The sequence below is a fragment of the Passer montanus genome, unplaced genomic scaffold, assembly GCF_014805655.1.
Source record: "Passer montanus isolate IOZ18808 unplaced genomic scaffold, ASM1480565v1 scaffold12, whole genome shotgun sequence".
Taxonomy (NCBI): Eukaryota; Metazoa; Chordata; class Aves; order Passeriformes; family Passeridae; genus Passer; species Passer montanus.
This window is the reverse complement of record NW_024358722.1, coordinates 845,202-988,753: the sequence shown is the minus strand read 5'-3', so window position 1 is coordinate 988,753 and position 143,552 is coordinate 845,202. Positions and strand designations below refer to the sequence as shown.

Here is a 143,552-nt window from a genome sequence, read left to right as displayed (position 1 = left end):
TGCTTCAAGGAGCGACGACACGTTCCTGGTGCATCACAATGTGAAACCCTGGCTGCTCTGAAAGCACTCATGGCCTGAAATATGGGGACAACAGATCACACTGAAGATAGGTCCATACTCTGGGTGTCAAAATATTTCCCAAGGACTGGGTTTCCTATTCAAGCTTTTGCTATTTCCCCTGGTTTGCGTTTTGCCACTCCTTTTTTCCATTCTTTTTGCTGCTAGCTATTTTTCATTAGTATCTCTGGTCAGCAGGAACCTACCCTGCTTCAATTTTACAAGAATTTTGACAATTGAAATCTACCCCATCATGTGTTTCAAAGTAATCACAACAATTCTTCATCTATTACAAGCTGTGAATTGCTGAGACATCTGACCCAAATTATGGCTTCAGCTGGCATGAACAGGAATTTGCTCAATGAAAATCAGTTCTTCCCAAAGAGTTTGTTTCATCCATGCAACATTTTTTGAAGTGCAAGTTTGAAGATTAGTAAGGACTCTGTGTTATCACTTACTACCAACTAAAGGTTTATTTCCTCCACTATTTTAAAAAGCAGATGGAAAATCAATTTCCCTGAGATTTCATTCATTTGTATAAATTCTAAAAAGAAATTCAAAATAGTAATATTTGAATTAATTAAAATGAAAATGGAGATTGCAGTCCAACTCCCTCAGTTTATTTTCATCCTTTCCACTTCCCTTTCACTGTTACATTGCAATTTTTTAACGTCAGGAATGTTGCTGTCTGCGCCTGTCTATGTCTGTGTTGCTGTTTCTATGTCTACAAGATACAAAATGTAAGAATTTGCATTAGGATTTAATTTATTTTTTCACCAGCTCAGAATTTGATCACAGCTGAATCATCTCAGTAACAGGTCTTGCATCTCACATCAGATTCCAGAGAACTGACTACAGTTTATCTGCAGACAGGATGTCTGAACCTGGGCAGTACTCATCTGCCCCACACTGAGGAATTTTACTGGGACCTCACTTGCCTCTAGGCAGATGAAGTGCAGGTCACTGATTTCAGCTCTAGGGTGCCTTCTACAAGCTTTCCTTAGGAGGCAAAACCCCATATCCAAGCTCTTCCAGATACTGAAACTAGTGGCACAGGCCACTCAGTGCCCTTCTTGGCCTGCTGCACTTCTTGGAGCTCCACCGATGCTTGGGATATCTCACCTCATCACTTATTTCCTTCAGGAAAAAAGAGTAAAAAAGAATGCAAGGCCACTTTAATTTCCTAGGAAATTATACACAAAAGTACCCTGATCTGTGATGTGCATACAGGCAGTCTCACCCCTGTCTGTGAGTCTGGGGCAGCAGACACAGCAGGAGCTGTGATGGAGAGCAGCAAGGTCTGCTGATGGTCACGCATCCCCGCTGATGTCCCTGTGCACACGCACATGCTCCCTGGAAAGCACACACGGTTCTGCAGTGCCCCCTTGCACCCTCAGGGTCTGATGGTGTCCTGATATCTGCTTTTACTGGCATCTCAGGGTCTCAGCAGTTTGTTCTGGGTTTCCACAGAGGAGTTTGCCTCTTGTTCAGATGCTGTGCTGTGTGAGAGCAAACACCTTCTAACAACACCTTGCAAAGTGTCATGAAAGTGGTGCTGTGAGATGCACCTTGTTAGCTGTCCTGACAGCTGCAGCCTTAAATAAGGCAGCTGCATAAATACTGATGAAAATGCAGTAGGGGCTGCCACATTGTGCAGCCATAGTGACACTGGGTTGCTGGGAGGGCCACCCGTGCCCAGAGGCAGAGTAACACAGGTGTCAATACCTCATAGCCCTTTGCCTTCTCTACAAGTCAGGATCCCATTGCAGTTAGAGGAACCCATGAAGTACAGGAAGGGCAGGAGGCAGGTCCCTAAACACAGGTGTCTACTGCCATTTTACACACCATATTTACATGTCTCTCCTCCTCTAATGTGCCTGTCTATTGCACTTGGCTTTAATCCATCTGCACCAAACTCCAGCCACATGCCATCTGCCACACTTTCACAGCACCAGTGACAATGGTCTCCTTGTGCACCAGATCAGGTGCTCATCAATATTCTCCCTGCCTGTGTGTGATCAAAACATTACACTGCACAGTTTGTCTGCCAAGGGTCATCATCCAAATGACAGAGGTCGTGGCTGAAACAAACCATGGTATTTGGTGACACAACTTGCATTTCTCTCTTTCCAACTCACCTCAGAGTTTCTGAGTGCCTGTCTCAATGTATGTGGTTATTCTCAGACCTATTTCAGAAAAAAACTGTTGCACTAAGCATGGGTTTAGGTGCTAGAAATTTACTTGATGCTGAAAAGACAAGGTTTAAAAATAATTTACTCAAGCACATCTTTGTACCAATGTACCAGCATTATGTTTTAGCCAAAAGCTGGTGCCATGTCTTACCTCAATCTCCAAGGCAAATTTCCAGCATGTTATTCAGCAGGGAAGGAACTGATACATAAAAGAATGTCCAGAGTCCCTCAACAGCATCTGGTTCTGGGTACATTGTCAGAGAAACCTGCAATTGGCACTCTTGCCACCTACATGGGGCTTCTCTTGCAACGAGTTGTGAGAAGTCTGATTTTAGTGGCAAGGCCTAAGGATGCTGCTTTAACTTCTCTTGTGATTCATGTTAATGAAGTGTTCTTCATATGTGTCTACTTTGTGTGTGAGTTGTGAGTTTTTGGTCTGAGTAGCAACCATCCTGGCAGAGGGTTACAGTTCTGAGCTGGGGAGCAGGGAATCAGGGATGGTTTTGCTCTCACCACACCCTGAGAAGGATATGCTCAGTTGGTTTTGTGGATGATGTGAAGATGGTGTAGGAGTGATTTTTTCTGGATTTTGCCTTGTTTTGCATACCTGATCAATGTATTGAGGTACATGTCTCTATACCTAAAGCCTGGCAACTGGAATGATACAGGCTAAAGAATGAAAACTGCTGTGTGTGTTGGACCAGGGATGGTGCTGGGGATTAGTGACTACAACCATTTTAAATTCTGTAGTTTGTCTGAGGCTCAGCAATTGGCTCCTTTTCAGTTTTTGTAAAATTGTTTTGTGAATTATTCAAGGTATGGGTCTCTTCTTTATTTAGTGCATGTCCCAAGAACTGACAGATTTATGTTTTGCCAGAGGTGCACTTGGGTAGACACAGTTACACTGACTGTTTTACTAGATAAGGAAGGAAAGTCTTCCTGAGTTGTATTGTAGAACTTGCAGCTCTGTCTGGATTGTATTTCTGTTCAGAAAGTAATTCCAGGTTGTTTACTGGTGCTTTGAGTGCCTCTTTTGATCAATGTAATCTCTTCTTTAATTTTTATGTTTCTTCCATAGACGTTATCTGTTCGTTTGGCAAATTGTTTAATGCCTGACCTTTTACTCTGGGGGAGTGATTTGAAATACTCTTAGCTAGATGCTACATGGAAAACATTTGGAACTGCATCCTCTCTGATCAGTGATTTAGCCTTGGCTGATGTTTGGTAATCATTTCCAAGGAAAGACAGTATAACTTATGGCATTTTGGTGCCATGCTCTTTGTACCCATTTTGACAGGTTTTATTACAGTGGTAGATAATTTATTTTCCATCTTTATTGTCTCTAACAAAGCTATAGATAAGAATTTTAACTGATGCTTCATAGCTCATATTTTATTTCAAACATTTTCCTGCCATGACTTTCTGTGATTCACCCTATATAAAGCAATTTCTCCTAAAGAGATGGGTTTCTTTTGAGGGATGGCTTCTTCTCCATTTGGGCAGTATTGGGAAATATGAAAGTGAATAATAATTTTCCGTAAGCAGCACATGGGAGTTCTGGGATCCATAGAATTAACACTATCAGTCTTTTGATGAACCTTAGGAACTAGCAAGAGTACAAAATACCAAAATCAGACTTATGTATGATATGACAAAGTTTGGGGTAAGTGGTCTGGGCTTGAGCTGCCAAATTTTTGCACCAGCTCACTTCTGTTTTGCCCTAGGCTAAAGTGTGGGACACAGAAAGGAAGTGGCAGTGTCAAGAGCCTGGGAGGACCAGCTCTTCTTTGACCCACCATGTGAATTGACACACAGAGGAAACCATGGCAACCACCAAAATGTGCAGCTGAAATGTGAAGAGTAGATTATTGCATTATCTCACTAACACCAGGCAGCTGAGACACATGGGAACACAGGCTGTGTTAGGCTCAGTTCATCCTAGAGACCAAAGGTACACAGGGAAACAGGCTGTGTTAGGCTCAGTTGATCCTAAAAGGTTTTGTGCACATGCAGTTTATCACAAGGCTGTGTTTTTATGATCTTTCTCTCTCCCAGCAGGAGGCTGAAGCATTTCTGTTAGAGTGTTATCTCTACACAGGAATTCTACTTCTTGAAGCAGGCAGAGGATGAACAACACTAGGCATAATAAATGGAGTTTTCCCACACTGACTTTCTTAGCATTCCCAGCTGCAAGGTTCCAATTCCCAACTTCAAGCAAAAACCATTCTGTCCTCACCAAATCCTCCAGTTTTAACCCTATCCTCCCAACACCTACATTTTGCAGAGCATGTGTCCAGTGGTGACTCATCAGCTCTCATGGAGATCCTGGCAGTATCTCAGCTTTGGAGCTGCACAGGCTGAAGTGGAGCTGCTTCCCTCCACACTGACCCGTGACGCGGGCAGCTGTGTTCCCGGGTGGGAAACCCAGCACTAATGGTTTGCCACTTGAGATTCACAGGCTCTGTTAGTCAGCCTCTTTTTCCAGGCCATGTGAAAGACACTTGGGGGAAAGTTTTGCCACTTAGTTATCACCAGGCCTTTACCCCCAGGCTTGATCAGAGATGGACAAACCTCCAGGGAATGGGCCATTGCAGAGTCTTGACTATTCTTTGGCTGTCATCTTCAGGCCAAGGATGTGGCAAACAGACTGCAAACTGTGTGGTTTGGCTGTGAACCCTCATCATTCCTCCTTTGTTCTCAGTAGGGTTTTGTCTCTGGAGCATTCAAATTTTGCCTAAAATACATGAGGTTCTTCCACCAGTTTGATTTCTGTTGATGGTGGATGTCTTTTGATTATGAACATCAAGGGTTGTTGGTGTGTATTCCAGGTGTTTTTTGGCGTAATATCTGCATTTTTCTCCTTGTGTTCCATTATTGTAAATTACCTAGAAAATGAGACAGGGTTTTGCCCTCACTGAGTCTGTTTTTAGCTGAGGCTTAGTAAAGAATATTGTGAAATTGCCTTTGTGGCCTTTCCATTTTTCTTGTTCTTGGCTGCATCTGAGAGAGCAAAAGTATTTGAAGCAGGTATCTGAAAAAATTGGAATCAGATGCAAATGCAAGTTTTCACTCAAAAATATGCAAAGCCTGACATAGAAATTATTCGGATAATTTGGAGCTTTTCAAGGAGACTAGAACAAGAAAACCTCAGTCTGACATCCTGAAGGCTGGGTGAAAGTAACCTCAGAATGATGCAATCTCAGCAAACCCACAAAGGGCAAACAAGGTGGCCCGAAGATGACAAAATCAAAACCAGAAGGGATCATTTTAAAAGGTGTAGAATGGAGATGAGAAGCTATCAATTGATTAAAGGAAATTTCCATTGAAAATATCTCGGTGGAAAAAAATGAACAAACTATATATGGAAGACAAAGAAGGTGAGTATTAGCTAAGATAGGTTTGTCAAGTATAAATAATGTTGAACTGGTTTGTTTTCCTTCTGCAAAAGGAATAACATATCTTGTGGAAAGGGCAAAAGCAAGAGTTTCCACACCCTATGTTTCTAGCCAGGTCTTCCTCAGCACTATTTCATTTGATACCACAATTTAGGGAAGCACAGTTTGGATGGTTGATTCTCTGTCTTTTCTACTGTAGAACCATGAGGAAGCTCACAGTGCTCCATAGTAAATTCTGCTTACTGGAAATATGCCTACTTCTCTTTGCTGCATCTCCTTAGAGAAACCCCTCAGAGGCAGCACATCCAAAACCTAAAGACAATGCTTTCCCAGCCACTGGTTCACACAAAACTACGCCAGGCCCAGTACAAAACTGGAGGCACACATATGGCCCACTGCTCAATGCAAAACATATAGAGGTGGTTCTACAGAACCTCATCTCAGTTTCTCTGTCTCTAGGTAATGAGCCAAAAGCACAGAGGGCCCTGGAGCCATAAATCATAGCTGGCAATGATCCAAGGGGAATCAATAAACTAATTGAAGAAGTTGAACTCATGTCGTGTTTGGCTGGTGACAATAAAGTAAATACCATTCTTATAAAAGCAAGACTACAGACTCCAAGACATAAGACGTAACCATTCTGCTCTACTCAGTGCTTGGTAACAGCTCATCTGGAATATTCCTTGTGGTGGTCTGGCTTTCATCCCTGCAGATGGAGAAAGGCAAGAAAAAAGCAGCAGAAATGACTAGTGGTCTAGAAAATACGACTTGTGAAGGAAGATTGAAGGAACTGGGTTCTCAGGCTGAAGGAAAAGAATATTTTAAAAGTCAGGAAGTTCTTTTATGTCCTTAAATATATATAATGTTGCTTACAAAGGAAATAAATAAGCTATTTCCCATATTCACAATGAAAAATAGCAGTCTTAATTTACTGCAAAGTATAAACATTAAGGAAAACATTACAATATTAAGGGTTGCAAGGTGGAGCCTTTGGTTTCCCTAAGGCTGCAGGTCTTTGAAACACGAGTCTGTCAGGAAAGGATGAAATACACATCATTCAGGTGATGGATTTTCTGGTCAATCCAATTGGCTGGACACCAGTGGATTGACTGGTCTCAGAAATCACTTTACAGCCTTTATTTCTAGGAGCCCATAAAGCTATTCAGCTTAAGCTAATATATGATAGCAGATTTTCAGCCAGCCCTTATCTCCAGTTAAAGAGACAGGATAATTTACAATAACCAGTTTTATAATACTGATTTGTAGTACTATTTTACTTGAAAACTACATAGATGAGATTATAAATCCAGATTGTGGCTCCTATTTTATTTGCACCTGGGTTAAATTTCATTTATGCATTAGACTTTTGGTAACTTTGTCCATTTTTACCATTACAGATCTGCTTGTAAATCCTTACATGACTTGAAAACCTTGACTGAACTCAAATAAGCATAGTACATCTGAGTGGATTTTTTAGTCAAACAAAAAGTGTTGTCCCACTGTTCACACACATCTGATTGTTTATGTGTGTGCTGAAGAGCACAGACTCCACCACTGATTCCCTAGGGATTCCACTGAAGTCCTTTCTCCAATGAGAAAATCTTGTTTTCCATTATTCAACCCATTATTGATACACAAATTATCTTCCTTCTAACCCTTTGGCAATTTAATTCTTTTTGAAAAGCTTCAAAGGAATCCAACACACAGAGTGATTTTTCTCTACACAGTATGAGACCTTTCCCAACGTGCCACACTCATCTCTCTGACTACTAGTCTTAGTCTGTGCCATGACCCTGAGTGGAAGTCAGGACTGATGATCTGTTTCCTGGATTAAACATTAGTCACATCCATCATCTTCCATCTCTGTGGCATCACAGCTGAGGTATCATTCCTAGATGGATTATATATCCAAGCAGTAGCTTCATGATTCAATATCTGAGTTACAGCTATATTCAGAAACCTGGTCTGAATAGCTTCTGGCCCTGCTAACCAGACATTACTCCTATCAGCACTTCTGAAGTCTCCTTTACTCATTCTTTAGTTTTAGGAAGTCTTTTTGCCATAAAGGAAGGCTAAAGTCCAACACAATGAGCACCACAACTTTCCTGCTAACCTTATTGCCAGGGCCCACTAACTGTCTTGCTTGCTCATTTTACACTTCAATATCGAGTTTCTCCCACAGACTCCTGGCTGGTTTGTTTGGGTAAAATACATCACGCTGGGTTTGACAGCTCAAGAGAGGTGAGTCTGGAAAGTAGTGAGACTGGAAATGCATTCCCAGTAGGTACGGACACACAAAGCACTCCAAGTACTGAAATCCCTGCCTTTACCCTCCTTTGGTTCCTCCTCTAGACATCCTGTCATAAAGTGTGAATAATTCCAAGCTGCTTTCCCCATAATGTGTCCTAGAGCTCAAGGCAGGGACCTCCACAGATCAAAAGGAGGACTGGAGAGCTGCTCCCAGTGATGCTCTATGATGGGTTTAGAGTCTGGACATTGGGGCTGAAATCCTCTGGGGGCAGCCCCAGGAGGAGCTTGGAGAAGTTCCTCCCGCCTTCCTTGGGGATCCTTGATTTGCATTCCCACTTGCCCTTGGGCCTCTGTGATCCTCAGGCTTCTGGAGATGGATCTTTGGTGGTCTGATGGTCCTAGGAGCACCTGGGCAGGGTGTTGTACATCCTCCACCCTCTGTGCTCCTCTCGGGTTGTGCAAATGAGCTTTCATTACATAATCTAACCATTTCCTGCTTCTGATGTGTTTAGAAACATTTCATATTAGCTTTTGCCTCCGGTGACTTGCTCTTGAAAATCTTTTATTTGGTCCAACCTTTTTATGTTTTCATGTGTACCTTGACAGACATCATCTTTATCCCTTGCTTGAAGTAACCTTTTCCCTATTTTTTTTCCTGTAAACTTCTGTTAGCTTCTGCTGGTTAACCAAACTGACAAATTTGCCTTATCAGGGGTCTTTCAGAGTTTTTATTCATTTGAGAGGTGCATTTACTCTCTATTTCTAAAATGGTGTCCTTAAAGAACCTCAGGATTCCAATAGGCATATTATCCCCAGTTCCTTTTTAATTCCTTATCAAACAGCATCTTCATTTTTTCATAAAACTCTTCAAAAAATACAGAATAAGTCAATTTTGTGGGGTTTGTGTATGTGTTTGTCTGTTTTGTTCCTGCCAGAAGGCTGGATTTAATACATTACAAGCCCTTGTGAGGGGTTCTATGTAAATAGTTACCCACTGAGCCAAATGCCCTGCTGTGTCTTTGCTGCATGTCCTCTAAGGTCATGGATACAGCATGACTTTAATCACTTTAATTGGTTGTGACACCACTGAAGAGGATGGTCTCCCCTTTTCTCCCTGCTGCTGCTCCTTCCCCTCTGGATCAGGAAACAGTATTCAATAAAACTATGTGACACTTACAAGTTCCATTTGAAGCCTGCTGCCTTTCACTTTGGGAACTGCGTGTAAAGCAGGGAGTTCAGCTGAGTAAAGCTCCAGCTCAGCTTCCTTTCAGGTTTGGCTGGGGCTAAAAGTGCTGCCAAGAGCAAAAATTCAACAATTTGTCTTGGGCTCAGCTCCCATCCAGTTTCTTGTCCCAGCTTACTGCAGCCCCATTGGTAAACATGCCCTTTGCCTCGTCACTTGCCATGCCTGAGCAGGAGAGCCTTTACTTGGCTCCTGAAAAAGCCAGTGTAAACATAGAGGAGGTGTATCAGGAAGAAGTTCACCACCTGTTGGAGGAGCAGCCTTTTGCACTCTTCTGCAGTTCTAGGAGAAAGGCTTTGGCCTCTGCAGCTGGTAAAATTTTTGCAAAGAAGAGGAGATTAAAAACATCATGCTTCTTACCACCTTTGCCAAAAGCACTTGAAAACAACTTCAAAGAACATCCCCCCTCCACGCTCAGAGCGCAAAACATCCTTTTGTAGGGAGTCAAACCAGACCACTGAAATGGGGGAGAGACATCTTCTTTGATCATTTGTTGCTCAGACAAACTCGTGGGTAACAGTTTCTAGGTTAATGAAATGTTGCTTTGTACTGACAAACCAAGCTTGTGCTAAAACCTCAGAATTTGTTTGTGTGGCTGAAAGCTTGCACTCCCTCATAGTCACGGCATAAACCACAAACCTTCCAGCCTAGTAACATGCAAACATAATAGCAAACAGCAAGATACAAGACCTGACCTCTTGGCTTGAGTACTGGCTTTGGGGAATGAGCTTCCCACGTCAGGATCTGGTTATCTTCTCAAAATCCATTTCTTTTCTTTCAGAAAAAAAGCAAAGTTTTTATAAACTTCCCCATTTTTGTTTTCTTTTTCTTTTTTTTTTTTCCATTTCTTTTCTTTCAGGAAAAAAGCAAAGTTTTTATAAACGTTCCCATTTTTGTTTTCTTTTTCTTTTTTTCTTTTTTTTTCAACTGCTCCCTGATCAGACTGGCTCAGTTAACTTGCTTTCTCTGCAAAAAGGAAGAAATAGGGAGGAAGGAGAAAACAAGTCTTGCCTACTCCTTTTATGATTAGGGGTAAGAGGAATGAGCATGTTATAGATGGAGGGCCCTGGTTGCTCTGTGAGTTTCCTCTGCTTTCCCATGTCGGTACATAAAGTCTTGCAAAGGTGAGTGATAGCACAAAAATCCCACTGTGATGGGAGAAGCATTATTTCCACATGCTGCTACTTATCTGCTACTTATCATAGCCTATCTGAAATAACTTCTGTCATAGCAGAAAAATTAAAGCAGAATTCAGCAGTTTCTTGGGCAGCTCTTCTTTACCCGTACACTGTTCTGGGTAGTTCTTCCAAAGATTTCAAAAGACTTTCAGCTACAGGAAAGAACAGAGCTCAAAACTACCCTGTGGTGCTGTGGATGTCAAGCCCCTGGTGACAAGATCAGCTGTGAATTCCTACCTCTGGAAAAGTGTTTCTTTCTACAGAGACACCACAGACAGCACCAGATGCTGCAATGCAAACACTAGCTAATGTTGCACATCATCTCCAAAACAGGTCTAAAAAGCCAGGTATCTGTATTTGCTGGCAAATGGACATCAGGTTCCTAATTTCTAATTTGTGTATATATGGTGGAACACATGCAAAGTAACCTAGTAAATGCAGGGTAGTCACAGAATTGCCAACTACGCTGTACAAAAATTACACATCAGGCTCTTTCTTTATATAAAGGCATTGATTTTAAAATAATTACATTTTAAAAGTACTCATGGCTTTTTTTGCTTGTTTGAACCCTTTAATAGAAAACAAATAACAATTTCAAGCTTCTCTCTTGCTCATGACCGTTAGAATCTGAATTACTACTTTGAATCAATTCTGGGATTGTCCTGTGTTTGCTGGGCTGTGGGCGTCAGGCTCTGAGACCCTCTGGTAGCATGATAATTACAATAAAATGCCTTGGTTCCACAGAGCACACCCTCGGCAGTGGAAGGGCAGATCTGTTTATGAATTTCTTTCTAAATAGCTGTTGGATTTAATTCTCTTCTGCTTCAGTTATTTACATTCAGGCAATGTGTGCCTCTCCAGGGATGGGCTCAAGCCTCTCCCACCAGCACAGATAGTCTGGCTTTCAGCCTGACCAGCAAGGGCCATGGGAAAACCCTGAGAGGGGTTTGGCCCCGCTACAACACAAGATTTCTGTTGTCTTTACACTTGGGAAGGTGCAAAGAGCTGACAGAGCAGCTTTCACACGGGACCTTTTCTGACAGGGCCACTCTGTTTTAAAGCATCTGGGTGCTTTGGGACACTTCTGAGCTGGCATTTGCAGAGACAAGAACTGCAAGTCAGCTTTTAATTCAGTGTGTGGGGAATGAAAGCTTGCCAATGCTGTGACCACCATGTGTGTTGGTAATTTTTACCATAAAGCTGATAAAGGTAAAATGTGGGCTGTGAGCATGTGGCCAACCTCAAAAACCAGCACTGAGTTACAAAACACCTGTGCCCTGCCTCTCAGAGGTTTCTATCAGGGCATTTTTATTCCAAGGTAGTAATTTTAAGTATCTTTCACATGGTCAGTACCCTTGGGCAGAGGCAGTACAAATGCAGCTCTCCAGAGCACAGAAGAGGAGACCAGCATAGAGGAAGCATAACTCAAGGCCAGCAGAGCTCCAGTCTGTGTTCCCAGAATTATTCTTGCTTTTCATCCAAAACTGGAGTGCAATGTGTAAGCAGACCTGCCCTCTGCCCCGAAAGCACTCTCATCCCTCAGCTACAGGCTCTTTCTTGCTGATATTCTCTGATGTGGGTTTGAACATCCTCCAGCTGAGAAAAGCTTAAAAGGCATGTGTCACATTTCCTGAGCACGTGTTCAAACCACCAGTATAAAATTTAAGCATTACCACCAATGCCTTTTTTTTCTTTTTTTTCTGCTTTTGAAGGATGCAAGAAACTGGTTTGGTTCTGAAAGGCAACACATTAGCACCAAGCCTCAAAAGAAGACCCAGGTTTGGGTGACCACAGCCTGGAGGAAGGGACTGGGTCTTGGCCTTTCTCAATATGTCTCTTGAAGGCAAAGTGTAGAGGCACCCTAACGATAGTATGCCTGGTTTTCAATCCTCTTTAAAGGGTGCCAAACCTCATCTGTCTCCTGTATCAAAAGCATGAGCTTCAGGTTCTGGTTTCCATGTCAGCAGCCCTGCAGTCCCACAGCACACTCAGGACTCCAGAGACAGTTGTGCAGGCAGGGAATGGTGGACCAAGGATCCACTTTCAGCTTCTCAGCTTCACAGAGCAAGACCTTGATGGCTTCCCTCTGGCATCCAATGCAGACTAAAGCTTGGCTTTGAATTTTGGAAATATTGCCTCTTGCTGCTACGGAATCATAATAGAGCATTTAAAAGGAAATAAAGAGTGATTTACAGCCTTCAAAATTATGCAATTGAAATTTAACAGAAATTATGCTTCTGGTGTCAGATACCTCATTATTATAACACCACCAGAAAAATACATGTTAAATGAAATTTTTGCATTTTAATAGATTGCTATTGCATAGCAAAATTCTGATTAGTTTTCTTTTTAATAAATCGCCTAAGAATTTTCCACACAGATTGAAGAGGCTAACCTCACCTAGCAGTCATGAAAGAGAAAGCATGTTTTTAATGCAAAGCAGTCTTGTCTAAAGATTTACTTTCAGAACACTGTTTTTGTAGGAAAAAAAAAGTACCTTTGCTAAGAAAACCTTATGTATTGTCATTCTAAATATAAATCTGCTTTCTGAAGGAATACTGAGTAATCTGCTCTTATCTTCAGGATGAAATAATATTTTTCCTTCAGCACAAAACAATACTAATGCCTTTCATGGTCCAAGATAAAACAATCGTCTTGCCCACTGCAGACAGAAAGAACTTTTCTAAACCAACATTAGAAAAATTATTTTTTTTATTTCAGGAAAAATTTCAGAATCATGTTGCTCTTTAAATTGAGTACTTGATGATGTTAAAGGAAGAAAATATAACAGATGAATGGTTATCTTGTCATAATCAAAGTGTGCTTTATTCTCTGAGTATAACATCGCATCCAAATAACTCTTCAGATTCCCTGAGCAAGGCAGCAAACCAGTCAGGGCTGGTTTCAAAAAATTCAAGTGTATTCACCAAACAGGTCACCATGGGACTGGGATCATGCTGTGATGATGGTAAAATCTATGCTTTATTATAAATTTCTGTGCAACTGTTAATAGCAGGGCCTCTCCTGCTTTTTAAATTTTTCTGGAGCTGATTGCTGCAGGCTTTTCAGCAAGCAGGGTTAGGATAAAGTTGTAAGTCTGGTGGGAGAAGCAGAAATGTCCATCAACATCCCTTCAGGTGTTGCACTGAGCCAGGCACACTTGGATCCAGAATCTCCAAGTCTGCCTTTCCACGAGGGATGGCCTTCCTCATACTAGAGAATGAGGAACAGGCTGATCTCACACCTTCCTTCAGCACCAGCCAGAGCCTGTGTCAGTTTGTCTGTGAGGGACACTGCACTTCGTTCACAGGATGTTTTGTCCTTAGAAATATTTCACAACTAAGAAAGGAGAAAAAGTTTTCATGCCATGAGCTCTGTCTGCAAACTCTCTCCCACTTCTTGGCAGTGGAATTTATTAGTGGTGCTTTGGCACCATCATGCTCTCCCAGGATGAAAAGATCAGTTGTTTTAGTTGTTTCCAATTAATATAAAATTTTAAATAAATTTTCCACATAAATTAGATTTTTACACTCTTCAGTAGTGCCAGATGGACAGAGCCATCTGTCAGAGATTAACACTCACTAAAGGACAGCTAGTATTAAAAAACATAACAATAATGTAACATTCCAAAAAATTTTTGCTTTTACATTGGTTGAACAAACAATTGCATGTAAAGCTGCTCTTATTTTTAAAGATAATAATTTGTGAATACTTGTATAATACTTTACTGAATTTGAAACAAGAGATTGTTGGATGATTAACCCATTTTTACAGCTTGGGGACATTTCTGAGGGTATCTGATCTGGGGTGAATCTGCATAAAAAAACTGGAGAACTAGAAACTGTACAGCCATCATAAAACCATAGGCAAGTCATGGATTGCTGCAGGAAAGACTGAAGCCCTGAATAGAGTGTCTTTTCCTTTGAATTGAGAAGAAGAACCTGGATAAAAGTTAGCAAAAGCATTGTTTAAATGTTGGGCATTGCCATTACCCCAGGCTCCCTCCTGGAGTTCTTGTTTGTATTTTTCTCCTCGCTGTTCCACCACCAGCCAAAGATTTGCACTAGGGGATCACAAGTCCAAGCCTTGCATCCACCCCCCTTGGCACAAAGGGCTGAGGGGGAGGCCCTTTGGCTGTCACAGCCCACTCTGGGGCCACACTCCTTGGGCCACTGCTCCCCCAGGGCTTCCCTGGCAGCCTCAGCCCATTTGCCAGCCCTGCCGCGGTGCCTGGAGCCCTGCAGGAGCTGCAGCCAGCAGTAGGAATGTGATCCCCTGTGAAAGGCAAAGGCAGAAGGTAAATCCCCAGCTTTCCAAAAGCTCAGCCTGCCTTTTCAGTGTTAGCAGCCCAGGGTAAGATCTTCCTGGCACCAGCTTGCTGAAGAGGTTTGGCTCGTTAGGTGCAGAGGCATGGGTAGACTCTGTACGGTGTTACACTTTAAGGGCACTGAAGATGGGACTTGCTGAACCAGGTTGTCCTTTCCTTTCCATGTTTCTATCACTTAAATCTATCAATATCAATTTATTTTTATTTTTTTTTGTTTCCACTGGAGGGGTCAAGCTGTGATTGGACAGCTGACAGAGCTGCCATCAAAAGACTGAGATTTCAGGGTGCTGAAAAAAGAGAAAATTATCTAAACTTATTTTAAAATATCATTTCAATAAATTAAACAATTTCAAACTGGTTGCATCTAAAGAAACTCCTCATAGGCATTTTCACCTCCAGAGGTTTGGCTGGGGTTACCTGAGAATTTGGGGTGGGTGACCAAGGTCCCACAAAACTGATCAAGGGCAAATGGGGAGATGAGTTTAATAGAGGAGGGACAGAGAAGCAAGACAACTGCAGACCAGTTGGCTGAACTTTAGTACCCATAAAAACACTGTAAGAACAAACCAGGCTACTTGCAAATACATGAAAGGTGCCAAGCAGACGAGTGATGGCAGAGATTAAGGAGGAACTAACATTTCAAACCTTTGCAGGTTCCTTCTGCGAGAGGATAAAAATGGAAACTGTCATTCTGCATAAGCAATAGATGTGCTTTGACTACAGTAAAGCTTTAGCATTTTCTTACATGAGGTGTTATAGGGGGAGCCTTTATGACACCATCATAAGGACAGTTCAGAGCTGGTTAGAAAGCTTCTTTCTAAGAGCCACTGCCAGTAAATTTCTTGTCAAACTAGAAGGGGGCATTAAGCATGGATTTCACTGAAGCCAGTCTATGGTATTACACTCTACCTTCATTAATGGATACTGAGCTCCTGAAATACTATTGATAAATTTGAAAATGATGGATAGGGTAGCAGGACTTCTAGTATACAGGAGACAGCCTAGGAATTCTAAGTGATCTAGCCAAACTGGAGAAAGTTTCAGAAACTGAAAAAACAGAGAGTAGTTTGATAAGAGCTGGAAAAACAGAAGGCAGTTTGATAAGGACAAGAAGAAGTGCAAACCTGACATAGGTTTCTAGAAGAGCAGACATTTAACAAGGAAACACTGGCTATACAGTTGTTCTGTTGAATTTAGGTGTCAGTGTCTGTGTCACAGCGACTTGTTGCTAAGGAAGGGCGAGCATCATCCTGGGTCACACCGTGCAGCGGTGACATATGTGAAAATTTGGAGTTATACTCCCCCACACTTGGCACCAGTCTGGTCTCAGCACAAATGAGTCATTTTGGATGCTCCAGTTTGAGGAAGTGTTGACCAGCAGTCTGCAGGAAAGCAGTAAGAGCAACTAGTCATGGTGTAGAAAAGGAGGGAGAGAATTGGGGCTGTCCCTGACAGGAAAGAGAAAAATGAGAATAGACACAATAAGGTTTTCACAATCAAAACCAGCAGCTGGAAAGGAGGTGGAAATGTTTAGCAAGTCTGCTGGGATAGGAAAGCAAATAGGATTAAATTGCAGAAAAGAAAGCTGAACCCAAATGCCTCCCAGAAATGGCAGCAAAGCCCTGGCAGAACCATGCTGGGGGCTGGGGGTCACCACACCAAATGTTTTCCACAAACACAGTGGGGAATCCTCTGCCATAAGCAATTTAAGCTTGGGCAACCTGAATGGCAGATGGGTGGTGGACCTCCCAAATGTCACACTGCTATCTCTCCAATTGCCTGCAAGGGCAGCAAGGCTGGTGAAGGGTCTGGAACACAAGTCCTGTGAAGAACAGCGGAGGGAGCTAGGGTTGTTCAGCCTGGAAAAAAAAGGAGGCTCAGGGGGGACCTTATCACTCTCCACAGCTGCCTGACAAGAGGTTGTAGTCAGGTGGGCTCAGTCTCTTCTCCCAGGCAACCAGAGACAGAATGAGAGGACACAGTCTTAAGCTGCACCAGGGGAAGTTTGCTCTGGACATCAGAAAAAATTCCTCACTGAAAGAGTGACTGGGCACTGGAATGGGCTGCCCAGGGAGGTGGTGGAGTCCCTGTCCCTGGAGATGTTAAAAAAAAGACTGGATGTGGCACTCAGTGCCATGGTTTAGTTGACAAGGTGGTGCTAGGTCATAGGTGGGACTTGATGATCTCAAAGGTCTTTTCCAACCTAGTTAATTCTGTGATTCTGTGTAAAGACCCAGACAGACTAGAGGTCTCTAATGTTTTTTTGCTATCAAAAGGAAGTCAAGTAGCTTGGTTTCTGTTATAAAGATGAGGAATCTCAGGCACAGACCCTTGCTTGGATGAAAGTTCAACATCAAGCACAGAGCTGGTCAAGAAGGCCAGCGCACTCTCATACAGAACATGCAACCCCATCACCAGGGATCTGGCAGAGCAACTGCCCAGCTTTGGATAAAATTATCAATATTAGAATCAGGGTTTATTTTTGTGTCAATGTCATGTTGCTCAGGGAAATATTCAAGAAGAACATGGAGTTTTGTTTATAGAACAGTTTAGAAAAAGTTTAATTCCTTTCATGAGGTGTACATAAAAGAAAGTTGGAAGATTTCATTGCCTTTCATTTACATGTAAAATTGATGTACCCCTCTTGCTCTTTAAGAGGGTCTTTTCCCCCACAGTACATTTCATCCTAGAATTACACGTTGCAGGTGGTGCGGTATTTGTCTGCCATGCCAAAAGAAAGAGGGCAGCTAAAATAACACGTAATTCTTCTGATCTATAGATGGGAGGGCTGAAGAAGCTTTGACATACTCTGAAAAATCTCAGGAGGGCCAAAACAGAGAGCAACTCCTAAAACATCCTTACAAAGCATTTTGAAAGCTTGTGATGAAAAATACCCCATGACTGTACCAGCAGCAGTACCTGACTGTGCTGTATCAGTGACACCAAACCCAGCACGTCAAGGGTTACAGCTATCCCACATCACATCTGGACACTGTGCCCAGTATTACCCCACAGTCAAGAAGGACATTAAAAAACTGGGGCAGCCCAGCAGGTTTGGGGGGTAGGGGGTAAGTGCCCTAAGATGATTATAGGATTGGAGACCTTGCCACATGAAGAAGGGCTGAAGGGATTGGGTTCATTCAGCCAGGGGAATTCCATTCCTGCCTTCCAGTGTTAGATACTGAGAGATGATGAAGGCACTCTCTTCATGAGGGTTCACTGTGATGGGCAGTTAAGTCATTTCAGGGCAAATTTTGTCTCCAGGCACAAAACAAACTTCTCCTGTGAGACCAGCTAAAGGCTGGGACAGGCTGCCTGGAGGTGTGGTGATGTTTCCCTCAATGGAACAAGCAGGGCTTTGTTTGGCAGTGCCCTAGATCAGCTAAGGCCCTGCTTTCCACTCACATGGGTCCAAACCATGCATTCTGGCCCTGGTCAAGCTGGGCTTTTCCCCTCAGTTTTTGTTTCTCTCAGTACAGCAAGATGCTGGAGAGCCCAAGACACACTGTCTCTTACCTTTCCTCCTGTGAGGGTACAGCTCTACACTAGCAATAGCCAGCACCCAAAGGGCATCTTTAGCATCCTGTCAGCTACACCCATGCAAAACAATATAAACACAGACACAGCAACTGCAGTGCCCATTTCAGCACACACCTTCCTGCTCCTGGACAGACAGCAACACCAGGGTTAGGTCTGCATTCCTTGTAAGGACTAGTGATGGCACACTCCAGCACATCAGGAGCTGCCAGGGCCCAGATGCTCTCCAGCGATAAAAACAAGCCAGCACGGAAAGAGAAAAAAAATAAATTCAATATTTCTTCACTGTTGCAGTTAGAGACAGTTGGGGGGGAAAGAAGTAGATGTTCTCTTTTTTCTTTTCTATTTTTGTCTTTTCCAGTGTGACTTTTTAGACCCTCACCTTCTGACTTCATTCAGGAATGCTGCTTAAGTATAAATTAAGCTGGATCTGGTCTGAGATTTCTCTCTCAGATAAAGATGTGGTTAGCTAAAAAACTCTAGTCATGGAAAAACTCATGTCAAGAAAATCAAGATGTGTTTTAAAAAATTTTAAAAAACCAAGCAGCTTAACTCCTATTTCTATTTTTAGTGAACAGAATAATCTTATAAAATTAACTGAAGATCAGATAAACAAAATTTCTGCTTAGGGCTTGACAGCATGGACATTTATCTCCAGATACAATTTGAGTGCATCTTCTTCTTCTCTGCTTTTTTTCCACTGCATGGGCTCCCAGCACCCTCGTCCCACAGACTCTCCCCAGGTTACAACAGCTGAGACCTCCCTCACCACTTTCTTGAGCAGTTCCAAGTTTCCTTAAGAATGTGAAGTTTGATTCATCTCCCATTGACTTCAGTGAGAGCTCAGTCAGATGCAGAGGTATTTTTTCAAGCTTTGAAAAAAATAAATATCTGTGCAGAGGTAGGATGCTCAAAGAGACACTGCTCAGTGGGTGTCCCCCATCTCCATGGGGGGAACCCTGCACTTGCCAGGCTACACCAAACACACAGACCAGGTCTTGGGGTGCAAGGGTGGGAGATGCCAGAGGATCCAGCTCGGGCAGGGCAACAGCTCCAGCTGTCCCAGTGAGCCCATGCTGCCAAAATTCATCAGACTTTGGCCACCACCTTTTACAGCAGCAGGAGCACGTGTCCAACTTTCCAACTGCAGTGCCACTTGTAGCAGAGCTCGGGAGAAATCCTTCCCTCACGCAGCTTGGAATTCAGGCAGCCACGTTGTCTTGAACGGAAGAACACCCTTCCTGAAACACCCCAGAGGACAGTAACTTGTGCAGGACTCACAAACACGGACTGGTTCCAGGAGAGCAGGAAGGGCCCAGAGGCACAGCGGGAGCTGCCCCATTGCTTCTCTTGGAGTGTTTGGTTAGGAGCTTTGTCACCTGAAACACTTGTACATGACAGATGCTGTTACCATTTTCCCTGTAGTTTGTGACAGAGGTAACTCAGCAGGTGACGATCTCCAAACTAACTCAGAAATAAGGATTTGCATTTAAAACACAGAGGCTGTTGGAAAAGGGGCTTTTGGATGTGGGCACGAAGCTCGGGACAAGCTAGAAAAGGCGAGGCTGTGTCTGACATGTGCACACGACAGCAGCTGCCGCGGCTGCGGTCGGTGCTCCCACACTGACACCTAGCGCCAGCAGGCCCTGCCCGGCTCTGCCCGGCCCTGCCCTGCCCGGCCCGGCTCTGCCCTGCCCGGCCCGGCCCGGCTCTGCCCGGCCCGGCCCTGCCTTGCTCTGCCCGGCCCTGCTCTGCTCTGCCCGGCCCTGCCCTGCCCGGCTCGGCTCTGCCCTGCCCTGCCCTGCCCCTCGCACCCACACACACTCGGGGTGCCTTTTGCTTTGTTTTGTCTTGGGGAGTTGTTTGGTTCCTGCGCTTTGGATTAGTTTTTTTTCCTTTAAATTAACATGAGACTGCTCGTGTAGTCTCCATAAAGTAGATTTACAGCTGCCATAGCATACCTGTTTTCCACTTAAATGGAATTATTTTCCCCCATCAGCGCAGTGCTTTGAAGGTGACTTGGAAATAATGCATCCCGTTGCCCTGCTGCTTGTCTGATGGATGCAACGCTGAGCCCATTCCAGAGCTATGTGCTTACATCGAACCACCAAGTCAGGTTATTTCAGAACAGCTTGAAAGCAGCATTTGGTTACACTGCAGCTCTGCAAACACAAAACCATTCCTTACAATGCAGAAATGTGCTTTCTCCCTGAAAGCAGCTGTGAGGCCAGACTGCATTTCCAGACCACCCATTTACAGCAGATATCTTACTGACAGATTCTTTGTAACACCAGCTCTTTGGACTGCGATCATAAAGAAAAATAAATTTTACCAGTAAAAAATATGCATGAGTTCAATCCTTATTCATCATAGCTGAGCTTAAGAGCTTGCTCTTCAAAATCTTTGTAATGGCTCTGGAGACAAACGAAAAGTAGTTGAAGTCTCAGCGAACAAATCCCAGGGGATGGTTTTCCCTACCTGCCCACACAGATCAGGAGCCCAGACAAGCTTATGTGGCCCGGGCACTAAGATGCCAACTCTCCACTTTCTGCTGCAAGAGTTGAGCAGAAAAATAAACACCTTTTACCAAAAAAGGGACTCCATAGCACTGCAGTTTTCAGTCTTGTAAAGCTACAGTCACAGGCTCAGGAAAGTAATTTCTCACTTTTTAAAAACTCACTAGAGGAAAAAATAAATCAGAGAAGTTCAGGTTTGCAGAGTTCTTAGTTTGATGTTTAACACAATGTTTTATTCTTTCTGCCATTTAGGTCTTTGTCATATACAGAACAGATATTAGATCACTCAAGTCTAAAGTTTCATTACTGGCTTCACTCACTGCAGAATTTGAGGTCCTGGCTAATTCTCTTAATGAAACTTAAACACAAGTACTAGAACTAGAATATATTTTTGTTCGACATTAATACTAAAATAATTTGGGCTCCACAAGCTTTGAAAAGGTATCTCAAAGTGTTTATATCAATCAAAATGACAGGATTGAGAAAGTTATTTTGATTATCTTCTCTTAAATCCACTAAGAACCAAACACATCACCTTAAAAAGCAGAGCGGTATGGAGATCCATCCATACCTTTGCAAAAAGGCAGAGATGCCTCTATTTACCTTCATAACTTAAGGATTTCAGCATAGGATTCTCAGCTCTGAATGTCAACAAACTGAGCTCCAATTGACAAGACACTCCAGCACGTCTTCTCTTTGAAGCAGCAGTAACAGGCTGCCCACCAGTGCACCTGACTGACAGCTGCACTGGACAGTGCCTGGCAGCACGTCAGCTCCCAACAGGATAACACAACAGTTGCTGGCATCAAACTTGAAAAGCAACTGTTTTCTTCCCCATCTTCTCCTCATTTCTCTGCCCTTTCCAAAGGGATCCAGCCAACACACCCTCCTGCAACTTGCAAGAAAACAAACTGCCATAACTGCTTCCTTAATTTGGATATATCAGTACCACAGCATTTTCATTCCTGGGGCATAAGCAATGGGAGAGATGCCTCAGACCCCAGCAGTAGGGAATGCATGTACTAAATAAGCACCAGAGAAGACATGAAGAAACAAACACTGAGTTTTCAGTTAATCCTGGTGTAAAATAATCCCCAAATGACATCAGGTATCTGGAAGTTGTCTGTAGGGACAAATTGTTTTCAGAATTAGGCAAAATCAAATAAGAAAAAAAAAAAAAAGAAACAAACTTTAGAGACAATAGATTGTGCATTACTGAGAGAATAAAGTAATTTCACCCCTACAGACTAATTCCAAGTCATGTTTTGCAACCATCTATTGAAAAGGCCATCTGGCTACACTGTGGATCCTAACCCAAAACAGCTCTGACATGCACTGGACCCCCAAATTTGCACTTGGTCACACTAAAGATCTTTTCAAGGCTAACTTTCAGGAAATTTTAGCACTGAAGTAGGAAGGCAAAGGGATTTTAAACATTTCTCCAGAAAAACAACAGTTCTGGCATTTTTTTGAGAGTGGATCAGATGTTAGTTAGCACAATTCAGCCTGAGGAAATAGCAACTGCAAATCATGGTGATCATTTCAGAGCCAAGTTTCCTTTGATGCAGAGCTTTTTGGTTTTTGCTGAGGGAATAAATGGAAAATTAGAAACAGGAAATGGAAAAACCCTACAGGTACAGAAACAACAAGCTAAAGTACTGTGAGACTGTGTGCAGGTGTCAGACACACTCCTCTCCCTCCTCCCATTTCACAACTTGACATGTCAATTCAAAATTCCCAACTAAACCCTAAAGGAATATGCAAAACTCCTCAGACACAGCAACAAGCCCCTGACTGGGAACCAGTGAGAGCAAGAGATGTATAAAACAGTGAGGGCAAACTCAACATTTCTGAGGACTCTGAGAAAGAAGAACTGCACTGGAGTAGAAGTCCAGCTTAAATGAGAGCACTGGATCAAAGCCACTCAAGTAGTGACCTTTAAAATAAACAAATACATCCAAACTGTCATTGTAACTCCACAAAGGCTGAGTTGGAGCAGCTAGACCCAACTCACTCCATGCCACACGGGTTTCAAAGCAGGAGGTGGCTCCCAATGTCCACAGAGGCATTCTCTGCCCTGCAGAACGAGGCTGTTTCTGCCTCTGCTTCCTCCTGCTTCTGCTGACCTAAACACAAAGCAGTGGAAGACCTATTGTGCCACTTCAGTGTGAAAAGCATTGAACTGAAGAACTATGAACTCAGTAGACAGTACTTGAAAAAACGTTTCGGGCGGTATTTAAGGGAAACAAAATACATAAAGCTCCTTTGTAAACATGAGAACAGAAAAACAGAGGAGTATTTTAATCAACATTTTCACACAGTGAACATTTCTCTAAAATGCCAAGAAATTTAAATGGGAATCATGTCCCTGGCTAGATTTCCTGCACCAAGAGTGGTGAAAGCTCAGGCATCCTATGCATAGCAGAAACCTCCAGGAAAGTGAACAGGACTTAATATTCAGTATTGTCTAAACCAGACACTTCTTCTCCCAACATGCTATATACAAATGTATATTTAAATTAGAATAAAATGTGTGGTAAAGCTAAAATAATGAAATAACAGTCTTGAGTGAAGATTTTTCAGAAGATTCTGCTTTTCCTCCTGACATATCTTAAACACACCAGGAAACAGAGCACTGAAATCAACTCCTTCAAGCCCACCAAAAGGGAAAAAAAATCTGAGTTCTTTTGAAATCAGGTATTTCCTGTTTAAAAAAAAAAAAAAGCAAGCTTTTACAAGGGCTTTTTTAGTTACAACAGGTTTCACAAAGCTTTAAATTTCTCTCTGAGTGGATTTCTGAACTATCATTGCTGGTTATTACTAGTAGGCACAGAAATTCCCATTTTAATTAGAAACTTTATTTTGAAATACATTGTACAATTTACATGTGAAGTGCTTTCAATATAAGATATTTAATAACATTATGCTGAGCAAAATGGCTGACCAATTTCCTCAAAGCTCTTCCAGTTCTGGGCTTTTTCCATTAAAACTATCTTACAGAACTAAGATGCAACTTAGGCATTTGTATTCAGGAGCTGATTACTATGTTTACCTTAGGGAGAAAATATACTTAACTGTTCCAATTAACTGTATGTTTCAATAATGATGTTAAGCATTTGGCATAAGACTGAAAGAAACCCAAGCCCTAATTAAACTTGTATCCACCAAGGATTTTTTTTTAAAAAACGTCATGATCAAACTACTTTTTTCATAAGGCACAGTCAGACAAGTATTTACAAAGACTGGCTACCAATTCCATTTTACCTGCACAGCTCTCTTGCTGGTCTGTCAACAGTAATCTGAAAGTTGTTTTCCCTGTCTGCTGCTGAGACTTTCCAAGAACAAGGCAGAGCAGTAAGGCAACTTAAAGAACAGGCATGCACAGGAGTTTGGCATTTGGGATGGATTTTGAACATCTGCAAAGTAGTTCATTTTATAAATGGAGCATTCACCTGCCATTATTTAAATGGTGGCCAACTGTGACAAGATAAATAGAAGTGATGCAAGCAGAGGGTATTTTAATAGGAATTAACAAGATGTCTGGTGTGCTTTCAGCCAAGACTTTCCATGCAGCAATTCCCACAACTTTCAGAGATAATCTAAATTTAATTCTGAAATTCCCCTCTGCCACTTAGTAAAGCTGAATGTACCAGGAGGTTTCTTGATAGCAGGTGAAATATCAAGGAATGAAATCTCCATTTAGATAATGAGCCAATACTGCATCCTACTTTGCATTTCTTACTAGAACAAAAGGAAGTCTTTGGGAATGACAACTAAAATAATTACATCATTATTTTGGCTGCAAGAAAGTTCAAGAACTTTTAACGTGGGATGTTTAAAAAACATCAATCAATTCTACTCACAGTCAAAGAATAAAAAATAAAAATGGGGGAAAAAAAAGAGAACCTTACCTTCCCCTTCCAAATAACCTCTGAGGAATAATTGCTTGAGATTAGCACTGTATGGCTTCTGTGGCCTATAAATGCCGGATAGATACTCTAAGAATTATCATTTTCAAGCTACTGCTTGTTTTCAATTTTTAGTAACTTCAAACAAAAATACTTTATTTTACTTGAAAAATCAAACTTAGCATAAAAATCATTAAAAGTGTATTGCTGATACAAATTTGTATCACATACTAAAAGATACTACTTCATAGATTAATTGTGAAACAGAAAAGATTAGACTATACAAAAAGTTTTCCAAATTCTTTTGCACAGCTGAACTCATAGTGCTGGTTTAAGATAAAAAAATCTGTAAATGATGTAGTCAAAAGATGTTGAATACAAAATACATTCTGAAATATTTTACAGAATGGCTGAATTATCAAGCATAAGAACTGAGGATAAAGAATGTTAATGACAAGCAGCCACATACAAAACACAAAGCAATAAGTTTAAATCAGACTATTTTGGTTTGTGTAGCCCTTTATTAGCAACTAAAATAGAAGATATCTGTTGTACATCACGGGTAGTAACTGACTATACTGGAGTTTTATTATATTCTAATACAGAATCATTTATAAATGCGTTGTTTTCCTTTTTTTTCTTTTATTAAAAAGCTTCCACCCCCTTTTCCCCCCTTTTTCCGTTTACAACTTGCAAAACTATTCTGAAAGCTGAGTATATGTGCACAGGTCTGCAAAGAGTGCAAATTTAGGATATGGTAAATGCTTTACATGTTGTGTTTTTAAGGACAGTCTACCACCATGCCTTCATAGCCATTATCATTTCCAAAGAAAAAAAACCACTGTCACAAAAAGCTCTGATACCAGTCTTCCTTCCATTGTCCTAAACAAGAAAGCATTTTTAAATGAGTTGAAACTAAGGAAGGACTACACCTACTAGAAAAGAACAGAGTTCTATTAGTTTGAGGTTTCAGTATACCCAAAGACCAGGGACTGTATCTTTGTAAGGGCTAGGCTGGGACCCCGAATACAGAGTGTGTGCAGGTGCCATCCCTGAGCATTCAGCAGTTCAGTGGACCATAAGTGCTCCAGCTGCATAACTCACGGAGCTGTCTTGCCAGTTTCGACACTGGCTCGACTGAGCATAATTCAAAAATGAAAAGCTCATATTCATTCCATTCTTCTGGAGCTCGTTGATAGCCTGAGGAGAGAAAAAGAGCTGTTTAAAAAAAGTATCAGTGAAATTACATTTCCTAGGTCTCAAAGGCCCTTGCACCATCTCTCATAAGCTCCCAGTAACTAGTGGTTGTAGCCTATTTCTGCGCTGTTTTATTCACTGACACTTCCCACACTGCACTGTGTGCATCCATGCAGTTCTCTAAAGCAACACCAAACCTTTCATGATACCTCTTTCAGAAACAATGCTTTCAGTTCCATGGGGAATTTATACAGTAACACAGATGCAACAGAAAAAAACCCAACACTATTAACACTTTTCAGAGTCTATTTCTTCCATCAAGGAGAAAAAGTACAAAGATAATTTATTAAAGCATGACAATTGGTAAAAGTGAATGAACAGAATTTAGCTGTGATTCACTGCAAAACTAATCTGAGGGTAAGAGTTTTGCAGAGTTGTCTGAGGGTAAGATATTTGCAGAGAAAAAGTTCAGTAGAACTTTGCAGCATGCATAACCAATATTGATAATGCTCATACAAACTTTTATGGACTCCACTTCAAAAGGTTCCTTTCTATGTTCTCCATTCAGACCACATTCCCAGGGAATTAAGTTTTCCCTTTAAAAAAAATCAAGATGCTTCCTGTTTCAGATTTGAATTACAGTAAAAATACAGTGAGATTTACTCAAGCAATATGACAAATCTGCAGCACTCCACCAGTGCTGTAAAGCAGCTGCAACCAAATTTAGACAACTAAGTTAAGCCAGGTTTATGTCTGCACTGCATCAGCAAAGCAGAATAGGGTAACCAGAATGTAATCTGAATTCTAACTGCTGTTAATTTATGAGTTAATGGTGCTCTGCACTAATACTTACAGAGGCCATCTCTCACCATATTTTCAAAACTCAAAACCACTGCCAGACATCACAAGGCACTCACAATAGCTAACTAATAGCAATATAGAGAAATAAATACACCTTCATAAATACTGATTCACAAGAGTAAGTACATACTTCTTCAGGGAGATGGATTTATTTGTTCATTTATTTAGGGCCAAGAGAAAGTGAACAATTGCATTTCATTGAAATTCAAAAGGAATGTGGTATCTTATTTCCCTTAGGGAACTGAAAACCCTCAGCCCTTTCAAGAGCTTACATTTGTCTATATGCAAGACACGAAAATCAGAGACCAATTTGAGAACACTCAAAAAAATAAATTAATTCAAGGCCTGACATTTTAGAACTAATACTGCAGCAATATTGTGTTTTACAAATGCAAGCATTTTCCCAGAAGTTACATTCTTCAATAAATCAACAGTTACTTACATTTAATAGCACTCCAATAGGATGTCTTCCACATATTGTATTATGGTATTTCTTCAAGTAATTGCTAAAAGATACAGGATCTAGCTGCTCTATAATGCTCATACCCTGAAAAAGAATTGATAGCAATAATTACATTATGCATTCACAAGCAGGTGTTTATACATCATCTATTTGTTACAACAGAGCAGGAGGAAAAACCCTCTACTTTCTACCAAGGATATCAAAGGATATCTCAGCATGTGAGCTCTAGCTTGTAGTCATCTTGTTTCCATTCCTTGCCAAACTAAAAGTGCAGGAGCTCTTCCAGAGCTGTCATTAATCCACAGATCTGTGAAGTTATCTTTGCAAATACCAGTGAAGCTCACATTAAAAAAGCTCTGAAGACTAATTGATCCCCACCATACAAGACTGCCCTACTTCCATAAGATTTGGTACAGCTATAACCAGACAAACTTACTAAAAGGGCAAAGCAGGAAGAAGCAGTGCCTCCATCTGCTCTCCCTGGTAACAAAGTTCAGGGCCAAGCACTTGTCTAGGACTTCCAGATGTCCAAAAACCCAAGATAAAACCAACACTATACGTGTGCAATTCACACACATAACAAGTGTGACGTATCCTGGACACATCAGGCATGCAGGGCAGTTGATCTGGGCATGGCCTGGCCATTTGCTCAGAGCATAAAAACCAGATCCAGAAAAATCTCTAAAGCACTATCAAGTTGGTGCACAACAAAAATGTAAGAACCAGGAGATGGTGCTTCCACTTTACATGAGACAGTCACATGTATACATCCTTTCCTCCATTGACAGTGAGACCCACGATCCCATGGAGTCGTGCTAAGAATATCAGCACACACATGGAGAACAAAATCTTACACATATACAAACATTTGTATTCTTAAAAGCAAAAAGAATCCTACAACTCCAGATACAGTCTGTTCTTACCCCATCCCATAAAGCAGATCAAACACTATGAAAGTAGTTTAGAAACAAGTCCAAATCAATTGTTGTCTCAGTTTTATCATGGGTTTGCTCTTTTGCCTGTATTAAGACTCCATCCTCTTCTTTTATTCCTTCCTCTGAAAACTATTCTCTTCACCAGGGAAATGAGCTCCAGACACTCACTAACTGAATAAAATACAGAGTTATACTGCTTCTGTTGGTGAAACAGTAAGCTCTTCCTTAGAGACTACAAAAAACATACTTTGCATGGGAATAACTGGAGGTTATACCAGAAAAGGAGACAATTCTTTTAAGATTTCTGCATTTGTCTCAGCTCTTTCCCCTACTTTTGGGTGATAAAAGGAGAAGCCACAAAGTAGGAAGCAGTCAGTCTGAAGTCTCCACCTCAAGAGTGAATTTTCCACAGTACTCTGCAAGGGCGTTGGCTGATCTGGCAGATATCAGCTAATTATTCAGGCTGGATCACAGCTTACAATGGAAGAGCAGAAGATTCCCAGGAGAGCTGGGAGAATTACAAACAGCAACAATAACCACTACCCTTGCGTGCTTTTAAATAGAAACAGACATGTGAGGAATGCACAAAGAAACACATTTTATGGAAAAACAAAACCAAGCTAAGCTGGTCCATTGGTGGTAAGAGCTCAGTTCTTCTGGAGTCATGGAGAGAGTGTTTGGACCCCTGGCCAGTAATTTCAGCTGTTATTCACTCCAAACCTACAAAGTCTAAATGAGTGCCAAAAAAAAAATAATGGTAGCTATTCTCTAAATAGCAGTGATTACATAGATAACACTTCATTTCCAAAGTTTCCAAAGCATATCTTTCAACCATCCATTTACTTGTAGATTGTACATGTCAATACACAGCTAAAGAAAGCAGAACTAAACTTGACTACATACTGAAGTGAAATTAAAGGTGCATAAGGCACTTACTCAGATACTGAACAGTTCACGAGAATATATTTTATCAGTTTGTAAAACCCTTTCATGACCTTTTAAAAACATGAAAATGGCTGCTCAATTGAGAGACTTCTTTTACAGCTGTAAGTCACTGGAACATACTGAGCAGAGGCATTTGAGCATTTGTCTCAAATGAATGGACATGGATTTATGAGAATGCTTAGTAAGCTTATTTCAATGCACAGTTCAGCACTGCAAAACATTTACAGCTATGCAGCTCATCCCAGAAAATGCTAACAGAGTTCCATACATCAGAGACCAGAGAAAATCTATAGGGAATTGGTATGAACAGATGTCCTATAAGCATTAGGTTGTACTGAACTTTTCAATCTTTTGGATTTAAAAATCGTTGTGGCAGAGGAACAAAGACTATCAACCTTGTTTCTCAGTCTAAAATGGTGTTGAGGAACAAAGGAAACATTTTTGCCAGGTTGTGTTTTATAAAAAGCAGGTGTATGAAGCTAATAACTTCCAGTATTCGAAACAACTCAGCTAGGCATGGCTTAGAGCTAGAACACATAACAAAACCCACATGATAAAAGTGTAAGCACAGTTCCACAGTTTATCACATGGTCATTATGGCATCACATAGAAATTGCATACGTCAGTTACCCAGATACTGCTAATGGCATCTACAAAATCCTAGCACAGTGCACTTAACATGATTACAAAGTTACATTTTCAAATAATATCCCTTAATAGGATCAAGTATCTATAAGCCTACAAAATTTTTTTTAAAAATAACCCCACATACATATCCCAAAACAAACAAAGAAAAATCCCCTCCAACAACCTATAGGCTCATTTTATACTATATGCCAATAATGCTTTGCCTGGTCATGTTAAAGTCTGTTATCAGTTATTTCAGCTGTTTCTTCAGACTTCAGGATCTAAACTAATAGCACTCTAATGGAAGTGGAAACAAACTTGGTCTTAGTACTATCCAGCCCAACTATCTTTGCATGTATGAGTCACTCAGACTACAGGACAAGTAACCACCAGGAAAATTACTGTCTAGGCACAGAGAAGAGAACAGGCATCTGGGCATCCAGGCAGAGACTCAATCTTACATTATGCCCAGCCTAAGAAGCCTTCCCAGGCTGGAGCACTGCAGAAGGTCCTGGCACATTGCAGCAGCACTGCAGAAGCCACCAGAATTCAGCAGGTCATTAGAGGTACCTGAGAAGCCATGGGTGCTGAGCATTTTTCCTGGACCAAGTACTGGCTATTCCTGTACAGCACTCCTCAGTGCCTGTATTTTCCCTTACCAGCATTCAGGGTAACACAATCCTCCCATTGACTTAAGTGAGACATAAAGTATCCCATACCAAACTTATGCTCATATAAAATGAGCAATGAAGCAGTGAAGATTGAAGTGAGCAGTCTGCATTTTCTGTCTAGTCAATCAAAAACAATTACTCTTCAAAAATGTCTTACAAAATACTTGCCACACTTAAATGTAAAAAGACAGTGTGTTTCAGGTTATGATATACAAACTATTGCACATTAGCTGCTCAGTTATAACTCTTCATTTGAGGGTTCTCCCCTAAGGTACCCCTTCTAACCACAAGGCTATTTCCTCTTTTTGCAATTACATCACAAAGTAGGCTGTGGTGACAGTGGTCAGATCAATAATTACCATGGAGAAACTGATGTCTGCCCAGCAATATTTACTACTCTGTATTTGTTTTATGCTGGAGCCTAATGGCTCTAAAGTTCAATGCCCAATGTATTCTGCAGTTTTTATGCACCAGGTGAAAAAAATGCATCTATATGTAAGGTCCAGTCCAATTAAGGAAGAGGCCATCATCCTCCCAACAAAGGCATTCTAAGGAAAATTGATTTCATCTTGCCCCAGAATACCTTCCTGCTTACAATGTGCTCAGCTGACTGCTTTCCTAGTTAGGGCCAATAAAATTAAGCTAGTTCTAGTACAGTTTTGTCTCTATCTTGATGCTATTTTGTCTGTGTAGAGGCCTACTGCTTACAACAGTACAAGTTTCTTTAGTACATCAAATCACATGAAAAAATCCAATACTGGCCTAAGAAAACAAGAAGTAGCCAAGTGAGACATGAAATTGAACAAATTTCCAAAAACTGGAAAAATGTGACAAGGAGATCTTTGTGATACTGCTAACAAGATATCTCTGAAAATCACCCAAAACAAAACCTCCTCCATATAGCGTCTGAATATGGAGTCACATGTTCACATATGGCATGATACAAACCAGCAACAAATAACCCCAGTATGCTGCTATACATGTTTAGTTTTCCAGTTAAATTTCAGACTGAAAAAGTATTTTCATAGTTATTAAGCATAGACATGATTTTCCATGTTACAAAAAATGTCACTTCCATTTATCTGTATAACTACCAAAATGAAGTTGGTGCAGCACTGTATTCCCTAAGAGCAATTAAATGCCAAAGTCCAGTCTTTCTTCAAGCTTTCACCACACAAATTAACAAGGGGAAACTAATGTTTGCTAATGCACCATAATCTGCTCTCCTGCAAAAACACTCAAAGCTACTGATGCTGGGATTCTGTAGAAAAACACTTTTCTTTATAGAGAAGCCTCTCAACTAACTACAAGAATTATTAAAAATGGGATAAACAGAATGAAGGCAAATTATTTACTGTTATTATTTCTATTCCAGTGATGAATAGTAGAAAAACACAGAGGATAGTATGTATACACAAGGCAAGAAAGTCTAGAGATGTCTCCAGCAGATAGGAAATTTTAAGGCTACATATTTCCAGAAGAATTATTTCTAATCTGTGCCTTAAGTGTAGTCTTGAACATTAAGTTGTTGGGGTTTTCTTATGTTAAAAATAAATCCTTGGCTCCTGTGACTGCAAAGAAAATGAAACATAATTGGCATTGGACCTTTATGTATTTAGCATGACTTTCAGCCTTTGGCCAAACCCAAAATGAAGTTTGAATGAAAAAGCAGTATGGTGTACTGCTTTTTCCCCACCACCTACTACAGAGTAAGGGACAGGGGAAGTCTACTCCCAAGGAAACAGCAGCTTTAATTTTCCTGATCAGTGCAATGCCCTACAGCCTTTCCTCCTCCAATGGGTGTTGCTGAAACCTCTGCATAATCACAAGGCTGTTTCTATATGCAGGTATCACAGCTAACAAGCTGGAACTACCACAATTTTCCATGCATAATTTTTATTGCTTTTCAAAAACAAAAGAGGGTGTGTAGACAGAAATTATGTTACATCAGGGCATTTCAGGTAGGTGAACATGCATTTTATTTCATTAATTGTGCTTACTAATTTATACCCGCAATATAATTGTGTGCAGTCAGTAAAAGGGAGGATACTAGCTAAAACCAACAGCTAAGTTCTTATTGTGGTAAACAAAGAAAAATTATACATTCAATAAAATAGCTAATCTATAATATCTTCTTAGAAAAATTTCTCAAGTGTTCAAAGAAATGGAATGTACAGGAGAAATTTGTTAGTTAGTTCCACCACATCTGAAAACTTACCATTTTATCTAGGTGCTCAATGGATCTATAAATTTCTCCTTGGGATTCATCATAGTAACTGTAACGGAACCTCTGACCTTGAAACAAAAATCACGTATAAAATAAAAAAGGGAAAAATTGTAGCTAAACCACTCCCTAATACTTACTAAATATTTGAAAGTATAATACTTATAAAGTAGTAATCTTCATTTATTTTATACTTTTTAGCTCCATTGAGGAAATTCTAGGGCAGTCATAAAGTAGCAGCCCAGAAGTAAAGTAAAAAAGAATACATGAAGGGTGGCTATATTCCTAAAGAGAAATCTACTATGCAGAACTGACACTGAAGTAAAACTCACTAATTGCCTCTTATTGCCTTAGAATCTAATTCTGTAAATTAAGAAGTAAAGCAACATTTCATTTTGCTATCCCACTTGACAAAGTCAGCCGTGGAGTCAGGCTACTTCTGCTTGCACAACAATACCCACAGTATATGAAGGTTAAAAGAAAAAATTCCTAATAATTCAATGAGCAGTTCTAGATGGGTCATTTGTCACAACAGGACCAGATCATTCTTATATACACCTCCACCTACTCCACTTCAAAGATGAGTGAAACATGCACTTAATTAAGTTGAGCAAAGATGACAATGGAAAAAAAGGAAGAAGGTCTGTTGTGTCACATCTTTCTGAAGCAGTCCCTTTTCCAAATACTATTACACTTAAAAGAAAAATAAGATTATTAAGCAGGGCAGAAGTCAAGGCTTCTGGAGTCTTTGTAGCTCTGTCACCAAGATGAACTGGGGTAGCACTGGTGAATTGGCATAAATAATCCATCTGCTATCTTACCCAGCAGTAAAACATACAAAACTTATTTCTGTCAAAGGAATGTGGCCATGCCCAGTGAATTTTTAGCTAGTTTTGAAATTTGTTTTGAGGTGCTTAAAAGAAGAGTATAAAGAGCAAGTAACTTCAGACAATTATTTCACTGCAACAGTAAAGAGATATATATAAATCACCATTTATTTCCTGCACTACACTGAAAACACATTACCATATTAATATTTTTTACCTATTATTCCAGATTTTAAAGATTTTTTTAACTTTATGAAGGCATTTAAGTTGCAAAAATTAATTTACCAGAAGCTAAAATGTTCAATGTTTAATAAAATACATTATTTGAAAATAGCTAGAAAATATTCAATATACTCTTATAATGAGATGTGGAACTTACCCCAATGGCAAAAGTCAGAAGAAACCACAAAGAGATTACTAGGATCAGCTAGGTATTTACTGAAGAGTTTTCCAAATTCCTGCTCTTTTGACTCACTCAGTGCTCCGACCAACACAGGAATAATAGTAAACTCATCCTTATGGCTTATAAGCAAAAGAAAAAAGGTTGTAATTCAAGTAACATCTGAAGATTTTTCAGGGCTTGCTAACTGAAACTGCAGAATGGTTTAAAAGGTTGCTATTATTTGAAGATAGCAATTTGGTAAGGTCATACTAGGATGCTGTCTTAGAACCTCAAAGCACTTCAATTTCAGAAAACATACATCCCCAAAGCCAGTATTTCTCTCTGCTGCAAAGTAAAAATACTAGGCAAACAAAAAGACACAGTGAAATCAGCAATGAAGTAAGAATTAATTTTTCCCTGTATAGGTGCTGCATGTTGGGTAATTCTCCAAAGTAAATGAAATGCATATGAAAATGCTCAACACACTATCCAGGTATATATTGATACTCTAGAGAAAATTCAAAACAATGGAAATTAAAAAAAAGGGGGGGGGAATGGGGCACATCTTAGGGAAGAAACCCCAACACAGATTGACAATTTTTATTTAAAGTAACTATTTGAAACAGCAGCTATAAACACACCCCTCATTTCAAAATTTCTATTAAGGCTGCAAACAAACTTAAAATCCCACAAAAAACTATTTGAACTACTTTCAGAGATGCCTTGAAAAATGGGGGAAAAAAATCAGCTATTAAAAAGCATTCACAAAAGCATATCTGATATTAATTCTATAAAGTAAACCTGTTCATAAGAGGCATTATAACTTCATTATTTAGGTGTTTGCTTTGCTCACAGTTTCAATTACAGCAACTTATCCTAGTCTCTGACCCTCTCCTTATCAAAATTTTTATCAGTGGATGAGAGGAGTATGAGCTTTATATACACCATAAGGTTTTCTATGCCATAAAATGTATTATTATTTCCTACTGCACTTCACAGCAGCTCAAACATTTTATGCACATAATGTTCATTCTTGTAGAAGTAATTAGCCCTAGTACCTTTCCATGGCTTTAGCAGTATAAGGCAAATGCATTTCAATACTGTGTTCATCTTCGTCTGTCTGTAGGGACATGCGCTCAAACATTCCAGTCTTCCACAATTCTCCATAAACTGAAAAGAATTAAAGAGCAGGTTTTACTACTTTTTTTTGCTTCAAGTGCAAAAAGCAAGCTACAGTGTACCTTTAGCAGAACATACCCACCATAAAAATTACTTGCCTCCAAGGGCTATCATCATAAACCACTTGTTTCTAAATAAATTCAGAAATAAAATTATGTTCAAGTCATTAAAATATAAACATCATTAATTCAGTTTACAAAATGTTTTAGATCAGTGACCTTACTAGAATATTGAAAAATATTGTTATAATACAAAATTTAACTCACAAATAAAACATTTGAAAATATACATGCATTTTCCCAGACAATGAATTTTTATTTTCATAAACTGCCTATTATATGTTTTAAAAAATTAATCAGATGAGCTATTGCTCGATTTGTCACTATTTAACTGAATTTATTATTGACTGAATCATGAAATGTAGAGACAGCCACAACTGATTAACTAATCCACATTTGTAAGTTATCTTCTCTACTCTCAAGCATACTTGAGAGTATACAGAGTCACCTCCACATTCTGAAAATTCTCCACTGGATGATGAATTTGATGCATGGCTGTGCCTCCTTCTCAACTCCATAAGGGAGCTCTACAGAAAGCAAAACACCTCTTAACCTAAGGAAATTCTGCAGGCACTATGTAGAAAGCCTGAATTAGCTTGCTTAACCTCAGTTAAAATGAAACACAGCACATCTGTGCTAATTAGCCTTTCTGAAAGACACACTGTATCACTTAGGGATACCTCAAAAATACATAAAAGCCAAAATATCTAATTATTCTTCATTGCACTTAGTTCAAAAGACTGGCATTTCATGGACTATAAGTTTCTAAGTTTGCAAGTTAGAAAGTCACATGCAACCCAAATAAAAGCAACTTTTTGTTTCTCTGTTATTCCTTTATCAGAAATCAAGCTCAAATCAACTAAAAAACCCTTTATTTCCAGCCAGAACATTTAACAGGAGAATGGAAAAAATGTTCAGTGAGTTATTATTTGATGTAATACTTTTTTAGTTTCAAAACCCTGAAGCACACACTCAAAATTGAAAAGATAAGCAAAAATTTAGAATTCTTGCCAGGAGGAAGAGAGACACTGCAGTTATAATGTGACCATGTCTGAAACAACCAGGATCATTCAGAAGTTTGGTTTTTGTTGCACTAAAACCAGATTTGCACTTGTATGCCACTTAGAGCAAGGAAGTGCCCAACAAGAAGAAAGTGCTCAGCACACTCAGCAGTGCCACAGTCCACACCCAAGGCTCAGTGATGTCCAAGCTCCAGAGTGCACTTACTCTTTTGGTCAATTCGAAGATCATACAGAGGTGTTCTGTAAATGTCCACACTGGAAAGTGCACATCGGGAGAGGGGCACGTGATGGGAAGGCCCAAGAATGAAAATTTTTCGGCTACAACAATTAACACAGAAGGCCACAATTTAGACAACTGCAATTGTACAGCAACTCAGCTTAGAGTAACAAGTTCAATAAAAGCATACAAAGTGATACTTTCTCATGGCTACAATTATTTTACTCTGTTGTCAGTAAAACCCCACATCAATCCATGGCCCAACATTGCTTGGTATCTCGGGAATTATCATGAGATCAGTTCAATAATGCTCTAGGCCTTAAATCTCTTAAGCAGGTTATATACCAGAGGGCATTTATCAGCTAGAAATTTGTCTGATTTCACTCATTTGGAGGCTGAATGACCCATTACAGACACTTAAAACAGATATTTGAATTCTCTCCTTGAATCAACACAACCTTCAGCTACTCACCACCTTCAATAAATACAGGATCAAATAACAATTATGAGTTTATCATCTATTCAGAGTTTTTCACTTATTTACTTGATTAGCCTTACTTGGGGTTTCACTAAATTTTAAGTCCCTCTCAAATGCTGGGTTTATGTTGTTACATGTTATGGTTTTCTTGCTATTGCATCAGCAAGAGAGACTTGGACCAGCACATTCATGGTTTTAGCTGATACTGCAACCTTCTACATGTCATCATGACATCATTTTTTCATCAAGTCCTCAATTCCTGGCTCCTGATTAGATATTAAGGGTCTCCTGCCACAGGACTTAAAAGAAAAAATAAAAAAAATAATAGGCAATTCAGCTTTTCTTATTCAGGATTATATTGTCTTGCTTCTGGCACTGGATTAAATGGGTGGGAGACATGTTAAGTTCTGAGGATCTGGGTTTTTTAATCCCTTACACAGGGAGTGCTATAACAAGGTATATTAAAACACAAACTTCCTGCAAAGCTAATAAAAACCAAATATTCTAATATCCAATAGTTTAGCTCAAAGATGAATTCTAAATATCCCATGCAGTAAAAAACAAATGATCCAGCAAGTTCAACCAACTCCTTATCGGGGAACCTAGGGAATGCTGCTTGTTCCAAAAATTTTAGAGGAACTAGTTATCTGTCATGAGCTATTTTCACATCATTTGCAATACATTAGAAAGAACTAAAACCATTGTCTTTGAGGAGTATTACAGCATGTTATCTTAGCAAGTTCAACCAACTCCTTATCAGGGAACCTAGGGAATGCTGCTTGTTCCAGAAATTTTAGAGGAACTAGTTATCTGTCATACCATGAGCTATTTTCACATCATTTGCAATACATTAGAAAGAACTAAAACCATTGTCTTTGAGGAGTATTACAGCATGTTATCTTGTGAACAACTGCTAAGCCTAGTCAGTTCTTACATAACAGAGCAAAATACATACTTTGAGTAAATACTGGAGAAGTTTTAAATTTTTGGCATTTAAAAAAAAAAAGTTGCAGTCAGCAGAACATAAAAACTATATTCCTTTACCCAAAAATAACTGGATTCAAATTTTCAGAGGCAGACACAGCATGTTGGTTGGGGTTTTTTTTTACTTTTTTTAAACTTGTTAGAAACAGAATTCAATTTAAAATTATTGGTATAATTCACTTTCATAAACACACTGGTCACTTTCTCCACAGCAGAAGAGAATCCTGTCAGTATTCAGCCCATAATCCTGCACTAAAACACCAATGCGGAATCATGGTGAAGTATTTTAATTGACTTAATAAAACAAACAAAACCTCCCAACAAAAACAACAAAAAAACTCCTAAAACAAAAGCCAAAAAAGCCAACAAAACCAGTTTGGGCTTTTATAAAAGCAGTGGAACATCAGTAATAAACTAAAGAGTCTTTAAGCCCTCCTTTGTAAATAGTTAGTTACCAATTATTTTAACAATATTCTTTTTTTCCCTTTTGTAACATCCAATTTGAACATTCATGATGTTAAAACAGAAGTTATGCATAGAAGGCTAAAAAGAATACAAAATTAAAATCTGAGTACTTCAAGATGTAAGAATGTAACAAGAACATTCCACTTATCAGAGAATTGCAACCTCAGGGTCTTAGGCTTTGTAAAGAAAGCTGCAATACTCACGTGATATTGGGATCCACTTGTTTGTAAGCATGGGCTGCACAAGATCCACAGTAGGTATATCCTGCATGGCTGCAAACCAAAGCACAGAATGTTACAATTTAAATATTGCTTAACATCTTAAATATGTTGATATTCAGCATTAATATCTCAGGATTTTTTTTTGTCCCAAGTGAACTAGAAATTGTAAGAGTGATCCAAAACTCCTGAAAGAGCAGGAAAGAGCTGCTGCAGTATTGATAACACAAGACATGTATTTGTTGAAGAACTGCAGTGACCATTTATTGACCAGTTAAAAAATTATCAGTGAGCACTGAGCAGTCAGGAAACCCCCAGATCAAAGGGCCTTCCCTTACCTGCAAAGGATGTATGCAGACTGCACAACTGCCTGTTATCAGAAGCTCATGATAATGCCAACAGCCCAGCCAGTGAACAAGGGAGTGGCAAACTGGCAAACTACTGGAGAAAGCTTTTCTAACTACACTCCAGGAACTGAATATAATGACAGTAGAGGGGTCTTGGCAAAGAGAGAACTACATGTCACAGCAGATAAAGAGAGAATAAAAATGCTCTGTCATGAAGAATAACTTAGCAACAGAATGAACAAGCACATGAAAAGGAGTGGAAGGCAGCATGCTATCTTTTACTGCAGGGAATAAGCTACGTGCTTCACCATTTCCTAACAGCATGGTGCTATGTGTTGTCCAAACCAATTTATAATTATTTTGACTAGTTGTTTCCAATATTGCCTTCAAATCTGAAGAACCATTTTCTTCAAGCCCATTAAAATGAGTGAAAATTCACTGCTAAAAGCATTAACTTCATAGAACATTCATTCCTAGAGTCCCAGGTCAGGTGGTAGAAAATGGCTCCTGGTCACTCAGCAGTATGCCCACACCACAGCTTTACACAATGACACTGAGAATGATTCATGCTGCAAACCCTGAGGTGTACAGGATGCTTGAAGAGACAAGTTCCCATTGACAGCACTGAAGCATTTTCTATGTATTTATATGGATGTATGCTCAGACACATTTGTATTCATCCACAGACTGATATCTGGAGCAAGTTACCTTCAAAATGACCCTGGGATTTCACTTCATCACTTACCCCATTCATTCTAAACTGCTCAGAAAGGCATTAACATACAGGCTAAGGGGGGAAACATGAGACCGAAACCTCACAAATGGGCAAGGTATGTTATCAGACAATGCCAAAAGAGTCTGCTGAAATGTTCCCTCTGCTACAGGCTTCCTCCATCTTCCACAAAAATATTAAGCATATCCCATTTCAGAGGTGGTAAAAAAAGGGTACAATTAACAAAAAAAAATGTGGTGAGATCACAGGAAGACCCCCAGCAATTCTGGAAAAAGAACCAAAGTACATAATTTGCAGCTGGAAGGTCTCTTTCCTGACATTCCTGCAAGAAAGACTAAGGCAGATGTGGGACAATTTCTTCTGCACACTCAATACTATTATGGAATACTTCAAACCTTATAACAATGCTATGTTAGCATAGGACAAACATAATATTTAAGATGCTTTTTCCAGTGTTTCCTTCCAACTCATAATTACTTGGAATGACCAACATACTTTTGTCATTACATGTCTCAGCTATCTTCAAGAAATTGAATTCTCCCTAAACACTTCAGATCATCCCTATTTTACCTGTGGACAAATAGCTCAAACAAAACCAAACTAAAATAACAAAAGTAAGCCATTTTGGATAGCTGAATAGTGTTCAATTGCTTTTTGTTTTTAAGCTCTCCTAAATTTTATTTAGGGGCTGTGAGGGCTGCACCAGTTTTGTTTATTTTGTTTTGAGGTTGGGTTTTTTTGGTTTTTTTCTGTTATTAATGATAAAAACAAAACTAGGAGTTTTGTTTTTATCATTAATATAACCCTTACCCATCTTACTGGATCACAAACAAATATTATGTTTGCAGTCCATCACCAAAAGCAAGCTAATCATACACCCAAATGTACACAGATTTCTGCCATTCTATGCTATATCCAAAACACTTATTTAGAAACCATACAACCCTACTTTCAGATAAATACCAGCTTTAACCAGTTTTCAAAATCACCAGAAAAAAAAGAGAGCATTTAAACGAGTATTAAATGTAATGAACTTCTGTTTCAAACTTACGGTGCAATAATGGCTCTTGCAGGTCTTTTTGTGGACTGTACTTGAGAAAGCCAACCTTCTAGCTGTGCATTCAGCTGGGGTCCTGTGAAGAGACATGGAAATACTGAAGCCATAAAAGAACCTAATACATCTCAAAAATTTACAAATAAAAGTAAAGTCTGGCAGATTTAAATGTCATTCAAAGCTGGGTTTAAATCTAAAAACAAACAGGAAAAAAAAACATTCCCTCAAAATACCCAATGCAACAACAAAAAGAAACCCCAACCCCTTAATGTTGAAGGCTACCATAGGTCTGGGAAGTTCATTTACTGCACATCCAAATACACACTTATTGTTTCCAGCTCTGTGAGGACTAATGAACACACCACTTCACCATTTGAAAGAATGGCTGCTGATTTCAAAAGAATGGCTGACAGATGATTGTTTCCTCTTATAACTGAATTTGCAGAATTCAGATGCAAAAAGTTATGATCTTTATCAAGAGAGCCCAGTATGAGAAGATGACATAATACAAAGGCCTGACACTTGCATGATAGCCAATGACTATGGCAATAAATCCTTTATTAAGCAAGTACAAGATCATAATACAAAACATTGTAACCTGGAAAATGTGCAAATGCACAGGAAAAAGCTCAAAGTGAGAAGACATTATGCTTATTCTAGCACTTCCACAACTTCTGGTCATTCAACATATACTACAAGTACATGATCACTTAGTTGACACTAATTTTGATAACTGGTCAAGCCAGAATTTCAATTTTTTTAAACTTCTGTACCTCAACAAGTAGCAAATATTCTTAATTCAATCACCTGACAGATGATAAAAAAGCCCTCTAGAAATACAGCATTAAAAAAACCAAACAAACCACATTTTGATTATTTCTCATCATAAGAAAACTTTCTTATGTTAAGCTATTGTTCAGGAAGCAAGTCTGGCAAATACAGTACAACATTCTTTCTTATTAAAGAACACTAAACAAACTTCCAAGAAAAACTCATTCAGCTGCTATTGTTACAACTAACATAGCATTAACAGAGAAAATAGATGCACTTTTTTCAGCTGATACTATTCTTTTGACAGAACTCTAATGCCAGCAGAGTTTATCTGTAAAGTATGGTGCAGCAAGCTGCTTTTCCTCTTCCCTGCACACAGTAGATCTTTGTATCTTCCCCATGCAGGTGTTGAACCACCAACTGCCAGCCTAAGTCAAAACCAAATTAAACTACCTGAAGCCATTTCACAGATACATTCCAAACAGCCCTGACAAGGGCTGACAGCTCTCCAAAAGGTTGACAAGAAACACAGAGAATGAGAGAAAATATATCAACTTTTGCAGAATCCAGTCAGTCCCTGACCAGGGATAGTCAAAAAACTTGCCCTAGAAAATGCAAACGTGAAGTGTAAAGGTGTTGAAGCCACTAGTTTTTATACAAAACTTAAATCCATGTGTTTCTTGAAAAAGGACAACTTCTGTAGTTGTGAAGAGCCCTACCTTCTTATATGAAGGAAGTGAACAAGTGCAGCACCATTCTCCTAAGCCTTGTACTACACCTTGAAAGCCTTAGTTACTCTCTACAACTCTAACAAGGTGCAAGAGTGACAGAGTACCTGTTGTCACTCATGTAATACAGTGACTATGGGAAATTATTATAAATAATTGTAATACAGTGACTATGGGAAACTGTTATAAAAATTCCACCACATACCAATTTTGTTCTGCTGCTTGTTTGCTTGGGGAAATTACAAGCAGTTGATGTGCAATAGGGATAAGCATAATGACATCTTAGAAAATGGAGTCTATTGGGGAAGCTAAGTAGAAATAAATAGGTCTCTAATTTCACCCTTCTTCCAAGATAATAGGAGACTAACAAAACAGTACACTTTCACAGTATTACCACTTATTTATTTGTTATATAATTCAGTGAAAAAACAAATCACCTAAAAAATGTTTTTATTTCCTAATTTTCCCAAAATATGTAGAAAGATAAAATACTTTTTGAATGAAGCTCTTTAGAAGGACACTTTTTTCCCCTAACACTGACTACCCAGACTTAAATATTACTTTGCCCTACCTGATCTGTTCTCCTCAAAGAAGAGGATCCATAGGTAACACAAATGCAAAAGTGACAGAACGTGTTAAACCAAAGAGAACTCTTCCCCTGCAAGGCACTGTGCTTAGCCCTCCTCCATACCTTGTTTAGCAAAGATTTTTCACTAAGGATGTGGTTAAGGTGATTTGCCCTCAGTTGAGATAAATCAGGTAACCTACTAAACAGTTTAAAGACAAAGGTCAGAAAATCTGTTTATATCCTAAAATTTCATGATTGGTTGAATCTGACTAAAATTTCTGATCTTATAGGGTGGTAGCAGTGTAAGATGCCCAGGTTTGCTTAGTCTGCTACTATAGACACACACACTCTAACAAAGTAACATTTTCTTCCTAGAGCCAGTAAAATAACAGATCTGTATGACCCAAGGGATGAAACTTGATCAATGTTTACTTAAGTAACATTGCTTTCAGATTTTCTCCCTTTAATGCCAAGTATAAGGTGCCTGTTTAAATAATTAATTTTGACCTAATGTAAACTTTCATTTCAACTTATACTTTTCTGCACTATTTTAATAACATATGCAATGAAATTTCTCTCTCCAGAGGACTAACAGAGAGAGAATGGAGAGTACAACATATCCTTGACCTTTTAGATAAAGAAAAAAAAAAATCAAACAGTACCCACATGAATTCACTAAAGTATAGTCTACTAAAGTATAGCCTACCTGCGCTTACAAATACTTTAAGGGGATACTCTAGAACTGTAATTTTTTTGTTACCAAATGAACACCAACTTTTTCTTCAACTGTTCAGAGAAGTTTTGCTCTCAGCTTCTCAAACATGAGGATGCTTAAGGCTCAAGTCAAAATACTTGAATTGGTTATACAGAATATAAATAAACCCACACTATCACAGTAGCTGTGCTCTGCCATATGGAATTGTATTATAGTACATGAGTAACTTCCTGACAAAGAAGTAACTTTTGCTCATATTTAAATGAAGCTTAACTGGAAAAGCAGTCATTAAGACAAGCCAGTGAACATGCATCTCCTTGGCTGACCACCAGCATGGACAGTGAACAGCACTGCCACCCATGTATCCTCTTGCTGTTGTGGAGCGAAGTAAAATAGGTCCTGACACCTTGAACCTCAGGTGGAAAGCTCATCTTGAGAAAGTTGGCAGGATGAGAGCAACAGGGACTTTAAGGCTAACCCAGACAGAAGGGCAGAAAACCTTATGGATGCTATTTCTGGATGCAACAATCAGTATACTTTAGCATTAATACTGTAAGATCAGACCTTTCACTGGTCAAAAGAAAGTTAAGCTGCAAAATATGAGCTTCACTGAAGTATGTAACATTAGGATTTGCATTTCAATCCTATGAAGTCAGGTATAAACATAGGTATGTAACTAAAGATTTCTGACATTATCTGTGGATATTTCACATCCTGTTTTGTTTTGAAAACCGGTAGAAGTTATGCCAAGGTTTAAAATAATTGCAAGCACAGACCAAGTCTCCACTAGGCAAATTTATGGAAACAACTACAGGCAGCATTTATTCAATCATCTTGCCTAAAAGGACAGCTTATTTTAATAATAAACATTATCCCATCACAAAGCTCTAGAGTAAGTAAGAAAGAATCCTTCCACATGACTTGCATGCCATTGTCACCCAGGGAATAATAACACAAAGACATCTGGTAGTGACTCAGATAAGTTCATCACCCCAATTTACAGCTGTCATGGTCCAGATTTTATAGGTTAAGCCAAACCAGCACATTCTTTCCACAGCCAACCTCACCTTGTTGGTGAGGCTGAATTGCTTATATGCCAAGTGTCAACACAATGTAATGGCATTTTGCTCCTTTTCCTGCAGACATTACACACACAAAACATACTTCTTCAGACTGGTACTCAAGACTCCATGTTTGCTCTGAATCCTCAGTCCCAGTGAATATTTTTTTTACTGGAAGAGCATAAACCTCAATCAAAATTTAGAGCAGTGCCAGGGAAAACTGCTCAGGTCCCCCTTGGCTGCACGTGTACAGCACTCACAGCAAGGCAAGTAGTGCTGGAGCACAAGGACAGTAACATTGCAGTCCCCAGCCTTGACAGCTTTCACTTGCCCAAGAATGTCTCCTACCTATAGGAGCCACCAGCCTTCTTTGAGTCTTCCACTTTTTAACCACTTTTTCCCATTGATGAGAAAAGTCTACACCTTAAAAATGCTTCTAATAAATATTACAACATGTGTGGTAAGAAGTGAGTAAGCCTTTACTCCTGTAGAGTGTTACAAAAAAATCAAAGTAACAGTGAAACCCTGGGGGTTGGCATATAATTAGATTAGTAACTGGAACTAAGGGAACTTCTTTCTTCACAATTCTGAAGGTGAATCTGAAACACTAATTAAATTGTTAGGCAAACTAAAATCTGAAACGTGACAGAGAACTAACAGTTAAAATTGCATTAAGTGTAAAGATTTTTCAAAAAATACAGAGAGGGAACTTAAAAAAAAACCCCAAACATGTTTCTCAATGCAACAAAAGCCAAATCCTTGAATAAAGAACAAGTTTTAGCTATGCAAAGACTAGGATTTGTCAGGAATAGAAGGTGACTTCCAACAACTCCTGTTAATGGGCACATTCTCCACTGCTGGCATATACTCTCCTCCAATATTGATAAAACGGTGAAATCAGACTATAGGCAATGCAGAAATTTACCAATGTAAACAAGAAGCTGGGGTAAAAACAAAGAGGCAAATAGAGATTACACCAATGCCACATTAATTCCTATTTATTCACATCATAAGATGGAACTAAAACTGCAAGTAGTGCTTGAATGGGGGAAAATAAAACTGATGCCACAACAGAAACAGATATCGAAATGTGCTTTGGTGGCAGATCTCACTTGCATGCCCCAGTTCTCCAGTACTCAACTAGTTACTGATTTTCCTTTACTGAAAGTTGGCAGGAATTTAAAAAAAAAAATCAAACTATAACACCACTCATTAAGAATATCAACCAACATGTACCTACCTGGCTTTATAAAAAACCTTAGGACCCAGGTCATTCAGAGATCCAATGGCATTCTGTTCCATACCTCTGAGAAGGATTTTGGGTCTAACACACACTAAATGTAAATGAGATTTGTGTTCACTAAGTGATACTTGCAGGCCTATTTTAATGATACCAGAACTACACCAAATATAAAACTCTTTTTGAATTCCAACTGTAAAGTGAAAGTTGAATCTACATTCTTTTCTTGAAGTATGTTGATTTTGACAGTATTTAAGTGATTCAGCTAGAAATAATAGCCTAGAAATTGTATTTCAAATTATTCCAGTACACTTTTTCAGTATACAATGCTAAATAATACAGGCTGCATATTAATGCTGTGTTCCATGTTTAATTCATAAAAGAGTCAGTAATGACACATCCAGTTTCCCCCTAAAAAGCCTAAAAAAAGATAAACGACCAAAGGGAGAGAGATATTACATTTGGTATTTAACATTGCAAAGCAAATACTTCATAAATTCGTAAGACACTATGATTACTTGTTCACAGATTGCAAGGTAAGAACTTAAGTTAACAGCTGTATTTGTAATGCTTCAGCTAATGTCACAACATTAAGATTTCATGATCAGTACATTAATTATCCTGCTACTGCAGAAAGCTCTCTTCACTAAAAGAGATCACAGAATTATTCAAGCTGGGAAAGACCTTTAAGATCATAGAGTCCAACCATAAGCCTAACACTGTCAAGGCCACCACTAAACCACATCTCATTTCAGTGACCCCCACATGCTTTTTCCATGTTTTCCTGGATCCATTTGACTATGGCCATCTACAAACAACACGATGATTCACTACTTCTACATTACATTTATGAACGAACTGTGATGAGTTATTCCAATTCTGGGGAGTATGCCAGGGTTCTTGGCATGCCACAATAAACCACTTTTATAGACTCTTCTATGGCACAGAGAACATCTTTCTCAATCCCTTGTCTGCATTCCTAGTCTGAACCACACAGTCACATGTGATTCCCTTCTGACCACTTCAGCTGCTGCAGAGACCCATATCCAACACGCCACAGAGAAGAGATTCTGCCCTAAGCTAAGGTGGGATGCAGCCACTCAGGGTCAATGAACCCAGCAGCAGCATCTGCCCTCAGAAACCGTGGGCAGCAGGCCTGGGGAATGGATTACACATACTCAGCAACATCACAGCAAAGCACAAACAGCTGTAACTGATGTACACACTTTCTCTGATGCTGATGAGAAGTTCCAGCTCGTGCCAACAAGCATACAAATGCTGGGATTACAGCACTGCTCGTTAAAATGAAGAGTCATTCTCACATCACTCTTCAGGGCCCCCAAGCCTCAGAAGGCACAAACGAGAACAGTTTTACTATCTCAGAATCACACTGCTATTGCACCTTGAAGCTGCCTACCTCACAGAGCTACTAACAGAGTAAGTGGGTTTTGACATCAGAAAAAACAGTATTTAGTACAAAGGCAGTAAAAAAGCATTAATACTGATCTCACTGGGGATTACAAAGGAAAAGAAGGGGTTGCAAACGCGTGAAAATAGTGGCCAACTTTGAGGGAAACACAACTTCTAAACTGATGATTCATGGCACACAATTGCATTTTCATTTATTTTCTGATCTGCCAAAGTTCTTCAAAGCATTACACCTTCCTGCTGATGCACACACCATCATGCAGGCTTCTGCCCAAAAGACAAGGTTGAAACATCGCTGGCCGTACAACAGCCAGTTATTAGAGAGTTCTGGCATTTCTTGTCCAAACAAGTCAGAAGCTTAATCCTTACAAATGGTAGCAACAAGATGTCAGTGCCTACCTCCTTTGGGGTTCTTTTGCTGACAAGCTAGGGCAGCAGAAAACTCTAAGCTTTATGGTGCACTTGTATTTAAAGTCTCCTCAAATACTTACTGCCATTTACTTGGCTTGTCATAAAAAAAGAGCATTCAAGACAATGAATGCAATGGTGTTTCAAGTCGACACAATTACTCTGCCAACTCACATTTGCATTAATAAGCTTATGGAAATTAAGGTTCTCCTAGTTCAAACAAGTTGGCACAGGTTAACAGCACACCTCTGGCCACTATGGTTTGGTCAGGGAAAGCAGAGAAATAAGCCCTAAATAATACAACAACAAACTTGTTTCACAGGGCAAGTTTCACATCATGGAGTATTGTTAGTCACACACTCTCTCAATATTTTTTACTCCTGGGACCTGGAAGAGCCTACTAAAACCCTTCATGTTTTACCTGTATCACCATGCCACTGACTGGGGAAAAGCTGAAACAGGAACTCTTATCACACACATTAATAAGGAGCAGCACAGTATTCAGTTAGCACTTCCAGGGGCCAGACAGGGGAGGCCAGCTGTGAGCCCATAAGCCACATTCAGCACCATAATGTGACATCCCACTTGTCATGACATGCTATAGAGGAAAAAAAAAAGACACGCATAGCTAATGTTTATTTCCATTTCAAAAGCATATGGATTGATTTCCCACACTGCCCAGCACTTACTGAATCTACTCACTTCGAAGAACAAACACCCCTATCCTGCATACAGTCCATGCTCAGGATAGCATGTCATTTCCATTCCATTTCATCTGCTCTTTTGTATCTAGGAATGTGTCCGCCTGCATTCAAAGCCACTGAAAATTATGCCATTTTTGTTTCAAATTGTCCTTAATCTTCCTCTTCCACCTGCTGGTTAAAAATCAATTTCGCAAGACGTCTAGATACTAGGTGGTTGAATTAACACAGCAGGACCGGGACTTCCTTCCAAAAATAAATGTGAGTGTACTATTTTTCACCACACAAGAGTGATATTTTCTTTTTTTTTTAAACAATCTACATGACACCAGTGCTGTGTGATATTTTTTATTCACATTCTATGCTTTTACCTAAATTTTGCAAATGTTTTCAGTGGCCAACATACACCAAGCTGCTAGTCCACAAAAGCAATGGCATGTCATGTACCATAAACTTTTTTTAGAAGTAGACATGCAGAAGAAGCAAGTAGAGAACAAGGTTGTTTAGACCAGTAACCTACTATCAGCAACAGGCACAGCACAGTTTCAGTTTGGGAGCTCAGTTGTAAAGCTTTCCATGCTCAGTGGTGCTGCTAAGTAGGAGGAGGAAGAACTGACCAGACTTCACTGTTGTTTGCTGCCAATCAAACACTCCAGAGGTATACACCTCGAGTTCTTTAAGATCCTGCATTGACTGATATGGAATGAACATTAACTTTCCTCTAGAATTCTTGGTATGGGGAAAGAGATGACAACCATTTTGGTTTAAACTGTCATACTGAACTCACCTGCTGAAACTTCTTAAAGACCTTAATTTTGTTTTTTGTTGTTGTTACAACAGCACACCATGAAGAACACATGGGAAGTGAAATGCTATAGCAACATGGTGAAGTTCATCTTCCATTTCTTGCCCCCTTCTCAGCTTTACTGAGTAGGAAGCAGTGAGCTTTCTCCCTGGGACCTAACTTTCCCTCTAATACAAAGTTGTTTACTTAGAGGAAACATTTTAACATGTGAACACATCTGGAAGTGCATAATTGCCCAGCCAGTCCCACCTGCTCTACAACATTCATTAGCATCATGCAAGTAGGTGGTGTATTCCTACTAGAATGGAGTGCATGTTTACATTTTCCAAGGCAGAATCTAAGCAGAGCACATGCCATGGCTGGAGAAAATCATGGAGAAATGGTCTATTTTCATCTGAAGCAATTGCTGCCCCATGGAAATGAGCAGCCTCTAAAGACAAGAAGTGGCATTTCCAAATCCTCTTACACACATTGCATTGACCATCCACCAAGAGCAGCAGCTCCCTCATGGCTGTGGCTTCACTTGCGATATTCCTTCCACTCCTGGAGTGCTGGATACAGCTAACTCAGCTTAAGAATATCCTCTGACCACCAAAAAAAAACAAGGACTGCTTTCTGGATCCGTTCTCTGTCTTTGCCCTCAGCTGGCTTTGGCCCTTCTTTCCCAGAGCTGACTTCTACAACCAGATTTTAGAGAATGTTTGGGGGTTTTTTTAAATAGCAATGGGTGCTTCACTTTTACAGTAAACTCCTGCCCAAGCAGCAAAGGATGCCATGCATTATCCTGGACAGTGTGTTGACATTTTAGCCCTAGGTACCAGACACCTCAGGATAAATTACCACTTCAAAACTTTATCCTCACTCAACCCCTTTAAAAATGCTTTCAGATGTAAAGATTCTGAACATATCTGTAAAAAACCCACATTTCTCATTACCCTTTCAGATGGGTCACCTTAACTACAGAGCAGGATGAGGGTAGCCAGGGCATGCACTCACCCTGAGTAGTCCAACTCAGCTCTGTAGAGAGAGAGCAGTTTGGAGGAAAGGGGAAGCTCAGACGCTAACCAGTTTATGTATAACACAGCAAATCGCTTCTGGGCTGAGACGGAGCGCGGAGAATGGAGCAGGTAGGAGGACTTGAAAAGACAATTCCCAGAGAACCACGGGAACACACTGAAGAACTACCAGAATTCAAACTAATCCCTGCCTCAGCTCCAGCCTTGAAGCTATGCAGGATTTTACACATGGTAAAATCCACTTTCTTCAAGTAGTACAATTGAGGAGACTGTGTTACAAGTTTGAGGTAGCAGCTGACTTGGGAGGCTGGCCTGAAATACAGGAAGATTTTAAGTAAAATCTACAATGAACACATAGCCTCTTGGTTCCCATTTGTTTTCTCTCGAGTTTTGATAGACCTTCCTAAATGGCACACAAAATTATTCATTTATTATTTATTGTTTTCAAGCAATAAGTAATAGGTAGTCCTTGTCTTGCTGAAGATGCACAATTCCTGCTCTCACATATCCAGTGCAAACAGAGGAAGAGAGTTCTATAGCAAGACACATAATACTCCTTGCTCATTTAAGGAAAAACATTTCCAAAATCCCCAGATTATGCAACATCACCACTTACCCCCACCATACACACTGTAACAATTTAACTTGTCACAAGCACAGCTGTCATAATTCATTATTACAACATGATTCAGTTTGGGGTTTTTTTTCATGCAGTGTGTCTGGGCAACCATCCCACATCTCCTCAACAAGCAACTGCCAGAGGGCTGCCCAAAAGCAACGGGAGTAACATGCTTTTGGATGCCCTACTACAAACAACTAGTACTGGCCAAACTAGTCACACACACTTAGCAGAGCGTAGTCTAAATTATGCACTGAATTTTCACAGAAAAGAAAACACAGTATCCATGCCTCTTAAATTATTTTTTTAAAAATTAAAATTCTAATTTCCAAGTATTCAGTAAGAACTTGATATGAAGTCTAATACAAAACAAAATACAAAATTTGTGTGTAAAGTCATGTATCCATTCCATATCGTAGATCAGTTTTCTGCCTTAATCATAAATGAAAATATAAATTGCAAGATCAAGGTGATTACCACAAAGCTCTGATGTTTTGATGTCTTTGCACACGGTTAAACCTATACCTTTAACATGATTTTTTTTCATATTTTCTGTAAATGGAGTACTACCTACCTTCCTAAATCATTGGAAATAAATGTAGTTGCAAGCTGCACAAAGATTTGAGGCCAGTTTTGTAATGGACACAAGATTTATGCTTAGAATATTAAGCTCAGAAGGAAAACAATCATCCTCTATTGTTGTCTCGAAAATGCCTACCCAACCATTTGAAGCCCAGCTACTTAACACACAATCCACCTCTTCCTGTGTTACCCTCTTCCCTGTATTTCTTTTCTTCCCTTTCATTTTTTGTCTCATACCTCATTCATCAATTTATGGATGAGAGGGGAAACCACATGTATTTTAGCCAAGAGAAGTGTATGACTTTTCATATCCAATTCTTCTTAGATGTTAATTTAGGATCCTGAACGCAACAATTCATTGTTTGGTTTATTTGCAATTGTACCTCCCATCCCTCTGAACTGCTCATTACAACAGCCTCTTGTTCATCTAAGCTCGTTCACCTGCAGTTTTGTAATCATCTTTACTCCCGGGGCCAGTAAAAGAACATCCCTTACAAATCTTATTAACAGCTCTGAAAAGACAAATGTGTATCCTTTTCACAAAAGCGGTTCTGCCCCAAAACCGAACAAAAGTTATCTCCAAACGCAGGTGCTATCAAGCCTTTATTACGTGTTTCTGCCTTTTTTTTTGGCGTGGGCGACGGGAGCGGTAGCTCGCCCTCCAATGCACCACGTTTTTCTTCTATTCTTCTTCTGCAAGCACCACATGTTTAAATGGACAGAGCCACTCTGCGCTATCGCTTAGTAACTTTTCACTCCTACTAAAGAAAGCGCTAGGGAAGGAAAAATAGACGGTTTCCTTGGACTACAAAAAGAGAAACTGATCTCCCTATTTTCACACCTCGAGAAGAATTAAAATAAACCTCCCTATTTTCCCACCTTTCCCCCTGCCTTCTAACCCTAGACGGGCGGTATTTTCTCATGGAATTAACAAACCAAAAAATAAAAAAAACCAGGAGCGGGTGAAAATACTGAAATCCGTCTGACGGAGAGCAACACCGGGCACGGAGCAGAGCGGCGGGCTGGCTCCAGCGCCGCTGCCGTGACACACGGAGCGGCGGCGAGGCGCGGCCGCCGGGCAGGGCGGGCACACGGGGCGCAGCCGGGGCCCGATCGCTCCCCGCCGACGACCGAACGCCGCTTTCCGCCGCTGCAGGCACCGGGGCCGGAGCAGAGGGACAGCGGCGGCCGGCAGGTGCGCTCGGGCGCTCCGCGGTGCCCCAGCCCGGCTCCGCTCCGCGCCGGGCCCGGCAGCCCGCAGCCCCCCGCCCGCCATGTGCCGGCGGGGGCGGAGCCGGCGGCCCCTCCCCGCGCCCGGTACCGGCCCCGGCGGCCCCAAAGTGCTGATTCAGCCCCCGCCGCCCGCTCCCCGCTCCCGGCGGCGGTACCTGAGGCCGTGTACCAGCTGCCGGCGTGGCTGGCCTCCCGGCAGAGCACCCGGTTGGACATCTTGGAGCCGGAGCCGCCTATGGTGTTCGGGGGGGGCGCTGGGGGACGGGCCCGCCCGCGGCGGCGGCGGCGCCGGCGCTGCTCCCCCTCCTCCCCCGGCACGGCCCGGGCCCCGCGNGGGGCGCGGGGCCGGGCGGGGTCGCGGGAGGGGGACGCGGGGACAGAGCCTGAAGCCGCCGCCGCCAACTCCGCGCCGGCGGGTGGGGGGGCGAGGAGAGAAGGAGGCCGCGGCCGCAGCTGGGTTTGGCCCCGCTCGGCTCCCGTGGACTAAGGACCGCGAGGCCGCCGCGCCCCCATTGGGCACCAAAGCAAAAGCCTCACCGTGATTGGCCGCTCGCCCTCCGCCGGCCCCGCCCACTGCTTTGACAAGTGTAGCACCGCCCCGCGGGGGAGCGGGTACGGGGCGGGGCCAGGCCGGGGAGCCGGCCGCGGATTGGCCGGCGCGTTGCCATGGTGATGGGTGCCGTGCGCGCTGATTGGCCGGGCCGTGTCTCCGTGGTGGCGGGGCAGATTCCGGGCGCGGGTCAGGTGAGGGGAGCGGGGCGGGGGGGCCGGGAGACCCCCGGGGGCACCCCCGCCCCCGATGGCCCTGCCTCCCTTCCCCGCTGCCTCCTCCGCGCCCGCAGCACGGCCGCTGGGAGCGGCTGGGATGCTGAGGGCTCGAGGGACGGGGCACCGTTTCCCAAAGGCATCCTTGGGAGCGTGAATTCTGCTGCGCTGACCCCCCGTGTTTCCGAACGAGGATCCTGCCCTACGCCTCGCTGCCCGTGCCGTGTGGCACGGAGCGAGGGCCGTGAGACTATAGCTGTGTGGAAGTCTCCGGTTCTTCTCAGCTCCATACCTCCCCACCACTTTAATTTTTATTTCATTATTAGCTGGTGAATGGACTGCTGCCATGGAGACACCAAGCGTGGCTCAAAATAGCTAACGAGGCAGAGCTGCAGAGGGGAGAATGGCCGGCACAAAAAGGGGGAGGGAAAAAGCCATTTGAGCCGCTGACGTGAGAGATGCCAGCAGCGGAGAGGAACCAGCGGCGGAGGCGCGGGGCTGCAGCCATGAGGCCTTGGCGCAGACCGGCCCTTTGTGAGGGGAGCACGTGCGGGCCCGCTCGGGAAACACGTTCTCCTGCTCCCCCTTTGTCATCCGATCCTTCGGAAAGTCCTCCAGGCAGTTATAAATGCGGGCAAAATACACAGGTTCGGGGGATTGTTTTGGTTTTGTTCGCTTGGTTATCTGTGGTTTTGATTTTTTTACAGTAAAACAAAGGAAGCGGGGGGACAAAGGCATTATTTGCAGTATGCCTTGGAGATCAAAAAGGCTCGTGCAGCAGGCATGGCTGGTCTCCTCTCTGCACCTCTGATCCTCCTCTGCACCCATGACACTGCCTTGCCCCCGCAGCTGAGGGGCAGTAAGGACTGGGGTCTCCAATCAATAATATTTCTAATAGGTAGCCCTGAGGAAATGGGCCCCGATTATCCCAGCAGATGTCTAATGTTTTATGAAGCCTTCACTGCTCTACATAGCCTTACAGTATCCTATTGTTATTTTACAAACAGTGGCTTCAAAAAGGTTAATGCAGACTATAACTGCTACCTGGACCGGAAGAAGTACCCTACCTGGCTGTTTCAACATAAATCTATATTGGTAGTTGTGATACCCATTTGTACCTCTCAAATAGTTTACATAAACCTCAGTAGTAAGAGTAGTTCCTGGAATGATCCTTCAATAAAGTTAACAAATGCAGCAGAGGATAAATTCTACTTTATGGAGAAAAATACGTGTGATTCTATACTTTTAAAAGGGTCACATTGGGGTATATTGAAGTTATTGTCCCACAGTCCATCACCAACAGTTAGAAGAGGCTGCTAGGAGGAACGTCTTATTATAAAACATAATTTTTAATTATCTGGTATTATTTTCTATCGCTTAGAGGAAAAGCTTTCATTTTCTCTAAGCATTTCCCTTTCAATTAAATTAAAATATAAGAACTTCGGAGTAGTAATCCAGATGATTTAGTAAGTAAAAACATAAGTATTTTCTTCTGGGTGTACTACCTTTCTTTGGTAGTGGTTTTTCCCTCTTCAGCTTGTCTTTTAAAATTCCTTAAATGTATTTCTTCTTGTTGCTATATAACAGGCTGGATTCCTTTTCTCCTTATGCTTCATTTTAAACTTCCTTTTCCCTTGCTTTCCTCATTATCCTTTCTTTCCTTGTGTCTAGTTTTATCCCTCCTGGATTAGGATTAAGTTTTTACTAGATGTAATATGAACATGGCATCCACATGGATGCAGAGGAACACTACAGCTCAGTGTTAGCAGGTCACAGAAAGCACAGGCTTTTTGCCAATCCTTAAATTGTGGTATGTGCCCCAAACCCTCACAGCCAGGTGAATCTCTGCCCTTCTCTGTTATCCATTAACACTGTCAGTCCACAGCTCATGGAGGCTGAAGAACATCCTCCAATTTTTGCTTGCTCCTGACAAAGCTTGTCAGCCATAACACTACAAAAGGAACTTCTGCCATTTCCACTGCTAAGAGTGACAGTAAGATATTAATTTGTACCCTATCATCAGTGGTCCTCCTACCACTGAGCAGTGTTTAGTGATTTGTGGGTTCCTGTTGGTAACTGTCCTCTCCTGATCATCAGCTGTTTGTGTGAGGGCCGGTGATGTGCTCCCTCAGTACACCTGTAAAAGGAAGAGGCAGAAGCAGACAGCACTCAGCTCTTCAAGAAGTGTTTGGAAAACACATGGTGTGAGTCTTGGCATGTCCTGTGCCGGACCTGGAGTTGGACTGGATCCTTATGGGTCCCCTTCCACAGGGAACTGTCCATCCCACTGATGGCAGCGCTGGGCTTCCTGGTGCTCAGGACACAAAGTATAGAAATGTTGTAGCCAAAACCTGAGAAACTGGGCTGAGCTTTCAGTGGAATGATGTGAAGCACGGGTTTGGGTGGGAGATGCTCCTGCTTCATCTACAATTTTTCCAAGCACTGTTTGTATGGGGAACAGTAACAGGAGCACTTAACAGTTCCGAGCTGTTATTCCAGTCAGTTTTCTCTGATACAATGCATGGACAATCCCCCAGGTTTGCACACCCTTAAAACACAGACCTGTGCTGCACATTCCTGTCTGCTGGCAGTTTCTTCCTTACCTGGCATGCAGTGTTTTCCTTCAGGAACACCCTGTGACCAGCTGGGATGGGAGGTTTTCAGCTGGCCCAGCTTTCATGGTCTGTTGCTTTCTTGGTTTTTGCTCTCATTGTCCTCTTGCACGCGGTTCTTCCCTATGGTGTTTTTCACAATGCCCGCTTCCTGTCCCCTCCCTTCTCAGGAAGCTGTTCACTGTTACTTTAGGTTTTTCTATTTACAAACTGTTGTTTTGCATGTGAGGAACCTGCTGTTCCTACCAGTCCTTCCTTCTACTGTTAAAAGCAGACACCCCCGCCTCACCCCCAGCTTCACAGTCCTTACAAGGGAAACATCTCCACTTCCTGTGCAACATAGGAGCATCTGAGATAATATCAGTGGGTAATTATCCATCTTGTAAATACTTCTCAACCACCCACCAATCTTTTATCAATTTAGGCTCCTCTTGGAAAATGGGTTTGTTACACACAGTTGCAAAGCAAACTTCTAGAAGAGAGCTGAAAGCTCTTCTGGAATAGAAATATGACAAATTCCTAGTCAGTGTTGCACTAGCACTGATGTAAACTGCCCCATAATTATTCATGGTACATTTACATTTGAAGTCCTTGCTTAAAACTGTATTTGAATGGGAACATTGGCAGAAACGGTGCTGATAGACTTTTCATCATGGTAAAATGCCTCTTTGTGTAGCAGCTGGCATTCTGCATTTCTGTGATCTAGGCTATGTAGTCACTCTTAAAATGAATCCTGACTATGAAATGGCATAGGGAACACAAGCTAAGGCTTGGCTAAGAATAATTTGTTATGCAATTAGTACAATGATAAGAATATATCAAAACCTCCACTCTATGAAGCGTGGTAGGCATAGGAATTTTTCTCATGTTTCCTTTCCAACCTACGGGTTTCAACTGCTTGTATCTTTCAGAATTTTTCAGATTTTTCACTTGTTTGAAAGCAGGTCTTTTATTTCCAGAAAGTCTGATAGGGAGAGAAAAGTTCTTTTGATCAGACCGCTTTTACAATGGTGACAGTGCCTCAGAAAATAAAATGGATTGCTCAAAGACATGTACTGATTTTGGAGAAAGTCCTTGATAAATCAGAGGAGAAAAAAAAAAGGATTTGGCAAGTCAAACTGTAATTTTAGGTGGTAACAGGCTTCAGAGTAGAAGAATGTAGAATTCTTTGATCAGAATTGCTTTTAGTGGGAAATCCTTTCTTCTGTCATTGTTCCCTTCCAGGTAAATGACAATGTTCTCAATAGAAGCAGTTAAAAAGGCACACTTCAAAATACTATATGTGACACATATATAATTCTTTCAGTTACTGAATAGTAACTTCTGGATATTGGAGATCTAAAATAGCAATCTTGAAAGGCATGCTGTCAAGTAAACTAGGTATTTAATTTTATTTTCTACTCAATTTTACTGTCATTTGGAGCATATACTCGGTTATCTGGGATAGTGAACAATACAAAAATAATTTTAAAAAAGATATAATGGCTTTCAGCTACTTAGCAGTGGCCTGTCTTACATCTAAAGTTGCCATTTTAAAGTACTTCTTCAAGCTTTTACTCTAAATGTATTTGTGTTTCAACATTAAATACAAATTATCTTGAAGCTTTCAGAACTGTTTTTTCCTGTGGAAAAACAGTACCACTTTCTAGATTAAATTGGGATAGCAAGCATCTGTCTAGTCTCTTCACATTGTTTTGTAGTGAAGAGATTAAAACAAGTAAATTATTTTAAAATTTAGGCTTTATCATTACTTTTGTAACTGAGAACAAGATAATTCAGGTATTGCCTTGCTACTTATTCCTGTTACAGAGTATCTTCTATGCAGAATGGGTGAAGCCAATTTAACAAGTAAAGGGAAATGGTTGTGTTTATCTTGTTGACTTGTCATACCTTCACAGGAATCACCAAGATATAATTCTTAAGAGTGGTAAGTTCACTGCTGCTAGTCACATTGCAATTTATTTCTTACAACAGGCTTCCCAGAAAAGCTGCCATAGTAAATCTTCTAACACCATTACCGTGTGTGAACATGGTTTTTCATTCTCTTGAATTAAAGATCTAGTCTAGATGGGAAAGTAACAGCAGATGACACCACATACCAGTGACACCAGCAGCTGAGTGGATGGCACACTGCTGGCAGGGACAGCTTCCCTTAGTACTGGGACTGATGCTTTGAGATTCCAGGTTGATGCAAGAGCTGTGCAGAAAGCCAGAGTGTTTCAGGTTTTGTGCAGCTGCTTGACAGGTATTACTGTCAGGTAAGAAATCTGATTGTATTCTGAATTCAGGTACAAAAATCTGAGAAAATTGCTCTGTCTGGGGAGGATTAAAAGTGAAACTGCTTCTTTTTGTTTGGTCTTGCACAAATTCTCAACACAGAAGCTGGGGAGCAGCATAGATTCCCTTTGCATTTAACAGTTCTTACAGTCTTGCAAAGTTATTTCTTATGAAACGTTGGAATGCCATTTTAGGAATAAAAATAGCAGCACTAAGTCCTTATGGTGTTTCCTTGTCTTCACTTAAATGTTATTAGTCATTCCAGAAAGTCAAAACACTGTTGTTAAAATCCTTTCAGTATCTTTTTAGTAGTGTCACTGTTTGACGGAGACTGTTCACCACAATGCAGTAGAATTAGTAATCTTCCAAATTTTGTCCAAAAGACAGCTTTTACGCTTCATTTGGGGTTTGCAGGCTTCTTTCAATTTTTGTTCCCTACTCTTACTGCTCTTAGACTGCACTATACTATAATACAATGTTTCTGTTTTAAGATACCAAGATGTATGTAAAATAGTGAGAACCTTCCTACTAAGACTAACAGCAAGACCTGCAAGTTTTTAGAGAATTCGACTAAGGGTAGCAGTACAGAGACCTGAATTACAGAACCCTGATACATCACTTCCAAATTAATTCTGTGTTTCAGCTGAATCCAGTACACTGAATCCAATCCTAGGACCTCAATGACAAATGCTGAACAGCACACCTCATTAATGTATGGTGGATGTATGTCTGTAGGTGATCTGTTCAGCTGCTGGATCTCATTGTTTGTTTTAACTAAACCTATTTCCTGGTGTTCTGAAGCAAGTTCTCTCCTCTCTACTCAATAAATAAATTTTAATTGTTCTGCATTTATTTGCTTTCTGTTTAGGCATGTTGCACTGGAGGGTGCTATATAAACCCTAATTAAGTAATATAAATTATCAGCCATGTGGTTCTTGTAATGAATTGTTCCCCTTTCTGTCATGCATTCGGAGGACGTAGCCCCATGCAATTATTCATACTTTCATCCAGTAGTGCAGTTTCAGTACTTTATTTTGAAAGTCTCCTAATAGCTAGTTTAAAACAAGAGAACAATTAAATGTAAAGTGTACTTTATTAAATAAACTCAAAAGATAAAGCAAATTGTGCAGTTAAGAAAGACAACAACGTGGCTAAAGGATTTTTACAGCAGAAAACAAATTACGGCAAATGAGCATTTCAGTCTAGCAGCCAAACTGTCCTCATTTTTGTGGAGTTAATTTCGGTCCTCAAATTGTGACTTGTTTTTTAAAAGATATGCTGCTAGAAATTCAATGGGATTGGGCGGTCTGCAAAGAAAAAAAGTAAATCAAAAGCAGTTATTTTTTATTATATGAAATTAGGTAGATGAAGGACCAATCACCTTCCCTTAAAAGCAATACAGCTCCTCCCAAACACTTCTAAGCATTGATTTCGGGATGACCAACTACCTAGAGTGACTCTGTAAATTTCCAGTTTATGTCTAATTAGAAAGTTTTTAAAAAGGGGCCTTAGTCACAGTGAGTTCAATGTTACTAAATTGCTAGAACAGTTACATACTTACATACCTAAACCCAGAGTCTGTAAGCATAAATACTGTATGTACATCATTGGATATGACAAGAATTTGCCTCTTTCTTTAACTCATGCTATTTAAAGTAAAACTGAATCTCTGCTTTTTTTTTTTTTAAGTGGTTATTGTGTAGCTTAGTGTATTAAGAGTTGTTTTCATGGTTTCTGGCACCTGAAACAAACACAACAAATCTTCAAGTTTGAGAAGTGCTGTAACTTGCAAGTAGTCAATAATAAACACTTTTCATCACTGGCCTTAGTCTGTAGTTTTTTAAAAATAACTCCTCCGGCTATACCATGTGAATCCTGCTAATCTGGATTCTGTCCACAGAATAAATGACATACTTATTCCACAGTAGGTCAAACCAAAGGTCTGGCAGTGAGCAAATATGCCTATAAAGAGCACAAAAACAACAACAAAAATATGCAGAGATACTTCTCGGGACCATCCTTTTGGCTTCCAAGAATGTACCAATTCCTGAGCTGGCACTCTTAATAGTCCTGGTTGGATTCCACTACAGCTTTGACCAGTTGCCTCTTGAGCACAAATAAAATGTTAATGTCCTCAATTGAAAGCAAAAAAAATAGCTTAATTATGTGAGCTGTGAAGGATCAGCTCTTTTGTTCGCTATGAATTTGCTACCTGCTTTGTTTCATTTGATTACTGTACCAGAAGAGATAATAAACAGTCCATCCCAATACATCATCTCTGTGCTGTTGTGATTTAACAGGCTGCTAATATGTTTGTCCACAGAAGCCTCTTTTCTAGATATCATCTGTTCAGTCATTCCATATACATACAGCATGCCATACTTATGATCACTTTGTCACATTCTACCAGAATACAGGGGAATTATACATAATATTAAAATACAGGAACATTACAAATTTCAATAGTGACATTATGCTTGTTTTTTACTCTTTTAATTTTAAGTTGGTTCTACCCCTTCATTTTCTAAGTCCTACCATTCAGAATTTATTTTTGATTAAAGCAGTGCTTTGACATACACATGTAACAGTTTAACATTTTTCCACAAGGGTAATTTTCAGCTCAGAATCTAACATTTTGTCATTACTGTTTTTAACCACTCTCTGAGGTCCACAATTTTATGTTTATTTGGATTCAATGTCACTTTCTGTCAGTTTAATTTTTTCATGGCAGTCTTCAGTTTTATGAAGTTCCTGTGCAATTATCTATAATTGGTCAACTTAAAAAAAAAACAGAATTTGAAACACAAAACTCTCTAATCTGGTCTGTAAAACTCAGTCTCATTAACAACTTTTCAGCCACTTCTTCTAATTGTTATAAGTGATCTTTTCTTAGATTCTAGTGTTGAGCTTGTTTCACCATGAAAATTCAACAGTTACTTCTACCCTCTATCTCATATCTTCCCATCAGTTCCTCATCCATATAAAGGTATTTCCTTTAATCTCAACAGCAACTAACTCTCTTTAAAAGCTGTTAGTGAATAACTATGTGAAAAACTTTTTGCAAATTTAAACAGACTACATCATCTGCATTCCTTTTTATGTATGCTGGCTGACTCCTTCAATAAACTCCAAGACACTTAAAAGACCTAACAAAAATTGTGCTGACCTCCTCCCTTATATCTCATTTATTCATATGCTCACTATCCTCGATGGTAATTTCTACTGAATTCCACGCATGATCATCAGATGTATTGGGCTGCTCCCTGAACATTTCTACATTCCTTTGAAAAACACCTTAGCATCCACTAGTTATTTTCCCATTCAATTTTAAGCAGAGCTGATAGTTCAGCTTTCTCACTCCTGAGGGTTTATTATGCTCAGCTGAACAGACAGTTTGCCCTGGCAGGTTCATACTATTCAGATTTTTACCTGTATGTTTTCCCCAACTTCTCCTATCAATGATCCAATTTCACTGCTGTGATGAGCCCCCATAAAAAAGATGGAAAAAAGGCAAGACAAGGCAAGGCAAGGAGAACGGGAAGGAAAGGGAAAAGTTTGCCTGTCACACAGGTATTCAGAGTGTAAGGGTGGGGTATCAACCTTGGGCTGTGTTTTACATTGAGTCTGCAGCAGAACTCCCACAGATGTCAGCTGAAGATCTGCATATCCCTCAGGTGTGCACATGGGTGGACCTTCCTAGGTGCCTAATTTTGCTTAATTAATTGTCTGTACACTGCAGTTTCAATTCCCAACTCCTTTTCAAGTTCATACACTGTTGATGGTTTTTCTGACTGTAGGTGCCATGATGCAATTGTGGTCATCTATACCAGCTTTTGATTGTATTATTTCAATTTGAGAGATGGTTACATGCAGCACGATTTGTCACTAGCGAGGACACACCAAAAGGCTAGAAATTAGTTTTATTAAGATGAACATCTGTTTGCTTTTATTGAAGCATAACTTCCTACACTGACTGGTAAAGAGAGCTGGGGCACCTCAACAGCATAATCTTTACCCAGAGGATAAACCATCAGTCTGCTTCTTACTCTGTTGACAGTGCAGGCTCAGCCACATTCTTTAGAAAGTATTTTAATCTCTGACAAAGATGCATGTCATGCCTGATTTGTCTTTCCTTCTCTTAAATGTTAAGCAGAACTGTTTGTAATTCCACACTACAAAAATCTTCAAAACTAGAACATCCTCTTGCCTTGTTTCTGAGGTGAATTATGTGATAAAAGTAATTCTCTGTGGTGAATTATGTGATAAAAGTAGTAACAAAACCCCTCCCATTTTTCCCTCTAAAACTTTCACAGCAGCATACCTCACTGGGAGATCATGAATTCAATAAAAAAAACTCCTGTCATGCCGTGTGTGCCTAAGTGAGGAACCCATCTTGCATGGTCAATCACAGCAATTCATGGGTTCATAAACCTTTTACAATGAGGATCTTACAAAGAGCAAAACCATATTTGGTGTGTGAGGCCTGAAAGGTGCTGCACTGCCCAAGTTTGAGAGCTGCACTTTGCTAGGAACAGAAGGGACACAGAAGCATCTTACCTCTCTTTTGCAAGAACAGCAAGTCCCTGTAGCAAGATAGGTACAACAGTCTGATCCAAGTAGGCACGTGTGGGTAATGACTGAAGATCCACCTTCTGCTTTGATGTTTTCTCAGCATTTAGTTTCTCATTTTCTACTATCCTCTGAATTTAAAAAAAAAAAAAGTGAATTAACATTGGTAATAGCAGCCACATCGACTTTAAAGTGTGTGTGCAAAGTACCCATCTCTGCAATTCAATGGCAAAAATTCCTGTACATCTTTTAAGAATATTTAAGTGCATCTTTTTCCTTGCACAAAAACCTAATCCAGAGGAACCTTCTGTTAAATTCCTACGTTTTGGGGAAACAAAGTTTAGAAGTGGTAAGTTTTCTACAAGAGAAGACATCCATTCTGGTAATTTTTTATTTCTGCTTTTGCATTCACTGATTTGAACTCTACACCACCTAAGACAGGAATGACTACCAACAAGTCTCAGTTGGATGGTTCCTGTACACATGTGCTTCTAACACAAAACGCTAAAAGCACAAGGAATTCAGGTGAAGCCTGACAAAGGGGACTCTGCTAAAGTCAAGTACTTTGTGCTCTACTCAAGTATAGATGGACAGTTTGAAGAAAACATATGCAAAATACTTCCAGGTACTTTTTGATCAAAAAGTGTTGAATCATCTTACACCATTAACTGTAGTTGAAAAGTGACACCCTCCCACTGCCAGTAAACCAAATGCATTCAGTGCAATGTACATGAATCTACTGGCACGGGACCAATGTGTTATGGTTCTGGAGGAACCATGGAAGCTGAGGCATAGAGACAAGCAGTTATCGGAGAGATGAGTCCCAGATGTTTTAAATTAGCATCTGCAAAAGCTTAGCACAGAGTAGAAACTTATAATAAAGGGAGACTGAAGGCTTTTCTTTAATAAGAAGTAAATGCCATAGAGTTAGGAAGTGATTCTCCCAGTCTACTCAGCACAGGTTGAGCCTAATGTGGATGGCTTTTTTTGTGCCATAATATATATGTCTCACAGATAGCAATAGAACACATAATAATCATAAGATACTTCAAAAAAAGCCCCAACTCATTAAAAGGCTCATTAGCTACGTCAGTACCATTTAGAACAATGGAAGTAGCACAACAGAAAATATATTTACAGCCATTTCCGCCAGGGACAGGTATTGCTTAGCTCCACTGAAATATTACATTTTCTGAAATTAGACTCAGGAGTTAACTTATTTCCCCAAATCATAAATGTGACTTCCACTGCAATAAAATCTATGTTACCTCTACATTTTCAGTGAGGCCGTATTCGGAATGAGGATTTTCTGGAACCTGTAAAATAACACATAGTTAGCAAAGCTAAAATTCTCCTTTTACACGTGAAACATAATGCACATGTGAAAAACGCCAATCACTTGTTTTTGAAATTTTAAAAATTTAATAGTAATAAAATGGTTATAAAAATAGTAATATAATTAAAATAATAAAATTTGAACATTTGCGGTTAGGACAATATGAGACAATAAAAACATAAAACATTTCTTGTAATACCTGTGGCTGTCCCTCCATAATCTGTTCTCCCTCCATGATTCGAAAAGTGAAATCTGACGGATGTCCAAGAAGATCTAGGCAAGCAATAAAAAACCTGGTCAGTAGGCTGAGATGAAGCCCATGTGAGCGAAGTGATATTGCATCACTTGGTTACTAATGGTTACCAAGGCACAATTACTAGAAAGCAGAGGGAGTTGCTCCGTGCTCCCCCCCGCGCCAAACTTGAACTGGTTTCTCCCGCACGCAGAACCCAGAAGTGCCTTTAAGTTTCGCGTTAGGTCCGCTGAAGAGCGCAGTACTGGGATTAGAAAATACAGCATTCATCCCCTCGGGACGCCGGAGCATCCCCTTCCCTCCGCCCGTCCCTCCGTGCCCGCCACAGCGCCCCGAGACGCCCGCGGGCAGGGCCGGGCTGGGGCCGCGCCGCAACCGCGGCCACGTGCGGGCCCGCCCCCGGCCGGGGCTGGGCCGGGCTCGTGTGGCGCGGCCTGTGGGAATGGGAGCCGCGGGATGCGCTCGCTTCCGGACCAGCCTGGGGTGCTGGGGGGCGGAAATGTGCTCCGAAATCAGTGCGGCTTGGTGCCCGAGCCGGTCACTGTGGTGTTCGCGAAAAATAACATTGCTGAAGCTGATTTGGGTCTGAAATGAAATAACAGTGAAAAAACAGTGTTAACAGTGCTTGAAGCTTCTGGAATTTCTTTGGTATTACAAAATCTGTTAAAACTTTATATCAGTAATTAAGAGATTTTTTAAAGGACAGTTACATATACAAAAAATATTCCTCCTCTCATGAGTAGCCTGGAACATACTTGATAATATTTTCATAATAGAAGTACATCATCACAAAACACAGAAGAAAAATACTTGATGTACATCGCTGCATTTTTTTCAGCACTAATAGGTTCTCTGTCTAATAATGGTCTAGGTCATGAATAGTTGCTGTATGTTTGTATGTTATTTTATATGTGATAACATTCTGTATTTTATACAGTAAGAAAACTGTATACTGTGTACTGTTCTGTCATTAAAAAACCTCACTCCACTCTGTCATTTAAGAAAATAAATACACATTGCCAGGGGCAACTAGAAGTAACTTTATGAGGCATAAACAAACAAACAAACAAAAAAGCAACCCAGTAGTTTTATAGTCATTTTTGAAGAATGACTCAAATACTGCAGACAGTAGTGATTTTAGTTTGGCATATCCTTTTAATTAACACGCCCCACCAACTGCTCTTTCTTGCTGTAAGCTGGGGGAAACTTGCTTGTGCACTGAATTACCTGTCTGCAGTTCTGGGACTGTCTCAGCTCCTGTGTGCAGGTCAGGGGTGCAGCAGGGAGATATCTGCCATAATCTAGGATCACTCAGTATTTTATTTGTAGAACAGAGAGCGTGTGGCAAAGCAGAACAAGGGTGAGAAAGATCAGACAACGACAATGCACCCACACGGGTGGGAATGTTGAAGCAGAGAGGGAGGCGTTCGCTAAAGTGGTGAATACAGCGGCAGGCACAGAAGTGCTGATGCATGGATGCCTCCCCTCGGCTGCCAGACCAAAGGTACCAAAGCATTTTTAAGGTTTGAAATAACCAAAGGAGTAGGGAGCTGGAGGATCTATCTCTTTGGTGAAACACAAATAAATATTATGGCTGGGCAGATAATTGAGAAGGGCTTGGACAACTGCATGTTCATTTTTGGTAAGGAGACTGGAGTAGAGATTTTTTATTTTTTTTTTTTCTTCCAGAGCGATGTATCTATAATGTATAGTGCATTCCATTAGCTCCCTGCATGTGAGGAGACAGCCTGTCACTGCCATTACAGAGCTGCGGAGCAGACAAAGCACCGAGCACACCCCCGGGGGCAGCTCCGGGGCGGCGGGAGCAGGGACACGGCCGGGGACTGGCTGCTCCGTGCCAGGGAATTCCCCGGGCTCTGCCTGTGTGCCACTAGCAAGCACTGCACGCGGGAGCGGCGCCAGGAGCCTGCGCTGCATTGTGCCTGCGGGCCGGCTCACAGCCCCAGTCCGAATCATTAATCCTGTTAAATTATTCATCGCCCGTCCGCTCGGCGCGTCGGAGGGGCCGGCACGGAGCGGGCTCGGCCAGGCTGCAGCGGGCTGCGGCTCCCACTGTGGGGCTGCGCTCCCGGCAAGCTCCCGGAAGGAGCCTGAGCCCGCTGGGAGCCCGCCTCTTCTCCCGGGCAACCGCACAAGGGCACATTTCCTCGGGCTGCGCCAGCGGTGCTCCACGTTGGACACTAGGAGGAATTTCTTCCAGAAAGGGTTGTTTAACACGGCAATGGGCTGCCCGAGGTGGTGGTACAAGTCACCGTCCCCGATCATGTTCAAGGCCCGTCCGGACGCGGTGCTTAGTGCTATGGTCCAGTTTTATATCAGTCCAAGGCTAGACTCGATGGCCTCAGAGGGCTTTTCCGACCACACTGATTCTGTGGTTCCCTGCTTTCCCGTGCCCGAGAGCGCGTCCCTCGGGCCGTGGGCGGGGCAGGCCGGGCGCTGTGGGCGCCATCCCCTCCCCTCCCATGGCGGCGGGGGCGGTGCCAGCGCTCCGGGCCGGGGCCGCCCGCATCCCGCCCTCCGTCCCTCCCCCTGGGCCGGCCGAAAGGGGCGTCGCCGCCGCCACCATCGCCATGGCCGGTTGTTGTCAGTCCCTGGCAGCGGGTTATGGCGACGGCGGTGAATGAATTCTCCGGGCGGCCGAGGGAAGAAGAAGGGCTCAGCCGGCTCCAGTTCCGCGCCTCCGACCGCCGGCCCCTCTCCCTCCTCGCCGCCCGGGCCGGCGCCCCCCGTGCCGCCGGCGGGGGCGGCGGCGGCGGCGTCCCCGCACAAGCGGAACCTGTACTACTTCTCGTACCCGCTCTTCGCCGCCTTCGCCCTGCTCCGCTTCGTCGCCTTCCAGCTCGGGCTGCTCTTCGCCTGGCTCTGCGAGCGCCTCTCCCGCGGCGCCCTCATGGCCGCCAAGGGCAGCAGGGCCGGGGCCGGCGACGCGCCCGAGCCCGGCGGGGCGCCCGAGACGGTGCGGGCGTGCCACAAGCGGGCCTTCGAGTGCATCTCCATGGCTCTGCGCATCGACGAGGACGAGACAGGTAGGGAGGGAGCGCCCGCGGCCGCCCCGGGGTGCGGGGGGAGGCCGGGAAGGCCCTGTGCCGTGGAACCGCTTCCAGCTAAGGGCGAACAAAACCCGCTTGGGAGAGAAGTGCGGGGGCTGCGGACGCTGTGTGCGCGGGTTGAGCCGTGCTGTGCCCGCATGCCGTGGCCGTGCTTCGGGCCCCGGCGGGTCCGTCCCTGCCGCAGCCCGCAGGTGCGGGTCCGATCACAAAGCTGCGCCCGGGCTCGTTCCCCTTGCAAGACAAGTGCTTGTATTTCTCCCCAAAAACTAAATTTTTGCCGCGGGGGTCTGGGTGAGGCGGTTAAAAATTGCTGGCGGGTGTGTGACTGTAAGTAGCCTTCACCAAGCCAGCTGGACAACAAAAGCACCAAGGACAATAATAAGGATGCATCCTGTACTGCACTGCCTGCCAAATGATGTGAGTGCTCAAGCGAGGCTGCAGGTTCCTTGGCCCTCAGAATGCCCATTTGGAGTGGTGTGACTTTTAAGGAAATAAATACTTGCTTTAAGTATTTTGGTAGTTTCTTAAAAAATGCTTTTCTTGAATTGTTTGACATGCATACTCTTAAAAAACCTAAAAACCTACCACTGTGTGATGAGAAGACCTTAAGGAGACCATTTAGGGTTCAATGAAATAAAACAGAGGAGTGAGGATTTTTTTTTTTGTAGGGCATTAAAAAAAACCCAGCCAAACAAAATACTTGATACTGAATTAAATTTAATCATTTATTCTAAATGCATCAGCATGATTCTGTCAGCATGCAAAAGGTAGGCCTTGGGGGCATGCTGTCATGGTGTTTAAAATTCTCAGGAAAAGTCAGAATGCTTTATTCTAAACTTTCAGTTGCGCTTTAATGAAACTGCTATCCTAGAGGAGGAGATTAAAAATATAGCAGTAGGCCTTCAACAGAAGCTGCATGCTGACAGCACCACAAAAGCATGGGATGTGTCCTCCTTTGCGTTGACAGTTTGGGAGTGGCAGTGGTTCGCTCTGGGAGAGGAAAAAAACCTGCACCATGTGCAGCAAGGTTAGTTCAGCACAGATGTACAGCGAGAGAGCACTGAGGGTCATAGGAACAAAGCATGAAAGAAGGTGAGGTAGCTGAAAGCTTTGGTGGTGTTGGTGACTGCTCTGTGGGGAGTAGCAAAGTCTTACCTTATCAGGCACCTCTTCCACTGCTGTGACCTTTAACTGTTGGTGGTTTGGAGGGTAAGCCCTTAAATATGAATTTTAATGATGGACTTGCTCTGTCGGTATCTTTAGGGTGATCATACATCAATTAGCTGCACAGGCCATACATTTAGTAAGATAGTCTTTGTTGCTAATATGAGCAGTTGCACAACTGTTACAGCCCTGCAACATTTCACTAAGAAAGAACTCCTTTTAATACCTAGATTTGTTTCTTGCTTATTTAATTTTGGCAGAATACTTTTCTATTCTTTGAAAATTTTTTTATCTGTAAACAAGCTTTTTATATCTTCAAAGAGAAAACCATATGCTAGACATAGTATGTGAAATGGTTGGAATTTCTGAATTGTCTAATAGCCTGTTAGTTATGTGGCATTTTTGCTGTTGTGGGAGCTATGCATACTTCAGTAATTTTGATAGCACTTCTGGTAATTTTTTATGCTTCTGAATTAGTGGGGCAATTATTGTTATTTTGGTATTTTCACAATTAAGCTTAATATCCTTTCTTAGGAAGGTGCATGTGGTGTGTTGACCCCTGCAAGCAGTTAAGCATCCTCCACACAGCTTCTTGTTTGCTCTTCTCAGTGGGACAGGGGAGAGCATAGGAGGAGCAAAAGTGAGGGGGGAAAAAAAAAAGTGAGACATCTTTCCAAGCCACGATTGCCTTTGAAGACAGCCCCCATTCAATTATTCATCTCCCCAGGTTTTTATTGATGAGCATTATATTGTATGATGCAGAATATTCCATTGGCCAGTTTGGGTCAGTCATCCTGCTAGTGTCCTCTTCCAGCTTCCTGTTCACCCTCAGCCTCCTCACTGGGGATCTGTGTGGGAAAAAGAAAACCTTGAGGCTGTGCTGCTCAGCAATACTCAAAACATTCCTGTGTTATCAACTGTTTTGGTCACAAATCCAAAACACAGTGACATTGGGGCTGTTTAAGGAAAATGAGCTCCATTCTGCTAGAGCCAATACAGCAAGTCAGCAACTTCCAAGGACTGTGACATTTATTTTATTTTTAATGTCATAATCCCTGAGAACTAGTCAACCATTCTGTGTGGAGTTGGAGCACAACCTTTGCAAATAGCTTGGTGTGGTATTGTGCTTTGGAAACTTTCTCCAGTTAAAAGCTGGAAGTGAAATTTTAATGATGACCTTGGCATGTTTGCAGCTGCCCCTAAGAATAACAAAGCCATTCAGGCTTTGTTAGCAGAGGTGGGTGGAATCATCTCAAATCAGGATTTTATTTAGCTATAATCAGTATTAGATTTGCGGTTTACACTGCAGTCAAAACTGTTTCTGTGGGTGGTGGAGAGAAGAAGCTTAAAGAAAAAGTCTAAAGAGAGGATTGAAGTCACTCACCTTGGGTGATTTAATTTATGTAGCTTTGTCCTTAACAGTCAGGATATATGAGGCTGGTGAAGAAAGGACAGTAATGATATAGCTCCCAAGGTATTCATGACTATAGGCAGGTGCTTTTGTGCTTTGTGGTGGTAAGAAGAGCAAAGCATGAAATTATCTGCACTGGGGAACTTGCCAAATGTTATTAATAAGAGATATGTTTTTTTAATCTGAAGAGGAGCAAGAGAAAACCCTGAAGAGGATTCTAGAAATGTATTGCAATATTTTTACTAATACTGAAATTTGCTAGAAGATAGGTTTGTGACTGAAGTTATCAAAAGATTCAAAAGATTTGAGTGTAGAAGCACACAACTACTGGCAGTTAGGAATAGTTTTGTGAAACATTGTCATCTGAAACTAGGGTAATGATACCTGAAGTTTCATTGTAGGCATTTTTCGTTTTTCTACCACTAATAGTTTGTTAATGCTGATCAGGTTTTATGTTCTAATACCTAATCTGTTATATTCCTCTGAGGAAATGCATGCTTAGTGTGATATAATTATGTTGCAAAAGTGTTTTTCCATGTACAGGCATGTTCATTTTTAATGCAGAGTATTTATGGAAAGGGAGCTTTATGAAGTAGATTGGTCTTCAGTGGTTGACTTGCAGTCATGGTGTCACATGGCTTAGGTCAGGTACAGGCATGTTCATGGCTGTGTTTGCTGTAAAATCCACTCAGGATGGACGTGGTTGGTACAGAGGCGAGCTCTGACTCTGCTGTGTTCTGCTTCATGGGGAAGTTGACACACACCTGTAATACAGCAGTTTCATAATAGCTTAAACTAAGAAATGCCCTCATGACAAATGAGCTGCACTGCACAAAAGGTAACCAGAGGAGAAGTGTCTCTCATCTCTCTGGTGTAGTGTCTTAGACTTGTTGCTTTTCTTCTTGAGTTTCTGTGCTTCTACTTTTATTTTGGCTATTATTAGTGTTATTATTGGCTGTCACCGGAGGAGTAAGAGGCAGATCTCTAGTTGATGTTCCAGAAGTAAAAACTGTTAATTTCACTGCTTATGTTGGGTTTCAGAAGTAAAAACTGTTAATTTCACCATTTCTGTTGGGAGTGAATATGTGTAGGTGAGCTTTTTAATCTTTTTTTTGGGGCAGGGGAGGGGGGATTATTTCTTTAAGTCAGATGAATTACTCTTATAACAGGCAAAAGTGATTTGAGGCTGGTGTAGTACCTGTTTTTAATAGAAAAGCTTATTTGATATTTAAATAGCTATGAAGTTGACAGTGTCCCTTTAAGACTTCCTTTAAATCACAGGATTTTGTTACAATATCTCTTCCTCTCTCTTACTTGTTTTATGCAGTATTATGTAGAACCATTCCTAAGCTTTAATTCGTTCAAGAAAATAATGGGCTCACTTCCTTTTTAAGCAGGACAAAAGGAACAAGCTGTTGAATGGTATAAGAAAGGAATTGAAGAACTGGAAAAAGGAATAGCTGTCTTAGTAATTGGTCAAGGTAAGCCAGTTTTGAGTTTTGTGGAACTGATTTTGGTTTATGGCTTTTTTGAAGTGAGAAATCAATATTACTAAATATGGTAGGGGCTAGGAGCAGCCTGCTGTACTTCATAAGGATCTTTCTTATTCCTGTTTTAGCTATAGGTGAGCACTTTTCTCTGTTCCACCTTTAATATTCTGGTCTATACCACATGCAAATCTTGCTCCAAATATTTTCAGATTCTGCAAAATCATAAGGAGTTCATGTTACTGTTAAGTAAAACATGTGATTTCTTATATAATGGGAGTGCCAAAATACTGAGTTTTGATTTGATTTTCTGAAGTTGACAGTTCATGTTCTCACTTATGCAGAATTTTATATTCCCTTCAGTATAATGTAGAAAGAAACCTCTGATTTGGAATGGCCTGACATTGTGTTTCTGAATTACTTAGGCCAAAATAACTGAACATTTCCAGCAAAGGAAGAATGCCATCTCTCTATGGGGAAACATTTTAACCTTTAGTGTAGAAGTAGGTGTGTACCATAGAAATACAGATGTAGTGAAGGACTGGCTGAAAATTTCTGTCCTCAAAGTAATATAATAATGATAACCCAAATCACCTGCCCAAACCTAAACCTGTAAGTGTTTTTGCAGACTTGTATTTATTCCCTTACTTGTGTTCAGAAGTATGTGGTGATCTTACTTAGGGGGCAATACCAGTGGCATTTGATATAACCTGTATAAATTGCACAGTTTAAAAAAAAAAGCTTGACTTGAACAGGCAGTATTTCTTAGAAAGTGTTAATGTCTAATTCTGTGTGTTTTGAAATGTAAAGGGACACAGTCAACTGAATTTAAATCTGTTCATTTTTCCAAAATCAATTCCTTCAAATTGTACTTGCCTCTCAGTCACTTTTCAGCTTTTAAAAAAAATCATTTTTTTATTTCTGTTCAGAGAAATGCAGAGACAAGGGACATGTTAGGTCAGCATGAAATATTAGACAATGTTAGACAATATGCAAAGCAGTGTTTGGGTTCCCATCTCTCTGTAAGCACTGTTGTAAAGCAGAGAGTGTTAACTAACTTTAACATCTCGATTAAATAGGAAGCTTTAGAGTTTTTTTTCACTAGTTTTGTAATGAAGTTCCATAATGGAGGGGATAGATAAGGGGTGGGAGGAGGAGGAGGGAAGGCTGGGTATTAGTATTTTAGCACTTAATTTACGAAATTGTGTTTTAACATGGATTTTTCTTTGTAAGGTGATCAGTGTGAACGGGCTCGACGTCTCCAATCTAAAATGATGACAAATTTGGCAATGGCCAAGGATCGGTTGCAGCTTTTAGGTACCAGTTACAATTCATGACTTTGGAAAGTTTATAATTATTTGCACAACTTCATTTAACGTATTCTTCTAAAATATTACTTTGATTTTTAAAGTGAAGGAGTCATTATCTTTGTAGGGTCTCTTTAGTTTAATTTTCAGTTGGGACTAAGTGCTGTTGATGGATTTTGAAAATGAAATTTCATGACCCACTTTCAGGTATAAAAGTAACTGAGAAGTCTTTTTATCATAGCACACTTGAGTCATAAAATGAGGAAGTCTTGATTAACTCCTGGTGGAGTTTGTTCAGGATTTTTCTGTTAGTACTGTAGTGAAATGTATGATACATTGCTGATCATGAGTGCCAAGTGTGCTTCTTGTAAGTGTAACCACTTCATATTCTGTTGATTTTGCTGTCACTTATATTAACAATTTTCCTTATTATTGATAAATAATAATAATGATGATAATTATTTAACATCATGTAGACCATAAGATTGTGAAATTCTAATTTTCTTGATTCTTTTCTAGTAGTGTTCTTTTTTTAAAATTGGAAGGTACGGTCATATTTTCCAAGTATAGTGTTGTGTAACTTTAGCTTTATTAAAATTAAGTGTTGTATATAAGTTCTTAACAGAGTAAAAACCCTCCCATCAAACAACAGATCACTGTGTAGTGCATCTTGTAAATTTAAATCTTTGAAAATGTTCAGTTCAGTCAGTAAAAGTAAAATAAGGGATTTTTTAAATTGCTCTTTATGGGTACACTAACAAATGTACTTGATTTTAACTTGCATATCTTTAATCTTACCCTCTCCTCTGTGGAGTTGTACTAACTCATTCTTCTAGGAGCATATAGAGCAGATGGGAAAATTTGGGTTCTTTTCTCCTCTTACACTTCATGGCTCTGTGGTCCTCACTGATCATTGACAGGGAAGTTGTGACAGGCTCAAGGAAGTGAGCCCGTTTGTTTCCCTTTAGTTCCTAATGCCTTTAGTATTTTTTGAAAAAAATTGAAGGGGTTAGGAAGTGAAAGAGGCATCTGTCTTCTATGCTTTAATATGGGTGTTTCTTCATACAGTTTTAGTATATGGAGAAAAGATGTTTTCCACTTAAAAGGGTTAAAGGCAGACTTCTTGAGGTAATGTGAAATACTAGGGAACAATAGAGTGAAAGTGATTACATGTAACAATCTTCGGTAAGGTATGGCTTGAAGTAACAGTGAAATTGAAGTGTTTTGTGGGTAGTGCTTCATCCTTGCTTGTATTACTTTAGTAGTGCTTGCAGTGTTGATAAGTTGCTTACTTGCTGTGATCTAATAGAAAAGGAACAAAAAGTAAGATTCACAAAAATCCCTGAAGTATATTCATCTCTACTACCTGAATGTGTGATCACATGCCATTTGTTTACTTCAGAGTGCAGATTGAAAGGTAAACAGATAGAATAGTGTTTATTACATTAGTTGATGCAAAATAATTTTTATTTTTGAATGATCAGTTTAACACTTTGGTTTGCGTAGGTTCTTGTTAATTTTTGCTGAGGACGTGCTTCATACGATGTACCGAAAAGGGAAATTTGGATAAAAAGGAGCAAATGAAGTCATGTGCCCTTTAGGAAGGCAAAATATGTGGTTTGGAGGGATATATCAGTTGTTTTAAATCCCTACAAGTTTGATCATTAGGGTTCTATTTGAGTAATATTGTATGCCATCTAACAAACTTTGAAGTATTGGGAGCATATTTTCTTATTATTTTTGTCTGTCATTTTACATGGATTTTGTGGAAATTTAAGGTAATCTAGAGTTGAATTCCGTGTGCCATTTTAAATACACTTTTAGCCTCTTACTTATAGTAACAGATATGTGGAAGTTTTTGAGTGGTGTAAATATCCTTTTGTAATTGAATTAAGCATGAGGCTCTTGAAGCTGTTACAGTTTAATGAAGTATTTTTTCCTAGGAATTGAACTCATAAGAGCGTTTTCTGCTTTGTGGAATTTCTCCCTTTCTTAAGTCAGAATAGGCAAGTCCTTTATTACATTAGCTGAAAGGATAAAGCAAACCAGACAATAATGCCAACTATTTCATCCTGCTTGCTAGAGGGAGATGTGATTGCAGACTGCCTAACTCAAATGCCATCCAGTCAAGCAGGTTACATTGGTAGTACATAGAAAATGAAAATTGAGCCATGCTGATTATAACTGTCCCTTGAAAGAGCTCAGTGTTGTTGGTTTTTTGGTTGGGTGTTGGTTGGTTTTTTTTTTTGTTTGTTTTGGGTTTTTTTGTTTTGTTTTGGTTTTTTTTGAAGTGTTGGTGCATCAGTGTAACTTTAAGTTGCATGACCCCACTGATGGGGGTGTTTGACACTGTGGTGAGCATGTGATGTCTGATCACACCCATGTGTTACCACTGAGTCATCACACCACTGATGCCTTTCAGTGTTGGAAGATGATGGAGCTACCCACTGTGGATGATGGGTTTTCTACTTTGAGCCTTGTTTTCATCCTGAGTCTAAATTATGTATCTTACTCCGTTTAAAGCTGTCCTGTGACACAGTCTGAAAGCTGAAGTGACTGGTAGCGTGTTTCAGGTCATCTCAAAGGGAATTGATGGTTTTGACAGTCCATTGACAATATTGGGTTGTGGTGGCTGTCAGGGGACTTCAAAATTCTTCCATTTGATTTGGTGGTGGCCCCCCATTTTTTACATGGTTTAGGGTGTGTTAGCTGGGTGGTTAAATGTTGCTTTGATGGTCTTCACACACCTGGTCTCTCCTGGATGACTGATCACCCATGTTAGAGTCATTAAATTTGATGTATTTAGAATGACAGGAGGGTATTTGTTTTCTACAGTTGATCGACAGAACTTGGCAGCCTGTTGTTCCTAAAGATAGATGGCTGTAATGGCCAGTGCAACACTATTCAATTCTAATGCTATTTATGTGTTTTACCAGTCTGTGCTCTCTCATTTCAGAGAGATTTTCTGTAAGGACACAGATTTCTGTCACAAGTGCCTTCCTGTGTATTTAGTGTAGCTTCAGTATTTTGGTTGAAGAGTGTATGTGACACATAATTGAAATATCTGTCATCAGTATCCTCTTTGAAGGGTATTAATGTTCCTCTGTTGTGCCTGTGTAGATACAGTGTTCAATGGACACCTTTTGGAATATTTCACTTTCTTGGAGGAGATGGTGCTTTTTGCTTCATGCTTATGTTACAGGGTAGCATTTTTAAGTAGAAATTAGTTTCCTTGAACTCAAGCTCTAGTATTGCCTAAATAAGGCAGTGCTCTTTGTTTGGTAGGTTTATGTCAGCATTGTGTCGTGAAGGTGAAATAATGAATGAGAATCTGTGAACTTTCTGTCAGTGTCTGGAAAAATAGGGAGAAAGTATTTAAATGGAAGATGATGGTATCCTATAATTCCCTGGATTAATATTTAAAAGCTCAATTTACTTTTGTTTTTCCAGAGGAACCTACAGGTATACTGTCCCTAAAGAAAGGTGATATATTTGCCTTTTGAACTTTTATGTGCAATACTAAAATGAAATGTTTATAGGTAATGTGATGAGAGGACTCTGAATTGAAACTGGACAACAGTTGGAGTACATTTTTTTCTGTGGCTGGAGTTCTGGAATTCCTGAATTTGTGGAACTAGCTAAGCATTGATAATTGTAGTGGAACCCCAGTGTCAGATTGTAGCATTGAAGCAAGTAGTAGCATTTCCTGAATTCCTGCACAAGTGAATTGATGTTATTATGGTCACTCACTAGAAAGTTTTTTTATTAAGCTCAGAAATGTTCCCCAAAACTCAGCTGACTATCTAATATCTTCAAAATCTATTAATGGTAATTTTGTTTCCTGAGCTTTCTGTATGTTCTTTTCATTTGGGTGGCATGCACTGGGCAGGGAGCAGACCATTCTGCTGCCTCGTTTGGTAGCGCTGTGTCCCCTAAAGTAGTGCACTGTCTGCAGTCATTCTTACTAAAAGGATTTTTCCTTACCCTCCTGGAGAGGAAAGCTTACAAGGGTAACTTCTTGTAAGTTGCAGAGCTTGTGGTTGTTCGCAGGCTGTTCTTGTGTGACTGACATTTTTTGTTTTACTCTTGACTCTTCAAAGCTTTCAATTTAGAATGAAGTAAACTTTGTGTACCTACACTAATCTTGAGCTTTAGCTTTTCATAAATGCCTGTAACTACTAAGTTTTCCTTCTAAACTACATCTTGTTCAACCTAAATGTTGTTAAACCATCACTTTAACTATGAGGTGTAAGGATACTATTCAGGAAAGCTAAGCATTGAGTGATGAGGAGCAGGAAGAAGAAAGGAACAAAGCAGAAAGATCTGTAACAGGTAAAGAAGCCTGAGGAAGAAAGTGCTCGTTCTTGTTGGTTGTACCATCTGCAGGCTCTGAATGGCACTTCTTCCTCCAGCCAGATTATTTATGATCTTAATTGTGTACATTTTCAGTAGAATTTGTCTGCTTTTGCAATATATGCTTTCATAGTACCAGAGAACATTGCTTTTCTACTTGGCATCTCTTTTCTTGCAGTTTCTTGGTAGTGTTATCTCTTGTGGGGGGAGCAGAAGGGGGAAAAAAAGCAGGAGGGAATGAGAGAGCTTGACAGTGTATGCCTTACATCCTTGCAGACCATGGTTGGGTTTTAAAACTGGAGGAGTGTGTGTGAAATAAAGGTGGGAGAGGTAGTAAAGAGCCCTAAAAGTATGGCTTAGAGGTTTTTAACTGCAGTGGGAAAAGAGATGTGGTAGTTAGGCTACAGGGAACAGGTTAACTTTTCTTTTGTATTTGCAGCCTTATGCCTCTTTGACTTATGGTTTGGCTGTTTTTCATTACTTATCAGAGTTAATTTCTTTCTCCTTTTGCTTTATAAATACTGTATTCAGGTGTTCTGAAGTTAGTCTTCCTAAAGAACACAAATTGCATGACAACTTTATTGCCTTAATTTCAAGGCAATTAAATATCTAAACAGAGGTGTCAAATGACATCGTGGTAATATGTGTATGGTGTTCTGCTTGAAGTTTGAAGGTTTCTGTAAAATGTTGTTGACTAGCTGTTACTACTTAAGTGGAATATTTATTGTGCAGAGAAGTGAGGACTCTTTGCACCTGGTCAAAAGTAACACCTTGAGAAGGACATTCAGAAATGTGTTATCAACATGAATATTAATTAAATTAAATTGAATTAATCCTGAACATGGTTTTTGAAGTAACTGCAATCACCAGACTGGAAAGATTATTGTAATTAACTCAGCCATAGAGGGTGAGTTTTAAAGCTGTTTTCAGTCATGCTTATACTAACAGAATTTTCTTACATATTTGCTGAATGTGTAGAGTAGATAGAAATATTCCTTTTATCTTTAACTGTAACAAAGCCAAACTTGGCATTTCTGTGTTCAACATACATAAATTTTCTTGGTTCATTTTTGGTTTTTGTTTGTTTATTTTGTCCTTTTTCCTCCCTCCCCCTCTGTTCTACTATGTAGAGAAGCTGCAGGCAGTTTTGCAAATTTCCAAGCCGCAAATGGAGGTCTATAATGACAGTACTAACCTGGCATGCCGCAATGGACATCTCCAGTCAGGTGGGTTTGGTTTTACCAGCACCTATTGAGGGGATGTCTCTCACTTCCTGGTGTATTACAAGACGAAATAATGCAATGCTATATTCTGGCCCCACCAGCTTTAAAATAAATTTATATTTCTGTTTTTAAAGGCTTTGTATAAAATACTTTCCATACTTTCCATGGTTTGACAACACTGTTTTATTTTGTAGTATTCAAGTTTCTCTTACAATGACTGTCCTAGAATTCAAATCTATTTATTAAGGCAACATTTTAGAAATTATTGCTCATGTAATATTCTTCAAGGAGTTACATTAAACCTGTTTTAGAAAGTGTCAGTGTTGGATATAAAGGTTATACATTGTGCCTACATTAATTAGCTCTTCCTTTATGATATTGTAAGTATGCATTAAGCAACTTTAGAATTCTGGGGGTTTTTACATCAATAAAGTGATATGCAATTAAAATGAGGGGAAAATGACAGGAGCTCTTGCATTTTGTCAAAGAATGTTGTTTTAATCCTTTCCCAGAAGACTGAACCAAACTATTAATATAGCAGAAATGAACTTTTTTTGTACATAAACAAGGTGTAAAGTTGTGGAAGTCCAGCTGAGGGATCCCTGATACAGTATCATGAAAGTCAGTCTATTGGTAGGCATCTGGATTTCTTAAATGGTTAGTGTCTATGCTCTTGTCCTTGCTTTTTCTGTCTTTCTGGGGTGAGGGAGTGTTTTTTTGTAAGAACATACTAGTAATACATTTTTTTCTTAAAAGCAATGTAAATAGATGGTTATGTTTCAGTCTGCTAATCATCTTGCTGTTATTCTTCCATTATACATGTAAAACATTATTTTCATATGGACAGATCTAATAATTTAAAACCACAAAGTAGATGACAGAGTTTCTTAGAAAACTACAAAATCAGTTTGCAGGCTACTTCAGATAGGAGGACTGTTGTCTCTACCTGAGGAGGTAGAGGTATTTCAGAGGTATTGAGCCACAGGGCTCTGGCATAACCTTATTTTTCTGTGTGTGGAAAGTGTTGCCTGCCCTGTTGACTAATCAGGTTAGGCTTTTTAAAAGTTCAGGATTTTATAAAGTATGAAACATGATCATGTTCATTCTTAGTTTTAACATCAAGTGTCTTTTTGCCCATCATTTGGTCTAAAATTACATTGCTTTCTTTCATTTGCCTTTAAAGGCCAAAGTCTTTGCAGAGGTTTTTGCTTTGTATTTTTGTGTAAGATTCTATTCTCACAGCTGTGTTGCACATTTTTGTATTTTCACAGTGTTACTGATTTGAGATTCTTCGTTTTCTCAAGATACTATTTGTGTCAGCCTTCCTGCCCAATTTACTTGATTCTAACACAAATGACTACCTATCCCTGTCTTCAGCATTACTGGTTTCCAAACTTAAATGAATAGGTAGAGATTTTTCTTGAAATTTATCTTCCAAATTTATACTGAGATTTTTCAAGACCTCATACCAGTAGTATCATCTGCCCTTCAGTTGCAGAGGGCTATGTCTTAAAAGTAATAACAAGTGGCCTTGATCTCGCCTTTACTTGGAAATAATATTAATTTAATATTCATAATTCTTCTTCTCATAGCAGTCTTAAATTAGATGCAAAACAATTTACCTGTATTTTTCCCCCTGAAATGTGCTTGTTTTCCTTTGTATTTTGGATTGTAGTTTTCTCTTTTTTTTAACACAGGCTAGGGAAGGAGATTATGGCAGTCTTGCCAAAGGCAGAGTTTGAGTTTTATGAACTCATTTACTAGTCATACAATACTTAGAGCATTACAGTAATTCCCATGTATACCATTTCATGTGTAAATCCCAGCTTGATGGATGGCCAGAGAGAGCATTACATTTCTATTACCTCAGCATGAATACTGTGCAGCTAGCTTGTATTCTATCTCAGTTTTCACTTGGAAGGAGTTGCTGGCTTGACATTAATAGTAAGCATATACTGGCAGTATTTGTCATGGTGCAGAAGTTCTATTTTTAATACTGAAGTTTTCAAAGGAGTTCCCCGAGTGAAAGAACAAGTAGCAATAAGATTGTTTTTAACAGCATAATTTGACAAAAGCAGATCTTTCATGTGGATCTGTCAGTTCAGAAAGGAGAACAGCTGTAATTCCTGGTTTGGGTAGCTGTGCTACCATTGAAAACATGCATCATGTCCTTCTTAGCTGCTGGAGCTTTCTGTTAAGTAGCTTTATTACTTGCATCTACCTGTTTGAAAAATCTGAATTGAATTCTTGAAGAATTGTGATTTTGGGGGCTGTTGTGAATGCTGATCCTGAATAATGATCAGTCTTGCAATTGCTGCAAGTTTAAAGCAGCAATTTAAAGTTTTTTGGTTTTGTTGGTTTTTTTCAATGAAACAGCATACATAAAGTTACAGATAATTTTAGACTGGTGGATTTTTCTTCCAACTTGGTATCCACGGACCGTGTAAAATAACTTGTTTTAATCCCTTCATCTTACTTCTCAATAGGCTTATGTAGAGAATTTCTGAGGAATATTCCCTGATGATTTTTAAGATGTCACAATTGAAGGCTGGAAATTGTTCTGCAGTACCGGAATTGCTGCTGTTAATTTGAATTTAAACTTTCTTTTGGATGCTTAAGACATTAGAGACTAGTAGAAGCTTGTTTATTGACATGTGCTTTAATTTGGTTTAAGTGCAGAAAAAAAAAATAATGGGTTTGCTTTTTAGAAATATAAAGGATATTGTTATATTAAATAAATGAGCTACACTTGCATAATTTTAAGATTGTTTTTGCATTTCCAGGTATTTAATATAATCAAGCTTCTCTTAGATTTGTTAAAACTTATTTGTACTTTATCTTTAAAATCAGTTTATTATAAGTATCTATGTTATAGAATAACTTCTAATATTTCTCTGTCTAAGGGAGTCTGAAATTGGGCACCTGTGTCTACATCTTATCACAATTTAACCAATAGAAAACTTCAGACAAAATTTTGCTACTTGCTTGTTTGTAATTTGTGTTGTGTGTGTATTTGGATTAAAATTGCAGGGATGCTTTCAGGACCAGACAGCTATTATGTCTGTGTAATCCAGTGGTGTTAGCCTGGAGCTATGAAGTAAATTATTCTGTCCAGAATTAGACAGTAAGATCAAACTGATTAAGCATCTATTGCTATTCTATAAGTGTGTATGAAGTAGACAGTTGAACTGTTCATTGATTCAAATACACTTGAAAAAATTCCATGGTGTCTCTTTGTGATTAGAACATGTTTTAGGTACTTCCTTATTGTTTTGTACAGAACAGTGAAACCTTTGGCGAAAGGCTGCTGGAGATATTGTGAAGGCATTAAAGTTGCTTGCTGTGTATTCCCAGACTTTGAGTAGATAACAAATAAAAATGGGTAAGAAATGTGTTTGGGGGATTTTGCATTTGTTATAGCAAAATATGTATTTTGCATAATGGAACAGTAGGAGCTGTCTGACCTGTGATGTACACCTAAACACCTCATGCTTTAGAAATAGATAAGCTTTAGATAAACTGTAATTCTGAATGATTTGATAACATTTTTGTTACTTCAATGAAAATTTGTATATAAAATGAATGAAATCCCTCTGGAATTGACATTCTACAAACAACTACAGAAGCTATTAATCAGTGATTCTTTATGTGCTACCCATCAGGACTGACAACAAAACATGTAAACTTACAGGCCTTGAGTCCTGGAGGTGCAGTTAGAGTAAATAATAATCTGTATTAAACCTTGTCACTTTTCCCTTCTTTCCTCCCTTCGGTTTCCAATTTCCTGAATTATTCCTTACCTGTCCAATTTTATGACCCTCAACATTGCAGTATCTGTGTATTCTCAGTGTGTGGGAGTGGTTCTGGGAGAGTGAGGTAATTGAACAGCATGTTAGGGTGAAGAACATGGAGAAAAACTAATTCAGGGTTTTGAAGCCTTCCCATGTTGACTTCGAGCCAGCTGTGCAAATGAGGTTGAGGCAGACTAAAAAAAAACCCAACCAAACTGAGTGCCACCTTTTGATTAAATTAGACCAGTCAATGTGCTGAGTAGCTAGATGTTTTAGTAGAGTCATATATTGCTTTTTGAACTTGAAAGTTACTAAGTATACCTAATTTTAAAGAGTTTTTGACTTGGAAATTCCTGTGCAGAAATTACTATGTAAATGTATCCAGCTCTGGAGCTGTGTGTGGTTTAGTCATTAGCCAGTTTTGGTGGTTTTTCTTGCTTTTATTTGTTCATTTGTTTTTAAGAAAATGGTAAATATACTTAATTATATTAGTGAAGTTGCCTTGTTTCTTGTATATTGATACATCTGTAGTGTTTATTGTGACCCCTGCAGAGTTTCTGTACCTCTAAAAAGGGGTGGATTTGTGACTGAAGAAGGGCTTTAGAAACTTTTTCAGTTAGTTATTAAGGATACCTGCAGGCTGTGTAGAGATTAGGTCCTGGTAGTATGTTTCAAGAGGCTGAGAACATAGTAGTAATTAATTGATCCTTTCATGTTACTGTTTGACTGAAGTATTTTTTGAGTTTTTTAAACAGCACATTTAAAATTACAAGGCTTGCTACTTAAAGTATTTTTCATTGAACTGCAATAAGTTAAAAATTCTTCATAGAGTCACTACTTTCCTTAGAAATCAGAATTCTTTGGCCTGTTCTTTAAGACTAGCAGGTCAAATTGAGTTGCAAGTTGCTACAATCCTAGTGAAGACACTTGTAGGTGAAATCTATTTTGAGCTTCCTTACCTCTGATGCCCTATTTCTCTTACCTAATCAAAATACTCCTTAATCCTTTTAAAAGGATATAAAATAAGACAGTGTTTGTGGTTTCCATTGCCGACAACAGTAGTGTCTAGACAGTATCCAGTAGTGTATTCCCACCACAAAAAACACTCTAATCTAAAGCTATGCTCTAATTGTTAACCAGCCTGACCAACCTGCCTGCTTGCTGTATCACTTTCTTACCTCTTTATCTGATTTGATATTTTACACTTGTCATTTCTGTGCCAAAGAATTTTATTTTATCCTGTATCCCATACAGAGAATGTAGACATCAAGTGCTGTTTTGTTTACTCTGGACCAAAATGGCTTTCTGTAGTTTGATGGCCTGTGGCCAATATTTCAAGTTTATCTGTCACCTAATTTCAGACTTTCTTGCTTCATCATGGAGGTGAATAAGTAGAGTGAGTGGAATGTCTGGTAATGTTTAAACATATTTTAAGACTTAATTTTTAATGTAGGTAGGTGAGCTGCATAGAGTTGTCCATTCAGAATTTACTTACACCTTGAGATTCCTAAAATGAAAGCAAGTTGGAAGAAAAAACAACTGACAATCACTTGCAAGTATAACTACTACTGTAATTTTTCCAGATTAAAATGCATTCTGTGTGGAAGGTGTTAGATAATGTTAACTGGCATCCAATTAACTAGCCTGCTAACATCACTTAAAGAATCAATACTCAGAATCTGAAGGCTTGAAATTTGGGGGTTATTGTAATGATTATTTTTAAGAATTCCTGAGAAATAAGACAGCAGAAGACCTTGCATCATAAGGAACAGATGGTGTTCTTCCCTTGATAATGGGACTAAGTTATCTCTGGCTTTTCTAAGATGACTAACTAGGGTTCATTTTGAGAGCTAAAAATTAGAATTTTATCTGTAGGTGAAGCAGTCAGTATCCTCTTAAAAACACTAAATCTCTGAAGAAATGTGCGTTGTTCTTCTATAATGCAGTATTATATGTTTCAACAGTTCTGTTTTCTACTTGCAGTTGATGGTAAAAGTATGGCTGCTGCAAATGTTCTTACAACACTGGTTTTCTTTATAGAAAGTGGAGCAGTTCCAAAAAAGAAGGACCCCCTAACACACACAAGTAATTCCCTTCCTCGCTCAAAGACTGTTGCAAAATCCGGATCCACAGGCCTTTCAGGTCACCACAGAACGCCCAGCTACAGTGGGGTATCATCATCTGTGTCTAGACCAGCACCTAATCCTACACCTTCAGCTCACAAGGTACAGTGAGGATAAATATGGAAGTATACACTTGAAAATCAAGTGTAAATTCTAGATGAAGCTTTGGATTTAATACCTTAATTGCAGTATTGTAGCAGCAGAAAGTTTTGGAAAACACTGAAACTCCAAATTTTTAGCCAGGTCTCTTTGAGATATGCTGCAGAATGGATTTTAGAAATTAGAAGGCATCATGTGGGTGCGTGGGCAAAAGGATTTGAAGTGTAATCACAGTAATACATACTACTTGTTTTTAAAATTGCATGGGAAGCTGATTGAAAGTTACCTAGAAGAAAAATAAATGTTTGTTCTATTATGTAAAAGATGGAGGTAAAACCTCTTATTGCAGAACTACAGGATTTTTTTCCCCCTACATGTTCTTCTCTTCCAAAGCATGCATGCATGCACAGGTTGTTTTGCAACCCCATTGAAAAGCAAATTAGGGTTAGGCTGGGACTGAGGCACAGAAATAAGTCCTGTAGTAAGAATACAGAAAATTACAGCATTTCTGTTGACCCATCTTTTTCCCTTCCTTCCATCCATATTACCCAGTAAAGTAGAACAGAGCAGAATGGACTGAACATAACTGTTCTGTTAAAACATTATTGTTGCTATAATATAAAATGAAGACTTTTAAGTGGCCTGTTACAAATTATGACAGCAGTAGGAATTCTTGCTAATAGGTATTGGGAACCTGAGATGGTTTGTGATGCTTATTTCCATGCTGGGTGAAATACTATAGTTAAATTAATTATCAAACAAAAAACCTCAGACCAAACACTCTTCACCACTGTAGCCTAAGATACCCTACTTGTGGCTGACTAATGTGGTAGTATGATTTGTAGCAAAATAGAGCAGTAGAATATTGGGTATTTGTTAACACGCAGTTTTACCGGGACAAATGAAATGTAGATCTTATTTTGTTTAACACTACACTTTCAAAGTATTAATCTGGGGTTTCTGGTGGTTTTATTTCTTTTTTCTTTTTCCCCCCTCTCCAGGCTGCCCCTAAAAATAGCAGAACCAATAAGCCTTCTACTCCTACCACTGCTCCTCGAAAAAAGAAAGACACAAAGATATTTAGAAATGTGGACAGCAATCTTGCTAATCTTATCCTAAATGAAGTTGTTGATAGGTAAGTGTGAAGAAAAGTAGGCTTTTCAATCCAGTAAATCAGTTATGCATTGAGTACAATCTTGGTCCACTTGGAATGAAATTAGTACTTCTACTTTGTTGGGGTTTTTTGAGGATTTTTGGATGGGTTTTTATTGTTGTTACTTTGGCAGAAGAATGTTTAAAAATGCTTAACAATATATAAGTTGTAGACTTTTCTCAAAAGGGTTCTGTATAAATAGTCAAATGCATTAAATTAGTCAGCTGCAGCTGAAAAAGAGTATCTCATTGTTAGACTAATTAGTATTCCATTTCTTTGTTAGTGGGCCAGCTGTCAAATTTGATGATATCGCAGGGCAGGAACTGGCTAAACAAGCTTTGCAAGAAATTGTTATCCTTCCTTCTCTTAGACCTGAGGTAAGCAACTGGGTATTGTTATCAGTCTGTGACAGGATTAAAGAAATGTGCTGTGCTTCACACTTGAAATTATGATTCTTGAATCCTGTTTTTACTGATTGTGATTGCTGCAAGTAGCTGTGGGGTCCTAGCTATCTTGGAAAAGGATTTATGTGTTAAAATAGTACCATGAAATTCCTTGTCTTCTGGTTAATCAATGTTGCAGAAAGTGACTGGAGCAAAAACAACCTAAAAGCCTCCCTAAAAACTCCAGCCCAAATCAAATCAGCAAACCACAAACCCCTGAAAAATCCAAACAAAACCAAAACACCCTTCAACCCCAAAAAACAAACAAACAGCAGAAGCAAACAAACAAAATTTCTCACTGCTTGTCAGGCTGACTGTTCCAGATAGCTATAGCTGTGTGTCCAACCCTATATGGCCCTGTAAAGGACAAAGCCCACAACTGGAAGGGTAAATGGGAGAGATTTGTATAGTTAAATTAGGTCATGACACTCTCCGTTTGGGAAAAACGTTACTGTGGTCATCCTCTCTGTCACAATGTTGGTTAAACACTGAATAGTTTATTCACAGATAGAAAGGATGCAAAGAAGTGTTGTGAACAGCCAAATACACTAAGATGTATAACATTTGAGGTCAGATTTCCTCTTTACTTGGCTGTATGGAAGTTGATAATTTAGGCTTTTATTTATCATACGGTACCTCATCTACTGTTTTACTGTTTAAATTCAGACCTACTCTGCATACTACTGGAATTTTATGAGCTACTTTTAAGAAAAAATTAAATGGGTAATTTTCTTAAGCTGAACTTATTAAAAGTTGCAGTACTTTTGAGGAAATTGCATGCAATGATTTCCTGCAGTGCTCTCATGAGATCCCATCTGCAGTGCTGTGTCCAGTTCTGGGGTCCCCAGCACAGGAAGGGCATGGACCTGTTGGAGCAAGTCCAGAGGAGGAACAGCTAGATGATCAGAGGGCTGAAGCACCTCTCCTGTAAGGAAAGGCTGAGAATTGGGGTTGTTAAGCTTGGAGAAGAAAGGGCTCCAGGCTGACCTTATTACATTATTTCAGTACCTGAAGGAGACCTAAAAGAAAAACTGATGAGGAACTGTTTACATGGGCAGGTAGTGACAGAGCAAGGGAAAATGGCTTCAAACTGAGAATAGGTTTAGATTTGTTTATTATGAAGAAATTATTCACTGTGAGGATGATGAAACACTAGAACAGGTTGCCAGAGAAGTTGTGGATACCCCATCCTGGAGTTGTCCAAAGCCAGATTGGAAGGGGCTTTGAGCAATGTGATCTGGTGGAAAATATCCCTGCCCATGACAGGGAAGTTGGAAGGAGATGATCTTCAAAGTCCCTTCTAACCCAGTCCCACTTTATGATTCTATGATTATTGAAGAAAAACTACTGTTTGTACTTTTTGTTTGCTTGTGGGTCTCATTTGTTACATGGACAGGTGACTGGAGTTGCCCTGTGGTTTTCCCCTTAATGCAGGTACAAGTTTTGAAGCAGCATAGGGAAGAAACCTTAAACCTGGCATAGCATCACAGAAATACAAGCTGTAAGGAGAACAAAGCTTTGGCAACAAATGTGTGTGCTCAGATGTTATGCAGAAGGAAGGTGTCATTATAGAATGTTTGTTACTACAGTGCAATAGTATGTCAAGTGTGTTGTTCAGTGACACCAACACTGTGAGCCAGGTGGGAAGGACTTGGAGATGGGATGCTTGGAGTAGCTTTTCCAGTAACGTGATATCTTCAATAAGGTTGTCTCATATTACTGTAGCTAGCAGTGGGTCTGACCTTGGTGTGTAGGTTGGGATGTAATAAGGACAGAGAATCCCATGAATTTTTAAACTTTCCTTGGAAGTAGGGTTGGTTTTATTCCTTGTAAAAAGAGCACTAGATGTGGCAACTGTAAGGGGATACTTAGTAAATTAACACTAGTTCAGTTCTGATCTTAATGAGTTTTGAACTCAAATTCCTATTTAACAAGCCAGTGGTATTTTGTAGGAGAGCAAAAGTCGGGTACATAAGCAGGAAACATTGGTTGAAACCATTTCAGTGGTAAGATGCTGCTGAAATGCTAGCAGTTTGTTCAGACCATGTTCAGTATACTTACCCTGTTAACAAAATCTTGAAAAGCTTTGTGTATCTCAGTAATAAATGTCAGTGCAGCTGAACTGTAGGTGATGATCAAGGTGAGAAAGAGTTATAGATTTGATCTGGGCTGTGTGAAAATAGTGGAACTCCAGAAGAGTTATTTCAAACAAAAGAAGTCAGACAAAAAATGCATGTGGTGGTGAGCAGCATGGAAAGCAGAAACACTGGAGTGTTCTTACTGAGCTAGTGAATCGCTGGGTAACTACTTTTAGGATCAGAGTCAAGCACAAACAAAATACTGTGGATGATGAAATAATAGTGAAACATGTGTTGGTCAGTCATGAAAGAAATATAACACTGGAAATGGAGCTGTTTGTTGTCATGGATATTGTGGAAAGAAGTGCCTGCTGACAGTGCTGTTTACACATGGGATATATATGAGATACCCTCCTATTGCTTTTGCTTGTTTTTTGGAATCTGGAAGGGATGGGTGAGTGTGAGACCAAAAGAGAAACACAGAAACTTTTGAGGGAAGAGGTAAAGAGAAAGTGCTAGAGAAACAGCCAAGAGTCATAACTAAAAGTTACGTGTTCTGTGACTTGCCTGCGCTAGATTTGGTGGGGGAAATTTTATAGAGTAGGAAAGATGAATCTAGTGCAAAATGAGAGAGAGGAGATGGCTGTCAGTAGCATAGAGAGAAGGTGGTTGTTAAGTAATATTTTAAATAATTTTGTTGAAAGCTTGTCTCAAGTTTTATTTAATAAGGAAAGATGGAGGAGTTCTTCCATATGGAGTTAGTAAGAATACTACTTTAGCTCTCCTATTGTATACCTGCATTATTCCCTTTTTAACTGGAATTGATGCTTTAAACTTGATAGGCTAGTCTGTCTTGTGGAAAGTGTTTTAAACTGCCTGCACAGTGCATCCAGGCACAGAACAATTACAACATAATTTAGCTTCTGCTTGGGAAACAATAGTGGTGTGCATTAGGTCAAGTTAGTAACAGAGTGTAGTTCTCTCAAAGCATGTACTGTTGTGGCACGCAGTGCTGGTGTTATTCTCAGTGCTAGCCAGTGTCTTCAGTCTTAAACCATTCTCTCACAAAGGTAAAGGAACATTTTATTGAAGTCTTTGATGATCACTTATGATGATGTCCTTTTCAGCTATTTACAGGTCTGAGAGCTCCCGCACGTGGTTTGTTGCTGTTTGGCCCACCAGGAAATGGGAAGACAATGTTGGTGAGAAAAAAGCTTCATGCTTGAGTTCATGGGCTTAAAATGTAACCACAAGGGGTGGCTTTCAGTCTGGGGCTTGGACTAGTAAACTATGCATTCTTACAGAATATGTATTATGGTGTCATTTTATATATAAAAAGGCAAAATTGTTCTTAACCCTGGATTTTATGGAGGGAAGTGCTAAACTGTTCTCTCTTTAATTATTTTCATTATGACAAGCACTATTTTATAACTTAAGCAAGTCCAGGTTTCATTTTCAGAGAGAGCGAAAGGAAGTGGGTTAATTGTTTTGTACAGCAGTGATTAATCAGAAATTATCTGCTCTCCACTGAAACATACTAGAAGTACAGTTTGGAAGTGGGGAGGGAGCACAGTAGCAAAAAAAGAGATAGTCTCACTTGCATACTGCTGTGGAACTGCCTAGCCAGAGCTTTTTTCCTCAGCCTGATGTGCTAGATCCCTGGCTGTGCATCAGGCAGGGAGCATGGAGTGTCCTGATGCGGCTGAGCCGGGCACATCCTCCTGGTCACATGGTGTGCCTGCAGCTGCACTCGCTGCTGCCACTGGAGCTGGAGCAGCGCTCAAGTGCAGGAGTGTGAATGTAGAGCAGCTCGTGTAGGCTCATCTGTTATGTTTGACATACTGGAATATAATTGCTACTCACTAAAATTAGACTCTATAAGCAGGGAATCATAATTTCTTGAATATGGTGAAATTGTTAAAGGAGAGGGTAGTCTGAATGAGCATTGCAACTGATTATTTTCCCTAGCTTTCCTCTGAAAATAGCTTTTGCATAGATAAAGAAGGGGAAAAAACACCATAACTTTTTATGTGATTTGATCCAACTGATGCCTTAAATTACCACCCTAAATTAGTTAAAACTGGCTTAGATGTCTATTCAGGATAAATTGGAAGGAAATGGAGACTTATTCTTCCATAGCAAGTTGTAGTTGGCTATGGAGCTAAGGGGATTAGAAAAATCTATGGGAGTCTGGAAGTTTCTCTATTGGTTTGCCTGCATAGCCATTCTCATTTATAAGTGACCTGGACAGAAGGTTTCTGTACCATTTGCAAGGTACTCCCTTTGGAGAAATAGAGGTTTTCAAAACTGTCCATCAGGACATGAGTGGTCACTGCAGATGCAGAGAACTATCCTCAGTATGATAGCTTTTAAAAGTACTTTTGTTTTTCCCTCCTTTCCTAGGCCAAAGCAGTTGCTGCAGAATCAAATGCTACTTTCTTTAACATCAGTGCGGCGAGTCTGACTTCAAAATATGTAAGTAGTGTCTGTAAAATACATTGATTTGAAAACACCCATGCTTTAATTAGGGCTTAAGAAAGCCAGAGACTTCTGATGAGTCCTTGGTGAACTGTTAGCCTATAATGAACATAGTTTTTAAAAAGCGACTTGTGAACTAAAAAAAATTTGGTTTGTGCTTGTGATAAAGCAGTGTCAAAGTTTTTTCAGCTTGGCAGTGTCAGTATTGCATATGAGTGGTTGTGGGGTTTTTCATCCTTAAAAAGTGACTTAGTTGGGTCCCAGCTCTTTTCACTCTGGTAATTTAGGCAGTGAAGTCTCTTGACAGTTAACTCAGTTGTGATCATAAGAGAAGTTGTAGTGTTTCTTTTAAGATGTAAACAATACCATTGTATGTACTGAACCAGTGATAATCTGAATATGTATAAATGGACTGAGTGTGGTTGTTTACTAGCAAGATTGTCTGTAGGTCCTTCTGTTAGCTGTCTTGTAGTAAAAATGTTTAACCCTCTAAAAACCATTTTTTTGTTATTTCAGGTGGGTGAAGGGGAGAAACTGGTGCGTGCTCTGTTTGCAGTAGCCAGAGAACTTCAACCTTCTATAATTTTTATTGGTAGGACCTTAAATGTTAACTTTTATTCACTTTCTTAAATTATCTTACTTACCAAAGATTAGTGAGTAATTAACTCTTGGAATAGTTGGGTAAACTTCTTTTGGGTAATTCTGCAGCTCAGGAAAACTGTCTCAGGTATTACCTGCTGGGCAATCAGTAGTTCGTATAAAGCATGTTAGATTATTGTTGCATTAATTAATTGGTGGTAATAGTGGGAAGAGGTGCTCTCTGAAACAAAAATACTGTACTGTCTTTATGGAGTAAGTCCATTAAACATCAAGCATGAAAATATGTTTTGCTTGTCCTGAGTAGCAGTTTATCACCAGAAAGATTCTTGTTTTTCCCCTTGCCTCTCATCTGTGCCTGGCATTACCTATTCAAAGGCCAACACATCACACAAGTTTTTAAACTTTCCTAAGATCTGTCTCCTAAAGAATAAAGACCTAGTCTTTTTTAATGGAGCCTTATATTAGCAAAGGAACTTAGGAAAATACGAAGACTTTGATGTTGTATGCTTCATTAAGATGTGTTTCTTTTTTTTTAGATGAAGTTGATAGCCTTTTGTGTGAAAGACGAGAAGGTGAACATGATGCTAGCAGGCGTCTAAAAACAGAATTTTTAATAGAATTTGATGGTGTAAGTATTTAGTCTTGATATTGTTTGATTTAGCTAAATTGGCTAATATAGTGGCTGCCAGTAAAACCTATAGGTGAATTACAAAGGGTTTGGCTGCTGGGCCTTAGCTTAGCCTCCCTCCCAGCTCACCACAATTAGCAAACAGCTTTTTTTTGCTTGTTCCTTATTTTCTACCTGCTTACTGTGGTATTCTGGAAGATGCAGTGTGGACTGAAAGGTAGTGATCTGGAGATGAGCTGTAATAATGTCTTGGGAAGATTATGGACAGAGAAGAAAGGATAACAGATGGCAGTAGTAAAGGAGCTGTGAGGACAACTGTTCTTACAGGGCAAGAGGGGCATTTTGGGGTCATGGAGAGTTGAATCCTTGTCTGCAATTGCATGGCTTCACGAATCACTTCTCTTTATTCTGGCAAAGCAAAACAAGATTAAATGGCTTTTAAATAGTTTTTGGTTTCAGAGGAATATGTGTCACAAGCATGCACTGTCAAGTAGTGAGACTTGACGGATGAGGATTTCCAAGAGACTAGTTCAGATTAAATATATATATATATGTTTCTCGTGTATACACAGTTCTGACACATCAGGAAGATTCATTTCTGTGTTAGTACACCTTTTATTGAACTATAACTTTTTTTCTTGGTATCATAAGCTAGAGAAGACAGAATTCAGTAAGAAGTATTTAATGGCATGAATGCAATACCCCGGAAGAGGAACTGGATTTCATAGAGGGACACACAAATGAGATCAGAGTTTTTTTCTGTCACAGCACTGTTCTTGGAGTAAATAATTTAGATTGTGTTCCATTAGCACAATGGAATATTGCTACAGTGGTGAAGCAATAGTAATGAGGTACAGGAGGAGCAGATCACAACATGGAGAGGCAGCAAGGTTGGGAAAAACTCCAAAATGGATGAATCAGGACAAATAATGCAATGTGACAGTGATATGCAGAGATTACACACACATGCAGAGTTTTCCCTTAAAATGAAAAGGGAAAAAGAAGTGTAATGTAAAGTCTGCTGACTTAATATTTAAAGTGTAACTGTGTCATACAGTATTTTTGGTGAACCTCTTGAACATTGCACAGTACCAATGAACCCAAATCTATGAAGTATTGAACACTAAGCAAGTAATGTCTTTGATAGGCCAGAGTTTCCTCTAAAGTTTGGAAGGTCTAAGTCTCCATAATCTGGGGTATGAAATGAATGAATTGGGAGGGAAATTGCTGTGTCTTTCTGCTATTATGGTTATTTTATAGCCTGTTTTGATTACTGGATTCGTACGAGACCTGTGTTAGATGAATCTCAGTTCTGATTTTGTGGTTCAGGCTATGCTTTAGTTTTAGGTTTGATTCTCACCCTGTAGGCTTCAAAACAGTGTTTGGCATAAAAACCCCAGAACAGCAGAAAGTCTCTAGGTTTTTCAATATATTTTTTGTTGTTGTTGTTTGGGTTTGGTTTTTTTTACCTTGTCCTGGTTTTTTTACTTTAAAATTATCTGAGGAATATTTTGAACCTACCTTAATGGGAAAAAAACCCAAAACTTAATATATATGAAGATCCCATCAGTGTGCTGAATCCATGGCAAGTCTCTAACGGGTTTTGTTGTATTTCTGCTTGATATAGACTGTGTAAACTGAGAGCTGGCTTGCCTTCCCACATTATATAGGTGCAGTCTTCTGGAGAGGACAGAATACTTGTGATGGGAGCAACAAACAGGCCTCAGGAGCTTGATGATGCTGTTCTCAGGTATCAAAACATCTTTTTCTGAATATACACTAAGATAATATTCATTATGAAGAACAGGTTTTGCCTAATGTCATGTTGAAGTTTTGCAATAAGTAAAAGCTGTTCAGCAAGGCTAAGTTATTTAACCTCTCAAAGAAGGGCTCTTTTCTTTTGAGATGCATCTGCACAGTCATGGTGGTCTTGGAATAGTCTGAAACAGTAGTACCTGTTGAGGTCTAGTCAGTGGTTTTGAAATTTCATTAATATTTTGCTTTTTTGTTGTTTGGATCTTAATGGCAAAATAAAGGAGAAATTTTGATCAGTATTGCAGATTGGCTAGAAATCCAGTATTTCTTCTCTGTGAATATTGTTTTCAGACATCCCATGCAATTACAGATCTTGCTGTAGATTTGCCTTAGGACTTTTTTTGTTAAAAGTACTCATACTTTATTCTCTTTTCATTCTTGACTGAGGAAAATAGATATGTCAGCACTGCCTGAAGACATTATTCCAAAGGCTTCTTTGCATAAAAATTAAGAGAGGCTTCATTTCATTGCTGGTAGTCAGTGGTATTTCTACCTTTAGAGTGTTTCCCCTCTGGGAGGAGTCTTACAACTTCAGAAAACGAGTAAGATGACACCAGTGGCTTGTGCATATTTTTTGTTTAGTTGTTGGTAGTTTTTTCAAAATCTCTAGTTCTGCTTCCTAAAATTTGATGATGAAAGTGAAATTTGGTCACTTAACCAAAGCAAATTAACATTTGTATGTGCTAAATAGTTATAGAATAGTGTGAACAATGTATACATGTTTGGGTTTCTTCCAGACGCTTCACCAAACGGGTATATGTGTCTTTACCAAACGAGGAGGTAAGTGTTGTTTCCACTCACATTTTTAAGACACAGGCAATTCTTAACTTGCCCTTGTGGATGATTACAGTTCCATGAACTATCTTTTGGCTCACCTTGACCATATACACTGTGCATTAATTCTAGGAACTGTTTTAAGTTTTTGTCTTTTTTTTTTTCACTCATACTAGTAGCAAATCTGGTGGTAGCTGCTCATGACCTCTTGATTAGTGAGGTGTTGGTTACAGACTGGCAGACATGGGCAAGTCTGAAGTAGGACTTACAGGAGCATGTTTATTTGGCTGAACAAGAGTGTTTTATTGCAAAAGACAGAAGTAATTTTCCTAATTTTCAATTCAGCAGGAGATCAGGAATTTTGATGAAGATTCTAATTCTTCTTGATACTAGTAGTTAGGCTCTTGGTCTTGTTTTTACCCAGTACTTATCTCTGCTCCTGAAGAGATGATATTGCACAGTCTTATTGCACAAGCACTGTGGGCAAGTTTAAACTGGTGGAGCACAAAAGCAAAACTGACAAAAGCATAATTCTGTTCTTGCTGCACAATTTTAAGTGTTCCGTGAAAGTTAGTTTTACATCTGATAATTTTATTATCTTCTTTTCAGACAAGACTGATTTTGCTAAAAAATCTTCTAAGCAAGCAAGGAAGTCCATTAACCCAAAAAGAGTTGGCTCAACTAGCTAGGTAAGTATTTTGTAACCATACTAAATAAATATATTTCTCTACTGCATTCATTCAGACTTTAATTCATTCAAAATGTAATTAATGTAAATCATCGACATCGACTACATGAATTCATGCATTTGGGGAAGATGGTTCCCTGTGAGGCAGTAAGAAAGTGTTTTTATATATGCACATATAGGATACACCCAGTCAGGTTTCTGTTGTTGAAACATGCTCATCAGCTCTTTACTTTGAGGAAGTGGGAGGAGGATGCTTGTTTCCACCCATCCCTCAAGGAGTCCAGGTCTCCTCCCTGATGCAAAAAGATAGCACCAGTTTTGCACTTGGCATTCATTTCACATAAAAGGCAAGATCTCTTTGCTGGTGCCTTGCTAGGCTTGTTGAATGTATTACCAAGGTAGCAGAGCAAGCACTGGATAATTTTAAGTTCTTTTCACTTTAAAATTTTATTTGTAAAATGTAGGTTACTTTTCCCCTCCTGTTATGAAACTGAGTTGTTTTATGTTTTTCATCATTGAGATTGACACAGGACTGCTGTTGATCACCTAAATCTAATAATTTGTGTGAAGGAGATCAGACTAAAAAGCAGGTAGGGCAGGAAGGAGTGAAAACGGAGTGTGAGATAGCAAAGATAGGCAGGTAGAGGTACTTCAGTCTGTTTCTCTTTGTGGTAGGACAGCAGAGGTTAGTACAGTCTTGGATGTAGCATTTGTCAGCCTCTTAGTAATGTTGCAGAAGTTGATGTGTAATCCAACTGAATGTATTCCCTCTGTGCTTGAAGGTTGTTAGCTCAGGCCACATTTAGGCTGCAATAATAGCTAACTGGAGGAAAAACACAGTATCAGTATTCTAAATGCAAATATAAGAACCAGATTCAAAATGCAACTTGAGTACACTTATTTTAAAGGGTTTAGAGAAAATGTAAAAGTTGAGCATCCTGCCTGCTTCTTTTTCCATCTTTCTTTCTTTGAGAGAGAGAAGTATTTAACCTCCATTATAATTTGGTGTTCCTTTGCTCCCCTGCAAGTTTTTCTATAAACTGTGACAGACTTTATGCTCTCCAGAAGACTAAGCTCTTGTTGCTGCAGCTAGCCACTGTTCTTACAAGGGTGCTGGTTTTGTTCTTAAATTTTCCTTTAGGTAACCTGCACTACTCATTTTCACTTATGTTGGCATTTTGTATTGGTGGCTTCCTGGTTCAGTCAAGGCCTTTTTTCTCCAGACTATTTCACTGGTTAACTTGGATATTAAGTCTGATTCTGGAACAGCTCCTGCAGAGTGTACAGGACAATTGAGGTTTTGGTTTTACAGTAATTGACAAATGTTGATAAACTAGTGGTACGGAATTCTCCTAACAGAAATAGTAAATGTGCTTGGGATCAGTTTTCATCTGCAAATCCTAGTTGCTGCCTTTTTTTCCTTTTCTGGAATGTTATTTGGGACTTGAATATCTGTACTTTAAATTTAGTCTGTGAAAGATCACTTAGAGTGAAATATAGACCACTTATAGTGAACACACTTCTGATTTATTAAACTTGAAAAACAACATCAACGTAATACTTCTTCTGATTAAGTAACACTTTGATTATCTGCAATTAAATCGATGTGGTTTGATGCAGGTTTTTGGTTTTTTCCTTACTCCTTAACCCCACTTTTTCCTTTGCCAAAGAATGACAGATGGATACTCTGGAAGTGACCTAACTGCATTAGCGAAGGATGCAGCACTAGGCCCCATTCGAGGTAAGCTGCAGAGATTTTGATTGAGCTTTTGACATTAGAGTTATATTTTCTTGCATCTTTATAATTCTCAAACCTCTGAAATTTAACTTTTTACATTGGATTTTGGTCTGTTCCTCATAATAGCATCTTTAGAAGATTTACTTACACAAAACCCTTCAGCATCTCACCATGTGAAAAATAAAGTTTTTGTGTCATAGGAGAAATGCAGGGTGAAGTGTTTGTCAATGATTTGTAGGGTTTTAAACTAGTGTCTTTCTGAGGCTGGTGTCAGTTCTGTTGTAGCTAAATTACTACTTGAATAGCAATTGCTGATTGCATTAGTTGTCTTTATAAAAGAGTCAAATCTCTTGAAGTCTAAGGGAAGGAAAACTGAAACAAGCTATTTAATGGGATTTTTCTAGATACAGTTTGAATGGCATAGCTTTTTATATTTTTAACTCTTAATGTTGAATTGTGATCCAGATGGCAACTGTGAATGAGTTTTACTTATATTTGTTCTTTCTCTGACATGTCCAGCTAGGAAAAACCCACAGTTGTAATGTGAATACTTTTTCCAAGACCTCTCTTTGTTCATTTTAACTAGCTAGTTATGTGTCCAGTAGCCACATCTGAGGGCACTGATTTTGTTTAGTGGGGATCAGTAGCAGGATTTTTGTGTAGAAAAGATTGTGAAGATTTGGTGTTAGTTTTCTGTTTGTAGACATATTGTCCTACTTTACAGAAAGGTACTAAAGGCAGGCAGAGCAGAAGTGTTCTGTAATATCAGCCTATTATGTGTAAATAAAAATTGTTGCAACTTTCTTAAATTATTTATGAGGAGGAGAGGTCTGTTCATTTTTTATGGGTGTGTTTGTGTTATTATTTTTTTTAATCCTGTAGCATATATTTTTTGCCAGTGCACTATCTCTTTTGAAAGCAGCTGTTGGAATGTAATGTTTTTTACACACTTTCTTTCAGCTGCTGAATTTGTAAAGCACATCTTTCACAATCCTGCATAATAACTGGGAAACAGAACTGCATTAATGGCTCTCATAAGAGACATCATGTCTCCTAAGAATTTGAATATATTTATTTAGAGTGGTGGAATGAATAATGTATGCATTTAGGTATGCAGGCTTTACTCGCTTCACACGCAAGTCCATTTCAAGAAGGGGCCGTGTAGCATTGTGCAACATATTTCTTTCACTTGCTTCTGTTTTCCATATAAAACAATACATTTTTGAAAATGTTTTGTGATATTATCCTTGCCAATCCTGTCTAGATTGTTTTTCTTGTACTCTCCTAGCAAAATGTTTGCTGTTACATGTTGATACTATGAGATTATTGCAAGTTATAAAAAAATAATAAAACTTGGTGAACAATGCAAGAATGTTCAGGTCCCATGAGTGCAGCATAGGGCAAGAAGCACTGTGATGTGCCCTGCCTGATTTTGTGTTCTTGGCTGACTGTACCTTCTGTTTCCTGAAATTCAGTAGGGAGGTTGTGGATACCACAATTAATATGGGGGAGGTAGCTTTCTTGGCTTGTGTGCTGTTTTTCATACTTTAGGAGGAAGGAATAATTCTGCTGTCAATTTGTGTTGCATCTGCATTAACTGAGTGTGGGAGCAGCCTGGATGAAGAGCTGATAAATGGGGAAGGATGCAAAAACACCATGTACCTTTCTTTACAGGAGACTGTGTTGAGGCAGAAAGGTATAATTTTTAGCTGCAGGGTTTTTTTCCAAAATATAAGTGCTTTTAACATGTTTCATTTGTCAGAAGTGATTAAAGTTTTCTTACGGAACTCACCTATATATTTTTATTTTTACAGAATTAAAACCAGAACAGGTGAAGAACATGTCTGCCAGTGAGGTAAGCTGTTCCAGCAGCTGTATTTTCCCCTTTGAATAGGTTTTCTCACTAGAAACTTTGAAGATTCTTTTTTTGTGTGTTGTATCATACAAAATAGCATAATATTTGGGGGTATTACCCTTTTTAATCACTCCTTCATTAAAGAAAATTCTTTAGAAATAGAGACTGACAAGACCTGTCCTCAGATGTCTGAGGTTCATGTGTAGTTTGTTGGCTTTCAGGCTTCAGAGCACTTATTTTTCTGTTAGTAAGTCTGTTGTTCTAAATTTCAGCTGACTGTCCTGTCTTTTCCTTCACACTGAACTGCAGTATTTGTTACCTAGCTGATGATGTTAGAGGCCTGGCTTTTATTTACTCACAGCGTTATTTCCCAAGAGCATTCCCAGAAGTATTATGTGAAATTACTTCTACCCCCTCCACCCCATCTTTACATAAAGCAGGTTAACTTAGGGAGAAGCTAAAACAGAAGTACTACACAAACATGTGTATGTGTAGTACTTGCATTCATTGATGTGGATCAACATGAAGAAAAAGATTAAGCTCCTGACCACAAACTGCAGGAAAAAAAAAAGGAAGCAATTGGTCCTGTGTACAGAAGTTTCTATTCAGGTGTGTGTGCAAACCGTGGTTACACAGGGAAAATTGAGCAAAACTTAATTTCTCAGTTACTTTTTGTGTTTAGCCTGAGGTTGTGGTCAAAGCTGGAAGGATTTGTTGCAGGAGGATAACAGCATCTGTGATAATTTGTCGTGATGTCCTCATATGCACCAGCTCACACCACCTACTGAAACAGGAAGAAATGACACAGTCTAATGAGCTATTAAGTAACAAGGCAGATCTTACTATTAGCAAGTGTTAGCTTATTAAAAATGTTGCATACTGGTAGTCTTAAATTACAAGACTCTTGCATCAGGTCATAGAATAATAGAACACCTCACTTTGGAAGGGACCTTCAAAGACCACCTGGTCCATCCTTTCATGGGAAAGGGAACACAGATGAGATTATTTAGGGCTCTGCCCATTCATATCTTCAAAACCTCCAGCAATGGAGACTCTACCACATTCCTTGGGGGGGTTGTTGCAGTGGGTGTCTACTCTCTCTGCAAAAATTTTGTTCTTGCATCAAGATGCAGCACTCCTAGAATGTGTTTTGTTAAAAGTGAATACTCAAGTACTTCTTGAATCAACCGAAGCAGGTAAACTGCTTGTGACCCTGATGTTATTAATTTTCTGTTTAGATGAGAAATATCAAGCTGTCAGATTTCACAGAATCTCTGAAGAAGATCAAGCGCAGTTTGAGCCCTCAGACCCTGGAAGCGTACATTCGCTGGAACAAGGACTTTGGAGATACCACAGTGTGAGACACTACTTGAAGTGAAACACTGCTGCCTGGGGAGCAGCTGGTGCAGAAAACTGGGAAGCAGCCAGAGTTTACAGGACTTTACAGATATTTAAATATCTGCATTAAAACTTGAGATTAAGAGAAAATTATACAATGTGAAATGTGTTCATCATCAAAGCCTCCTTGCCATTTAGTGAGGATTTACACACTGTAAGAAAGAGCACAACAGGACTTGAGATAAGTAAGATTCCTAGCAATCTGATTCTGGTTTGAACATTAATATATGTATATTGTTTCTGCTACAGGGCTCTGATGATATTGATCATTGGAGGATCTTTCTCTATGTTGTGTGTGTGTTTTTTTTGTTTTTAATTTTGCCATGACGTTGATGAACAATGAACTTGGAACAATGATGTTCAATTTGAGGTTTGTAAACTGCAGTTCATTTTTTTTGACTTTTTTTATCCTTAATGTGCCAAATAAAACAATTTCCCTGTGCAGAGTGGAAGAACAGCATTGGGGAATTACGATTATTAAAATGTTACAAGTAGCTGGTCTGTTATTATTTGTCTTTTTGTTTTGTTGTAATGTGACTGAGTTGTTCACAGGACAGGTTTAAAGAAGACCTTTGATAGCAGAACAGCAAAAGACCCCAACCTTATAAAACCAATTCAAACTGCCTTTTAAAAGAAAAATTACTAAATAAAAGAATAGACTGAGATACTCATTTACTGGCAGTATTTTCTCTTAATGCATTTTGTAACGCTTTCATTGGTAGAATGTTAGCTTAAGCTTACAGTGTACAACTTGAGCCCAGCTCCTTTGATAGCAGAACAGCAAAAAACCCCAACCTTATAAAACCAATTCAAACTGCCTTTTAAAAGAAAAATTACTAAATAAAAGAATAGACTGAGATACTCATTTACTGGCAGTATTTTCTCTTAATGCATTTTGTAACGCTTTCATTGGTAGAATGTTAGCTTAAGCTTACAGTGTACAACTTGAGCCCAGCTGATGTTTGAGAGAGTAGGTGATGCTAATTGTTGAGTTTCAGAAATTACGTGTTTCTACTCTGTATTTTGGTCTGTTTATGATAATTGAAAGTAAAATTTCCATTGTGATAATTTTTTTAATCTCCACATGTAAGCATTAAAATATGAGGCTACATGTTTAATACATAGCACACATTAATGTTTTTATAGCTTTCATATGTTTTGGTTTATATATTAAAGTATGAAACACTCAGCTGATCTGCTTTTTTAAAAAGAAACTGCATCTTTGTACAAATACTTGTTTTTATTATATAAATGACAAGCTATTAAAAAAAAAAACTCTTAAATGATAGCCTTTAAATACCATAATAAAGGAAAGCATTTTTGCCTTTACTTCTAAAGGCCCAACATCTTGTTTACAAATTCTACACAGATTAAACACAGATGTTTGCAAGGCAGAACACTAGTTCCTTGTTAAAGAAGGTTTGTGGGTTGTTGGGTTCTTTGATTTTGTTGTGAGTTTTTTTGGGGGTTTTTTTTTTTTTTTTTTTTTTTTTTTTTTTACACCTCTCCCAACTTAGTGATACTGCAAAAATGCATATTGTTTACTGTTGTTTTAATGAAAATGAGTTGTAAGTGTTATTTGCTTTTGGTCTTAACAGAAAATTTGTTTTTAATGTTTCATTTAACTTATTTTTTGAACTACTTACCTGAAAGTTGACTATAAATAATATATTATATGTATATATGAAAAGAAAAAAGCAACCCTAGCTGATAGATGCAGTTGTAGGTATAGTAATACTCTGAGAGGACTGTGCTCACTGTGTGGTATTGAGTACTAAATAGCAGAAGCTCTGTCAAACCTTTGAGATGCACATATGCAATATGTTTGGGATTTTTTTTTCCAACCAGAGATGCTTTTAACTGATCTTAAGATTAAAAGCAATCAAATAAGAGACGATTGTTCCACTACTATGCCTTTTGAAATAGTCTAACCAAACCACTTCTAGCCTTCTAAGGATAGGATTCTCTCAAATGTATGTCTTATGTAAATGAAATGTGACTTGGTTCCTCTGATTCACCTTTTTGGAGAAATGCTAAAAGATTTCAGATTCTTAAGTCTCATGTCTTGCTTTGCCTTAGTTCTGCCTTCAGTAGACCATCTCTGTTGTTGGAGATTCCTGGCTGACTTGATCCATATTTGTAATATTCTTCATAGTGCTAAGCATGAATATTATTGTTGTATTAGTCTGCCAAATAGCTAGAGCTAAGAAAGGTCCTTGGTTTTATTCATAAAGCTTTGCTAGACATTCTGTTGTATTAGTGTCTGCCAAATAGCTACAGCTAAGAAAGGGCCTTGGTTTTATTCATAAAGCTTTGCTAGACATTCCTTGAGATCCTTTGCAAATGAGAACTTAGAAAGATAATGCTTCTGGTTTTCAGTGTTCCTAAATGATTGTTACAAAACTGTTGGTTTCATCCGCTTCATTTTGAGGAACATACTGGTTATTTATTTCAAATGCATACTCATTGGCATGGGATAGGTACCTGAAATGTTCAGGTAGAAGTCCCCATCTCATGAAGCAGCACCAGTATGCAGCACAAAGAGTCAGAATCACCAGCTGCTACGTAAAAAGAAAAGGGACCAGCCTTTTCACTAGTTTGTAGTGAAACAAACTAGTTCAGTCAAGAGAATCTGTGTGACTGGTACAGCTGCTTTTTGGTCTTCTATCATGCCTGATTGTTTTTTGCTTAATGGATGAACTACAGCACTATAAATTAATGCTGGAACACAGTAAAAAGAAGAAAATTTTGTTCTGCAGCATCAGTTTGCCCCACAGCTGCTGGACTCTTAGCCCATGGCCAGGTGCTATTTGGTTCATAAATCTCCTTTAAATGTCTTGTCTTATGCTATTTTCTGAATAGTGTCTTTTAAGAATAATTCTGTTCTGCTTAAGGCATTATCTTGACTCCTCGTTTAATATGTACTAAGTCCCAGCTCAGTGATTCCATCTATATGTTGGATTAACTGTGTATAAGAGCAGATCTGGGGAAAAACAACCACAACAAAGGAAAAAAAACACACCAACCCTTCCCCCCCACCGCAAAAAAACCAAAAACAAACAAACAAACAAAAAAAAACCCCACCCCGAACAACCTCAAATTGCCCATATTTCCCAAGTCTGTAGTAGTTACACAGAACTTTACCAGCTGTACTTTCCATAAAATCAGGTTATGCTCTAATGCAATGTCTCAAATCAGAATAAAGAGGACAGCAACTTGGGTGCTTTTAACCTTTGTGAAGACTACCATTCCATTAGCTCTCTGGACTGATTTTTTCCTTCCCCCCCCCCCCCCCTTTGATTTTCTGTGAATCTGCCCACTGCTAGTGAATGAGCAATTTGACCCACTTTTTTGACATGATTAGTAAGCAGCTTGTCTGGCTTTCTGCCAGTGTGTTTTACTGGCTTTCAAGTGTAGCAGTTACTGGAGGGAGAAAATAAAACCAACCCAAAGCCCTTGTGTTTTTCTAGCAACCTTCTTCATACATCTTTCTGCTTTTATTAAGCAGGAGCCACATTTTTTGTCTTTCAACATACTGGAAGAATAGTATGTGGATTGCTCTGAGACTTTGTTGTATGTTATGATGCTCCCTTTACTAATGTTGACTTTTCTGTGGACTACAGCAAACCTGTACAGTCCTCTGCGTATGCAAAGACAAAATCAACACAGCATATTAAAGATAAGCCTTAAACTGGGATATGTATGCACAAATAAGTTTCTTAGGCTTTGCAGCGTTTAGAATACCAGAAAAATTGGCCTTGTGCCCTTGAGATGTCTCGCTGACTCAAAGCCAGTTGCTAGTACAGTCCTGTTGAATATGGCCCTGCAACTTTATGTAGGCAACAAATGTGGTAATAACACTTTAAAATGAGTAAGAATGCGATCTCTGAACTGAGAAGGTATGTTGTCAGAGGCTATTGCTGGTTTTTCTGTTCCATTCTCTCAAGTGTTTTTAGAATGACAGCTTTTATACATATAACTCAATTAACCTCACCTTCTGGTGTAGGATAAATAATATTTTTTCTATTCTAGACAAGCGGGGTTTAGCACTGCTTGGCACTGCTGTCAGGTCCCTCTTATGAAATTTTAAGTACTTTGTACTGGGAACACTGAAGTCAGATATGCTGGGAAATGGAGCTGAGACATCTGTGCTGCAACTGGAAAGCAGTGTTCTCCTTAGGGTTTCCTTAATCACCTATGGTGAGAATTCATGCCCTAGATTTCCATAGTGCTTTGGTGCATAGTTGTGCCCAGCACGTGCTTCTCTAGCTTCTCCAGCTTTAGTGTTCTTCTGCATGTGGCAGCTTTGGGAGGCAGCCGGTGCTACTGTGCCTGACCAGATTCTCATTCCTTTTCTGTGGTGCCCTCAAGCTTTTGTGATGCTTTACGTTGTTGGGGTTTCTACCAGATATCAAAATTGGAATGAAAAGTAGCAAGCAGGTAGTGAATGCAACTAGTTATCTCAGTCATTGTGCTAATTAGAGGCAGTTTTATTATTAGTTTCTCTTGAGCTGCTATTTAGTGTTGAAGAATGTTGTTTTACTGACCTATGTGAATTTTCATGCTTAGGATGATCTGCAGACATCCTAAGAGATGGCAAATTGATCAGCTATTTTCTTTTAGAATTTTCTTTTTAATTATAATTTTCAGTATCTTTTAATTATGGTAATTTTAATTCCACAGGATGAGGAAGTTAAGCTGTCACTTCCTGGAAATACAAAATCATCTTGTAAAATATGGAGAAATCTGTATTCTGTTTTTCCTGCTTCTTGTGTAAATCATTAACTGTCTTAGAGTGGAAACTTCTTACCTTGTCAATAACTACCTCCTGAGTTCAGCAATAATTGGCAAGGTACACACTCCTCCGGTGGATTCAACATACTGGCTCAACACTGCAGATTCTTCAGAGCCTGATGTTTTGGTTTGAAAATGCTTGACATTACTTCTGGAAACTATGGTGATGAACCTTGTTTTGCTGTAAGACTCTCCTTGCCTTCATAAGATACTCTTCTTAAAAAATGCTTTCTTCAGAGAAGTGGCTTTGAGGATTAAAGGTTCCTTGTTGATACAGACGTAGCAGTCAAAGCTGCCGGGCTGTGGCCTCTCAGTTATGCAGGGTTCTCTCCCATTAGAAGTGGGGAAGAAAGTATTTTGTCTAATAGTGGCACACCTGACAAAGGGACTGGAAATACAGAAACTGCTTTTGCTACATGATTCCCATTTTTACTCGTGTGAAGGGCTAGTTGGTATTTTTCAGAAATCTGTATTAAAGCGATGAAGACCAAAGGTGGAGACAAAACACCATACCACACCCCCATAAAATATATTGGACAACTCCAGTCTGGGATGGGATTAATTTTTGTATTTTGTTGTTTAGAAGCACTTTTGTTTCATCGTTCTTTTAAGAATGTTTTCTGAAATGTTAAACACCGTTTTACTAAAAATAACCAATGTAAAAAAGCATGACAAGCAGTCACATAGCTTTAGCTACAATAAAATGTTTCATTTGTCCTGTTAGTACTGTTTTCTTGTCTGTTTATCAGATAAAATGTCCAAAACTAAAAGCCTTTTCATTAAACTTGAAGCCTATTAAATTGCTGCTGGTTTGAAAAAAACATTTAAAAACATCAGGTGTTGTATACCAGATGATGGAACAATAAAATGTAAATAAATCAGTTTCTAAAGAACGTAAGTTCTTAAAACTAATGTAAACAGAAGTGCTACTTCCTAAATAAATGTGCTTAAACTGAAAGTGTGTGCTTATCCTAGTATTGCTAGATCATGATGAAAACCAGTTTTCACATAACTATTTCTGGTAGTCATGAGGAAGTCCTGAGAAATTTGGAGCAACATTTGCTTGGCCTGAAAACGGCTTTACTTTTGCTTGGGGGAGAGTGCTGCTGTTAATTCTGTTAACAATATTATTTCTTTCCTTAACCCCATTGCCTTACCTTTGTAATTCTCTGTCTTGAGGCTGCATCTGGACTGCTTACAGCTATTTCTGTTATTACAGTTGCATCCTGAAGATAAAATTAATCAAACTTTATTTTTTTAAGATTCATTTTAATATTACATATCTGGCAGCATTGGGGGTCTCCCAAAAAACAGCCATGACCACTGCCTTCCACACATCATCATGTCAAACACTGCTAAAACAAATCAACCAAATAAAAATCTATACAGTAAGGAAGAAAAAACCCCAGTGTTGGACTGAAGCATGTGAGCTATTCCTGCTTCTGTGAAGGAATAATTCCTTAGGACAGAAAGACATCACTGGTGTCTATCCAAGGTATCTCTCTTTGGCTGAAATACTACTGCTTGGGGGTAGATTTTGAACCACTAAACTGATTTCTATTGGTAATTTTGTGTATAGGCTGCAGACATTCAAATACTTTATTCTTGTAGAGGAGATAATCAGAAAATGAAAATCAGTGAAGAAAGAAGAGCATGAAAAAACATATCCCACCATTTGCTATTTTGAAATCTACAGGATTTTGTTTTTGGCAGCATATCCTGGACTGAAGTTTATCTTGGACTCATTAAATTGTTCCCATTCCAGCCAAGGAGGGAGACAAGGCTGCATGCCTAGTGTTAGATGCTGATTTCTGTATTTTAGTGCTCTAAGTTTGCTAGAGAAAAGTGAGAAAAAAGTAAGTTAAAACTTGTTGGGTGGGAGTTTTTTGTTTGTTTTGGGTGGGTGGGGTTTGTTTTGTTTTGGGGTTTTTTGTTGTTGGGTTTCTTTTTCCCCCACTCATGCCAACTTTCTGCAAATTTCCAAATATGTTGTGAATTTGTGAGATCCAGCCTGTTTCCTGAAAGGGTTTACGTGCCTCTGGAGAAGACAGTTATGCAACTTTCCCTAAGATATTTTTTATTCTATGTATCATGATAACACAGAAAATACATGTTATGGTGAAGGCAGAAAAATATAATTTAACTAAAATCCATCTCTTAACACTTGTGGGATTATTCCAGATGCTGTGCTGCAGCTATATTAAAAAAAACCAAACTTGTTTTCCAGAATATCAGCCTACAAACAACTTATTGAATAAAGTGTGGTGGTTTTACAGTTTTGAAAATTCCACTTTTTTTTGCAAGTGTATAGTGTAAGAACAATATGTTCTTTCTAAGTCTGTAACTTCTGTTATTTTCAAATCTCATTTTAGTAATTTCTAAAAGGCCTCAAACTTGCCTCAGTAAGACATCCTTGAAGACTTTTAGTTTTGTTATATGCAGAATGCTAGTATCAGCTGTGCTATTGTAGAACTTTTCTACTGTGAAGGCACTTCCTCAAGTGCTGCTTCTAATAACTAACTGTTGGCCTCTTCTGGGAAGAAATACCCTGTGGCATCAAATAAATCAAAAAGCCCAATACTATGTCAATAATGAAGTAACAAAAAAACTTTGTGGAGCAAATTATACAGTGGTTCACCAGAGTTCTGATTTCCTCATTAAATTTGAAAGGAGGCAGCAGCTGCAGTTTGAATTTCTTGCCTGTCATCCAGATTCTATAAAGCAAAAATCTATTTTCTGCAAATAGTTTCCAAAATTTCTTCCATACACTGGAAAAAAAACCCATACTGACTACAGCCAAGAGCTTAGAATGAGGTTTGAGACATTAAATCAATCTTAAGGAGTACAATTACCTGATAAGTCTGATAGTTGTTCTTAATTAATGATACCTCTGAGGACCAGATACACTCAAAATCTGGAAAATAATTTTTTTAAAATCAATAATAAAATCACGTTCTGCAAATGTATAGGAACAGGAGACAATACACACAACTTAATTGTGGAGCACATTAAACTGTGAAGCAGATTAAAGACTGGCTTTTTCCTGGTTTAATTTGATGTACAGGCCTATCTCTCACCCACAGTCAGGTAAGTATTTTGGTGTTTTACAGAACAGGTGAGATGCAAATAACATTTTTAACTATGGGTACTGGAGAGCTGAATAGACTCTTTAAATGAACAAAGATTAAGGCAGTGTTACAGAAGGTTGTTCCAAGTTTCTTCCTAGGCACAATAATATGTTTTAATAAAATATCTTGCTTCAATTTTTATTCCTCTCTTTTCCACTTACTTTGCAAATAATAATAAACAACAAATAAGCTGTTTTGTGAATAAATCTTTCAGTACATTCAATCCCGTGCAACTTTGGGATCGCAACTTTGCAGCACAAATTTTCTTAAGAGCTATCCGAGCTTCCAAGATGATTTCTGTTCTGTGTTTCATTGTACTTCCCACGCAAAGCGGTCCTGCCGTACGCATTCCTGACAGGAGCTTCTGGGCACAGTGAAGCCATCTGCTGGCCACTCAGCCCGCGGGATGCTGGCACCTTGTGTCCCGGCCTTCCCGAGCCTCGGGAGCGGCGGTCAGTGCCAGAATCCTCTCCAAGCCCGCTCTGGATAGCAGCCGGCTCGGGATGGGGCTGCACGGCGTGCGGATCCCTCCTCTGGACCGCGATGCTTCTAATGTGCACCGGATCCAGAGCCACGGGAGCGCTTCTGGGAATCTCAGCGCACAGTGACTGCATTTCCAACATAACTCTGTAGTTTGGAGAGCTGCTGTCCTTGGGGGGTTTAGCTGGGGAAAAGAAGTGCCTTTTGCAGGCTGTGTCCCGAGTGCCCTTAGCGCCGGGTACTGCGGCTGGCCGTGGGGACGGGGGAAGGAATGCTCGTACTGGGAAGCAAATCCATCCTTGTGGAATTGCTGTAGTGGAGCATCGTGACTGACTGTGACAGGCCTAGGACTACAAAACTCTTAAGCTGTGCCATGGGCGGTTTAGGTTGAATACTAGGAAGAATTTCTTCACAGAAAGGGCGGTCAGGTATTGGAACGGGCTGTAGGTATTGGTGGAGTCACCATCCCTGGAAGTGTTTAAAGGAAACACTGGACGTGGCACCAGTGCCATGGCCTAGATGACACGGTGGTGTTCGGTCCAGGCTGGACTGTGATGACCGTAGGTCTGCGATGGTTCCACCCGTGGAATCCCTTTCCTTGGGCTCCCGCAGGCAGCGGGCAGACGAGCGGCAGACAAGACCTTTACACCCCACGGCGGGTCCCCACGTCAGCCTGCCGCCGGCTGGGGAGGAGCGAGGAAGGGCGGCTGGGGCGGCACATCCCGCGGGCTCCCGGCGGGCGCCGCTTCCGCCACGTGTCCCGCCGGGCCCGCCGGTTGCCGCGGCGACGGGAACCTCTCCCGCCCCTTCCGGCCTCGCATGGCGCCGTCTCTTCCGCTGCGGGGAGTAATATGGTGAGTGGCCCCTGCTGGGGGCAAGGAGGGAAAGGGGAAGGAAAGTCCTGCGTGCAGCACGGCGTGCGGAGGCCGCTGGCAGCGCCCGCTCCCTCGCCGGGGCGGCGGCGCCGCGGGGCATCGGGCGGGCGCGGCCCGTGCCGTGCTTCCCCCTCGCGGCTCTCCGCCCGCCCCTCCAGCGCCGGCACCGGGCCGCGGCCGGGTGTCGGGGCCGTGGGGGCTCCTGTGCCGGGGCTGCCTCTCGAACGGGGTCGCGGTCTGAGCCTCGGAGCTTTCCTCAGCGGCACATGGGTCAGGAGCTGGCACTCGCCGCAGGACAAACAGGTTATAGGGCGCTTGCTCCCCGGGGTCGGGGCTGTCACTCTGTGGCTCGCCTCACAAAGACGAAAACCCGATCTTTGGGGCACGACCGCCGCGTGTGCTTGTTCGTCTGGGCGGCGAAAAGTGCCCCTGTCGTGCTGAGCCCCGCTGGGGTGACACCGGTGCCCGTAAGAGGTGCTGTCACCTGTCGGAGCAGTCAGTGCCGCTGGCTGCACAATCTCGTCTGCTGGGGCTCTTCCAGCGCCTCAGGGGCCGGCTGAGGTGTGGGGCAGCCGCCCTGCCCGCACCGAGCTCTCGGCAGAACTGTGGGATCTAGGGATGCCTTCCTGCCAAGGGGCAACCCGTGCTGAGCTGGAGCTGTTCCAGGGGTGGGCTGTGACCTGCCTGGGTTTGCACGGGCCCCCTGTGGCACCGAGTACACAGCTCTGATGCACGGCATCCTTTGTAAACAGGGAGGTGTGGCATGGTGTGGCTGGGCAGTGACACAGTGCCAGCAGTATGGGAAAGCCCTGGGTGCAGAGCTGACAGGGAGGGCTACGGAGATGTGAAGGGTCTGGAGGGGAAGCCGTGTGAGAAGTGGCTGAGGTCACTCGGTGTGTTCAGCCTCAGGAGATGAGGGGAGCCCTCACTGCAGTTAACCTTCCTCAGTGGGGAACAGGAGGGGCAGGCACTGATCTCTGCTCTGTGCTGACCAGTGACAGGACCTGAGAGAATGGCCTGGAGTTGTGTCAGGGAGGTTTAGGGTGGATATAAAGAAAAGTTTCCTCACCCAGAGGGTGGGTGGGCACTGGAACAGCTCCCCAGGGCAGTGATCACAGCAGCAGCCTGACAGAGCTCAAGAAGTGCTTGGACAGTGCTCTGGGCACATGGTGTGACTCTTGGGGTGTCCTGTGCAGGGCCAGGAGCTGGACTTCTATGATCTTTGTGGGTCCCTTCCAATTCAGATATTCTGTGATTCTTTGTGATTCTGTAAGACAGCAGCTTTCATAAGCAGGCTGTCCACTGCCTGTTTGAAAAGCTTTCCAAGGTGTTCTGGCACCCTGCACGTGTCTATTAAGAATTAAAATTATCATGTAATGATTTGCTAATAAAGAAAAGAGTAAGTAAGAGTAAGCCTGTGTTTTGTCCCATATGAGCTAAACTTGCGATATGTAGTAGTGCTTAAGGTTTAATTCATGGCACACTTGTATTTCTTAGATAATATGTAATGCAGCTCTGTTGACAAAATGTGTGAAAGTTAATTGAATTAATTTTGGTGAAGAACCCATTAGTATGTCATTTTGCCTTCTGCTGGCAGCTAAAGTGGGATAGCTTAGAATCAAACCTTATTTAATCTGGCCCCAAACTGCTGCAGATGACAGACCATCCATTACAACTCCACAAATTTTTATTGCAAATCAGAAGGGTTTTTCACATGGCAAGCTTACTTCTTTGTGGGGAGAGCAGAACAGAGGACAACCAGAAGCTCCGAGGCAAGGGAGACAAGTGTCATGGCAGATTAATTTCTCTGGTAGTCTGCTCCCTGTCAGGCTTGCAGGAGAGCGGTGTAGCAGCCCCTTGGGTTAAGTCAGCTCCACAAATTTTTATTGCAAATCAGAAGGGTTTTTCACATGGCAAGCTTACTTCTTTGTGGGGAGAGCAGAACAGAGGACAACCAGCAGCTTGGACCCTCCGAGGCAAGGGAAACAAGTGTCATGGCAGGTGAATTTCTCTGGTAGTCTGCTCCCTGTCAGGCTTGCAGGAGAGCGGTGTAGCAGCCCCTTGGGTTAAGTCAGAGCCAACAATCATTGTTGGTATATTTCGTTTTGTTGGTATATTTCGTTTTGTTGGTGTGTTTCATTTTGTTACTGGCCTCGGGTCTACAACATCACCAGCATTGTTTTTACTTCTCTGGTGGGTTCTCCTTTATAGATCTATAAACAGTATTTTCCTGTTTAATAAATCCGTTGCCTTTGGGTGGGAAGTGTGCTTTGATGAAGAAAAATATTTGTGTTTTCCAGCTGTCTTGTAGTAGTTTCATCTAAATAGAAGTTAAAACCCACTCTTTAGGTGATACTTTAGTGTCTTTTCCAGTAAACCTGATTTCTGGATTATGTCTAAATGAAGCTTGATTCTAAGTCATTTGTGATTCTAATATAATAAACCACATGAGATGGTTACCAAAATATTGTTGAGTTTAAAGTTACCAAAATATTGTTGAGTTTAAAGCTTGTGATATTTCTGGTTAACAAAAAGTTCACTGTGGTCTTTGATATAATTGTGAAAATAGTTCATAAATGAAGATTTCCTTTTTGCTAATTTAAATTTTGGTTTAAATAAAGTTTTTAATTAAACTATTGATTTTTTTTAAGGGGACAATACACCTGTTCCGCAAATCACAGAGATCATTGGTTGGAAAGTTAACACATGAATTTAGGTTGGTTGCAGCAGACAGAAGGGTAAGTGTTGCTTAAAAAAATCATAATTGTAATAAAAATACATTAGCTGTAGTAAGTTAAAATACACTATTAACTTAAGTATAGTATGAATTTTTTTCTTTGAATTTTTCTAGCTGTGCTTAAAAAAATAATCGTTGGAGTTGTATAGCTTCTGTGTGTTCTCCCTGTGAATTAGTGTTCTCCAGAATTATATCTGACGGGTTCAGTGGAACTGTAAACTGAATGTGTTCAGATGTTTTTGGGACCGAAGTTTCAGCACAAATAAAGGAACCCACTAATATAAAGTTGCATGAGTTGGTATTCAAAACTCAGATGCTGTGTGCTGTAATGAAATGCAAATATTATAGATGGGTGGGATTTTTGTAGACCAAAAAGGTATTTTTAGCATGGTAGCATTCATAAATGAGTTTTAAAATAATCTGTAAAGTTAAAAATAGAATAATGGCTTGCTGTTCTGAAATGAGTGGTGAATTTTTGGGAGGGAGGAGAAGCCAGTTCTGTTTGCATGACCAAGTACTGCAGTATTGTTTTCTAAGACCAGATAGATGTATTTCTGTCTTGTAAATTTTGGAGTGTGTAAATATGTATTTATTCTCATCAACAGTCCTGGAAGATTTTACTGTTTGGTGCTATAAATTTAATATGTATTGGCTTCCTGCTCATGTGGTGCAGCTCTACAAACAGCATAGGTAGGTGGCTCTCATGTACTGAAACTATAACAAACTACCATGTGTTTCTTAGCTTGTGGTGTTCCAGCTGACTGAAAAAGCCAAATCCAGTACTTCATGGAGTTAGGGCTTTGCACAGCCAGGTTCAGAAAGTGCTTCCTGTGGATTTGCTGCAGTCAGCTTAGAAGCAATTTTCATGGACAAGTTTGGATGGGTGGAAGTCCTTCAAAGTTTGCACAGTTTTTCAGTCCTGCTGGTCATTTGCTTCCTGCAGTAGCTTCTTCATCCTTAAGACTGAAAACCAGTAGACTTTTGAGTTACTAGTCCTCAAACCTGTTCCTTGTACAAGCAGCACCAGTGACATGCAGAGACCCTGACTTACAGTTGAATGAGGATGTTTGTAGTGTGGAATAGCCTTAAGACTTCTTTGCTTCCAAGGAATGCTCAAAACACTGGAGTGTTTTCACCACCTCTGTAGCTGCCACTGTGAAGCACAGCACTGAGGGCTGCTGTGGAGAAATGAGCTCCAGATCAGACAGACCCAATGCAGTTCTGTGTCACTTCTGCTTTTGGATAGGTGCTTCCCATCACTTGTGCTGAGAATGGAATGCTTTTTTCGTTTTTAATTTTTGGTGCAGGTTTTCTTTCAGTTTCAAGACAGGTTAGAGATGCAAAACAAGTAAAACATTCAGTTTAACCTACTTTTCACTGGAATAACACGCATAAGAGATCTCTTACTTTGGTAAGTGATGTGTTTCTGGAAGATCTGCTGACTTTCTGGTGCTTAAATTCCAAGTCACAGCTTAGTCACAAATGTGATACCTTTTGTATCTGGGCTTTATTGCGTGCTTTAGTTGAATTAGGATTGCCATCATCAACCTGCTTATGACATTAAATATATTGGTGTCTTTAGAATGACAGAGACTTGTTCTATCAGCAGAGGCAGTTTATGTAGGTAGAAGATTGGAAAGAGCTGCACAAAAAACAAGTAATTTTTACATTGAAAATTAAGTATTAAGTTTTAATATTTACTTTTATTTACAGCTTTAACTGCTTACACATATTTGACAATCTTTGACCTTTTCAGGTGAGTTTTTTCCCATTTTGTCTTACTGTTCATTTTGTCTGTATATTTCTATACACTTAAAATTTACATACAGGTTCAAAGATATGTAACATAGTCATCAGTATAGAAACAGTAATGGGTTTAAATATAACTTAAATGAGTATAAAATTGCACACAATAAGTAGATTGTAAACCCCACCATAGCTATGTTGAGAAAGACTAGTAACTGATTAGTTCAATCATGAGATTTCTCTGTGCACATACGTGACAACATAAAGCAATATGGCACAAAACTGTTGTCTGGTTGTTTTCTGAGAACATTTTCCTAATGCCATAGTCACTGATGGTGACGTAACCCTCAGTTTTAACGTCAGGAAACAAGAAGCATGTAATTCTATTTCAAAAATATTTCACAAGTTGGATACCAAGTATTCTGCACATAAGGTCATTAGATATTTTCAGTATTTTTCTTGTATTCTAACAAAATTGTATTAAAACAACTTCTAGTATGATAGTTCTGAACACTTTTGCTAATATTGATAATACAGACATGAAATACATTAATTTCTTATCTAGGATACAGAATGGTAGCAGTGGTTGGGAAATAAAATGTAGATATTTTAAAAATACTAGCCTACATTACCTTCCTTGGTCTCTCACTATCTTATAAAAGGTATAGGTCAGCTTTCTGAGTCACACATATGTCCATTACCTACTATAACTTATCTGACTTACAGTAAAACATTCATAAATGACATCAGCAAACATGCAGAAAAAAAAAAAAGACTTGTTGGGATAGGCACAAAAAAATTGATCTGTGACTGCATTAGAATTAAGGTTTAACTGTAATGAATCTTGCCTTTCTTTTAGAATTTTGTATCTACTGAATTTTTGTCATCTTGACTCAAAATACCTTTTTCACCTTGGGGAAATTGGGGAAAGTGTTGATGTACTTCCCATTCGTATGGAAATCTTTTTTCTTTTAGTTTTAGAAGAGGGTAGAACACCCCTGGCTCTCCTGTCTTAGAGTGATTAGGGGTTGGACTAGAAGATTTTTCTGACTCACAGCAATCTCTTTCAAGAATTTTGATTTGCTGTAAGGGAGAACAATGCTCAGTAATTCTGCTGCAAAAGTAAATTTCTGCTTCTTTTCTTTTTGTCATTGCCTGGTTGCATATAATAGTCTCACTGAGAATATGAGTTTATGGCTTTGTATATGAACAGTATTACTTTCTTTTTACTTTTACTTTTTATTCCAAGCAGCTGAGAATCAAGTTGTGAGGATGTGATTGTTCATCAGTAGTAGGGATGAGTTCTTGATCCAGTGTGATTTAACATTGTTGTTAATTACAAAAGGACTGCATGAAAGCACAGATGGCACTAAATCTATGTGGATTCCAGTTGAAAAAATTGTTCAATAGAGAAAAAAATTGTTCAGTAGAAGAATAATAGGCAGATGAAACTGTACTCATCCTTGAAACATTCTGACTACTACCATGGAGATTCCAAAATAATTGGGATTCTAGATGTTCAGTATGAGAGAAAAATTTGGACAGAAGATAGCAAGAGAGACCTGTGGCTGTCAGTGAATGCCCAGTTAGATTAGAGGTTGTGTAGGTGGATGCAGCCAAAGAAAGTTAATCTGTTTTGGCTGCATACATAGAGAAATTACACCATGAAAAAGGAAGGCAATACTTGGTGTGGCCTGAGACTTACTCTGGAGTACTAAATCAAATTCATGGTATATCTCTAAAAGAAGACTTTAATAGAGAGATTTCTTTGCTTTTTCTTTCACTCTTCCATCTTGCTTATCAGCTTCCTTCTCATTTAAGCAGCATTTATCTGGTTACAGCATTTCTAGGCAAGTTCAGAAAGCACATGAGGAGCATTTAGAACATCACTGTGACAGTGATGGAGGTTGAGTTCAGGGCAAGATGTGTCTGTATTCATTTGTTGAGTTCTGGTGGCTCAAGTGTGTATTTGTAGATTATGCAGTTTGTAAAGGCTGCTGTTATTTATCATAGTCTAATTCTCCCCCCTTTTTTCAGTTTGGTAACATGTCTAATAAGCTACTGGGTAATGATGAAGAAACCCAGCCCAGTGTATTCATTTGGGTAAGTACTAATAACAAGATGTAGTGTTTGATAATCCAGCATTTCATACCTTGCTCGCTGTCATTGCCTGGATCCCCAAACAGCCATCAGTAATACTCTGTATGTGAAAGAGCCTAAAAGTGAGGAGGGGCAAGACTTAGTGCAAAGAACAATACAGAGTAGGGGATGGACAGGAAGAAGAATTAAGAAATGCTTAATTTTAAGGTGTCTCTGAGTGGAGTGTTAAAAGAAACTGAAAATAATGACTATTCTGTAAAAGAAACTGAAAATAATGACTATTCTATATTCTACAAAATCTCCAGTTTCTTCCCATCTGTCTGCTGTTGAATGAATTGGAAAAAGTAGCTGTATCCTGCTGGTTCTTGCACAGAAAAGATTTTGTTGGATGCATTGTTCAATGTTCAGTGTTTCTAAACTTAATTCTCAAATTTCAGGTTTGAAAGGTTTGAAGTTCTAGCTGTATTTGCATCTACAGTTCTGGCACAGCTTGGTGCTCTTTTTATACTGAAAGAAAGGTAGGGTTATGTACTGTTTTCTTTAATTTTTCAACATATGAAGATACAGTCCAGATCAACCAAAAGCATGTGCATTCTATGAGTGCTGTATGTGAAGAAATACTTTAGAAAAGACTTAAAGATTTTAAAAAAATATTGCTAAACCTTACTGCTTGCTTACATTTACTACACTACGTGTAGGCTTTAGATGTAAAGATGGAAATTGGTAAATGTTCTTAAAAAGCTCTCTAGGGAAAGATATAATGGTTTTAGGTGTACTTTTTCCAAAAGTTTGTGTAATTAATTTAATTAATTTCCTTGCGCATCTTGACTTTTTTGAGCTCATTAACAAATAAAAGTTTTTTGGGTTTACTTCTGTTACTTTTTGAAGTCAAGAAGCTTCATAATATATCAAGGATCTGAATGTTTAAAGCATCAACTTCTTCACTCCCTCAAAGTTAGTTCAAGTATTAATTTGCCATACCATGTATGCTTGGGAGCAATTGTATTTCAGAACATTAGCCTAAAACATTGTTTTTGTTTTTAAAGATGAAAAGGCTTTTGTTAACATCTAGAATTTAAAATTGCAACATTATGCCTTCCCTTATTTTATTCAAGTGCTCTAATTTCTGTGTAAAGGACTGTATTAACAACTTAGTAACTTTATAGTACAAGGTCAGTGTATTGAAATGACAGTCCTCTGGAATGAATCACCCTCTGTCAAAACCTCCAAGTTTTCCACCATCAATTTTAGGAAATTCCACAAACTTAGCAGATTTTCCTGTTACAACTGAAGCTCATTTGTTAACTCACTGGTGGGTGAAAAAAGATCTATATCTCCACCCCAGTATCCAATGTATGCGTTATTTGACCTTGCTTAGTGTGAGGTTGTAAGTCAGGAATTTCAGACTTTGTTGTGGTCACCAACACTGGTGGTGGTGCCAGTAGCAATATTTTTTTGCATGTTCATTTACAAGCATATTTTTATCATGTAGGCAGCATTCATGGTAGCTGGCACAGTTTGGAAATATTTGGGAAGTCTAAATCACATCTGCTTTGATTCAGTGTGAAATGCTTTTATTGCTTATAAAAGTTGCTATGTTTATTTAACAATCCATTTTTTTGCAGTACTGTATCTATCAGTTTTTGTCTATGAATGGCAGCTAATGCTAAAGAACTGTAAAAACATGCTTCAGGTATCAAGGCTTTAGTGTATGAATATAACTTAAATTTTCAATTATTCTTGTAGTGCGGAGCGGTTTCTGGAACAGCCTGAGATACACACGTAAGAAATTATTTTGACATGTAAAATGTATTGTCCTTTTGTGTTTCTAATTGTTATCTAGCACATATTAGTTATGCAAGTACTTTCAGTACAAAGTTGCTTTTGGTGCCTTGGCATTTGCTTCAAACCATGTGCAGGCTATACTGCAGACAGTTCTTTTCAAGGTACAATTGAAATTTAATGCTCATGTTCTCTCAAATAGTGATCTAACTACATATTGCTGCTTTTCCTAGTTAATTTCCTTCTGTTTCTTGTGGCCTCCTGGAAGGCCTGGTATGTGGGGGGGAAGGATGCTGTGGTCAACAGGGAACTGGAGGTTTTGCAAAGAGGGTTCAGACTATACAGACACTGGGAGAGGTAAAGCAGGTGTTACAGGGCAAATGAATGGGACATGGGATGTATGCTGAAGTAGTTCTAGAAGGAGGTTGGGGGTGGATTGCATGATTCCATTGAAAGCTAAGCTTCTTAGCTGTGCTGCTGAGGGGACAGTGTGTTTGTATCTTCAAAGGGCAAATATATACGTGTGTGCATATATGCAGTTGGTTAAGAGCTGTTACTCAACATTATGAGTGTTGTGTGATAACAATGTACGAAGTTCAGTGATCTTGTACAACCCTTACAAGGATAATACACTGCTGGTTATTAAGTATTACACTAGTTTATCCTGCTGGTTTTCAGTCTCAGTGAATGAAACCAAGCAAAATATTTTGATATTGTTATTGGTAGTTACAGCTTGATGGCATGTTCTCTGATTATGAGAAATTAAGACACTTTTTTTCCCCTCCCTAGGGGACGACTGCTGGTTGGTACTTTCGTGGCTCTCTTTTTCAACTTATTTACAATGCTTTCCATTAAGAATAAGCCTTTTGCTTATGTCTCTGAAGGTATGTGATAAATTAGACTGTAACAAGAATTCAGAAAAAAATGTTAATGTTCCTATTTTTATCAAGGTATAACTTACTTGTCTGGTAACTTCCTTAACTAGTGGTTGTATATTACTATTACCTCTGTTAATGTAACTTTGTGCAGTAGAATTGCTATCTGATTTTCAACTCCAGTTTGCTTATAAGGCTTAAAGTAGTCTGAGGTCATTAATATGATAAACCAAGTATTATTTTAATGCTGCTGTATCCTTTATTTTCAATTTTTTGAATGCAATCAGTGAAGGTCATGTGACAGATACCAAAACTTTCAACACATTTTATGGATGTATTAATGAATTAAAAAATAAGTTAATGCAATAGTTCTTTTTTTCCTTTTCATTGGTAAATGAAAAGCTCTTTTACCTTTTCATTGTGAAACAGGTTTGCAGTCATTCCTGCAATTGTAAATTGCCCTGTAAATTGTCCATAGTTATAAATATCTATTTTACACTGTATTATATAAAAGATAATGTTTATAACCTGCAATTATATTTGTATTTAATCAGTTCAGATTATTATGAGAGATGGATGTTGTACTTCCTATCTGGAAAAGACAGATCTGGGTCTTTTTTCAAGTGCCTGGGTATCTGTTGAGATATATTTACTCATTCACAGTGTATTTATTGAATTCTTCCCTTAAAATATAACTTGCGTGTACTTTAATATGTAGTAACTTTAAAGTGGTACTTAAAATTGTGGTAACTTTATTACCTTCTTTCTTTTGCAGCTGCCAGTACAAGTTGGCTTCAGGAACATGTTGCAGATCTTAGTAGAAGGTGAAGCTTTATTTTGTTTTTCAAAATCATTAGCTTCTGGAAGGCAGTGTTGGTTTTGTGTGTATAATAACATTTTGGAGGAGTACTGAGGCATAAACTTGTATTAGAGCTTATAAAATATCTTTACCTACTGGAGGTCTCATGTATGAACTCTGGAGTAAACATTGTCTCCCATATTTCCCAGATACATCAATCTAACAGAAATACAGCTTTATGGGTATCTTTTTTTTGAATATATGTGTTCAGTACATTGTATGTAATTCTCTTTGGATGAGACTAGGAAAACTAGCATTATCCTGTACATACCTGAGCTGCATTTCACAGCATGCATTACTGAGTGATATATTTTGTAATAATTTATGTTTATTTACTTTGTATGATTCAGATGGTTGAGTTTAAATGTGATATATGAAACAGGTAACTCACTGAACCATAGCTATGGAAACTCCTCACCTGTCCAGCAGGAAACTGGCAAGTCCATGTCTTCCAGGGATATAAGCAGTGTTGATCATTCATCTTGTCTGTTAACTGTCTTGCTTGTATTAGATATCTAAATGCAACATAAAGTTGTTTGCAAATAGCTTTGTCAGATGTCAGGGAAGTTTATTTAATCCATACACGTTCTTCCAACTATCTGTTGGTATCAAAAGAAAAATGTTAAACTAAGCTGTAAAACATGTTAAGTATGCTTCAAAACCCATCTGTTTCTGCATCTCGTGATCTTTTTTACAGTTAAGGAGAGCAGAGAGTGCTGGCTTGGTAACAGAAGAATTGATTTTGTATGGGTATAAGATGTTACATCATCAGAACCAAAATCTGTGAAATATTTTTGGAAGACTAATAATTAGGTTGCCAAGTTTCATTGTAAAAAAAAAAAAAAAAGTGGATACCAATCACGGACAGTAGCACAACTTCCCTCTTATCAGTGTAGAAACACAGTTTTAAGGGGAAGAGCACTGATGGATAACTTGAAGGAGTCCCAGATCAAGAGTAATACTATTTCTACAGGGTTTTGAGATAACCTGTATACAGTTAAGCCAGTATAAGTAAAACCCCATTGAATTAGTATGTATACAGCTATTTCAGATGTGTTATGTGAAGCAGTGCTGATTAAAAAAATACCTGCACCTGTATATAATTATGTTGATTAAAATTCTTACAGAAGCAGGCCAGCACATGATGTCTAAACATAAGTTTGCTTTAACCATAGCAACAAGATATTTCATGTTGTCATTGCCTTAAAATTTTCCAGGACATGACATGCACTTATATTCACTGGGAAGTACAGAAACTCCCTTCTCTCTTCATACTCCCATTGACAGGAAATAGCTATAAATAAGTAATTTTCCCAGCATTCCCTCATGCATTTTTTTGGTCTCCTCTTACTCAACTAGCTGGTCTTCTTCCTCTTTTAAGACTCCATGAATTAGTTAGCTTTGACTTCAGGACAGTTTTACACCAAGGTGGCAGATGGATTGAAGACTGGTGATATGCAAATCTCTCTCTGTGTACATCTCTGTAATACCAGTATTGAACCCACCAAGCATTTGGGTTGCAGGCAGCTGATATAGCTATATCACAGAGCTGTGTTCCCAGAAGAAAAACATAGAGTAATTTTTGCTGACAGCAGCCTTTGAGCAGAATTAGTGGGGCCTTTACAGTGCTCATCATATGCCATGACAGCAAGGTGTGTTAGAAGTCAAATGCTAAATGATGGGTGTAATTTTGGAATTCAATTTTGGAATTTCAGAGTAGAACAGCTGGCTGACAACTACTTTTTCTGTTTTGTTGCAGTATTTGTGGAATCATCCCAGGATTGAGTAGCATCTTTCTGCCACGGATGAACCCTTTTGTCTTGATTGATATTGCTGGAGCTCTGGCTCTTTGCATTACATACATGCTCATTGAAATCAAGTATGTGCAGTTGGTTTAAAATAGTAGCTCTTTTTGTATCCACTTTGTGGAAAAATACATTTTTTACATAAAGGAATGCTCTGATGTAGAGCTGCATTTTGTATGAATGGTATTGCAACTCTGAATGCATCTGTCTATTGTCCAAGATGAATGAGAGTTCAAATGAGATTAGTATATGTAAAATTCTGTAAGTTTATATAGATTAAAAAACGAAAAAGAACCATAAGTAAGTTGTTCTGCCTTTCAATGTATGTAAAATTCTGTAAGTTTATATAATATAAAAGAACGAAAAAAGAACCATAAGTAAGTTGTTCTGCCTTTCAAAAATGTAAATACCAGGATTTCTCTAAAATTGCTCTTTTTCCCTAGCAATTACTTTGCTGTGGACACAGCCTCTGCTATAGCAATTGCTTTGATGACATTTGGTACCATGTATCCCATGAGTGTCTACAGTGGGAAAGTACTACTCCAGGTAAGGCAGCCTTGCAAATCAACAGATTTTGTGGGTTTTTCTTGTTAAATGGCCTCATTTAAAAAAAAAAACCCAAAGCTTGAAATCTGTTTTAAGCTTGCAAATAGGCAGTGTTCCTATGGGAATTCATGATGTGCTACAAGAATGTTAAAGGTTGTGCAAATGTGCATCACGAAGTCATAAGAATTTAATGAAAATGCCATTGCTCTCTTTTGTGGGTAGACCAGACTTAAAGGCTCTCTTACTTCAACAGGGCCAGTTAATCTTTATTATAACTTGTATTTTCTTTACTTCTTCTTTTTGAAGACAACCCCACCTCATGTGATTGGCCAGTTAGATAAACTTCTTAGAGAGGTAAGTCAGTGTATAATACATAGCACAATGTGTACAGCTAATAAGCATTCAGGAATGTGAAGAATTTTTCTGACCAGTCCAAGAAGTTTGCTAAAATTATTTTTTAAATTTTTTTTAGCGGCATGTAGAAAATATGAATCTTGCTTTCCAAGATGAATAGTGTCTTTTAGGTATCTGGAACAAATCTATTTAAGTAGTGCAGGCTGTTTTTATTTAAATTTGAGCTACTATTGAAGTGGTTTACAAATGTGAGTTGAAGGAGGAAAAGGAGTACAGGCAGCTGTTGAATTACAGCATATCAAGTTAAGAACATACTTCAGTTTGGCAGCAAGAGTTACTTGAAATATGTTCCTTAAAACTTTTTTGATGGATTTGGATGTTTAAGGGTAGCAAAAGTGCGGTAGATAAGTATTAGTGACATTAACAGACATCATCTGTTCTCTGTATGGAGCTTTTATTTCACTACTGAAAATTATTTGTTATTCAGTTCTGTATAAAAATATGTTTCTAAATGGATCTGAAACTTCTAATTTATTTTCATATTTGTGGATGTTTGTGTAAAATTAGGTTTCAACTTTGGATGGTGTGTTGGAAGTTCGAAATGAACATTTCTGGACATTAGGTTTTGGCACTTTGGTAAGTTATGCCTTTATTATATTTCTAGGCTTCATTTTCAGATACTATTTAATTTTTTAATTTACATAAAATAAGATATTTTTTCTGAAATATTAACTGTAAAAAAATTTGATGGAGTCAGTACTCAGACCATGTGCTTTATTGCAAAACTTCTCTTCCTCTGTCCTTTACATTTTTTTAAAGCTTTGTTGTTGGTTAATGTTATTAATGTATACTGCAGTTCTGGCTTAAAGCATGCATTTTTGCAACTGTACAATTTCTTTTGTATTTTGGAGTGAAGAAAATGACAAACAATGGAAAAAATATTTTTTGAAATGGTGTGTTAGTGTAAATTGTCTAGGAAGAGAGAAATAAGTGTAACCCTTCAAGCACCAAAGGTCTACGATAGATAGTAGAATCATATGTTTTCAGCATTTCTAGGGGAGAAGGTAGAGCAAAATAATTACAGTTCTGTACCAATAATTCTGTAAGCTGAAAGAAATGAAGGGGTATATTTTGTAATACAAAATGATCACGCAGAACTTGGTTATTCCTAAATTGATGCAGGTATTTTGTGACAGCTGGAAAAGTAAGACTCTTAGAAAATTTCTTCATTGGTTTCTTCCAGTATGCTGCCCTTCTTAGAACAACAAAAAAGGCATCTGTTCTCTCTTTCTGATGTAAAACTAGCTTTCACTTTACTGTTCTGCCACTTATGCCTAACTTTGTACTTTGTTCTTTTGAGCCATTTTTCCCCCCCATTTGTTGCCTTTCTTGCCAACACATGTTGTATTGTATAGATTGGTTCTGACTCACTTCTCCTGAATGATCATCTTGCTATGTTCGTAAGAAAGCAACACATTAGGAAAGATCAAAATGTATCCCATAATAAGGTTCTTAATTTAGACTGTAGTTTCCACTGCAAAAAGTCTTTGTGTAATTCTCTGCAGGATAATTTTCCTCTTCTTGAATGCATGTGGAGAATCTTTATGGGGGTAATAATTAACAGCCAACTTGTTTTTATCACTTTCTAGGCTGGATCAGTCCATGTCCGAATTCGGAGAGATGCAAATGAGCAAATGGTACTTGCCCATGTCACTAACAGATTATACACATTGGTCTCTACCTTGACTGTTCAGATTTTCAAAGATGACTGGATCAGACCTACCTTATCATCTGTGCCTATTGCAAACAATATTCTGAACCTTTCGGATCATCACGTTATTCCAATGCCATCTTTGAAAGCTGCTGACAATTTGAACCCTGTTACCTCCACTCCAGCTAAGCCCAGCAGCCCACCACCAGAATTTTCTTTCAACACACCAGGCAAAAATGTGAATCCAGTCATCCTTCTAAACACTCAGACAAAGCCCTATGGATTGGGCTTTAATCATGGATCTGCACCCTACAGCAGTGCACTCAATCAAGGACTTGGAATACCAGGAATTGGAGCAGCTCAAGGATTCAGAACTGGTTTTGCAAATGTCCCAGGCAGATATGGAACAAACGCTCGTGGTCAGCCCCGACCATAATAAACACCATTATTTATTATACTTAAGGGTATTGACTTAATTCTTTTATTACCCAATTTTTATGAACATTTGGAATGTCACATCATTCTGAATGGCTGGGAACAAGTGCATTGTTCATATTCATGAAGTGGTTAAATAGCAGTTTCTTCCTTTGCATCAGCAGTAGCCTGTGTAATGCCACAGATATTTTGCAGATTTACAATACTTTACAAGTAGTTTTTATAGGGTGTCTATTTCTACTCATCTTTTTTATCCACTTTTCTTCATTTATCCAAGAATGTATTGAGATGCAGCACAACTCCGTAAGAGAATAAAATTGTCACCAGGTAGTTTGTTTTTTTTTATTCTAATGAGAATTACTGGATGCTGAATAGCTCAGAGAATAGGAAATGGCAGAAATACAAGTCCAAATTTTCAGACGTGTTTGATTGTTGTACTAAGCCATGCTTGGGCCAAATCACAATTAGTTTTTGATTGCAAAAATCCATCAATATTCATGTTGTGGCCATTGTGAAGACAATCTGGCATTTCAGGTTGTAATTGATCTTGCAAGAGCGTGTTTTTACATTTTTATTGATGCTTTTATAGAAATTCAGATGGTTCAGCAACCATTTTCTAGTTGTAAGTATTCCATACTCATCTCTGATATTTCTTACTTTTTGGTTTAACTGCAAAATTATTTAGCAATATACTGGGAAATAAAATACTTAAAACTTAAGATTTTACAAGCACCTCTTTTTTACGAATAACCCTGTTGAGGATACACATCAGATGACTGTTGTTTCTGAAGCCAGTATTTCATTTTTGACTATGGAGAGTATTCTATGATTTGATTGTGACTTTGTATTTTCCTCTTTGTATTTTTTTAATGTAGTTCCAGGGGCAAAAGTAATTAATTTATATTCCTGGTTTATATCCAGAGTACAGATCAGTGATCGCTGAGTTTGTAGTCACTGCTGGAGTGCTTAACTTTTGGGGCACACTTGGAGCAAGACCACTTAACCTGTCTCTGCTTTTGCATTACTGTCCTACTGTACATTGAGGTGTCTGCATTTCTCCAGGGCCTTTCTCAGAAAGCTCTTCCCTCTCATCACTGTCTTTTCCTTCTCTGCTCTGACAACAGGGACAGGCCTTTTAGAAATACTTCAGTTTTTTTTTCTGTTGTAGTATCTACATTACAATTGCTCCTCTGCACATTCTTCTGCATCTCTTGGCTGTCTAGAAATGGGTTTCCCATTTCTGTTGTTCCACTTGCAACTCAGGGTGCTATATATTGGCTTCCACCTTGTTCATCTGTGTGCTAAATTATGCATTCCACTTCCATGAGGTGGTTACATGGAGCTGTAGTATCTCAGGGATTCCAAGGATACTATGTTAACTGAAGATAATTGCTTTGATGGAGAAATCTATCTTATGTGGGTCTGAGTGGAGAAAACAGACTTCATTTGGATTTTAAAGATCTGTGGCCTCTTCACTGGCTGAGGATTTGTTTTTCTTTTTCTGTGTAAGAATATTTTTCTCCCCACTCCGTGACCTGTGTTTCTTGAGCCAGTGTTTGGAGGAGGGAGTCATTCTTGCAAAAGCAAGGTGGCATTCTGCATGATGGAGATGTATCTTTTGGGGATGTTTCAGGCTGAGGGTAGTGCCCTGGCTGCCACTGGGATGCTGTCCATGTAAATTACAAGTAGGGAATCTAGTTCTGTACTTCATTTGCAGTGAGAGTAAAAATTTCATTACTCTGTTAGAAAATGTAATGACCTGGCAAACTTCCATTTAAAGATTGCAATGAAATGACAGCGATTGGCTCTGTTTCTGTGAGGTCAGTATTAACTCAGTAATCACCTGTGGTCCATTATCCTGTCTTTCTGTGAGTCTATTACATGTGCCATTGCTGCATGGAAATTCACTGAAGTACAGAACACTGGAACAGATTCTCTGTACCTCTTGGGTGCTGAACTAGACTGCACTTTCTACAGCATCTGCAACACTTTAGAGCCAGCAGAATGTTTACAATAAACTACTCCTGTGTGGCCTGGTTAAGAATTGTTCCTTACTCCAGTTTCATAATCACATGCCCTTTTTCTGATATTTTCAATACATTGTATTATATTGAATGCATGCTTACTTGTTTTCAGTAGAAAATTAAATCTCCATTTTATTAAAAAATGAAGCTGATCTCTGATTTAAAATGAGAAGGGAGGGTGAGAATCCCAGAATTCTGAGTGCAATATAATCACTTTAACAAAAATACTTTTTTGAGTGATTGTTTACAATATATATCATATGTGCAGGTGATAAAGATTCTTTTAGATATTAGAACAGCTTTTTAGCTGCTTTATTGTTATGAATATATTAGAACATTTGTTAAATCAGCACAGAGTAAAATGTCTCCTTTTATATGAGGAAAATAAAATGAGTGTAATTCGTAACTGACAAGGAAAAAGTGGTAATTTGTGTACAAGATTTTACAGTTATCTTTCTATATATATTGTTTAAGTGATGCTCTCGGGTGATGCTTCAGTCTCAATGAGCAGGTATGTCAAACTTCAGAACTGTTTTGCTGGGTCTACTACCAGTGTAGACTGGGTCCTTGGAATAATTCCATCGAAAGAGATTTTTTGTACATTTTGCCTTTTCTACCTGTGTTTTGCTGTTAGGTGATCACCATCTAAATGTTTATTTGATACATAGTGAATAAGAATTTATAATTGATATCATCTTCATTCCTAATGCTAGGAATGCTGTCTCAGCTAGAGGGAAAAGAAGACTGGTACTTGCTGTCATTTGTCTGCCAGAGGATTTGGCATTGTTACTTCCTTGAGTTGTTCCAGCTGCGATCGCCCAGGATTGCATCACTTGTAGGTAAATGCATCCAGCTTTAGAGAGTTTGAGGGGCGTGTACCATTATTTGGCTTCAGATTACTGTGAGAAACTGCCTTTTCCTGATACAGAAGGAGCCAGAGCACCTATCACAAGACAAATAACTACCATATGGGGTTTTTTTTCAGCTTTACATGTTGAGTGATGGCTCTTGAGTTCATTCTCTTCTGCATTCCCTTAACCCAGGTGGTAACCACAGACACCTTTGGCACACAAAGCCAGGGACAGCCTTTTGTGGCTGGTAGAGTGATTTTTATTCCCTTCCCCTCGACTGAGATGGAACAAATCCTTTTCAAGGTGAGAAGCTGTGCAGCAATTCCACTGATTAGATTAACTGAAGTCCTCTATTGATTTCTAACCCTTGCTGCCACCATCCAACAGGGAAGGAGAAACTATCCAGCCAGAAGTTTTTCAACAACAAGCATCTCTCTGAATTCTGAAGTGGTTATCTGTCCTGTGCTTGGCCAGACGCAGTGGATGTGGATGTTAGTCATATTCAGTGTTGAAACTGAAAGTAGAAGAGATACCAGTCCTGGCCTCTTCACTTGTATTTTTTGTTCCCTGGGCATTTTATGAAATAGCTTTGACTTTGTCCTACCTGTTTGTTCTCCCCTGCCTTAGTAGCAATGAAAACCCACCTTGTACCATGTCTGCCTTCCTGACTATTTCTTGTGCTTTTAAGAACTTAGATTCTTGGATTCGCATGGTTACTGGGTTGAGGTAAGCTTTCCTTCCAGCAATTATTTTTAAAATGAATGATGGATCATATAAATTTCTAAGATGATGACACTTCCCTCTGTAAGTAAACTTTTCCAGGGCTAGCATCCAGTTAGGAGATGGCCTTTTTTTCCTGTACCAAAAAAACCCCAAACACAAAACCCAGGGAGGGAAGGAAAAAAAAAAACCCAAGCCTTTCCATGTTTTCTTCACATTTTGATAAATATTGAATAATATTACAGCAAACTGTATCTCATTTCCTTGGACTGAGTAAACATAACTTGAGAGCTGCATGCTCAGGCAGTAAAAATTTAATGACAAAATTGACATGATTTGGTGTACCACATGGTTAAATTATGGCTTCAGCTAAGTCTTCATAGAGATTTAAAAAACCCAGGCTTTTCTGAGCTATTACAACCCTCTGAGCCAATATTTCACAATGAAGCATGTTTTAAGTTAACTTTCAAATTCTCAAAGAAGCAGAGTAGCAGTCCACACTGCAAACATGTACTGCATTTTTCAGAGGTCTTGCAAAATAGGAAGTACCACAAGAGTTCACCAAAACAAAACAGCCACACAAATTCATGTTTAATATTTCTATATTTAGCCATCCTGTTACCTTTCTTTGTCACTTAGGAGGATATGAAGGTGCTTTATACTGCTCAAAATATTCAAACTTCAGAAGATTTAATGTAATTTTCTAGACTATTTTCTCATGGGCTGAAGTAGAAGAGAATATAATTGCAAAGAGTTCAAGAAGCTTTGATATATTTAAACAGATATACAGTAATACCTGAAAATAAAGACATCTGTCTAATTTTTTAGAATTTTCATAGTATTCTATTTCAGAAGTTGCAGGTAAGACAAACAGCATAAAATGCTTTTGCTCTTGAGCTACCAAATCAGAATTAAATTTAAAAACAGATTAAATTTAATTTTCAGGCCGTCCTGTAATAGTAAAATTTTACAGATTTTCACTGCTGTAAATACCTATTTCTGTAACAACTTTATAATATGGATGTAAATATTGTCTTAGGCTCCAAAATATTTGCTTTAGGAAAATGGTAAAATACAGGCCAAATCTGACATGCCTACAACTCCATTGCTTACCTCCTTTTTAAATCTCTTTGCTCAGGGTAGAACTTTGCAGGGAAGAAGTTTGGAGCAGTAAAATACTGACTTTTTTTCTCTCAGTTCAACTCCTATCAGCTTGATTTTTTTTTTCCTTAAAATGCTCTCATCCTTTTCTCACCAGTGGAAACCATAATTCTCTGAGTAGCTTTTGAATATTGTTCTTCTGGCTTTCATTAATCTCATTCCAGGCTTTCTTTTTGCCAGTGTTACACTAAAGCTATTGAATAATTCCAGTAAGGAATGTACAAGCACAGGGTTGTTAAATTGCTATCTTTTGGTGCCTAAACTGTTGTCTTGCTTTTAATAACATTTTACTTTTGATAGCACTTTGCCTTTAAAACTGTATTTAGATAAACTGTAGTTTCTAAAGTGAACACTTTGCTCATATGATTATTTTTGTTGTAGTCTGTATTAAAAACAGCAGGTGGGTGGTGGTTTGGAGGTTTTTTTGGGTCAAATTGTGAATGATTCTCACGTGACTGAATGGTGTGTACTGGGTCATTGCTCCCACACACCACCTGATCTTTTGTTTATATCGCCTGTGTTGCAGTCAGAGCACAGGGAAACCCCCACATACCTTCCTGTTAGCATCACTTCCCACCACCCTTCTCTGTCAAACAGTATCCAACAAGTGACAGGGGCAAAACGGAATTTGGGTTATTGTTCTGTTTTCTGGGCGTCAGCTGTCTGCAGAGAAAAACCCTTGCAGCCACCTTTGTAGGGAAGGAGGAGAGGGACCAGAGAGGATTAAAAATCACATCTGTGTGTCAGGAGTTCTAGCAACCCATTGGAGCATGAGGTGGTTTAGTTCAGCCCAAAGTAGAAGGCTACTATGGTGTGATTTTTGCCTCTTTTGATAACATGGCATAAATTTCCATAGCTGAACACTGCAAAAGTTGGTCACACCTTGTAAAAAGGGTATCATGTAATTAAGTCATGAGGCATTTCCTTCTGGGATCATAATACGTGACAAAAAACAATGATAACAATCTGGAAAGATTCTGGAGTTTTTTTATTCAGACACAAAACATGGAAAGATCAAATTCTTTCCAGGCTGAGCTAAGTCTTATTTAATGGTATCTTATTTGGCTACTGGATCAATGGGCCATGAATAGCTCAATCAATAATCAGTCTAGCAAGAGCTGTCACATTTTTCTTCACCTTGGTACTCTCCAATGCAATTAAATAACAAGTGTGAAGGTGGGCAAACAGTAGTGTGAATGGTGTACAGTTTGTTGATATTTTGTCTTTCATAGGTTGAGATATTCCAGTACAAACACTTGCAGGATTTTGTTGAGATTGTCGATAGTGGCTTTGTCAAGGTTTTCTTCTGTGTCCATCATGGTATGCCATACTGCAGGAAAAGGGGATGGAATCAGATGCAGGACTGGAACCCCTATAAAAAGGAAAGTGAAATTTGGAGAAGAAATATTTTAGAAGTTCTGTTAAGTCAACTGATACTTCACCATTTAGCAAGAGAGTCAGGTAACTACTCAATGAGCTTGCTTTAGAGGGTGTGTCCCTGCTGCTTCCTTTTGCCTTCTCTTGTTTTGATGCTTGTGACTGCATCCCATCATTAAAGTGTGTTGTGTAAAGCTGCCACCTTCCTTTCCTTTAAATATTTTTCTTTTTTTTTCTTTTTTTTTTTTTTAAGTAATCTGTAGCTACTTGCTGGGAGTTTTGGGTTGGTTTGTTTTGTTTTGAGATTCTTTGCATTGTCTTTAGGAGCTACAGAAGGACAGAGAAATCACTGCAGCTCCTCAAAATGAAAACTGATTACCATGTTTTTGTGAAAGTGTTAAGACTGAACGTTTTTGAAGCATTTTTTTAGTTTTCTACATAAATGGTAAAATAGGGTGTCTTTTTTTTACTCTGTAAAATAGAGACAGGGTTGCCCTTAGATAAAGGAACTGTATCCCAGCATATATGTGTGTGTGTGTGTGTGTGTATATATATATAAGGTATGTATACACATTCATATGTACTGCAACTTGTAGGCAAAAGAGGAATTAAATCAGTCTTCTGCTTCCCGATTGCTTTTGGGGAGGAGTACTTTTATTTTTTCAGCCTCTTTCCTGTTTTACTTCGTTTTCTCTCTGATTTTTCAGCTGCATACCACTAAGCAATCAATTTTTTTTCATTAGGTTTTAAGTCAAAGTTCTAAAGTTGGATTCAGAAGTCTCAAATTGGGGCAAATAAGCTTGAAAAACAGGAGCATATGCACTTGCTCATTTACTAAATTATGCATTTCTTTGTAAACATGTACAAATTTTAAGAATTTTTAGCACCTCGTCGCAAAAATGGAACATGATCATCTTCAACCAAGCCTCGATGTAAAGTACTGTGGAAATACTGACTTCCAACAGGGTGATTCTTCAGCAGATTCATGTTCTGTAGCTTTTGCTCTGTAATGCACAATGGAAGTGGTTATTACAATTTTTAGACAATGAAGCATGTTAGCACGTTTGAATTATTATTCCTCACACACGGAAGATTTTTCCATCAGAGAAGGAAAAGGCAGTGGTGACTGTCTTTTGCATTTGTTTAATACTTGGAAGACCTCAGGATTGGTGCTATTACCATAATTTTACAGAAGTGAGAATAAAAACACAGAAGTGAAGTAGTTGCCAAGTGTCACAGAGTGACAATCAGTAATAGAATCTGTTTTGTTGCTTCCAAATGTTTGAGAGTCTTCCTCTGTTGTTTTATTAACTAAGAATCAAAATCTTCATATAGGTTTAAGATTTCACATTTACATTATCAAAGATTATTACTGTAAACCAGAAAATTAATCTAAAAATCTGATTCACAGGACTTAATACATTCAGAAACCACTCACTAGATTTTGAAATTCATTCAAAACCCATATCCTTCTGCTTACCAATTGCTTGAAGCCTCTGAAACCATCGAAGAGTCTTTGGAAAATAATTGGGAAAGACTGGGTTTGGTGCACCAATTAAATCCAGTAGTACAAACAGGTCCTAGACAAGAAAGAATCTTTAGTACAGAATGCTTTCCTATAACATCAGCAGCAGCAATGAAACTCTTGGTTTCCTGTATAGGTCATGAGCAGGTCTTTGCTAGCCCTGGCCAAAGATCTGCCTTTCTGCCGTGGGGCCTGACAAGAATTCGTTAGCAGAACTTGATCCCAATCTGATACATTTTGCTGTCTTCCCAGGGAGGGAAAGGCTGGGCCATTCCTCTGTTCCTGGAGCTGAAGCAGGCTGCATAGCTTAGCTTGCAATTTGCGTTGTATCTCTTTAAAAGAAAAACAACAGTAGGTGGGGAGAAAGAAGAGGAAATTGCTTTTTCCCCTGAGAACAACAAAGTCTGTCAAGGGAAAGACATTTTATGAGTCACAAGCAGCAGTGACAGAAGAGAAGTGCCTCAGCAGTAAACAGGGAAAGTAGAAGGGAGCAGACATCCAGAATGTAGGAATCAGTAGGAATCAGAGGAAAACAGAAGTTGCTGTAGCTGAGTACTGAGCTAGGGGAGATTTGTTCATAGGCCAATGCTGTTTGTGCTCTTTCCCTACCACTTTGAATTATCTTTTCTTGAAGAAGGTGGGTATCCTAGTTTATATGCTAATAAATTGTGTATTGTGATATTTCTATGACTCCTCCTTGTACTTGCATGTAGCTGAAAAGCTCTTGCCAATTCTCTGTCATATTTCATAATGTTTCCAGAAATGCTTCTTCCTTTGACTTCAGTGGGGTCGTGGTTTCTTGGGAATTTGACCAGTTACCTACTAATTAAATATTTTTAAAAATGCCATTTACTATTGTTCCTTAAGGAGGAAAGTCCTTAAAAAGGGAAGAGCCACTTACTATGCCCTGCAGCTGGTTTGTGGTTGTTGAACCAGGTGGGTGTGGAGTCGATACCATTTTTTGAGCTAAGTGTTGAGATCCATAGAGGGAATCAGAAGGGGACCACCGAACAAAGGCTTCTTCACCATCAAAAAAAATGAGCTGAAGTGAAAGGTCTGGTCTTGATGTTGGGCTGGCCTGTTGGAGGAAGTTAAAAGTCAAAATAACTGAATCTGGCCAGAACATTAAATAAAGGGCAAATACTGTAGTCATGTAAGTAACACAAATAAGGATGTATTTTCAAGGTTCCCTATGCAAACCTTCCTTTGGATGTTATTACAGTGTAATCAGTCAAGGTAGTTGTTATTTATCTAACACAGTGATACATTCTCTGGTCTCATATAATTTTGGTTCTGGATAAAAGTTTCATTTCTGACTTTGGAGGACATGACCTGAGTATTGAGACCTGCAAAACCGGGTAGCAGCAGCATTATCTCAAATAATGAGGAGACGTGTCAGTAACAACACCTGATGGGAGTGCTAATATTATTATTTGATTGCATCACAAGGATTAATATAATTGCTACAGCTGTGCATCAGTGGAGGTGAATTATGTATTTGACAAGTTGATGGTTCTTTGAGCCCCTTCTTTTCATTCAGGGGAATTTCTAATCATGGAGGCAACTTTGTGCGAAACCAAAGCAAAGAGAGTGGGTATGTCAGATATGTCTTTCCCTTTCAACAACTGAAATATAACAGCACTAAGACCTGAGAATATATATGATAAATGTATTTTAAGACCTGAGGATATATATGATAAATGTATTTAATGTCACAAAAAAAGACATTTGTATGAATTTTTTTCCAATGTAGAGGGAGTCTACTATCTGAAGCCCTGTTTGAACTGTCAGAAATTCCTAATAATCCACAGCACAGCAAATCCCAGTCTAGTTCCACTAAATAAACAGTTTTGGGAACTGTAGTCTTGACAGTTGCTATAAATACTTTAAGCCCTCTATGAATTAACACTACTTCAAGTAAAATTGCATGATGTGGTTAAAAAGGTGGGGTCACTGGCAGCAGTCATGTCCTGTATGGGCTACAACTCCCAAATAGCTGCAGCTGATGCACTATAAACAGAAGCTTCTATAAAATGTCGGTTATGCAGACAAGATGGTATTGATTGTGCTCACAGTGCTATATTGATTTCTCTAATGGCAATGGTTTGCTGCCCTTTTTCCTTTGCACATGACAGAGCTCTGTGGGCAGCAGTCATTTTGCATTACATTCTGGAGGAAACGGAATCAGTGCTATTTGAGTTTTAGAAAGTAGTACTTGTGTTATTACTACTATTACTGCTTAACACATTTTAATAATGCAGAGAAATGTCTTTGCCCAATAATTTTAAACTTACTCTGGGGAAGTAAGTTATGACTGGAGAAGCATCAAAATAGAAATCACAGCTTCAAGTCAAAATATAAATAGATTTGGCTGAAAACATAGCAAAGTCTGTTGTGCTACCATAAGCAGAGCAAAACCATCATAACTAATGTATTAAGCAGATGGATCCCAAAGTATATTTTGTTAACAGACTGTAAATGTGGAAGCCTGTGAAAAGTAATTAGTTGCCTTTTTGTCAAATGCTGCCATCTTAGATGATAAAAAACAATTTTCACTGTAAAATAGTGTATTCATAGTGAAAAATGCCAGTCTTTAAAGTCACTGTGCACGTTGTTTCATAAATAGTCACCAGGCAAATTTATTATAAATGAAGTTTCTGAATGAAAGCCTACAGGACTTTTTTTGTTTTGTGATTAAAAATATTGGCATAGTCTTAGTAAATTAAGTTTCTGAATGAAAGCCTATGTATTACAGGACTTTTTTTGTTTTGTGATTAAAAATATTGGCATAGTCTTAATCTTCTCATTCTTAAATATTCACATATTAGAAGGCACCAAATCAGTTTCTGGAAATACCTGTTGACAAGTAATCCTAATACCTGAGCTGAGTGTACTCCTGACACTTTATAGAGTGTTTCTCATATTTGAGAGACCTTTTCCTGTAAACGTATGAGAATTATTTTTCTGTACATACTGAATACTGAACCAGTAGATGGCACTCGTGAATCCATAATCCTACAAATCTGTAATCCTACAAGCTTTAAGAGTTTGTAGGCTCAACAGATTTTTGTGCCTAGCAATTGCAGCCCTTTGAAACAGATTTTCATAGTACAGGTAACACAGACTGATGACATAAATAAACCATTCAAATTTGTAAAAAAAGAAAAACTTGAAATCCTTGTGGGATGGGGGAACCTGCATGTGACTCCTCCTGCACAATAGTGTCTCAAAGCAGAATACAATTGAGAGATTTCTGCAGGATTCAGAATGCAACAAAACTTTTCAATGACCCTAGATGTTACTGGATATGATAGGAACTTCTGAATCAGGTTCTGTGCCTTTTAGATAGAAAGTAGCATAATATCTTTCCAAGTCTATGAAACATCTATTATTCATGTATCATTTGTTATTTTTATATGTTATATGTTTATCACATTAAAATTTCTTACAAAAAGGACAGATATCTATAAAAGTTATCTATAGAATGTACTTTAGAGAAGTAGATACTGATCTCTGCTTGTTCTTGGAGTCAATGGGACATTTATTACAAGCACAGCAATCAGGGAACCCAGCATGCAGGCTACGGAAAAGAATGTGGAAATGCCCTGAGGCCTGTTGCTGTTGGAAAGGCAAATGAAAATGAAACAAAAGTACCTTGATTAACTGAAGCTGGTTATCCAGGGCCCGTGCCAGCTCCAACATCATGGCACAAGGCACAGCTGAATCAGTTGCTCCCACAAAAACTCTGCCATGCCATTGTTGTCCAAAGAATTTTGAGTCGTAGTGGCAAGCAAGTACGAGATGGCGTTTTGCAGAGGGCTCAAGAGTGCCAATAATATTTGAAAATGTTTTATAGCCATATGGTGTGTACTTCTGAAATGTATCTTCTTCAATTTCCCAACCAGCCTTTAATGTTTGAAGACGGTGCTTGATATGCTGCAATTATAAAAAACAATCAGATAAATATTTCTTGCTTCAGAAAGATGTTGCAGACAAACTATTATTAGCTAATTAGTAGTGGCTCCTAAGCTTATTTCTCTAAGTTCATGGTGTTTTAAAGGATAAACCTTATAGCAAAACATGTAATATCACTTTATAACTTTGCTACCTCAGCCTTTGACTGCCTCATTTGCTTTTCATTTCTTCCTTTTGACCTTTCTCTTTGGAGTGTGAAGGTGTTTTGAATTATTGCCAATTATTATGACACATTAAGATCTTGATCTCTGAAGTTTTCAGGCCAGTGTCTTTTTCAGGTGTAACAAGAGCAGATTGAATGTTAATATCTTCAAAACTTAACTCAGATGTGCCCTTAAATTGAAAGTCAGAATTGGCTGCAGAGACCTTGTTCCTTGTTGTGGCTGTTTAGACAATTACCACACAGAGATGCCACAGCAGTATAAGGGAAAAAAAACCAACTGTTTGGGTTAGTTGGTTGGTTGGTTGGTTGGTGTGAGGTGGTTGGGCTTTTAAGCTTCTGTGAGAAATCTGCCTTTCAAGTGATATAAATTGTTTACAAGGCAATAACAGATAGGTAGATTCCTTTAATTAAAGAAAGAAGCGTTACAGAACAGCATTTTAAAATTGAAATTCTGTCAGTATAGATCATGTAAATATAAGAATTGAGACAATCTATAAGGCAAATAATTAATTTTAGCTATCTTCCTACCAGAAGATAATACCTCTAACAACCCCAGCTATACTTCAACCAGAGTTCTGGTTAACTCATATTAGAGGGACATCTCTGTTTCTCTGTTAAGCAACTTATTTTTATGGGTCCCTAGAGGGCTTCTTCAAGGCAGATTCCTCTCTCTTTAAGTAAACATTAGGAAAAGCCTCTGAGGGGAAAACAGACTTTGAAGACTTGTTCTGCTCTTAGGGAAGTCAGTAGGAATGATAAAAAAAACAATATTGCCATAGATTTTAGTGCTAGAGCAAACTTCCATTTTGTTCACGATCACCCTCTGAACGCTTTCACAACATGGTATGGTCTATCAGCTATCAGTAGGCAGAGTGAAGGTTGTCTGTTAAGGATTGAGGGGACCATATAAACCTGGATGGAGGTCCCAGTAGCCTTTTTCCCTTAAAGGAGTCTGATGATTTTGTGTCTCAACAAAGACAAAAACTCCATTATTGTGTTTTGACAATAGAGGACTCTTATTTTTTTCCTTTGGTGAGGGGTCTAATTTAATACATGTTGTTACCTTGTAACAGGATGATACTATTTTGAACATAATCTGTGGTTTTCTAGCCTAGGCTCAGCTGCTTTTTTGTTTTTCTTCCTTTTCCCCCTTTCACTTGGCTGCCTTCCAGAGCACTGCTAAAGAAACCACAAAGCTAAATCTACAGAAATGTGCACACACACACACACTCACTGCATAAAAAGGCTGCATTTTTCCAATCTACCAATTGCAGAGTAGCAAATAAATGTATTGTAGCTGGGGCTGTCTTAGAGCTGTTGAGGCAGTGCCCAACTGGTGAGATGATGAGAATGTCTTTAGTAAACTCAGCTGTACCATTGTCTGTGCCCTGCTTGGCCAATGGGGTCCAGAGCCAGCACGGACCCTGCTCTGAAGGTGCTCATGCTGTGAGTGCAGAGCAGAGGTGCTGACAGAGCTGCACCCCTCTTGTGTGGTAACTTCTTGTGGCTCAAAGTCTTTACTGCCTTGGGGCCAGCTGCAGCCTGGGTTTGTCAGTCCAGCACCAGGACACTGCTGGGCTTGGGCCAGTGGACCTGGTGTGGTTTGTGGACCAGGGCTGCACTTTGTCGTGCTGACCATTTCATCTGCCTGCCCCTTTGGGCCCCTCTGATCACCTTTTGTGTTGATACACCCATCTGAAGCAACACTCCAGGGCACTGTAACAGCACAGGACGGGGCCTCTCCAGAACAAGTGGTAGGGTGTAATTTATTTAATCCCATGCATGGTCTTGGGTTTGAACCAGTGACCAAAAACCTGCTCATGTGAGGGAGAGGACAACCATTGTGTTGTACTTTGGGTACCAAACCTGGGGCAAACTTGTTAATTTAAAACATGGGTTTTAAAAAAAAAATACTTATTTTTCATCATGCTGTGCAGGCCTGGGAAGTAATGTCAGCTGATGTGCAAGCTGTGTCATGTAGGCACTATGCAGTCTACACTTGAACAATTGTAGAGTTCATCCTACTGCGTTAAAGGAATGTGCCCGTCACTTCTGTGGGACTGTCTCTTTGGCGGGGGTCAGCAAAGGTGTTACCAGAATATAAATTCTAATAATTGTAATAATAATATATAGTAAAAATGTACTTAGAGATTGTCAGGAAGTGTTGTCTTACCTGTCGCACGATGTAACTTCCTTCTGATCCTGGGTATCTTTCAATCAGGATAGGGCGCAAATCATTCTCCCACATTTCAGAAATATCTGTGTTGGCCACAACTTTTTCAATAGCATCAGAACCTAAAATTCTTGGTTGGTGAGAATACTGCAGAAGGTAGAGAGAAGAAAATGCTATAACTATTACTAGACATTTTTAAGCATAGCTTTTTTCAGAATTACAATAAAAATGGTATATTGTGCTACTTTGATTTATTCCCAACAAAACATAATTAAAAAACCCTTTTCACTCAGAAATGATTGGCTTCTCTATCTTTCATTTCCATGCAAAATATGCTTGTATTTAAAGTATGGGGGAAAGTTTTACCTGCCAGCTAGCTGTAAAACCTGAACCTATGAATGGGTTCTGTGTTTCCTAATATCCTAATTATACATGTCATGTCTGCAACCACGCCACCTTCAACTGAGGTTTCTATTGAGACAAACACCAGAAGCTTTGTTTCCAGTAGTAATAATATTTAGCTTTATGCTGTGTACTGCAAAGAGATGCCTAAGGTAACTCACTCCCAGAGGGAGTGAGCTGTGTCATTGTGGTCTCTAGCCACAGTGGCAGAATGAGTGTGACTGCACAGAATGTGGCTTTTCTGGGGCTAGCTGGGACACTTGCCAGCTTGGTGACACATGGGTTAACCTCAGATCCGACAGCTCGTCTCCTGTGACAGCCACTAATATTCGACCTACCTCCCTTCCTCCCAAGTGACTTCCTTTCTGTTGCCCAAGCACAGGCATTTGGGGCTATATCAGGTGACCCAAAATGCTTGAGACATCCTCATGGAGCTGCCAAATGCACATCTTAGATGTGCAAGAACTCCACAGAGATCTGGAGTGGTGGCTGAATGCCAGGTGGGCTTCCCAAGGGCATCTCAAATGCCTCTTTATACACCAGGTTTGAACCTATCCAATCTCTAGCAATTGTCTCCTCAGAAACTTCCTGTGCCACTACTGTTTTTACAGATTCCTCATTTATATCACAAGGTCTTCCCTCTACTCCTGTCTTTCTCCTAAGGAAAAATACTGCTTTGTTTATTTCTTCTTTGATCAGAACTGCCTGACATGACTAATCAGACTTGCTGTCCTTCCATGTACCTTGTCTATGTTGTTCTTTCTGAGATGAGCAAAAAGAGAAACTGGAACATGGGCACATCATAGTTTATAGTGTAGGACAATGGTATTTTTTATTTTATTATTTTTCTTTCTTCAGACTGTGTAACAGGTGACTTGCTTTTGGGCTGCTCCTGCATCAAACTGACATTTTCATAAATATCTGTAGTCTAACCCTATGTTAACATGTGTTAACAAGAAATAATTCACTCTCCTTTTCTACTCGTGTGTGTCATTTCACATGTGTCTGAAATAACAGCTAAAACCCATTACCTGGCCAGAATGTGAACTGACCTCAAAAGTCAGGTATCTTCTTACCAGTTATCTTATTACCTTAGGTGATGAATATTGTTTAAAAATGGGAGTTGCCTGACTATTTGACTTTTTTCTACTTCATTTGTGTTTGTACAAGCAAGTACGAGCATGAGTATTTTCTAGACTTCACCGCAAACATTTAATTCTACCCTTCTCTTGTTTCCTAGCTGTTTATCTCCATGTGAACCTTTCCTCTAATTCCACTTAGGTTTAGCAGTGAAATTAGGCAGAGGGCTGACAGAAAGACACTGAATCTAGTTGTGCCAATTTTAATACAGTGTTTAAAGCTGAATTTTAAGACTGTAAGGACACAAAAATTAGGATGGGCAGTTAACATTTTTAATACTAGGAAATTTAGACATAGATTAAAGAAAAAAGAAAAATTAAATAATTTCATCTGATATAAAGATGAACTTTTGAAAGTTTGGAAATTATGCCATGGATGTTGTAAAACACTCTTTTGAAATACTAGAAGTGTAATAAGGTGGAACTTAGACCACCTTTTTAAAAAGGCACAGAGAAGAGAAAATGTTAGGGAGCTGTTCGATTTAGGAGGAGCAGGCTGTAAGGGGAGAGTGAAAAGCTAAAGCTATGTACTTTGGAAGAGTGTAGGAGGACAGTTTAATTAAGGAAGTTCAGAAAATCTGCAGTTGAACAAGAGAAGAGCATGCCTGGTAACTGGGGTCATCAAATCACTTGGTAAAGAAACATTATTAAAGTACAAATGCATGAAAATACTTCAGAAGAGAGGAATCAACTTCCACTTCTAGTAATGGAGATATCTTCAGATTTGGGAAGTGAGAGGAGTTACAAAAGTGGTTATGAAATAAAAGAGAAGCAAAATAAGATCTGTAAGTGACTCATTCTTTACGGTGTTGGTCAATCCCTATTTTGCCACAACAGGGAGGCAGAACAGTATATTTATCAGAGGCTTGTCACTAATCCTGGTACTAAGCTGTATAAAACTGCAAAACTTCGAGTTCTACAAGCAGCCCAGGCTTACCTGAGGACTTTGAATTTCTAGTTCACATGTCCCTCCAGGGAGAAAGAACAAAAGTTGTCGAAGGACAAGAATTGGATGAGGAAGAGGAAGTTGTCCTTGCCTAGTGAGTGCACAGGCAGAGGAGCTCAGGTGCGATGGCTCTGTGGCTGGGTGTCACTACTGACAGCGCTGCCCAGGAGCCTGCCTGCTCAGAGGGGAACCAGCTAAGAGTGAAGTGCTGGGCTCAGGGGGGCTGCAAAAGGGAGACTGGGGCTACCTGATTGTTCATTGACCAGTGTGACTAAAGATTCAGCCCCACATGTATATACTATGTGTGTACAAATGCATGTATTGTGCATAATTACAGATGTATTGTGTTACACATATATAGTCTATACATGAGCTATATATATTATATAGTGAGCTATACACATATATATGTATGTAGTGTAAGATGCAATTAATAGAACAGAACGAAACAGTATCTCATTAACGAACAAAGAAACAAGCCAACATTTCCTTGAATGGGGGGGATGAATAAAATCAAGGAGAAAGGGAATTACTATGGGGAGGCATAGAAGGGTGTGAGGGAAGCTTCATTTTACCAGCTTGTCCTGGACTCTGATCTATTGGTGATGAGAATGGTGAACTGCATTTGTGGAATTCAGCTGCTTCTTTCTGAACTTTGACTTCAGCTCTTCTACAAACACTTGGGGAAGGGCCCTAAAAGTATATTTTCTGTTTGGAAATTCCTGAAGGGTTTAGTTGAATGTGGTTTGCAGTTTTATGCTCTCCTGCATTTCATGTGGTTTAATTCTTTATGAAGAAAACTATGTTAATGTTTCATAATAAAACACTAAGAGCTGCTACATTGAGAAATCTGTGGTTTAAATCTTACCACTGTTTAATTAAACCTTATCTCAAGATTCCTTTTTTCAGTAGTTCACACAGCAGTCTAAATTACACACATACGGTATGAGTCTACAACATATCAGAGCATTATATCTTTTCAAAACAATTTTGTACCGGCTATCAGCACCATGCCTACTTGTTTTTCCTAGATACATGTGCATTGCTGCTGAAAGAGGTATTTGTCTTCTCAAGCTAAGTCACTGTCCTCTCACTCACCATCACTACAATCAAAGTTGGAGTATAGTAGAATGTTATAAGGAATGCAATTTCAGATTTTGATCCGTCTTGCCTTGTTTGGGTTTCCCCTTAAATTCAGTACCTGCCCCTGACAAAGCTTATCGCTCTCAGGGGGTGCGAGATGACACAGCCAAACGTGTGAGGAAGATCCGCTCTCTGCAGGCACCGAGCTCGGGCTCAGGAGGGAAGCCGTGCCCCCACCCTCACCTGCGGGACCGCGCTGAGGGTGAGCCCGGCCCGAATCCACCTTGGATTCATCCACCAGGGCAGGATGGACCCCTGACCCCTGCCCGCCGGGAAGGCGCTGCCCCCAGCCCCAAAGGAGAAGCAAGAAGCGCCTGGGAAAGGCAAACGCCACCCACCTTCTCCAGGGTCCACTGCGCTCCGGCGTCCCTCCCGAGCGCCGGGGGCAGGCAGGCGGCGAGGCACAGCGCCCCGAGCAGCCGGGCAGCGACCCCCGCCATCCCTTCCCCGCGCCGCGCCCAGTGCCGCGGCAGCACAGGAGACAAACGCGGCTGGGCCGGCTGGGGCGGGGGCGGCACGGAGGAGGCAGGAGGCGGCAGGATGAGGCAAGGAGGGAGGCAGGAGGAGGCAGGAGAAAGCAGGAGGAGGCACGGAGGGAGGAGGCGGCGGCAGGAGCGGCGCTGGCTGCCGGAGCCCAGCCCTGGCAGTGCGTGTGGCGCTCCCTCCGAGGCCGGCCCGCGGCCCCTCAGCAGTGCCAGGGCTGCCCGCGCCCGGCCCCCTCCCGCTGCCTCCTCCCCCGGCCGCCGGGCAGCGAGGGCGGGCAGGCACTCGTGATTCCCACCGTGGGAAAAGCCGGAGCCTGCGGCTTTCCCCTGAAAGCTGGTTTTGTGTTCCGAGGGGCAGCTCGTGATCTCTCGGCCTTCGGGCACCGGCGGGAGCTGCGGGCGCCGGGATGAGGGAGCGCTCTGCGGCGCTGTCCCGCTGGGAGCCGGCCGGGAGCAGCGCTGGGGGCCGATGGAAGCTCGGAGCGAGCATTCCTGAAGCGTGTGATAGCAAGGACCTACAGAACTGAGAAGGGGTTTAATTCATTGATTTACAAGTTCTTGTTATGATCTTTTTTAGGCCTAAAACAACAACCCTTGCTAAAATGAAACCCCACTCTTCAGGCGTTTTAATTTCTGTACTTATCAACTAAGAACACAGCAAAATCTGTGGTAAGGTGGTATTTTGCAGCGCACCAATTTAAATTAATAAACCAAAGATACAAGTTTCTGAGCTCTTGTTCTCTTTTTTAGGTGATTTGACATCCTTGCTCTAGGATGTTGTAGAAAACATCTGATTATTCTGTATCACAGATACGATATTTAAAGTCTCTGACTTTTACATATTTCTTAAAATTCAGGCTTAATCTCAAAACAAAATAAAAGGGGAAAAAAAGAAGTGATGGAGGGAAGCAACAGGAGTAATCACTTTGCTGCTTGTCAGCCTTGTACTGGAAAGCCTCATCCTAGAAACTAGAGATTTGCAAGTAAGGGTGATGTTGGAGAAATGGAGTGATTTGTGATTTGCAGATTGTTGACCCAGATTTCACAGGTTTCCTAGAAAAGCTGGTGGATCTGCCACCCAGCATACAGATGACATCTCTGGTGGTGATAGCTTTACTACAGATCCTTCTAGCTGATACTCAGAATGTGGCTGTGTCCAATTGTTTTCATATATGGGAACACAGAGAGTTAATTTAAATTGGTGCCTTTGGTTTTTGGTTTTTTTTGTTTTTTTTTTTTTTGGTCGTGAAAGTCCACACAGCGCTTTGTTAGGAAATTGTTCCAAATTCACAGCTGAATCACTGGTCTGGTTAACAGAAAGAAATGGGCAATCTTTTGATTACCAAGAAAAATCATCATGGTTGACAGATTTTTAGACAAAAGCCC

The 143,552-nt window shown here is 39.6% G+C and overlaps 5 protein-coding genes across 14 annotated transcripts; 2 read left to right on the top strand and 3 right to left on the bottom strand.

Moving 5' to 3' along the window:
* Nucleotides 1-25,096: 25,096 nt before the first annotated feature.
* On the bottom strand, nt 25,097-52,718 carry MEMO1 (mediator of cell motility 1). 2 transcript variants are annotated; one of them, XM_039697894.1, is made up of 9 exons: nt 52,522-52,718; nt 40,489-40,570; nt 38,343-38,411; nt 36,201-36,313; nt 34,794-34,905; nt 33,733-33,875; nt 32,521-32,597; nt 27,104-27,208; nt 25,111-25,803 (listed from the first exon to the last, which is right to left on the bottom strand). In XM_039697894.1, the coding sequence occupies exons 1-9, from the start codon at nt 52,580-52,582 to the stop codon at nt 25,672-25,674; spliced, it is 894 nt and encodes a 297-aa protein (XP_039553828.1). In that variant the 5' UTR covers nt 52,583-52,718; the 3' UTR covers nt 25,111-25,671. The 2 variants fall into 2 exon arrangements, with proteins under 2 accessions (XP_039553829.1, XP_039553828.1); XM_039697895.1 differs by lacking the exons at nt 33,733-33,875; nt 40,489-40,570; nt 52,522-52,718 and having other exon boundaries at nt 25,097-25,803; nt 38,343-38,409.
* A 6,316-nt stretch (nt 52,719-59,034) lies between these two features.
* On the bottom strand, nt 59,035-64,513 carry DPY30 (dpy-30 histone methyltransferase complex regulatory subunit). 2 transcript variants are annotated; one of them, XM_039698013.1, is made up of 5 exons: nt 64,303-64,513; nt 64,125-64,198; nt 63,858-63,905; nt 62,578-62,720; nt 59,035-59,327 (listed from the first exon to the last, which is right to left on the bottom strand). In XM_039698013.1, the coding sequence occupies exons 1-5, from the start codon at nt 64,442-64,444 to the stop codon at nt 59,255-59,257; spliced, it is 480 nt and encodes a 159-aa protein (XP_039553947.1). In that variant the 5' UTR covers nt 64,445-64,513; the 3' UTR covers nt 59,035-59,254. The 2 variants fall into 2 exon arrangements, with proteins under 2 accessions (XP_039553947.1, XP_039553949.1); XM_039698015.1 differs by having other exon boundaries at nt 64,289-64,403.
* A 2,211-nt stretch (nt 64,514-66,724) lies between these two features.
* Nucleotides 66,725-100,530, top strand: SPAST (spastin). 8 transcript variants are annotated; one of them, XM_039697818.1, is made up of 17 exons: nt 66,725-67,225; nt 71,222-71,305; nt 72,545-72,628; nt 78,102-78,197; nt 84,026-84,210; nt 85,209-85,342; nt 85,644-85,737; nt 89,009-89,083; nt 90,285-90,356; nt 90,876-90,951; nt 91,496-91,587; nt 93,258-93,337; nt 94,140-94,182; nt 94,786-94,865; nt 96,535-96,605; nt 98,417-98,457; nt 99,696-100,530. In XM_039697818.1, exons 1-17 carry the CDS (start codon nt 66,820-66,822, stop codon nt 99,816-99,818), a joined length of 1,836 nt encoding a protein of 611 aa, XP_039553752.1. In that variant the 5' UTR covers nt 66,725-66,819; the 3' UTR covers nt 99,819-100,530. The 8 variants fall into 8 exon arrangements, with proteins under 8 accessions (XP_039553752.1, XP_039553751.1, XP_039553754.1 ...); XM_039697817.1 differs by having other exon boundaries at nt 71,219-71,305; nt 99,696-100,341; XM_039697820.1 differs by lacking the exon at nt 78,102-78,197.
* Nucleotides 100,531-109,037: 8,507 nt separating this feature from the next.
* On the top strand, nt 109,038-124,798 carry SLC30A6 (solute carrier family 30 member 6). The gene is made up of 14 exons (XM_039697998.1): nt 109,038-109,111; nt 111,784-111,870; nt 112,475-112,559; nt 113,583-113,625; nt 115,653-115,718; nt 116,153-116,233; nt 117,462-117,497; nt 118,287-118,381; nt 119,148-119,196; nt 120,991-121,110; nt 121,480-121,582; nt 121,889-121,936; nt 122,504-122,572; nt 123,586-124,798. Exons 1-14 carry the CDS (start codon nt 109,109-109,111, stop codon nt 124,081-124,083), a joined length of 1,383 nt encoding a protein of 460 aa, XP_039553932.1. The 5' UTR covers nt 109,038-109,108; the 3' UTR covers nt 124,084-124,798.
* A 4,871-nt stretch (nt 124,799-129,669) lies between these two features.
* Nucleotides 129,670-142,573, bottom strand: QPCT (glutaminyl-peptide cyclotransferase). Its single transcript, XM_039698054.1, has 7 exons — nt 142,020-142,573; nt 138,052-138,198; nt 135,395-135,676; nt 132,642-132,818; nt 131,696-131,795; nt 131,103-131,219; nt 129,670-130,210 (listed from the first exon to the last, which is right to left on the bottom strand). The coding sequence occupies exons 1-7, from the start codon at nt 142,119-142,121 to the stop codon at nt 130,065-130,067; spliced, it is 1,071 nt and encodes a 356-aa protein (XP_039553988.1). The 5' UTR covers nt 142,122-142,573; the 3' UTR covers nt 129,670-130,064.
* Nucleotides 142,574-143,552: the final 979 nt, after the last annotated feature.

Bases quoted from the DNA above. Each gene is read 5' to 3' on its own strand.
- MEMO1 (XM_039697894.1), bottom strand. From the start codon at position 52,582: ATGTCCAACCGGGTGCTCTGCCGGGAGGCCAGCCACGCCGGCAGCTGG. The intron at 36,314-38,342 runs GTGAGTATTGCA...TAATTGTTGTAG, and splicing joins CAAGTGGATCCCAATATCAC to CCGAAAAATTTTCATTCTTG. The intron at 32,598-33,732 runs GTAAGTTCCACA...TTTTGTTTCAAG, and splicing joins TTCTGACTTTTGCCATTGGG to GTCAGAGGTTCCGTTACAGT.
- DPY30 (XM_039698013.1), bottom strand. From the start codon at position 64,444: ATGCTGTATTTTCTAATCCCAGTACTGCGCTCTTCAGCGGACCTAACG. The intron at 64,199-64,302 runs GTAATTGTGCCT...TTGCTTGCCTAG, and splicing joins GCAACTCCCTCTGCTTTCTA to ATCTTCTTGGACATCCGTCA. The intron at 59,328-62,577 runs GTAAGATGCTTC...TTTTCTTTGCAG, and splicing joins GCTGTTCTTGCAAAAGAGAG to ACCGCCCAATCCCATTGAAT.
- SPAST (XM_039697817.1), top strand. From the start codon at position 66,820: ATGAATTCTCCGGGCGGCCGAGGGAAGAAGAAGGGCTCAGCCGGCTCC. The intron at 71,306-72,544 runs GTAAGCCAGTTT...TTTCTTTGTAAG, and splicing joins TGTCTTAGTAATTGGTCAAG to GTGATCAGTGTGAACGGGCT. The intron at 98,458-99,695 runs GTAAGCTGTTCC...TTTTCTGTTTAG, and splicing joins AGAACATGTCTGCCAGTGAG to ATGAGAAATATCAAGCTGTC.
- SLC30A6 (XM_039697998.1), top strand. The intron at 111,871-112,474 runs GTAAGTGTTGCT...TCTCATCAACAG, and splicing joins TGGTTGCAGCAGACAGAAGG to TCCTGGAAGATTTTACTGTT. The intron at 113,626-115,652 runs GTGAGTTTTTTC...CCCTTTTTTCAG, and splicing joins ACAATCTTTGACCTTTTCAG to TTTGGTAACATGTCTAATAA.
- QPCT (XM_039698054.1), bottom strand. From the start codon at position 142,121: ATGGCGGGGGTCGCTGCCCGGCTGCTCGGGGCGCTGTGCCTCGCCGCC. The intron at 131,796-132,641 runs GTAAGTGGCTCT...TTTCTTGTCTAG, and splicing joins CAAACCAGCTGCAGGGCATA to GACCTGTTTGTACTACTGGA. The intron at 131,220-131,695 runs GTAAGCAGAAGG...TGTGCATTACAG, and splicing joins TCAGAGGCTTCAAGCAATTG to AGCAAAAGCTACAGAACATG.